Genomic DNA, 105647 nt, shown 5'->3' on the forward strand with positions numbered 1-105647 from the left:
TTACCCAAAAACGGGTCTTCCTCCACGTCCGCCATCAGCGATCCGAAAGAGACATTATTCCCAACACTCACAACTCACAAGACAATAAACTGAATACAATAACGAGAAAATCTTCGAAATGTTCGATAAAACAGCACAAACTCAAAACTTTTCACTTTGGTCGTTGGACTGGCAGGTACAGAAATCACATGGAAAAGTCTAGCAACTCGTTATTCGCGGCTCAATCCGTTTGCGACTTCGACAATCGACATTTTTTTCGATTCGACAGATGGCAGAATGTTGCCAAAGTTAATATTCATTTGAAAAAAATATATAATCCATAGACGGAATACGATCTATATAAGTTAGTCATAATCGACTAAACTAAAATATAGTTTAATGTGTCACGATACAAGAAAAAGGTTTTCGTAAATACTCAATAGAGTACATATCCCAATTATAAATTATCTTTTGACTTATTTCTGATCTCCAAGCTGGCTAATAGGAAAAGTGGCGGTAGAGCATTCGATAAGGCTTTATATAAATTGAATAGAAAAAAAAATTCTGCCATTCTTTGCTGGAATATCACCACACTGATATAAAAATCAAACAAATCAGGTTTACGTTTTACTTTATTCGCAGTACACATTTTTCTAAAATACATTTTTATAAATAATTATGACGTCCACAAACATTTCTCGATATGCACAATATAATTACAAAATATATCAATACTTAGGTTCTATGCCGAAAACGGCGTCCAGGATAATAGGGAGTGTGGTTATTCCCATGGAAGGACCACGCAGCAGATGTCGGATATGATGTATAAATTATGTCTTGTAGACCATTTCTTAGTTTACTATTTGGTGGCGGTGCCTGAAATATTACAAGATTCATTCGAAAAGTGTTGAAACACAAACAAGAATGACCTATTACTAAATCTATTGGTGGTGCGGAGACCTAAAATGTGTTGTGCTTTCTAACCCCACATTATTTTTTATGAAACAGTCAGTATTCATTTCGCATTGTGTTAACGAGTGGGTATAGTAATTACATACTTACCATCTGTTTCAGTAATCTCATTTATCACTAAGTAAATTTATAAAATATTAGGTACCTTAATAGGCTCGCCTTGGCTCGGGCTTTGCCCACGGGCACATCACCAATATGTTCCATGACTTGCTGTACTTTCTGGGGCACAGCATTAGGCGGTGAATTATTAACTACAACATCTCCGACTCTTTCCACAGGTGCTTGACGTTGTGGATTAACATTTCCCTGATTAGCTGCGATGTGACCTTCAGAATGAGATACACCTTGTGCAGGTCCCCTCACATTCTGCTGCGTGAAGGATTGAGAACCCTTGTACTGGTTGTAAATATGTTGAAGCTGACTGCGACTGGGGACTTTTCAAAGGTTTGTTCGCCATCAAAGAGGTCTTGCTAACGGTGGATTTTACATTACTGTACTTCATAGGCTCGTCTCTCTTTCTCGTAGGTAATGGCTGTGGAGACAGAGTTTGAGGAAGATTCGGTTCCTGTGTATGGAACATCTTCGCTGGCAACATTTCCACCGGTTGTCCTAAAGTGTTGTATTCGAAATATTTCGTCTTGATTAAAGAAGGTGATACAGTATTTTTCGAAGTGTCTACCGGGAAAATAGGATCTTTAATCATTGCTTGAGGTGGTGGATCTTGTCGAGTTTCAAATGTCTGGGCTCTAGGATCACTTATCATATTACTTTCTGGCGTATGAAGAGCTGTCATATTATTCCGTGTATCTGTCATTTGTTGTGTCGAGGGTGCTAGCTCTTGTGGCGGTAGTTGTGAATAGCGTTGAAGTTCATGAGGACTTAAATTGGAGTTTCCAGTTACGGCTGTATAAACTTGTTGCTGTAACTGTGGTTGGTTTTGTGTTAGTTGATAATTCGCTTGTTGATTTTGACCTTGGATAATTTCAGTAGGAGGTTGAACTTGATTTGGTATATTTTGCTGATTAACAGCCGAAGCATTCTGTGCTTGCGTCGACGGAAGCTGTGCAAAGCTAGCAGCAGCTGCCTTGACTCCGGTAATCGCGGGTTGCAGAGCCGAATTAGCTCCTGAATCGATAAGTTTATTGACATCAGTCCGTTCATTATTTTCTGCATGGTATCCATAGCAACTTTCTGGTGATTCGCCGGATTCATTTGAATCGCAATAGCCATCGGATCGAAACCTAAGTCTCCACCTAATCCTTGCATTACACCCGGAAACATTTCATTGAATTTTGCCACGCCTTGCGCGTGCATCCCATGTGGGTTACGTTGAGCGGCATTCATCTGCTGAGCAGCTGGATTCGAATTCACATTACTCATTTGTTGAGTATTAGCATTGCTTTGAGCCAAATTAGTGGTCATACCACTCATTTGTGAATCAGCGTATCTCGTGTCTGCACCGTACATATTCTGAATTGTTTGGTTCTGTGGTTGTAAGTGTGAGTATACTTGAGCTTGATCTTGTGGCTGCATATTAGAATATCCGTGAGCTGCATAAGATGCGTCTGCAGCTAGATTAAGCGGGGCATGGTTAAAACCACTTGCTTGATTTATGGGTGTAACGCCAACTTGACCGTACGGAGAATTTGGGGCATCAATTAACATAGGGCCGGTCAAAGGCCCCTTGAGCCTGTCCATCAACATTAGCTAGTTTTGATTTTCCATCGCCTGTCATCATGTTAACAATCTGAGGGCCCATTCCTGCAATATTTCCCATCATTTGGTTTCCCATCATTCCAGGAGTATTGGGCATGTTTTGTATTTGATTGCTACCCATATTAGTGCTTGTCATAGGATTAGCAATGTTGCTTTGGCCTGAATAATTTATTTGACCTGGCATATTACTTGCATTGTCTGATAGAGACCCATCTGACCTGCCATTGGATTGTTTGCTATGGTGTTGGCTGGTGTGAGATTCTTCAAATCGTTGTATACGTCTTTAACAACAGGTTGCATAAGATTTTGATTCAGATAATTGTACGTGTCGGCGTAAAGTTTGGGTGGATTGCATCTACCCATAGCCATGGGATTTGAGTTCATCGCTGTATAAGGCTCTCCACCGCACGGACTGTTGTACGAATTACCGTGGTTATGTCCACACCCGTGTCCATGGCAACAGCCGTGTCTATATCCACTATAATTCCCCATTTGATTTCCACCACAAGTACTGCCTTGACCTGAATTGTTAAATAACTTTCCCATACAACCACTGTAAAGAAAACATACCACATAGAAACAACAAACATAAAATCGACATTCCATAACTAGAAATATCAGCTAGTTGATATGGTACGCGGATAGTTATGGGTTTCTTACTACACGGATTTTATTTTATGACAAACGCTTTAGACTTTACAATATGCAGGGCTAACACACATATAATTATTTTGGTGTAGTAGATACTAAGAAAACTTTGCTTACCAATCAGCACTCTGTAACTGATTTACTACACTTCCCAGCTCACTCAAGATTCTCTGCTTGTCTAAAGACATTTTTACGAAATGTTCTTGAAAATGTTTTATGTACACATATAAATTTATAACAGTTACAAAAACTATAAAATTTAGAGCATCCCTCAGTACTCAAATTTTGAACAGAATGAAATAATATGTCAGAGTTCAGAAGTGTTTTGTTCTTGATAATTTATATTTTAATTCTTATTTTAAAATAATTGACGTTCATACCAGCCATAAATGTAATAGAAGTGTTGCTTTATTAAATCGACTAAAATTAGTAAGTAATAAATACGTTCATACTTTGAACTCTCTTTACTCTGCACATTTAGTTATTGATAATATAAAATTTTGTCTGTCTCCGAACTCTATTAAAATGCTTTCGTTAAACCCTGTCGCGCTGTATTTTATCTCCATTTTGAAAAGCACATATTTGACAGCTGATGATTTCGACAAAAGGTATATCAAATGTCAATGTCCGCGTAATGTTGCCAAGCTAATAAGAAAAACGAGATTTAAAGATAAGTTAAAATTCTCTAACATTCGTGGCTATTTTTTAAAAATATTGTCAGTTTGCATAAATGTAATAATGAAGCGTTTTGGATCACTTGAAATATAGTAATTTCGTGAAAATTGCAAAGACAATCTTAAAATAATTTTATACTGAAGACATGAAATATATATATTTCTTATAATGTCTATATAAAAAGTATGTTTTGGTAAACAAAAAATAAATAATGCTGTGTCAACGTAATGTCCAAAATAAGCAAATGAATATAATCAGGTCACTTTTTACCAAATATTCTATTTTATTCACATCCCAAAATAATTAGATTACATCCATATTTTTTATTTTATGTGAGAAAAGTTAATAGCTTGAAAACTGTACGTAATTGTTAAAGTAGATTGTATTTCCTGGTGATCATTTTATAAACAGTACAAAATTAAAATCTTGTTATTTCCAGGAATATAAAATTTTTTGGTAAAAAAAATTGTCACGGCAACACCATTGGTCACGTGACCAGGGGTAATTAAACGGAGTAAAGTTGGACTTTGTCAATTTATCAGCCGCTCACTTGGTGCATCTTTGTTATAAGATTAGTCGCCTATTTTATCTGTAGATATAACAGTTATCTTTTGTTCACAATAAAACCGCGCGTACCTCCAGCGAATTTCAATTTCATTGTGCCGCGAGAGTTCCGGATCGCCAAGCGTCTTCTACTTGAGGTATAGTAATAATTATTTTACCAAAATGCCTAGAAAAGTTTATGTTGTTGGCGTCGGAATGACGAACTTCATCAAGCCGTCGACTGGAGGCGACTATCCCGATTTCGGCAAGGAGGCTGTGCTGGCCGCACTGGCCGACGCGCGGATCAAATACGCACGACGTACAAGCAAAGCCATCTCGCGGCTATGTGTTCGGGGACTCTACCTGCGGCCAGCGCGTGCTGTACCAGGTGGGCATGACCGGCATCCCCATCTACAACGTGAACAACAACTGCTCCACCGGCTCCAACGCCCTGTTCCTCGGCAAACAACTTATCGAGGGCGGCATTTGTGACGTCGCGCTGGCTGTAGGTTTTGAGAAAATGGCGCCCGGAGCGCTCAGCGCCGGACACTTCGACGATAGAACTAACCCCCTAGACAGACACACTCTCAAAATGGGAGACATCACTGAATTAACCGGAGCCCGATCACTGCCCCCAATCACTCTTGGTAACGCGGCTATTGAACACATGAAGAAATACGGCACGACAGAGGTGCACCTTGCCAAGATCGCTGCTAAAAATCACCGTCACGGCTGCAAGAACCCTCGCGCTCAAAGCAAGAGGGAGTACACAGTTGAGGAGATCTTAAACTCCAGAAAGATTTACGGTCCTCTCACTAAGCTTGAGTGCTGCCCAACTAGTGACGGAGCTGGTGCCGCAGTACTCATGTCAGAGGAGGCTGTCAAACGCTATGGACTACAAGACAAAGCTGTAGAGATCATTGGTATGGAGATGGCGACAGACACACCAGCTGTTTTCCAAGAAAACAGTCTCATGAAGGTTGCGGGTTATGATATGACGGCTCTTGCTGCTAAACGGATTTACCAAAAGACTGGTGTCAACCCTATGCAAGTAGATGTGGTAGAGCTCCATGATTGCTTTGCTGCGAATGAGATGATTACTTATGAAGGCCTCCAACTCTGTGGTGAGGGACAGGCCGGCAAGTTCATTGATGCAGGAGACAATACGTACGGAGGCAGGGTTGTGGTTAATCCAGTGGTGGTCTGATTGCGAAGGGGCACCCTCTGGGAGCGACTCGGGCTGGCGCAGTGCGCCGAGCTCGTGTGGCAGCTGAGAGGCGAGGCTGGGAACAGACAGGTTGGTTCACACAGTTTTCCATTCGCTTGGGGACATGTGACGTCAGGATGATGGTAATGTATCTGGTCATGTTTGTGGAACCAAATTCAAAATTACTCCTTGATCAACAACATCCCATTGGTTATTTTGTCTCAAATGTGTGTCATGTTGGTGAAGGCATGTTTTAGAAAGTTTATTGCTTTCACTTTCTTCCACTTTTATGCTTAAAGTTATGTTATACAGGGTTAAAAGTGATTTAGAAAAATTTTAAAATTAAAAGTAGAGACAGAAAAGAAATCAGATAATATGTTTTTTTTTTTACAATTTAATAATTAAGTTCTATTTAATTTAGTCTTTTTCTCACCATTGTTTTGTAAAAATTAAAATTAAATTTTATAATCACAGCAGTTTGCACTATACAACTATCTATATTTAACCCTGTATTCAACAAAAGCTGGTTTTCCATGTTGTATTGGAAACTTTGAAAGTTAAATAAGCAAGAAGCATTCTTTAATGTCATTATAATATGGAGAATGAACTTTATGGAAATTTCAACTTTATAATAATATATTAGCATATTATTTATTCCCATTTAAAAAATTTCCTATCGTTTCGGATGTTTCCTTTACTATACTTTATAATAAGTTAAACAACACAAAACAAACTTATTTTTGCCATTAAATATAATAGACTGGACTATGAGCGCAGCTTTGCTCACATGTAAAGCCTTTTCCTCTACAAAAATCCCCAAAACAACATGCAATACTGGCACCCTCTATTTAAAAAATCTGAAAAGCAGTTTAATTTTCTCATGGGACCAAATTACCGGTATCAAAAGTAGATGTTTTAATCTGTACATGATCTACCTGTATCCAAATATGTTCAGTTGTATCTGCATTTACTTTAAACAAACATACAAATATCCAAACATTTTCACAAACATTCACATTTGTATGAGTAAAAAGTAAGATAGGCAATATATTGACTCATGACATTTTATTTTTATTTTCAACTTTAATCGCTTGTTGCTATAGTTTTATTGGTGTTAATATCATATTGAAGTGTAGGACTATAATCTCTTGTTAGGTAGTGACATTGGGTATTGGCTTGGTATCAGCCAAGTGTGTGCAATAATAGTACATACATAACATCACGCATTTTATCCCGGAGGGGTATGCAGAGGCGCAACTAGGGCACCCACTTTTCGCCAAGTATGTTCCGTCCCATGATGTGATAGGGGGCGAGCCTATCGCCATATCGGGCACAAATTCCAGACTCCGGGCTGATACTGAGCAGAAAAACCCAAATATCACTTAATAATAGTATACAAATACAATTTTTAATATTTTTTTGATGTCTCGCTATTCACCAATTGCATTCAAGAAACTATTATGTGTTGTAAATACATTTCTATGTTTCAAATTATTCATGTATTAATTATTATGCTATATATTCGTTATTTCATTGTCTCCAACAAGTTGTTTATCAGGTCAATGTCCTCATTGACATTGTATAAAACGATACAGGTTTCATCTAAAACGGTAAAATTTATTTAATTATTAGAGATCCAGTTTTATGTCAATTTGTTTTTCACCATATTGATGTAGTATTATTACTAATTTGCATTACAAATTATTGATTACTGAATAAATGATTTGCTGTGCTAACATATAAATTCTCAAAGTATCACCAAAATCCAAACTACATACTTGAACTTAATGAAATTAAATTTCTTTGAACTATCACATTCTTGTTCAGAATTTAGAACGCAAGTTTGTATTTTATATAGTCGAACATTATGTGGACGTCCAATTGGGCAAATTGTAGTTTAATGTTACATACGAATGGAACAAAATAAAGGAAAACCGTTCTATTTTATCTATATAATTTTATTTTCGATAGTAGAAGCACTAAGGGTTGACTGGCAACCATATGTGGATGTCAAAATACTCCATCGAATTAAAAATTGTCCAGTTGTCAAAATACTCCATCGAATTAAAAATTCCAGTACATATTTAATATAGATATATTATTACTCTCGGGATGAACGGCACTGTAATCCGATTACAGACGGCTTCCTTTTCATAATTTAAAAAAAATCTTATTATTTCAACGATTCGCAAACCGCATTTATGCATATTAGTAGTATCTATATGTTCTGTCGGGTTTCCTTTCGGAAAATTTCATCCTTCACTGGTGGTTAGGCAGTTTCATTCTGCCGAAGGAGTTTTTCAATGCGGTGAGACTAAACCCGCTTACTCTTAGAGACAAGTTGCTAGAAAGCAGTATGTAGGGATGATTGCACTAATCAACTAGGCATCCTTAAAGGAACTCGAAATCTGTCGTAAACAGTTGTAAATATGCGGATAAAGCAATAAATTACTTTTGCGGATTTGTGATATAAGTGCAGATTATTATCGTAAATCAAATTCCGCAATATCAATTCGTATGCAACCTTCATTTAACTTTCATTCTCATAGGTGGCAATTAAATTGCACTTATGTTCTATTTTTCCGTAATATGATTGTATGATACGAACCTACGGATAGATTGAATATTAGTATATATCTAAGTCAAGCTTATTCCTAAAATAAAGCTATTTTACTGATATTTACGGTCACGGGGGGGACCATGAAGGCTGCAAAGTCTTCGAAACGTCGGGATATATGGATAATAATATAAAAAACCGCGATAAAATCCGTAAAATAGCTTTAATTTAATGTCTAACATTCGCGTAAATATAAGAAATCATTAAGATTATTCCTAATATTGAAGAATAGGAAAAGGAAAAAATATCAATTGAGTGTAAATGTTTTTGTTGACGCTCATGGGCGTTGTCCTTTATAAAATTTAATAGAAACACATACAATTGTGTTTTGTAACAATCAGAAATGAGAGTAAACATGTTCATATCACTAAGTTATGACTTATGACGTTCAATTACGATAATGTTATATTGGACTCCAGTTATCTTAGAAGTAGGTACATTGCTCTGTAGTTCGAGAGGGCATAGTTCGAAACAAACATAATTTAACGTCAATTATTTAGGATTCTTTTTTTTCACAAATAAGTTGGCAACGGAAATACTTTGTAGCAGCCACGTTTGACAGGACATGTTTCTCTCTGATAGCCTCGGCGGAACATAGTCACGATGTCTTGAATTTGTAGTTCTATTAAGTCGAATATTAATAATATTTAACTTTCTACATTAGGCTGAACAGTGAACACTAAATTTGATTCGGCACATTTTTAGATTCTGTTAAAAGGGGTCTTAGACTAATACAATAAAATGAATAACTTGGCAAGTTAGGTTAATTCACTGCTGTTTTAGGCAAAAAACATAGTATATTTCTACCGACACTACGTAAAATGGTTATTTTTATGCCCATTAAGGCCTATGCAACCGAGATGAAATAGCAAGGACTTTTGCCAGAGGTTAGCGCACACTAGCAGCTTAGATACTGTAGCATTCCGGCGACCAACTGCTAGACAGATAGATACAGGCCACATATCCCATCCCGGGATACTTTAGTGCGCTCTCCAACGCCGTGGAAGGAAATCCCTTTCGATGCCACGGAATCAATTTAAAACATTAGAATTTATGCCGTATTCCTATCAGATAAGTTTGAATGTCTTTTGGTAAAAAATTGAATCCTCTTCCATTCCGTCTTGGTGCGCGTTATGCCTTTAATGATAAACGTTATAACCGCGTTATGCTGACTTTCTCTTTAAACTCGACATAAAGTACCAACGCGTGCTTCCATTTTCAAATGTATTTCAGTAATTTAAAAATATATAATCTGTGCTTAAATTTGTTATATTATTTAACGTTTACGAATTAACAATGGTTGTTTATGAATTAACAATCCGCGTCGGTGATTCCCATAGTATTATCTTTGGTTATTTTTAGAGTATTTTTATATATTATGAGCTATAGAGGTCATATCAACCCGCAATAAGGTGTAGTGACAAAAATCCTTTCAAAAGTAGGAAAGGTCAAAGCGTAGAAACGATGTAATTAATATAAAATGTTGTTGTGTTAATCTAAATATAATTATGTTTTGAGGCACGTTCAGTACTATCTTAAAATGTATTATCAAATTAATATTGATTAAGACTTCGTTTAAAATCGAAATATCTTGTTAATCCGATATTTTATCGCAATTATATAATTTTTGTAACAAAAATCAATCGTTATAGTTAGTTCTAATTCAACTTTTGAACAGTGATTTGTGCTGTAATTTTCTGGTAAGCTAATGAATGTAATTCTTTTATTTATATGAAAGTGTCCGATTTCGCCCTTTTGAGATTGAATTTTCGAAAATTGTTTGTCTTATCATACGTTACGTAAGAAGTCCGGGTGTAAAATTTATATTTCTAGATCAACCTGGTATGGAATTGTGTTAAGAATTTTATAAGGCCTATGTTCCAAATTTCATCTAAATACACTCAATAATCTATAATAGGTTTCACAATCATCTCAATGTCTTCACAAAGTAAATATGTTACCCTGCACTTAGTATAGTAGGTTTGGTACATATAAATTCCAAAGATAAAATCGACCAATGGGAAATAATCAGCATATCTGTACTTTGAATACAAGTATAATGTTTTGTCATAAAGTGGAATCGATAAAAATCTATATTATTATTACAAGTTGGCCAGGTTTGTGAGTTTATAGAAGCGGTATCTGAAAAATGAAAACACATAATTTATTATGAAAATATTTTCACAAAAAAATGATACACTGGAAAAAGTTTAAAATAGTAAATAGGTGGTACAGCTGGTGGTAGGATATATTTTATATCTGTCCGGATAGCGACCACCGTACACAAGGTGTTAAAACCCGCCATAGTGGCTCACGTAAATGTGTCGCGTTCCAGGAGCAGCCTGTATATCCTATTCCAATAGGCCGGCATACTTGTGTCGACTGTTGACGGTTAATAATCTCTCGTCAGACGACAATGTATTAGACCCTCCTTCATTAACCATCAGGTGCAGTGCCCGTATATCAAAAAGTATCGCTTATTTAATACTTTTAGTTAAATTCATAGTTTTGAATAAGTGATTAATTTTACACGCGAAATGTTGTAGTAGACGCGAACATAAGTTATTGAATGTTAACTATGTTACAAGTTAATTAATTCATATTTTTAAATTACGATTCATTGTGACTGATTTTATGTAGCCTTCCCATTGTTATATCTGTCGTTAATAATTATGAATAATTAATGGTATTGCATTATTTTATTTATTGATTTTGTATATTTTTTTTAGCTATGGAAAGGTCCTTGGTTTCACTCTCCTTTATTCTAAATATAAATTTCCTAATCGATAAAATATTCCAAAGGCAAACAAAAAAAGAGATCGTTTTATTAATTTTCTTATCTAAAACTTCATTAAAGTGCCTCTTTAAGTGGTGATTTTGTTCCAAAGTCCAAAAGGCATCGTTGTATTAAAAACCAGTTATAACCGTCATCTCTATTTACAATAACATTTTTAACAAACTTAATGCTTCTTCAGGATTTGTTGATCACGTAGGCCATGGAGTAAACTTTATGAAATGTCAGATTAATAAAAAGTAGCAAAGTAAGGCAGGAAAGATGAATACAAAAGTTGAACATCTCAACTTAACATTTGTGGTATAGTATAGTAACCTATTTATTTATTAGTATAGGCCAACCAATAGATTGTTACAATATTAGGTACATAATACAGAGTTCCAATAAAAATAATAATTAAAAGTAACATTTGTTTAAGGCGGTCACAACATCCACCATTTGCGAAACATTAGCAATTCTTCATGATGACAAAAACATATTGTTAGAACAGCCTCAGACTCCTTAACCACATCACAAGCTTTGAATTCAGATTACAGTTAGTGGTAGGCAACGGCTTGCTCTGCCTTTGCCATTGCAAAGTTCAAGGGCGGCGGATGTTGCTTTCCATCAGGCGGACCGCTTGCTCGTTCGCCTGTTAAGGCAATAAAAAGAAAAAAAACTGTTTTAAGGTGTAAACGAGTTAATGCATATTACTATTTTTAAAATGTACAGTTGGCCACAAAAGGTGTTGAACAATTATGGTGTCTTATGTATACGCGAATGTTAGGCATTGAAGTAAAAATAGATATCGGATTTTAGGGCGGTTATTGATTTAAATTTTCTCCCGATGACTGCAATTCTCGTGGTCACACAGTTCACCTCATGATCATGAAGGCTACAGTCTTCCAAACGATGGAAGAAGTTTTAAATATAAAAAATCGCGATAAAATTGGAAAACTAATTTTATTTTCATAGCTGAACAATTACAAAATTCCAAATCGTCTTTAAACTTTATATCTTTACGAACATTGGTTTACTCTTCACTAAAATAAACTGCCAAGTTTACTTTATTTAAGATAAAGAAACAATAAGTTTAATGAAGTTAATAAAGTTAAACGTTTTGAGGTTTTGTATTTGTTCAAATCAAATAAAACATACTTAAAAGTAAAATTAGATTCAGACGGTTGCATTACCTCGTATTGTTTGGATCGAATGAATGAACAATGGGTGCTCGAATTCTCAAACTAATTCCAACTGAACATAATGCATTTTTAATTATATCTTAGTGAAGTACATTAAACTTATCACACTCTTAATAAAATAATGACCTATTTCAAAATTGTTAATTTGTGGCAGTCGTCGGAAAACTATTTTTTGTTTACTACCAAGATAGGTAAAAAATGGAACCTATAGCATAAAAAAAAGGGAAAAAACTAAAAGGTCGCAAACGGAAATTGGTTGTTTGATGATTCCCACAATTTGGAAATTTTGGAATGGGTCATTATTTAAGTAAGAGTGCGTTATATTGTATAAGTGGCGAAGGGCCATATAACGCGATTCATGCCGGCTTCCCTTTTGTATCTTATGTAAAATGTAATAATCATTAGAACGATTTGGAGACTGCATCTATGCATATTACTAGGTACCTATATGTTGTGTCGGGTTACCTTTTGGCAAATTTCGCGTAGCTTATAGTCGGTAGGCCCATAAATTAAGATTGAATAAGATTTCTATAAATGTTATTAGTGGAGTAACATCAGTAAGTTCCTTACATCGCATTTCTCAGGGAGAACAAAAACACTACTAATAGAGTCAAGAATACTTTACTTTTTAAACGTAACCGAATACAGATGCCACTACAAACATTAAAACGTCTATTATAAGATTTATTTTCTAACAATTATATAGTGTGTTACAATGATTAAGTTTATGTAATCCGCCAGTCAAAGCATAAGACAGTGATTTTAAAAAGTAATTATTCGATTATCATTTATTCGGGGAACATAGTGTAAAACATGACTTTTTTATTTGATCCTTAAATAATTTATGAATAAATAATTCAGATATGGTGAATAAATCTCCTGGAGTAATAATATTAGCCAAGTGAAGTAAGGTAAAAACATAGTAAGGGGTTTTGGGTCCTTCGTATTCGTGAATCCATCTTAGTCTAAATACGATTTTTACAATAGTTTTCAATAAATGATCTCAATCTTCAATCTGATCCCGAAACTAAATCAATTAAAGTAACTCATTTGTAAAAACGTCACAAAAATCTTTGTTCTGATTGGTCCATTTTCGCGAAGGATCGAAAAAAGCGTTTGGAATCGTGTTTTGAAAAAAGCAGTTAGAGAACTAAAATTTAAATTGGAGTAGGCACCAACATTTTAGTGGAACTGCAATTTTTTCCACTAAATATAATTAAGTTGAAGCTTAAATGTAAAAGAATGAAATATGTGACGTATGTTTTATTGTGCCAAGTCATTATCACTCGTCGACCTTTGTCTGTATGCATGTTTAATGTATGTAGATGGTGGGATTTTTAATGTTGCCAGGGCCTTCGAACCAAGTACTCCATTTGAAATAAATACCGGTTTAGATGGCAAAATTTTCCACGAACAATACAGATTATGTGAAAAAATATTACTGTGAGATTCAGACGTGAATCTAAAAATAAATTACACATTTGAAGATTGTGAAGTTTTTTTTGTATGCATAACACCTTGAATTACGAAGTATTGTTTGGTATTTCACTGCACACGCCACCCTGAAACATTAGATGTTAATTCTTATTATGTCCAGTAGTTACACTGGCTGCAATGTCTTTCAAACCGTAACACAACAGTGACTACACACCGCTGCTTGGCGGCAGAAACAGACATTGCGGTGGACAATGTCTGTTTCTGCCGCCAGGTGGTACCTACCCAGGCTGACTCTCAACAAATAAGCTCATCTCGTCATTCAAAGCAATAAAAAAAACCGTATTCTACACTGAACATGATACGCTGGCGCCACACAGCAAAAATATTTGAACACTTGTTTGAACTCATGTGTGGCACGGTTATTTGCGTATTTGTGCAAAGTTTGTTTAAATGTTTGCGTTATTAGCCATTCGGTATCGGTTTTTCGACCACACATCAAAGCGTTCAAAGTTATCGAGTTGCTTGAAGGAGGATCGATTATATGGAAACCTAAAAGTTAAAGCCATAAAAAATTAAATTTGGTCAGTGTCTGTAACTGTGTTCAAATGCGTGGCAAAGTCTTTGTTCAAATATTTGTCTGTGTGTGGCGCCGGCATTAACAATATTGTGATGTTACAATAATGGCGGCCACCGTTTCGCGCTTTTATAGTACAAAAAAATACCTTATTTGAATGAATTATAAAAAAAATGCTTAAGGTGATACCTATCCTATTTATGCATATTTAGAATTTAAGCAGTCATAGTAGACTCGGTTATGACGTAGAGAATCGTATAAACATTCAAACTTGATTTTAGTTATGTAATTGACGTCACACGTCCCACTCCAAATATGTTGAGATAAGTATTGATATGTCTTTTATAACAGTATTATTGTTACTGATTAAATGGATTTCATGTCTTATCCGACAATTTATGACGTTTATTATCGCAACATATTTTATGGCAAATTTAATTTGTTGAGAAATAAATTGAGTATAAATATTCTACCAAATTTCTAGGCATGATATAATAGGAATATTAGGTAACTACGTTAAATGAGACATTAACAAACTATAATTTACATTGAAACCTCCTAAAACCAGTAAAATTATAAAAAAATATAACATTATTTCTTATTTATTCTACATCTCTTCCCGAAACTTCTCATTATGAGCTACTTAACACGTACATACCTTTTCTAAAATCTACATTAGGGATTTAAAATGTACGTTCAATGTACCAACTCATTACATAATCGTCTAAGTTCACGAACATCATACACAAGGAAATCAATTATAAATTATGCGCGAACCATGACACTTCGCCGTCAGTTAAACGTTAAACGCTCACCTCCGAACACGTTTTAAATCAATCATACGAACATTCCAGGTGCCGCGCGCGAGAATAGCTCTGCAACACAACCTGGGCCTGGGCGGAGCCGTAGTCATCACGATGTACAGGAAAGGATTCACCAATGTCAGCCCAAACAACGTGGCCGCCATCGCCAGCAGCCCCGAGGAGTTCAAAGTGTACAAATACATGAAGATCCTCGAGGAGGCGATGCAGACCGACGAGGACAATCTCATCGAGAAGGTGCGCGGCATCTACGGGTTCAAGGTCAGGAATGGACCCAACGGTGCTGAGGGTTACTGGGTCATTAATGCCAAGGAAGGCAAAGGGAAAGTCACCTACAATGGCAGCGAGAAACCCGACGTCACTTTCACAGTGAGCGATGAAGATGTCGCTGATCTGATCTCCGGCAAGCTGAACCCGCAGAAGGCGTTCTTCCAGGGCAAGATCAAGATCCAGGGTAACATGGGCCTGGCGATGAAGCTCACGGACCTGCAGAGACAAGCCGCTGGCAGGATTGACACCATCCGCTCCAAACTGTAGACTCCAAACCGGTTGCGAACTGGTTGTAATGTAATTTGGTTACGGAACGCGGTGTGGGCATCTTTATACTTAATCGCACATGAAATAGTTACATCGGCAACCTGTTGGTGTTTTTATAATGTAAAAATAAAACAAGGTCACACACGTTTGGGAGTGGACGTGCAAAAAGTGTTTTGTATGTAAGTGTAAATCGTTTTATATTGTATAATATATTTATGTAATCATTCCAAATGTTTATTCATATTTGTTAATAAAATATTTTTATATCAATTGTTATTTTTATTATTTTTCAGCATTGACATATATTCTATAGACACAAACGTCCATATAAGCTGTTCAAAATCTGAACTAAAATAGCAACCTAAACGTCACTGTTATAGCCTATTTATTCATTTGAACAACAAATAATTTTACTTATTTGACTTATATTTTTTATTCACATCCAGGTTTACACTTAGACTCGAGTTATTATATTATGAGCGCAACTCCGTACACAACCACAAGCTGTCAATATTGACCATACTAAACTCAGTTTGAATAAATGAAATGAAATTTGAATTCAGTTGAACACAGTGAATGTTCGGAACGCCAAATCTAGTACATAGTACGTATATATTGAAGTATTTCAATCAATAAGACTGTGCTATGTAGGGATGGAAAAAACTGAGAATAAACAAATAGATATTTATTTACATATCTACTTAAGTTAGATTGGTATTGTGAATAATTGAAAAATGAGCAAATATATGAATGTCATTATTTTTTCTTTAGAATTATTGTAGTCAGTCCCAAATGGACATAATATGTTGACATGGAAAATATTCCATATTACATCTTATAAATTTTTAGTTTAGTTAGTTTTAATTCTGTTTCTAAAGAAATTTATTTTACCCGAAATATAACATCATCGTACTCAAGTTTGAATTTTTTATTACATAAAAAGACGAGTACGTCTTTTATCGAAATACCCTAATAAAATGGCCTGACGTATCGAAACTATCTAAAGCCATGAATATCTAGATAATGTTTTTATGATTGTATGTCACTTGTGGGTGTGATAATCTTATGTTGAAAAAGAGCAATTGTAGCTTATCTTACTACACGTGAGGTACATAATATGACGGTTCAAACATTGTCTTACCAGTCATGCCATTAGATTAAAATTTTCAGGAGATAAAAAATATGTCAATAATTGACAAAGTAATCTTTTAATAGAAGCATACGTGTTACTTTGGATTGGCCTCACGTATCAGGGCTCCGGGAATGTTTTTGAGGCTCTTGTTTATTTATTTATTTGTACAGCCAACAAAACATACACCTTACATAGTTTTTTTAACAATTCAGTAAGTAATTGCTGCAGTGCTGTTTTAATTACAGGCTGTCACAGCATGAACATATAAATACGTAACAATAAACAATTAGCTGCACCATAAGTGCAGTATATTCTACGTATAAGACTGAATATAAAACTAAATTTAGGTTTCAACAAGTGAGTTCAATATTTTGTTCACCAGAACAAGAGCGTCCTTAAGACGTTGAACGCCGTGGGAGTCACCACATGGACCTCACTTATTCGGTAGATGGGGCCAGTTGCAAAACGCTTGAATGCTAAATTTTAAAGTAACCATACTTTTAGGACCCAACTGTCACTTGTCTCCATTGTATTGTATGGTTGTGTGAAGACATCAAAAATGACACGGTCCCTTGATAATATATTTGTTAGATATATTAAGATAACATCAAGCTGTCATCAGGACGTGTAGTGGAAGTGACAGTCGCGGGAACGGGAGCCACTCAACGTAGTGATGTCACTTTAGTAGGAGCTTGGACTGTAATAACTATGTAAGTTCATAAACACAATACAAGTATCATGCATGTATTGCAAGCTTTTAAAGTAAGTATTTTGGGTTTGCGTGCTTCGTAGTAAAAGGGGAGTTTAAGGAAAGGAAGGAATGTTAGATCCTCCAGAAATTAATAAAGCTCATCATATCTCGAAGCGTTTAAATCTGAGCTCAAAATCATGAAAACATTAGTTGAATTGCATATTTTGTTTGTTATCGCCATCTATGGTTGATATATTGCACTAATAGTGTATATACTTATTTACGAAATTATATACATATTTACCTATTAAAAATATATTCAATTAAATATGCAAAAAATAGAAACTTAATTACATAATTTAGCTAATAAAAATCATATAATTTATTTTTATAATTCTAAAACGTACGTAATTTATATTTCCGTGCCTTGACGTAAGTAGCTGCAGATGTGACACTGTTTCTTTTTAAAAAAGCTTTATGTATAATAAAATTTTAACTGGCCGATGTCTCTACTTTATATATGTTTAAGAAAAACTAATAGGTTTGAGGGGGGTCTTAAATTAAATAAAAAATTACGAATTAAGGCAAAACGAAACTTTTAGAATTTTTGTCTTATTGTCTGTGTGTGTACTCGCATCACGCAAAAACATGGCACTGAAAGCAATTTTTACCGATCTATTGATAGAGATCTAACCTCCATTATATCCTCGGGAAATTTAACGCGAAATCTGTATCCCGGAAAGTCTTACACGCGGGCGACGCCGCGAGCAAAAACTAGTATGAAATAAAACACTCATAGGAAATCATTTCATTTTATTGCTCCACAATGTATTTATAAGCATTTTTTTTATTTTCAAGTAAAAACACACTTCGAAACCACATGTTACGAACATGTGTGTGCATAACAGAACATCCTTTATATATTTATCTTTTTAATTATAGTCTTCTTATTTCTAATTTATCAGGTACATGCAACATACAACAATTTTTCTGTTTAGAATATAAAAAAATGTGTTTTTGAGTAATCCACAAAACAACAGGAATGTTTCATTGGATTAGTGTTTTTGTATTGGCCATAAAATAACTTCTGGTATAAACACACACAATTCATAAACAAGCCGTTTCACAAAAGACATAATGTCTTAGAAAGTCGCAAAATATGGAACTATACTCTACTTCTTATTAAACTTGATTAAAATGACATGTTTTAAAAACGTCGGTAATTTGATGAAACGCCCGCCTTCAATTTCAGTTATACTGAAGCACGAAATATAACAATTAACAAGTAACCCTATTGGGTCATAAAAATAATATAATTTTTGACTTATCATGTCATTTTAATCAAATGAAATGTAATAGAGCAAAAAGAAATCAATTGTAATTATTTATTGGCATTGTGTCGTGTTTTATAAAACATTAAATCCTGTACTATCTGATAGAAACATCTGTGAGCTTATGACGTCACACACAAGCACGTTGCCGACCGTACCAGCGGCAAGGGCGACAACAAGCGCGCATCAGTGGAGCACACAGATATTACTATAGATAGTATTTATAATCGGATAATAATATAGCCTATAAGGATAGTTAGGGATTCGTCTATTACGTTCTGTCTTCACAAAAACACAATCTCACTGCTTTAATAATATAGAATTAGTCTTTCCTTTAAAACGATCTTATAAATATAGTCTATGTTGATACTATATGTGAATTTATTGCCGTTTTCTCTGAACTCAGTACATAATAATGATTGGCACAAGACAATACCACGTTCATGTTTATAAAACATCGTATTCACTAAAATGCATCTTAATTTGAAAAATAACAAGATTCGGCCTGGAGTAGTAACAAGCCTTTGAATTTTAGCAGGAAGGATGTAAGAAACGAGAAAGGAGGCGCAATACGCGCAAGTGACGTCATAACGAGTTATGTTGCTTTCTAAAGAAAGAGATGAAGCGATTACCTTTGCAACATTTGAAATATGCCTTACTAGTTCATGTAACCAATTTGAATGTATTTTTCACAAGAGAGCTTATTTTTGGGATTACTTGCTGTTACATGTATAATATTTCTTAAAATCAAACATAAAAAATACCGACTGACTAACTGACTGACTGCCTCGGTGGCGTAGTTGTATTGCATGTCCGGTACAATAGCGCTTTGAGGTCCTGGGTTCGAATCCCGGGTCGGGCAAAGTGATATTTGGGTTTTTCTGCTCAGTATCAGCCCGGAGTCTGGAATTTGTGCCCGATATGGCGATAGGCTCGCCCCCTATCACATCATGGGACGGAACATACTTGGCGAAAAGTGGGTGCCCTAGTTGCGCCTCTGCATACCCCTTCGGGGATAAATGCGTGATGTGATGGTATGTATGTATGTATGTATAAAAAATACCCTATTGAAAGTAGGCACTTTTTGTTTATTGAAAGTAGGTTTTTTAGCAGTTAGGTGTTTATATTGTAAATTGTCCCGATACAGTAATATGTACTAATATTTAAAACGCTATGAGTCAAAGAATAGAATATTTAAAACTATTCAAGAAGTGCTAACTATTGTAGTGTATACGAAGTTTTACATCCTTTTCAAAATGTAAATCTACTCATCGTATGGTTCTTGCTCTAGCATACACGAACGGCAAACTTGCATTTACGTAAGATTGTGTTTTTGTATAACAGAATAAGAATCTTCAGATGGCGCTGATATAAAAACAAATATAGTTTTTTTTACAAACAGCAATCATTGCTTTAAAAATAAATTTAAAAAATTTGTAACAGCGCCATCTGTACTTCTTGCTAAAAATATTTCATAAAAGTTAAATGATGGTTAATTTGCGACTTCGACAATAATGTAATTACAAAGTGATGTATTAACAATCATACATGAGATCACAGAGTATGTTATACCCTGGCAAATCACCAATCGCGCAATAAACTTTGTCTCCAATTTTTGTTGTCCGTACATATTGCGTCGTGAAGAAAGTAAATTGAAAATTGTTAACTTATTTAGGCTTTCTAGATTCAATATTAATAATTGACCACGAATCATTTATGTTATTTTAAGCTACAGATGTGTTTTCCTGGTGTGACCACACCACACTTGATGTTAAGTATAATGCAGTCCATGTCTCGCTCATTTAGATATTACATCTAACTGTCTCATGATAATTTCGATAACATTGATTTATTGGTTGAAAGGGATCCCAATGGGACTTACAGTCAGTCAGAAAAGTAGCTGAACAAATTACTAACTTCAAATCGCCTTTAAACTATTGTGTCCACATTAACAATTTTTTTTAATAAAATAAGTTTTTCAATTTTCAAGTTGTTCAAAATTTTAATGGCTATCTATACATTATCTGTGTTACAACTAAAAGGATTAAAAAGTGATTGCATATGGACAAAATAATAAGAGACAGAGCTTCGTCGCGCGAATTCAAGTATTTAAAAAGTTTGACAACAGCCTGGCCTCCTCACACAGCTTAGTACCGTAGTATAAAACAAATATTTACATTCATGTAACTCTCACTGCCCCTCACTCGACGAAAACTCACTAAAATTATTACAAACCTGTTTTTTTATCCAAAAAAACAATACAACCTATCGAGTGTATTTAGTTTCGAAAACAAAAACCTCATTAAAAGTTATTTAGCACCATCCGCGTACATTATTTATAGTTCAACGAAGACAGTGAGAGACGTCTTTTTGAAACTTTTCCATCGACACATTACCTACGCTAAAAATTAAAGCGTTACTTTAGGTTATAATGGCTTAGCCATGTCAAATTTACAACATGCGAGCTAAAGTCGAGTGCATCTTTCAAAATAATGTCGAACTTGTAGAACTCAACGAACCGAAATAAACGCCAATAAATACTAATGAATATGTACAATTAAAACCTACGTTAGCCAAGCCAAAAATATCATAGCACCAAAATACGTTTTCAACAACGGTGCGGATAGAAAAGTTTCATATATCATTTTAGGTACCTTAAATTATAATGACATGCAGTCCATTTCTAATGTATGCTAATTATTATTTTAAAACAATAAGTTATTCTTATTACACTCGATTACGGTACCTATGTGCATATAATTATATTAATAAGTAAATGGTAATTTATTTTTCAAAATGTCTCTGACTAGAGATACAACTAAGCTAACTGAAGACTTACGTTTAACCAACTACCTACGTAACATAGCACTCTGAAAGGAAATGTAGTCGTTCAAGAATATCGCTTTCTTCAAATTGAGCTTTGCTAAAGTCACTTAGTGAAATCAAATTTCACAAATACATTTTTAATTTTACAATATCAACAGTCCCGGATCATGGTTACCGAATGAGCATTAGTGTGGCCTTTGCAGATGGCGTGTTCAAATGCGATAGTAACGAACAGTGTACTTTTACGAACAATTTAGCGCACTGAACCCGCAGAAAGCGTGTTTAAGAAAAACATACGTCGACGCGCATAAAATATGCCGTCTGCAAAACCCTTAAATTGTAATGCTCATCGACTTCACCAATCGGTATGTTTAACAGTTACTCGAAATAATTTGTTTCCTTTAAGGAATTTTCCACATTTTCAACCGAGAGGTAAGCTTCGAATTTGTTCTCCAATTGGATTCCGGGGAAAAAAAGTTGCCTCAGTAACACCAAAGTGTTTTGACACGTTCTACGACGAATAACAGATGGCGTCACGAGTCCCAGAAATACCTAAATGAGTAAGGCAACTACAGTGTTCAAAATCACACTATCGAAAATTAAAAACAAAAACACGAAATGTGTATTATGTCACACAAAATAAATATGTAATACGTATAATAAATTGCTCAGTCGCAAAGAAATATGCACTACAAAATGCACTGTTACTGGCACAGGCTTCAAAACGTTTTTTTTAAAAGACAAGTTAAACCTTCAAGAAGGCTACGGATTTACATTTAAGTATATACAATCTGCTTTAGTAATATAAACTTAATTTTTTGGCTACTCAAGTTCTTAATATATTTAACAATAGCAGCCTTTTACCGCGGCTTCACAAATTAGGGGTTTTCGTTAAGAAAGCTATCTGGTGTTACCAAACGTGTGCTGAATAATGCAAAATAATCGCATTTACCAAAACATTATCTTGTTACAATGATTAAACAATATTAGCAAACAATTTAAATTTTCAATTCGACACCACAACTTACACTTCTTTAAAATACAAGTAACTATTTGATAAGTCACCGGCAGTGATGGAATTCACTTTTCGTTATTAAAAATTATTGCTCCGAGTCGTAAAAACGATGTGCGAACATTTTAAAAGAAATACACAGTTTCTTACACGATTTTTCGTCTAATTTTAGCCAAATATTGTTTTTATTTACAATGAGGTAGACTGTGGGATGAATCCCTTAAATATAATTTCTTGGCCTGGATCCTATGTGCGATGGGAAATAGTATTTGTCTCACCAGATTACGCTATTTTGAATTATTAAATTTATGTTTTTTTGTTAGCTGTACGCAAAATATTATTAGTTCACGTATTTTAATAACAGATGGAGCTGTATTTGAAATTATCAAATAAACATTGCGTTGATTTATATCTGGTGAAACATACCAACTGACAAATGGAATCCTAATTATAAAATATTTAAAAAATATGAAAATGTGCCTCCATCTTGTGAAATTATCTTCGTTTGTGAATTTAAGTATAAAAAACTAAATCCACAAAATTTCATACAACCTTTTGATTTAAATACGAGAGGTATGAGAGTGAAAATTATTTTATTATTATTTGGTATGCCTGAGGTTTTATACAGAGTTATTTATATAAATATAAAATAAAACTAGATAACCGATATTACACTTTGGAAGCCCCTTAATATTTTTAAGATATTTTTAAATCGATATAACTGAACAATCGATTATTCATTAACTACTAATTAACACATCGAGTATCGGATAGCTTAGTGTAATATCGATCCTTTAAGATAAAAACTGTACTTATACTGTTGTATACGACTTCGATTACACTTTAGGCGGTAGTTTGCGAAACAGAACTGAATACAAATTATTGCTATCATGTACGTACGCTGAGAGACATCTTAAAAATAACCCTGTATAAATTATGCTTATGGTTTTACAAAGTACAACTATTTCAATATTTTACAATATGTGAGTATTATGATAAGGTAATGAAAAAGCACAGGTCTGAGGTTATATGAAAGGTAACAGACGTACCTCTAATGGCACACATTGAAGATACTACGAACACCGTATAATAGTACAAAAAAACCCTAAGTTAAAACTGTACTTGATATGATTATGTACATCCGTGATCCTGTCACGGCGTCGCGGTCGGCACAAACGAAAACAGTATGAACACAGGCCCGCGGGACTCGGCTCCCGACGACCACAGGCCCTTTGTACTGCACTGAGGCACTCACTGAGCGTCCGGGGCTCCGCGACCGGCCCGCGGCCGTCAACACGGCGGCGTCGGCGCGGCGGGGGGCGCAGGGGGCGCAGGCGCCGCCGCCGCCACGCGCGCCTCGCGCTCCGCCACGCGCGCCTCGCGCCGCGCCAGCTCCGCCTCGCGCTCGTCCAGCCGCCGCGCGCGCTCCGCCAGCCGCGCCTCCGCGTCCAGCAGCCGCGCCGCCAGCTCCGACGAGCTGTGCGGCGGCGGCGACGTCGACGACGTCACGTCGTCCACCGGCGGCGTCAGCGGCTTCAGCGCCACGTTCGGCTGGAAGTCGCGCTCGAACCGCGTGCAGTCCGCCACGCGCACCACGCGCTCCGGGTGCTGCAGCACCGGCTCCCGCTTGCCCCACGGCCTGAACGCGGACAGCGCGCGGTAGTGCAGCGCGTACGGGTCCACGAACAACGTGTACCCGTACTCCTCGCCTCGTGATTTCTTCGGCGGCGACTCCGGCGGCTCCGGAGGCTCCGGCTTGCACTCTACTGTCTCCACCATCTGGAATCAACAGAGAGATACGATCAGTTTCATACCCATTATAAAATATTATGCAAGTATTAAAAGGAAGCCGTTGCATTATGGTTTCCGTTAAATACAAACAATGAGTCATTTCTTAACGATGTGCCTTATCTTACACACTATAACGTTATAACGCGAGCGTCAATAAGTCTTGACGTCATAGCGGGTGTTGAACTGTTAAGCCATTGGTACTTGATTCTCCGGCCTGTGAAACTTTATCGAATTAGTTTAGGCCACAAATGCCGGCGCTGACGGCTTCAACTGTCAAAAGTTTAACCGTTTGTTGACGTCAATCGTTTATCTGTCAAGAAATAGGATTGTCATCGGAGAAATTGTAACTTTAATTCTACAGTCGTAAGCAATAAAACTGGAGTAGGTACTTAATAATGTCTTGCATCTAGCACAGGCTTAGAATCTGACGACATTCTGCGACCTCTAAAAACTATTCATTAAAATATAAGACAGGAGGAAAACACACATGATGCTAATACATAAAAACCATAGGGAATTAAAAGTAGATTTCAGTAAAAAAAATAATGTTTGCTTGGGCACAAGTCAAACAAATTCAAAATTTCTGAATCATCTAAATAGATCCCAGCAACCTAAAACCAATAACATAACAAACAAAAGCCAAGTCAGCCAATGCATCTAAATATTTGAGTCCAAATTAGCCCAGTAACAAGTTTAATTCATAAGAAACCGTGTTGCATATTAGAAGCACCAAAACATTAAGGTTACGTAAGGCGGCAGGGTGAGGAACGGAGGGAGGGACGGCAGACGGCGCGCGTCATCACCCGGGGAGTGACGGCCGCCTGGAGGGTCGCCGGGAGGGCGCTGGAGTGGGCCGGTATGTAGGTCGCGGCCGGGCCGCAGACGACCCCTAGACGCGGGCCTCGCTCTCCGAAACTACCCGCTGACACCGAGCTTAAGGAACGTGTTTTCAATACCATATTATGTTGATCTTCGAGTACACGCTAGTAGTGACGGATTAGTGTATGCAAATGTACTTTTCTGTACTGAAATTGCTTGTTTTCTGTATATTACGTGTTGTATTCAGAATTGCAAAAATATATGTTATTTAGACACTTTTTCAGCATTAAGACTATATCGATACTGCGAATTTTGCCGGCACAGCAGGTACTGTAAGATAATATTTTTATTACTTCAACCCCCTCAGTTCATCCAATTCTAGTAAATCATGTCAAAAACTCACACTTAGAAGAAAATAGAAATAGCTAATATGCCACGTGCCAATTATTATAATCTACAATGGTTCCGTAATGGCAGTTTATTAATGTTTGAATTAAATTACAGTTTATGTCCAGTATTACACATAATCGTTATTCGCAGAGATAGAGTGCTCTAAAATGGGCATAAGGAAGTGCTTGGCTAAAATGTTCGGCGCCAGTCTGGGTTCCCGCTGTGATACAGATATCCTTGCCAACCGACTCGATAGTGCTGTCCGGGATTCAATCCCGGGATTGATGGAAACTCTGTGAATAAATTAATATTGTTCAATAATCGAGGTTGCAAAAGAAATCAACAAAAAAGTACAGCATACCTCAACAACAATTTACTTAACAGTAAATAGTGATACACAGCGGTGTAATTGAATTCGTCTGAAAATAACTAAAAAATGTAGTCTAAAATATTCTATCAGTTTTTTTCAGCGTGCATGCGGGTTTGCGGAGAGAAAAAGAGTAGCAAAGGCGTTTTTTCGCTTTGTATAGGACGTGGGTGGGAGCGGCTTTGTCGAAGCGCTTAGAGACGCGGGCTTTACGTATGGAAAAATATTAAAGGGAAAGAATTAATAGAAGTTCTTTTGTCGCTCAGATAACGTGACGGTACTACGTGGGCTTTAAGTGGGTTCTGGAGCCTTTGAAGGCTTCTGTGTAGGACGACCCTAGTTACTCCACAAATTTTTTGTTTATTTTATCGTTTACGTCTATTCATATTTTATTCAATTTTTAAATAATCCGATATACCCATAACAAAACGATATTTTCCGATTGCATGGAGAGCGGGCCCGGGTGTCTTGTTTAGTCCGAATGACCTAGTTCAAGCGCTGTAACAAGTGACCTGGAGTTCTATAGTACATACAGGTGCACTCTGACGCGTTCCAACGCTGAGCACAACCGCGAAACGTTAAAAACGAGATCTAAATATCAGTCGCGTAGGGTTATTTTAACCCGATTTCTGCACGCTTTCTTTTATGTAGCATTTAAAATTAAACACGTTTAGAAAAATAACACTTCTGTTATGTAAAAAGCGAAGTTATTTAGAGAAGTTAGTAAAAAGAAAAATAAATATTTCCATCAATTCCCGGAGTTCATCGACGGGAACCGGAGTGGGTGTTGCCTATCACTATTGTACGAATAAGCAACTATTTTTCTACGTGCTCGTTAGTCGTTCGGCCTACGCGTGTACATTTTTCCACGAAAATTGGATAATGTTGAGTCTGGCAATGGAGGAGCCGACCCCGCCCGGCTGAGTAACCGTCACTTACATACTTTACTCGGCTTTAGTGATTATGTATACGTGAACAAGAATGGAAAATTGCTATTTCCCGTACGTACAGGATACCAATTTTCTATTCTAGAGTCTAGAGTCTAGACTCTAATCCATACTAGTAAAGTACCCTAAATTCGGTCTATAAACACTAGGTAATTAAATTGTCGCCACATATATCCACAGCCTTTTATCAAAATGCATTATCAATCATAAATTCATAAAAAAACAACGTCTTTAAAGGTGCTTAATTTTTAATTTAATATAACAATACATAGTCACTTTATATTTTAATTCAATATGAACATAGGCCCGAATATTTAGACCTAGAACAGGCTTTGAGATACAAATCAATTTCACTTTAATATGTGATATCAAAAGCGGCGATAGCCTAGTTGGCTGTAGAACGGACTGTCGAGACGAATGTCCGCAGGTTCAAATCCCAAGGGCACACACCTCTGACTTTTCTAAAAAAATCATGTGTGTATTCTTTGTGAATTTATCGTTCGCTTTAACGGTGAAGGAAAACATCGTGAGGAAACCTGCACATCTGAGAAGTTCTCTATAGGAATTTCGGTGTGTGAAGTCTACCAATCCGCACTAGGCCAGCGTGGTGGACTAAGGCCTAATCCCTCTCAGTAGTAGAGGAGGCCCGTGCTCAGCAGTGGGTATGCGATATCAGCTGAGACACTGGCAAATTAAAGTCAGCATCTTAAGGTCGTCATTATTTAATAAACAGATATCAATATTTCAAAATATATCTTAAGTTTAATAAACAGATACCAACATTTCAAAATATGATATCAAAGTCACAGCATATGACGGATTTTGACAGCCGAGTTTAGTTTATTTAACACTAACGACTCGGCTGAGAACACGCTCTTAAATGATACCCTAAGCTTGGTTTATTAAATAATTCAATACATGAAATATATTCTCGAGATCCTACTCTGTTAGGTTTTATAGGAAGAGAAACGAAGCAAAACTTATGTTTAAATAAATATGTGGTTGAATAGAAGATGTACTTCAAAAGTAACACAAACTAGTTATTCAAAAATGAGGCTGTCACATATTCTACGTTTCTTTTTCTAAGTTTACAAAGAGTTCTAACACTCATAGGCGATTGAAATTAAACTAATATTCGGATTCTATTGCGGTTTTTTGTATTTTAGTTTTCTCCCGACGTTTCGAAGACTGCAGCCTTCATGGTCACGGTTGGGACTGAGGTGTTGGTCATCCGTAAAGTCAAAGTTACAATATCTACCTACATTTTACAATTTACAAATTTTAGCTGTTTGTGGTCCGATCTACGCAGACTGAGCTCACAGTGTCTTGAACATAAGAAATCATTACTCATAGGCGAGTTTCATAATATATATGAATTCCCAAAGAGAATGATAAATTTATAATATATATGAGTGAATTCCTTCATTTCTTTTCTTTCAACTCAACGCCTAAAGAAAACATTTGATATCTCAGCAAAATACTTGTTTACAACCCCTGACCTGCCACTTCACATCCACCTTACTCGTGTCATTGTGAACAAAAATTTTTTTTTCATAACCCTCGAAATACGGATATGCAGACGTTTAAATCTGGTTATGCAAGGTATTAGCGTCGGAGCCCAGACGAGACATTACTGTCCATTACCATGGGCCGCGGCAGAATAATAAACACTCCTCTAGGGTTGTCACATTACAGCATTATTTTAATGTATGGTTAATCTTATGATTCGAGTCGTTAGTAATACTTATTATGCTATATTAGGGAACACTGCAGTTTCAGGCTTTTAGAACATGTGAAAAATAAAATGGTCATGTGGTCTGATATAGAGATGTCAAGATTACAAACTTACGAAATGAAACAGGTTAGTATTGGCCGCATAATCGCTCTGTCTCTTTCCGTATTGTGATAAATTTTGTAAAGGTATGTATACGATTACTAATATATTATTATATAAATTTATCTTTCGGCGTGTGTAATAAATAATTCAGTTTAAACTAGTTTGTATGTGCGATTAGATTTCGCGTAACAACATGATGTTATCACTGTAGGATAAGAAATTCACGTCATTCATAGATTATTTGTTTTGCTAAATATTATGTTATTTTTATTATTTTATTGTAGCGGTAAGGGCAGTGTATATGTTGATCAGGAGATTTAAGATTCACAAGATAAACAATAAGTGATCATTCACTTGCAGAAGCGTAGCTTGCCACAGAAGGTCCCTATATCACATTTTTGGAGGTTATTCATAGCAGTGCGAACTTTTGGGCACCCGATTAGTTATATATAGGTATGCGTCAAGGGGGGCCCCAAAGTTTGGGGGCCCCGAATCACTGATACGGCTGATACGGCGGTAGCTACACCCCTGTTCACTTGATCGTATACTTTATTCTCTCTATTTTATACAAAGCTATTATCACCACACGGACAACCATTAAGACCTAAAAAAAGCAATGAGGATTTGCAGGAACCATTCTGGATTGTTGCGGCAATTTTCCAAACTAATTTAAAAATACATTGTCGTGGCAGCCCTGCACGTGTCCCGTCAATGGGATGTTTGTTTGAAGAGCGCCGGAGCGTCGGCGCGGCGCGGGACGCCTGGCCGGTCGCGGCGTTATCAATTAAACCATTTTATATCGGGGGTAATTACTGGAGCGATCATGCTAAAACCGTTTACGCGTACAGAATAGACTGCGATGAGTTTACGCGAAAATATTTTTTAATCTTCCTTTAATGTCATTGAGAAAATCTTCATTGGATGGAACTATTGCTTCGAACCTGAATATTCTAATAGGAAACAATAGTGCCCTTAGCACTATGCAGTGAGGAAATATAATTAATCGTTCATTATTAATTTTTTTTACCGTCAAGACATTCAAAAACATCTAAGTATTTTTAGTTTAGTATCTATTATCATAATTCGTATGTTCCGGAATTTGACAAGAATAAATACCGAAATGATGGATGCAGGCCGCTTCCAACAGGTCGACGTGGAGATCCTTGGGGGAGCCCAATGTTCATCAGTGGACTTTCTGTGGCTGATGATAATGATGAAATACCGAAATATCGAAGGCAGTAAGGTTACTTACATTATAATCAGTGATGATTGATGGTCACTATCATGTTCGTGTATATCGGTTTTAATTTAGCCCCGCTGTCCTTTCAAGTTCATTAATCTGTTTAATTCATAGATTTATGATTTGTTTAATCTCTTTAGTATCTTATGTCCCTGTAAATGTTCAATGCTATATATGTGCTAATGTATAATGTTAATGCTAGGTGTGTTTAATGCGTGATTTTAGCGGATTCCGTTGTCACTATTTCAAACAATAGCATTTGAACGTAGCAATGGCAAAGGCTTCGTAATTCATATATCCGATTCTTGTCGGCTTCCCTTTCGTAATTTATGTAAAATCTAATCATTAGAACTATTTATTTACGCAATAGTATCTATAAATGCTGTTGGGCTCCCGGAATTCGGAAAATTTCATCCTTCGTCACTGCAGAATACACTTCTTCAACTTACCTTTCCTCTTTTTGCGTCGGTGGTAAAAGAACAAGGGGAAGGTGAATAGAGCAACTAAAGTATGGTAATCATGTGGCATTGGGTATAACTCAACAGCTTGATAACCTATCTCTATAAACATTCATATCTGTACAGTATGTAAGGTTAGTTAGGGACCTGTATTACTTAAGTATATTTACTGGCTGTCAAAAAATGATAACAAAAATAGACCTTAAAGGGCTGCCTGCACCCGCAGTTGACAGTGAATTGATAGGTTAAGGAAGGTATTTAGGGTTCGATTCCCGCCCTAAATATATACATGACCTTATTTTTACGGGAATTTTAGTATCTAGGTATTTTGCCTTTCCTAAGCTAGATTTGAAGTATGAAGGGAAATCGGATGATAGTTCAAGATCATATTTATACGACCGTTAGGGCAAACAAGAAGCTAATATAAAAGTTGCCACACGATGCGAGATTAAAAAAAAAAAACTTCTTTTATAAGGCACGAAAAATGACCCCACTGAAACTGATGGTAAGTGGAGAGGGGCCCAATAGAACGTCGACTGACGAGAGATGATTATCCTTCGACAGTCCACACAATTATGCCGATATAATCGTATATACACAGGCTGATCCATGAACGCGACACATTTACGTGAGCCACTATGGCGGGTTTTAACACCTTGTGTACGGTGGTCGCTCTACGGGCGGATGTAAAATATATCCTACCAGTAGCGAATTTGAACTGATGAACTGCTGCGTGTTTGAATATGTCTGTTTACTAAATATACATATATACTGTATAATAATTTACCAAACAATTTATTATCATTACAGTATTTTAAACCTATCTACACTCAATATAACGATAAGATTACAATTCGCAAACTAATTCCAAGAAATATATAATTATTTCAGCAAACATTTTATCTTTCCACTATCTACAGTTGATAATATTTAGTATAATGTCTGCCTCCACTGTCTATACGTAAACTAATGTGTTTTCACAGTACGGTTACTCATTCCTGACTCATCGGCATCAAGGGAATTTCGACTTAAATCTAAGTCTATCATAAAGTTGAGACTAGGGCTGCGGGATACAAAAACGTTAAGAAATAAAATGAGTTGGTAAATCATGCGCACCCCGCAGAATAGCTGACAGTTAAAGACATTGAAAAATACAGTATTTTCTAATTATATTATTAATAATTATGAAAAAACTCGCAAATTTTGTTACCGTAGCAACTAAGCGAAATTTGTCCGACTACGGCATATAAAAATATCTATTACGCAAGCAACCGCATCACCCCCTTAGGGGTGGTCGCCAGACGGCCACCCTCGGCCCAAGGTCAGACAGTCTACGTGCCCGTCCATTCTGTATTGTGCCCTACATTCATTCATTTAAAGTTCTATTTCCAAAGGCGTGTGTTGTCTAAGCTTTGTTATTGTGTTCTGCGCCTTATTGATTGGGTTTAGGGTTGGTTTTGTTGTGTGTGGACGTTGTATGAGTAGCGTAGTGGCTCCGTGGTAATCAATGACTTTCAGGCGGGTAGTATGAATTATGTATAGAGATGGATGTCGCTCACCCAGTGTCGGGTAACTGGCGGTAACCCGGCTTTGTCTCGGACAAACATTTCTACACGTACACTATCAATAAAACTAGGTTTCTCAACAAAACTAGGTTTCTAACCGCTGCAATATGACTAAATATCAAATGGTACGACGACGATGATCTCTTCTCTATATTGTTCCGAGGCGTAAAAAGACGTTGCTTTTGGACAAGAACGCTGCTATAGAACGAACTATACTTTATATGAAAGCGAGCCTAGAGTAGTCAACTTAGTAAGTAATAACACGTATTCCACATTATGGTAGGTCTCTCATAGTAAAAGTCGGTCTGGATAGGTACCAGCGTAATGTCTATTTTTGCCGCCAAGCAGCGGTGTGTAGTCATGGTTATGTTCCGGTTTGAAGGACATTGTTGCCAGTGTAACTATTGGACATAAAGGACTTAACATCTCATGTCTCAGGATGGCGATCGCAGTGGAATAGCACACAATATTTTGTAATTAAGATGTTGGATGATGTTGTTACTGTTTATGGGTGATCGTATCGCTTACCATCAGGCAAGCTCGTCTCACCATTCAAAGCAATAAAAAAAAATAGACTGCATATTTTAAGGCGGTCTTTCCAGCAAAACTGCTAACCATTTTATTAAAATCTATCTATTCCCTAAGATTCTGTACACCTATCATCATATCAGATACAAAACCCGACTAACTCCCTCCATTTTTACTAATGTCCAATCCTCATCGATCAAAGGACTTTCGATTTGACACAACCAGTATCCTTAAAAACTAGGCGTGAGACCAACTACTCTGCTTCAATCAAGCGTTGTTTGACCACTGACAACGGCCGTTAATCACTGTGAAGGTAATTAGGCAAAGCAGTCCAATCAGCACCAGATTGGGAAACCATGGCGAATGGTCGTGGGAGACTCGTTGGTAGACTTCGTTCCCATGGTAGGAAATTGTATCGAACTTTCTATTGGAAGATATAAGGGAGCGTCCATAAATTACGTGATATGTTTAAGGGGGGAGGGGATCGAGTCAAATCTCATGTAATCTTACGTTGGAGAAAGGGGGGGTCTCGGAAAATATCACGCAATTTTTTTTCAGATTGAAACAAAAAAAAAAAATTAAAAATATATATAGAAAATAAAAAAAAAACACCTCACGTAATTTATGGACGCCCCCTAAGGAGTTGCATTTAACAACCGCTGCCGTACATATCTGGTTTAATAGTTTCCTATGTTTCTTTTGTACATTATTTTATATGTAATAGAAAAAAACGAAAAATAAATTCTGTGAAATCGGGATCAGTAGAAAATTAAGTATTCGTATTTGAAATATTGTTGTGAGCATAAGTGGGGGCTCGGGGTTATACCGCCATATCTTTCTAATTCACGCAACATTATGGATGTTCATACTCCCATATACAGTAAACATACCATCGCAAATAAATCTTACTCATTAGAAGCGTGTGGTCACTGCCGTGGTACAAAAAAAATCATATACAGCACGATGTTTTTTTTAATTCTTTTTCGAAAAAAGATTAATCATTAAAATCATATACAGCGTGATGTCTTTTTATTTCATTTTTTCATAATAGTATACACTTTTTTTTTCAATTCGGTAGCGTATTCAATCCACCATAGCTATAATAAATTAGAAACCATTAGTAATACGTTATCGGCGTGTCAACGGGGTGACATTACGGGCGCATTACCGAACGCTGTGAAAGTCGTGACATTTGCTTATTATTAATAACTCTCTCGTACAAATTAGACGTCCATTTATTTTAAAACGAATCAAAATCTTGACGCTATAGTTTGTTTTTAAAAATGATTTCACAGCAAATGTAAATTCTTCGAAATAGTTTATTTTTTCGTATGTTAATACGCAACTGAGTAGTCACAGAAATGCAAAGTAAAATTCACGGGTAGGTTAAATAAGATCTAAACTGGAATAAAAGTTGGCAAATTTCTTCTAAAGCAGTAAACATTTGTAACCAATTTTGCACGCGAAATATTCTACATTATATAAAGCAATTTTCACCAGTGAACAATATCGATTTAAAAGTAAATAAAACATGAATTGGTTATCAGTGCGGCTGTTCATTTTATGCGAGTTTGTAAATGCCCCTTAAATTTTCTTGCGAAGCAACAGTATTACCATTTTAGATAGTAGAATGAATATTTGATTAACAATGCATATATTTGTAAAACCTGAAAATCAACATTGAATTCAGCAGACTTATACATATAAAATTAAAATTAGGTTAATGACGTGCGTATCGACATACCTGCAATTTTGAATATATTAGCAAACTGTCAGAAAAACTACTAATGAGTTGACGGCCAGTAGCCAGTCGCGAGGATTCCACTAAACGATTACAAGCTGCGCCCGCGCACCCTCCGCGCCTCCGCTCTCCACGCTCGTCGCTTCCACGAAAGCGCAAACGAGCGCAGGATCTTGAGGAAACTTGCCTCATCATTAGAGTTACCATCATTTTCCGAAATGAGAGACTTGGAAAGCTTGCAATGTTAGCAGATTTACTTTTAAAAAAAAAAAACATTTTAAGAGTTGCGTGTAGAGGTTTTTTAAGTTTAAAAAAATATCTCATAGGATAAATTTAAATAACTATATCCAATGTTACGCGGTATAAAATTATCATAAATTTTCATTATAATAACCAGAGTTCGCGGACTAAGTTTCATAGTTTACTCGCGATTTTTATCATTCCGGAGTCACGGGATTAATCCGAGATATTCCGGATTTATGGTAGCAACACACGCTTTCTGAGAAGTTTGGTCTAGCAGACAGTTGACGCGACGTAACTTTAGTGTTGTTTTTTAATGGATAAAATGGAGGACAAATTGTTTTTTTATGCATTTACTGATTGGCATATGGTTATCTAGATTCTATTGGCACTGTTGTGGTGGGACATATACGATCCACACTAGCTAAGTATCGAGTACCTAGGGATAATAATAATAAATCCTATAGAGAACTTCTCAGATGTGCAGGTTTTCTAACGATGTTTTCCTTCACCGTTAAAGCGAACAATAAATTCTCAAATTATACACACATTATTTTAGAAAAGTCAGAGGTGTGTGCCCTTGGGATTTGAACATGCAGACATTCGACTTGGCAGTCCGTCCCACACCCAACTAGGCTATCGCCACTTACCTAGGGATGCCTATTTTTTCCCCCCACTTCATACGTACCTAAATTTATTGCAAAACTATGTTGTTCACCGCCCAACTAATAAATATTATTATGAAGATTTACAGCAATATAATGCCATATCAGTAGTAGTGCAGCGTGTTTAATTAGATTCAAACAGAGTTTTACTTTATTGATTGTGTCTTGTTATTAACAATATTACGTATAAGAAAAAAACACATTTACCATTTAACATATACTTACTTAACTTATTATTTAAATCATCGAAACAATTTTTTATTTTATGCGGTTTTTCAGTTATTTTACTTCGTTTACGTCATGAATAAAACGATCAAATCCTAAAACTAGTTTTATTTCAATGCCTAACATTCGCGTAAACATAAATCATTATTATTAAATTTTTACGATATTAGGTTTTTACGTCATTTGTTAATATAAATAAGATGTTGAAAGGTCAAAGACCTCTGTTAGACAGATTTGAAAAAACAAATTGTATAAACTATATCTTTATTACACTATTAACTTTTTCTAAAAATCGATTTATCTTACTTCCGTAACTAAGTGGAAATGATTGACGTCATATCGCTTTTAATGCCAAATATTGTATTTGGTGTCCGCAAAAAGTAGTTAATTTGATTGTTGTCATGTACACAATTGTATCTTATACGGTACATTTGAATAGCGTATGGACTTTTTAGACTCCTTATCGCTACCGAGTTTTTGCTAAAAACAATCGTTCAATGACCTCGTACACGTGTCTTGCACTCCAGACTATATTGTAGTCACAATTTTCTATTTCAAGCGTTCGCATTCGCAGAGACAAATGCATGGCCGACGTGACATTTGAAAAGAGAAAAAATACATAATTATTTTATCACATAATTAATAATAATTTTAATCTGTGTGTTTTATCTTTAATTCAAATCCGTGTTTATATAACACAAGATGTAAAATCATTATAATCCTTTAATTTATTACATTTATTAGTTAGAAATGATAATTAAATGATAAGTATATATTTTAATTTGTATTTTGCGAACGCGAATAAGTTTGCACATGCGTAAGCGAATGAACTCTCTATCGCTGTATAAAGTTACAAATGTAATTATTTGGCGTCATAATTTTGCATGTAGACACCGCGGAATGTTAATTGACTTGTTTTGATCATATAAAACTGGCTGTAATGTTGCTTTATATTTACTATTTAGTAGTTTCTTGACTTATGAGATAGGGAAGAAATTACGCTCCAGAGCGACGTAATAGGCAACATAAACATTAAGTTGTATGCAGTAGCGAAAAGTGAAATTTTCCGAAAAGGAACCAGACCGACAATCATATCTAAGCGACAAATATACCGAAATTTAATTATATAAATATTTAAAATCGCCATATTTTTCTACATCATTTGATCTTGGTTTTGTAGGTCTAGGACAATTTTAATATCATTAGACTATAATAAATTAAAAAGTTTAATTGTTATGAATTTTCATATCAAAATCAAATTTTAAAGCACTCTACTCAAAAATGTACTGATTGTCGCTTAGATATGATTGCTATTCAAGCGACGAGACGCTACTATAAATTCTGTATAAATGGAATCCGAGAGGAATCAGGTGGACCCCTTCGCCACTGGCAGTATGATTTTTTTTTTTTTAATTATATCAAACTGCGCAATATTTATCATTATCTGGATAATTGCACGCAGTAAAATGCCGACAAGGCCGAAAAATACTTCCGTTACGATAATGCGTCTTAGCATTTCTAATAATCAATTCTGGCATTATATAAGAATCAAATTCTGATATTGTTTATACATTATTGTGTTTAGATTATAGTTTTTATACCTTGGAATGATACAGATAAAAGGGCCTTAGCGTGGGATAGCTGCAGTTGTACGAAGCCAGGAATAGAGAAGTAGACTGGTATTCTATCTTCTTCTTTGCAACAAAACGTAGTAGTAGTTTATTTTGCTTTCTACACACTTTATTTACATTACCACTGTCTGTCTGTATATTGCGCTGTTTTCCAGGTCTAGTACATCCTTACATATAAGACAAAGTCTCCTACCGCGTCTGTTTGAATACGTTAAATTCAATAACTAACGAACCGATTTTAATGTGTGGTACGAACTATGTTTGTTTATTTCAATGTTTGGTATGGAGATAGTTAGAGACCCTGGGAAGGATATGAGCGACTTGGCCCAGGAAAATATATATCAGGACTTTTATCCCGAAAAACTGTGCCACGCGGACAAAGCCGCTACCAAAACTAGTTAGCCAAGTAATATATTCGTGCGTATTTCCGTGTGGTTACACTACTCGTCTTGTATTAGTGATGTAGATGGCCATAAATTCTAACTGATTTCGGGGTTTCCCGTCTACAATTCGTGTGTTTGCAAATATTAATAATGATAAGCATGATCGATAGAACTTGTGTGATATTAAAATGTGTTCAAAGATAAACTTGATGCATGTGATACTAGATCTAGGAAAACGTTATTTCAAGGAATATCCGGCTAATGATGTCTTTAAATTAGGTCAATTGAAATTTGCTTGATAAGGATTATTATTATTAGTTTTCAACAGATCATTTTCAAATAACCCAGGTAAAATACGATTACAATAACTGTTCTTATAAGATCATAAAAAACCCTTTTAAATTCGTACGACAACTGACGTATTTCAAAATCATATTTGTGGCAAAACATAAGTTAAAATAAAGAAAAATGTCTCATCCTTGCAATATTGTCTCCGGGAATGCGATATTTGCGTTTAAAAACAAAGGGAGCAATAAAAATCGCACGAGCGGAGTATTTTGGTGGTCGCGGGAGGCGACGCGGCTCTCGTTTCAAACGTCGCAAAACATCCGCTGTACGATAACCACACGTCTGCGTGTGTGAGGACATGTCCCAAGGAATCTTAGAGGCATACACTTCCGCTGAAAGGAAATTCGTACTACTTTAAGGATCGTAAATCAACCTAATTAACAATGGCACACGGTATATCTTTATCTTTCGTATAAACATTGAAGCTAATTTAACTAAAATGATTTTAGTAATAAACTTAATTCAAGAGTGACAAATGGATAACAAATTGGTCAGAATTAATAAGCCAAAAACAAAATTGCATATTAAACATATTGTCATCATACTACCAAATTAACTAGAAAGATACACAAACTAGTCGACAGCGAAATTGGTAAATAACTTATAGGTTTATGGAGTTCTTGATATTGAACTTTATTTGAAAATAATTAAGTAGTTAGACATATTTAGAGTTAACTTCATGTCCTAATTTTATTATTCTCTCTGGTTGGACGTTGTCAAAAAAAGTCTAAAATTGTATTCTGTAATTATTTTGCTAATATAATGTTTACTGTAAAAAGAGCGTTTAACGTTAAACTTTATTTGAAAATCATTGAGTAGTTAGACATATTTAGAGTTAACTTCATGTCCTTTTTATTATTCTCTCTGGTTGGACATTGTCAAAGAATGTATAATTTTTTTCTGTAATTATTTTGCTAATATAATGTTTACTGTAAAAAGAGCGTTTAACATTAAACTTTATTTGAAAATAATTGAGTAGTTAGACATATTTTAACATATTTTTAGACATATTTAACTCCATGTCCTAATTTTATACAACAATATGGTTATTGTCGGAGTGGTCGAGTTGTCGTTTGAGAATACCGCGTGGCTGTTGGACGGCTACCAACTGGTATTTAGGTTTTATTCGCACCGGAAGTTGGACATGTCATATTTTTTAATTGATTTTGCTCGAACTGATGGTATTCTAAATATCCCCGCTTGTGTTGGCAGAGTACGGGCTTAATGGTTGGTTGTTTATAGTTTTTTTCTTATTGCAATATATTTATGAAATCTTTAGCATCTTTTTAGGAATTTTATTTGGGAAATTAATTTTTCATTGCATGAATTTGATTTTAACACAAGTAACTTACGTGACAAGCTTTGACACAATTTATATTCCTATCTATACAAAAAATCTGCACTACCGTATTTATATATTCCACTTGTAAACAAACTATTATTTATAAAGTCCCCAATTCTGTCATACAATTTCATTTCACAAATATGCGTTTTGTGTTTATTCTTCGTTGAAAATGTGCTAGGCACATTTTTGTCAAATGATTCTTCAGAAGGCCAGCGGAAGCTGTCCACATGATGGATAATCATCGGCATCATGTCGGAATGTCGGCTTTTCAAATCGTTCTTAGAATATTCTGTTAATCTTCCAATGCAATCACAGATGTCAAACTTCAGAAAAACAAAATAGTTTAAATCTCTTAGATCTAATTATATGAGTATTTTATAAGAGATTGTAAATTCATATGACTCATCTGGTTAGTTATCAGAGCCGCACAAATAAAAATATCGGACGCGCCTTCCACGTGTAGATCTTAAACGCAATGTAGTAAAAGATACGCGTATCGTAGGAAAAACTATTTGTCCAAATCGAAAACAAAGTTCTCAAGACTTGTTTATCGCGTCACTAAAAGCAGACGAACTTTTCTAATGACCCGATTAGATATTCGCGATAAACACATTATTGTTTAGACATTTATGTCATACAATAATCTGCGACACCCATTATTAAAGCAAACCGAGCAAGCAACCTTACGACTATTACGCAGTCTATGGTAGTACGTAAATCCAAAACAAAACCCTTACAAAACAAGCATAGACAATGTAACGTTTATCTCGATTACCATGTATTCTCCATACAAAACAAGAATGCTAGTTCATTGACGCATACAAACCGATTGTATACATTTTTTCATATTTAAATTACATTAGAATTTCAAAACTGATGGGCTGATAGATTCTAGCGTATTTTGGTTGAAAAAAAAAACTCTTGTGACGAACGGAAATGACATATTTTGATAGTATTCGTATTGAATACGCGTGCCCCCGATAGCCTTCTAGATAAAATAGGTCGAGCTATTTCTAGTATTTCGGTGCGTAAGGATATTACGCTCTGTATTGTATCACAATTTAGCATAACACATTTAATACTATATAGTTTTTTATTTACAATCTTACAATAAATAAATATCGCTTACGAAATTCAAATTTTCAAACAACTAACCGAATAACATAGAACACGCGAATGCGAGTATTCGAAATTTGAATTTACAAACAAGATCCGTCATAACGCGAATACGAAAACGACACGGAAAAATACGCGCATGCGAAACAAATTCGCGCCTTTTACGAACCGTACGCGTAGGCATGTAGATCTAGACAAAGGCTAGGCAACCTTGGCTGTCTAGCCTGCTGACAGACCGCAAACTATGCAGCGTGCACTTATCGAACGCTGTTTTGTTAAACATTCAATGTAAACATTTGCTTTGGCGTCATTGTTTTTATTACCTTGTTTATATTTTAGTAATTTACCGATGCGATAATTACGTTAATTATGCTCGCGAGTGAAATGCAGTGTGGTTCCAAGCTGGTTATCTCTGCTTTGACTAACGATATCTACTAAATGGATTTTGTGTTGAGAATTATCCTCTACGAGATTTTTGCTTCCAATTTATGGACTAACGTGATGTTGGTGTTTTAGAATAGTTTTTAAAAGCTGGACGCTCACGTAATGATAAATGTCATCCAGCTTAACAATGACATTACCGCTACAATGTATCACAAAAACATAGCATTGGATCCTGAGAGATCAGGTGTGATTAAAAAAACCCAGTAGTTTCACCTACATACAATTAACATAACGGAACTTGAAAACATATTCCAACATGTTATACGTAATCAATGCCACTATGAGCCACACATACTAAACTTTATTAAATATCTAACAGAGACGTAATGGTCATTAGAATAAAAACTAATTCATATACAATAACAGAAAGTGCTATCAGTGACCATTAGTGGCCCTTGCACGTGCCAGACCCGGCGCGACACGTGCGGATTGACACCTGTCATTGTGACATGACTCAGCGTGTTGACATTACATCATTGTCAAAGCGATGTCTTCGAGAGACTGATATCGGTTATGTTTCTTGGACAGCTGGAGTATTAAAGGTTAGATGAAAGATATGGCATCAGACTGGTTATGCAATATTTTTATTAGTTCCTATTAGCAATAAACAAGGCCAAATATCCTATAGTTGTAGCAAACGAATCTATTAAAATAGATAGCGACAATGTCTTTATAATTATTAATTATTTTTAGTTTAATGTTTAGCATAAACCTATAATGGCACGTGCTTTCCTGCGACTCGTTTAGGCCCATTTGACACCTGTCAAACTGACAGTGAGTCAGCAATAAGCATACGCGTGCACTGACGGGTTAACGTTATTAAGCAAGGTTATGTTGGCACAATTAGTGGTTTCACATCACGGATAATTTTACTTAATTTAAATTTCGGATATATTTTATTTTTGTCGGATATCTTTTTGCGACTGTCATTTTTGTTTCACCGTCAATGGCACTTTTAGACGAAGGTGGAACTTTGTGTACTAAATTTCGTTAATTTGCATATAACAGGTAAATTATAAGTATTTAATATATCAATTAATTAAAGAAACAAATAAATAAACCGACGAGTAATCCCTAAATAACCCCAAACGGGAGTCAAGTGTGTATGTGTGTGTCCAAGGACTTAAGAAGAATTTAAAAGTAGATACATAGATATCCGAACTTGGCCTGTCGTGAACTTATCAGATAGCTCATTGAAATAGCGATAAATAATAGTATAGCGGTCTTACACGTGCGGTTTTTTCTATTTATACTATTATGTGAATTGAGTCACTCCACATTAAATTAATAAATTTTAATATTTATCATTCCATTATGAATATCTCATTGAGAAGTTCCATGAAGTTCATTAATCATTCATTTTGTTGACATGTGCGGCGGTAATGGAAAGCGTTGATATCTTAACCGCTCTTTTAGACGCAAGTTTTGTTTAATGAGTCAGTTCTCTTTCACTTCAGAACGAAACCCTACCTATCTCAAGATAGGACATAACCATGGATTTGACCCAAGGCGATTTGATGGCCCATAGTACCCTCGTGGGGTTTATAGGGCATAACATTGGCCGTTATGTTCTGAAAGCCTCAAGAGCTAAGCTAACAGTCCCTTAATCCCTATATTCGGTAATACATAAAGATTACCGCACTAAAAACGCATGATAATCCTTACGTTACGCGCAATTGCATAATAATTTGGAATATTACACAACCCCTTATTAACAAATTGCACCATTATTTTCTATCGATAATCAATCATAATCAACACCATCGGATATGGCTTCATGTCGAAACTAAGGTGTGGGCAGAGCCCGTGCAGAAGGATGACAATACAGAATGATCCTACACGATAACCTTCGGCATGAAGTCGGGAGGTCGCGGGTATATTTTCAATGGGGCATTTATGCATTAGAAAAGCATTTGTAGAAAATTGACTTATGCGAAACTTTATGAGGATTTTTGTACGTTTATAGCAGAAACAGCTGCCGCGATCAACACCATAATACATTTCATAATAATGTGCATTTGCCTTTTTGTAATAACAAAGAAATTGCCGCTATACATTGTCATGTATAAGTCAAAGTATTTAATTCATTAGCGGATATCCGCCATTGCGTGTCGGATATGCCCATCACTATTTACACGTGTGCTGAGCAGACCTCGGCCAGACGAGGAAACGACACAATCGATTCTACACTTATTATGTAAGCAACTTAACGTAACCAGTTGGCTTCTACTTATGTTACTGAAACGGCGGTATGTTTTACTGTATACATATGACTAACCACCATTTGCAATAATAATAAATAATAATAATATCAGCCCTGTACTTGCCCACTGCTGAGCACGGGCCTTCTTCACCACTGAGAGGGATTAAGCCTTTCATCAGCTTGTCAGCGTGGTGGACTAAGGTCCACCACGCTGATGACTCGACTGAACTTCTCAGATGTGAGGTTTCCTCACGATGTTTTTACTTCACCGTTAAGGTGGTAGCTCAAGGTCCATTTTCATACATTTTGTTTCGGCTTTAATCTGGGTAACTAAACAAGTATTGGCAAGTAAAGAATTTAAATTCACGTCTAGTTAGTGATTAGTTCTCGCAGTTGAAAGAAAAACGTAAAATAATTAATAATCATGGATATTTCGGCCTTTAAAATTTAATATGACGAAATTTTAAAGGCAGAAATATCCATGATTATTAATTATTTTTACATTTTTCTTCAACTGCGAGAACTAATCACTAACTAGACGTGAATTTAAATTCTTTACTTGCCAATACTTGTTTAGTTACCCAGATTAAAGCCGAAACAAAATGTATGAAAATGGACCTTGAGCTACCACCTTAAAGCGAACGATAAATTCACAAAGAATACACACATGATTTTAGAAAAGTCAAAGGTGTGTGCCTTGGGATTTGAACCTGCGGACATCTTGGCAGTCCGTTCCACACCCTACTAGGCTATCGCCGCTATTTGCAATAAACGATCTCCATTACTCTATCTATCTCAAAAATAGACCAATCATCACAAAAATATCTTTAGCAAAATATGAAATTCATATGCAATTTAGTAATGAAAGGACAAATAATGAACCATGACAATACAATTATAGAAAGAACATTTAAAAAGAAAACTACAAATAAACCTACTTGCTAAATAACTAATAAGACATATTATAATAACAACGTTTTTTTGACATGCTTACAAATGGTTTATTTTGATTGGTTCATTCTATGAATCATATTAAAGATTGAGATCGGTTATTGAAAACGATTTGGAATAATTAAATAAAAATCCGAAAGCTTCTGAAGATGTTTGATTGTTACAATGTTTTTCGATACAATTTGATTTAGACTTACTATATTTCAATCGTATAGATCAGTATTTCCTAGCAAACAACACAGTGGGACTTTGTCCCATAGATAGCGAATTAACAACAGTAAATCATGTATTGAATTAATTCCGCGAGGCATCCAAGTCTTAGAACACGGCATGGAATTGTCGCATGTATCGTTTATTGGAATATTTTGGCAGCACTTTCGTTTATAAGTGAATCACGCGGCACGCGCCACGCCGCGCTGGAATTCCTGGCACTAACGCAAATAATAAAAAATCCCTTTGAAAGTGTACCGGAGTTATGGCCCGAGGCCTGATGTATTTGTTTTTAAACTGGATTAATTTGTGAATACTTTTTTGACATTGGCATTGTCGAAATAGTTTTATGTGACCTCAAACTGTTTCATCGTGAGGACGTTATGTGATTAGAAATCAGTAGACTCTATTGTTTCGATATAATATAGTTTACAGGATACAGTATTAAGCCATTTAGGAATATGATATCGTTTTCCCAGTAAAGACCCAATATGAAATTCATACGAATATAATTTAAAAACGTCATCTTTGACAGACCAAAAACAAACTAAATAACAAACAACACACATCACGCGTTTATCTCCGTTGGGGAAGGCAAAGGTGCAATTAGGGCATTCACTTTTCATTATATGTTGGTCCCACGACATGATAGTGGGCGAGCCTATTGCTATATCGAGCACAAACTTCAGACTCCGGACTAATGCTGAGAAGATAAACCTAATATCAAGTGATTAATGACTTTAAAAGACTAATAGTCATTCATATATTAGCAAAACGCCAGGCAAAGGGAAATGCTCGCAAGAGGTCGACGAAGGTTGAAAGAATGACGTCATAGTCAATTGTAACATTTCAAATCAATATCAAACGAAGTGGAAGCATAGAAGGGTGACGATAGATCCACGCGGAAAGAAAGTTGGATGTAATCAGTAAACAATTCCCAGTATGTGACCAGATCACGGCGGAGGCACGCCAGGATCGCGGCTAACGAACTGCGCTGCGCGTCCACGAGCCAAATTTCGCAAATGCCTAGCTAATGACAACATTTTTATAAAATGCGAAAACACTATTTCAATTATGTCATAATTATCATGAAACATATCGCGTTGGAATTTTATACACACGCTATATTATATACTACTTCAACATATATCTAGAGTATTAGATTGATTTGAATCATAAGAAGAGACCACGGAATTATTATGAACTAGTTACAATCTCCATGTGTATCTGTTTTGTAAATTTTAAACTGATACAGTTGATACAGCAGTATATTTTGTCTATAAATTTAAAATTGGAACACAAAATGTCTCTGGCTGGAAACTATTTACTGCACATTAATCCTTCAACTTCAAATTATCATAGCCATTACGTAAAGCATCCCTTGATATCACATCCACTGGAACAACATACAAAAACTTATCTACGTAAACCTGGACTTACTCAGCAGAGCCGCAATGACAATATAACAGGATCTATTTCACGAGGTTCGAATAAATGTTAGTCAGTTAGTGCATATAGTACTCTTAATTACATTTTATTTATGAGCATGACTTTTGTATGAAGAGGCCCTATATAATATTCGCTGATAAGAGTTTACTAGGACATTGTGTGAGGCCTTTTAAACCCTATTTTAAGTTCTTAGTCTAACGGACTTTTATGGAAGAGTGTATGATGTGACGCGAAGTTATTAATTCATCTATTGCGTGGCGCGGGAGTTTCTCGGAAGGCGTTGGCTCGGGCGATATCTTGGCAAGGGAAGTCCGCTACCAGAGCAAATGTACACAAATTCCGTATAAGGATCTTGGGGTTCGATTTTACACTAGAAACCATATTCAAAAAGAGGATGCACCGACTAGGAATCTTGCTTTGAATTAATCTACAAGTAAACTGGTTTGATATGGGTTCAAATTTCGTTTAGGCATTAACTGCATGAGATTCCATTTCAGTAGAAGACATCTTTTATTTATTTATTTCGTAAAATCAGGGTATATTTCAGTGGTAGGATATTTATATTCGCCCAATTGGCGCCCACCGTGCACAAGGTTAACACCCGCCATAGTGACCCACGTGTGTCCGGGATCAACCTGCGTATATCCAATTTCAAACAGGCCGGCATAATTGTGTCGACTGGCGACGGATAACTCGCGTCAGTCACTTCACTTACCGTCAGGTGCAGTGGGGTCCTTTTAAGGTGACCGAATAAAAAAATTATCGGTAAAAATATAGTTATGTATAGATGTCGACCCCACTACCCATAATCCCAAAGATATCTAATCTTATCCGTTTGTCGCGACTGCACAAAGTACACATTATCAAAAAGCCATTTACCACGTGAAGGATAAAAGGTCATTATACTAGAAGTAAGTATTTAAAATAAAAAAAAATACAATGCCTTCGAAAGAATATAAGATGCCTGCGTGGTCAGTAATAACTGATACAAAAACTTATTTTATTAAAATAGACATATCTGACATATGTATAGCATCGCTGTTGTATTCTACATTATAGAACGACTAAAGATTAATTTCATGTAAATATAAAAATTACCGCAAGTTATTGTCGGTTACCTGATCGATATTAATTTGTTACTTCATGCCCATGTCACTTTATCGAAATAGGTAACCAAGAACTTACAGTTGGTGTTAAAACATTGACTTATCATAAATCCTTTCAAGTTTCCTTTGGTCCTAATTTTTACATCAGATAAAATACAAAATAAGCGAATTAAAAATGACAATTGTATGTACAAAGTTGTCAATTTGTCTAGCTTTTATATTCAATTAGGTTATAACTTATTGGGTGAATAAATTTTCTATGAGAAATTTGCCATTAGTTAGTAAGATGACTAAAGGGAAAACTTCATTCATTCCCTTAATGCTCGATAATTTCCTCGTAACATTATGTTTAATCCAATAAAAACAATTCATTAAACGCGTATAAAATAATTACATCAATAACTTTTAATTGTAAAATGATTATATTTCCCCCTGCATTTCCTCTTTTATTGACATGAGGCACATTAATTAACCACGTTTCAATTACATCATTCTGGAAGTTTCAAATGAAAATCACAGTGATAAAGGCATGTTCTAACAGTAACAATGATATCACATGATTCATAGAGGAAGAGCGAAGTAAGCTCGCATCATAATGAGTCAACTCCTGTGATTAATGGGGGTGACAGAGAAAAAACATGACATATGGTACGTGGATGACTTTCATAAACCATATCAGTAAATTGTTCGTAAACTGCGCTCTGGCCTCGAACATTAGGAGGGGCTTTCGTCCATCACGTGGGGCTATCCAGTTAAAAGACTTCACATGCCTTGGAATTGTGGAGAACTATCTAATATCACCTGTAACGTGATATAACTAACAATATATAATTCGAAAAGTCAGTAGTGTCTTCACATCAACCGACCTTTTTGGCTACTTAAGTCAGTCATTGGGCTATCTCGCTTATTTTATTAAGTGAAGTACACAATGTACAGATCGAAATCCCGCCTTATTGGTTAAATTCGAGTTGAATGACAGCCTGCACTCGTTGCGATTCTCGCTCTATCGCTCCTGGCTTAAAGTTGCAACTGACAGTCATAGTTTAAAAACCTCATTCAACCTGCCAAAACTGTGAGCTGCGTAAATATTTTTATGATAACGTATTAGTCACGTTCCGGTGTATGAAGTGAGATAATCAATGCGACTCCAATCGCAATGCCAAAACAAACAGTTAAAACTCTCAGCTCGCGGTAGTCCTAAATTTCGAATTTACGACTTTGTTATGACCAACAACAATCTCGATTTTTTTGGCTGTTTTTATTGGTGTATTGGTTTTCATTCACTGCTATGCGTTAATGATTTGGATTAGGTAGCGTCATCTGTTATTGTATATTGTGAAACATCATTTTAAAAATAGAAAACGGCCAGTAGTAACTTCTGCAGTGGAATTATTGAGCAAAAGCTGTTAACCTTATTTAAATACATTTGTCTTGGTTTGCAAGGTTTGGATAGGACATTTCAAAATGATGTCTCAAAATAACCAAAATAATCAATTTTAACAGAACTTTTAGGAGTATTAACGATTTGATATAAATATTGACAGTACGTTTATTAGACTATCAAGTCATAGATCTTTAACTGAATAAATTAGATTGGTACTCAAACAGAAATGCTTTTGAATGACACGAGAAAAAACGTTATTAAATAAACAATGCCAGGGTTAACATAAGAGTAGGGCGATTACTTTTATTATTTCGGTATTGTCAAGGGTCGAATTGTCACCCATACATAACATTTACTTGCATATCTAATCTTATCAGGTTGTATATGAGTTAAGTTACAAGCATTGTCGGAATATCAAAAATTTGAAAGACTTAAGGTTTTTGAACTCTGTTATATTTTTGGCACTCCTTGATATACTTATTGTTCGCATGAGCAATGTTCAAAAATGATATCGCCACTAACCATTTAATAATAAAGTACTTTATTATAAAATCTTTGTTGTTAGGCTGAATCCTTACTCATTAATTCAAGATAAGTAAAAAGTGTTCTCATCCCCTCAGGCACTACACTTCGCAAATGTCACACTGCGGTTGGTACAACTGCTAGCTGTCAAAACGAAATGACAATTCGCGCCAAATTTTTCAGTTGTCAATTAGGCCGCAACCGTTGTGTAAAGTGCATCATTTACCATTAACATAATCAACGTAGCTTTTGATCTAAATGCGGCATTCGGAACTAAGAACAAATAGCCACCATCGCGAATGTTACAAATGGTTTTGGCCGCGTTCACCTGTTACACATCAATTACTTTTATTTGCAAGTTGGTACGACTGCTCGCGGGGTGAACTGCGCCTCTCGGTTGCAGTAATAAGGGTTTTGACAGGTGCATAAGCACGTTTGCCATTGTAAGAATTCCTAATAATAGTGCGGGGAACGTTTGGAGTAGTGCCAGCCGCACGGGTAGCGACCCCGCCGGCGGCAATGGGTACCTGCTGTCAGAATGTCAACAGGAATAAAATTGAAGTCGCGGGACGGTCGGTTCGCGCTTGTTCCGAATAAGCGTTTACAGTGGCCGTTTAGGATTTGCGTGGAATAGTGTAAATTACTGGTGACATTTCCGCGAAGTCGGGTGTCGGCAGAACTGGAAACTGCTGTCATATAAATAAAACATAATTTAAATGTAGAAAGTTCTATAAACACTATAATGCATTTATTAATTAATACTAATCGTCACATGACGCATGCATTAACATAAATAGCAATAAGTATTCTACAAATCAAACATAATAATCGTCACAAAAAACCATATACAGGAGGCCAGAACAAGGATATCTTAAAAGAAATTTGAATAAATATATTATTCCTAATCCTTAGATTGTGCTATGAACCAACAATAATGAAATACGCTCCATTTAAATTGATATCGCGAGAGCACCGGCATATTAATAGCCTTTCAAAATATGACACGGCAGCGCTCGATGGACACATTGGATGCTGAGCAGAGCCACAGATAGGGCTGCCGTGCGTTCATTTAACATTTGCATCTTATTGTTTAATAAAATGAAATTATTTATTGAAATCCATAAAACAATAAACATTATTTATACATAAAATTGAGATTTTTTCCTAAGCAATAAGATTTTAATTTGCGTGAAAACATTACTGCCAATCTAACGGCAAAATAACTGGCTACTTGCAAAGTGAAAGTAATAAAGCACAACTTTGGGCAGGAATCTGATACTGCGGTCAGCAGTTGTTATATTTATAACCCTTAAATAAGTTCACTTTAGGCTTGTTTTTAAATGGTGTAAGATTATGCAATAATAATGTTATAATTAATTTGATAAAGTGTATGAAAAATTAACGAGCAATCAAATTTAAGTTACTTTATATAGAAGCGATTTAAAAAAAAAACAATAAATTGAAAAAAGATACAATATAAGATCTACTAAAACTTTTAATTTTAAAACTTCGTGTACAGAATAGGCGGTATGGAATTAAGACACCTTTGCTTATTCTGATGAAATTAAAAAAAAAAGCGCGCCAAAACCCTTAACCGAGTACAATAAATCGGGCGACAAGTCGGGCCGTGTGTGGCCGGCATCGGCGTCGCTAAATCCGTATACACATGATTTGCTCTCATTGCGATCTATTCGCGCAGTAATGCCGTGTTTAATTCCATTTGACACTTTGCACCACCTAACGCGAACAGCACGAGTGTTTCGACTTCAACTACGGTTTATATTTACCTAGACTTTGTTTTGTTTATTGTTTGACACGACTCCTTCGGGGCTTCTGCGTTTAACGAAATAGATAAGTAGTTCTGTTTACAAAGTGGATGATTTGAGTTATATATTTATATTATGTTTCTTTAATTCCTTGTGCTCAGCTACAGAAAAAAAGAATTAATGGAAAATATGAATTATGGGTAAAGAATTTTGTAAACGTGTCACAGCTTAGCAAAAGTCAAAGTTGAAGAGTTATTAATTTTGATTTATTACGATATTTGCATATACACATGTTTAACATGCAAATATGCAGCCTATGCATAAAAATTACATTAATTTTTAATATGGTTTTCAATTAAATACTTCGCTTTTCGAATAAGCACCGATGCTGAGGATTTCCATTGAGTTGAATTCGTAGTTACACTCCCTATGTTATAAGGGTTAGTAATTATTTTTGTTTGACATTTGATTAAACTATATTGGTAAATATTATGGTGATAAAGATATATGTAAGTTCTAACGTACATTTGAATTCCAAAGGTACGTGAACTCTATTAGCTCATATTAGGCTAGGGTGATGGGACCAAATAGGTGTGTATCCAGCAGTGGATAATTTTAAATTAATATTACTATTACATTTTGCAATGATTGACAACGGTCAATTTCCATATTATGTGTAGTGTTTTCTTATTAGTTTGTTTTATTAAATTATCACGAGACGTTTTGGATGCTGGTATTTGCCTTTTAAATGACTTATTCTGAATTAGAAATCTAAAATTTACATACCGCAAATAGGAAAGTCTATGAATTATCTAGGCTGGGCGGCTTTACGAAAAAACCCAGACCAAAAGTCGTCAACAATAAATACAAATCTATATGAACTAGATTCAATTTTATAAACCGTATAAATTAACATATTTTGCGTGACATTTTAAACTAATCCTAAATTTAATTCTAAATTTAAAGTATTTTTATTTCAAATTGATAACATAATTCTAACTAATAACGGTTTATGTCCATAACCTCGCTATATAAATAAATTAGATATAGAATTTTATTTTAGTGCACAACAGATATTCGCGTTATATTTCAAACAAAACTTTCTCATTTTAATGCAGAAATAAAAGCATTTTGAAATGTGTATTTGAGTTGCAAAAGCTCGCCTAGGCTCTTGTTGGTCTTATACGGCCTTTACAACTTTACCGGGGCTTAAGGCGCAGTCTAAACTGGGTTATGCAACTAGCACAAGGACATATAACTTGCTAGCCCCGGGTTCACTGGGGATAGGACGCTCAGCTGCACTAAAGTATTAGAGACTTGACGTAATTTCTAGAAGATTAAGTTGTACACGTAACTCATTTTTCGTTTGAGCAAGGGAAAGTCACCTTTCTGCACCTGGTGGTGAATGGAGACGTCCAGAAAGGGTGACGACTGAGATATAATTATCCCTCGCCAGTCGACACAATTATGCCTGTTTGAACTCGATTTGAACTAAATGACAAGGTGATGAAAATATGCAACCAGCATATAATTTCCCATGGATATATCTTGAAAAAATTTTGCTATCTCGAGTCAGCCCATTATCCTCAACACAACGTCTACAGAGAAGCTGAACATAGGTGTCAACTGCTTTCTGCTTTTGCTTTCAAAGTTTTGTTCAGGGGGAAGAGAAACGGAAATTTCATGTAGATTTTTCTAATAAATTCTACCCAAATACATGCAGAAGTATGTCCTTGCGTTCAATCCGAGGAGAGGCTGAGCTGCCGCATCACGGACAAGCGTCCGTCAAACGTTTATAAGCATTAATTTATCCATATACCGATCAGCTTACAACAATCTTAATATGCTTCTTTTATAGATGGGCAATGTTTTTTGACTGGTAACTAGTGAGTAATATCAGCCCTATATTATATACTGTTTCACTGCTGGGCACGACGACTACTGAGATTAGGCCTAAGACCACCACACTGGCCTATAAACTGATAACAAAATAGGTAATTGTTGTTGCCAATTGTATGTAAATTTCGTCCCTGATATGGCGCCTTGGCGACTGATACGATAAACTACGCACAATACTATTCCATTAACACAGATTGCAATTATCGTGTAGAGATTATCTTTTGCGTGTTGTCAAATTATAACAGTACAGGGCCTGTTCGGTTATGGTAAAACCCGAACACGCGACGCATTTTGGTGCCAACGTTGCACATATCGATTATTGATGCTCACATACTAATTTAAAACAGTGCACTACGTACAACCGTCGCGATCCGGTGCACCACCTTTAACATAACATTTTATAACAACATTTTATAACATTATTTCTAACATTTGTATTGAACATTTATAAACATTTAAACTTTATCGCGTGAGTTAATTATTTAACCATAATCCGAAACCCTACAGGGCCCTTATTCTGTATGATAGTGTAAACGCGTAACGCGGCCGTGTCATGTTATCTTCGAGAAATGTGCGTGGAATGGTATGCTGTAAGCCAAATTTCTATAGTCCTAAACATGATGCGTTGTGTTAAGTGCTTGTTACGCACTGTCAAAATAACGTGCGGGATAGAGAATAAGGCCCCTGGAATAAAATAGAAATAGCTGTGGGGGGCAGTAAACCGCTGTTGTAATGTTTAAATCTATTTGACTTTATTTTACCAACCAGTTTTATCGCCATTAGAGTAATTTCTCCAATACTAGAATAAATAAAAAATTGCTGATTACAATACATCGTCGTTGTAATTCCGTTTCTTTTTTATTTTACTAACCAGGTAAGTAGAGTTAATTTCTCTGTTGTACTGTAATATATACTTTCGTTCTTTCTTTCTTATGGATTCTAAGTGCGAACCTATCGCTATATCGACCCTAAGGAAACTCGGGGAACTCTGTATCTTGAACTTGCTCGATCTGAACATAGAATCAACACAACAGCCTTAGACTAAACATGCTGCTAGATTTCCTTTTTGACAATAGCCCATACCAGTGAAGGATGCGCTTACTTTCTCAATGCAGAAATGTTCTGGCTTTTTACGAGCGGCTACCTGACGTCATCTCTGGGTTGGTCTGATCAATTACAAGTAGAAAACATAATAACGTTGTTACACGGTGGCTTTTGGACCTTTTTCCATTATTCGGACATGACGCAGAGGTTATCGAACGTGCACTGCAAGTATAAGAAGCCGATAGCACAAGCCTCTATTCACCTCACGTAATACCTTAAAATATATTTGCATTACCCAAATGTCAGCAGTGTTTAAAATTCGTACTAGACTCTGGTTATAAATAGAAGCCTAAAACGCGACAGCTATCATACTAAAATAGATATGTATACGCCAATATTTGTATGTATAACCTGTTACTGACTTTGAAGTAACATATAAAAAAATAATATATTTTTATTCGTTACTAGCTGATCCGAACGACGTTGTCCCGTCTTAACTATAAATTTGCAGCGCGCATTCTGTCAATCGCTGAAATTATCTTTTCTTAAATTTTCTAACATTCCGCTCAACTTCCTTAATTTTTTTATTTCATAAAACCTTCTCCTGATAATAACGAACACAACAAAAAACAATAGTGAAATCGGTCCAGCCGTTCACGCGTGATGGCGTGACCAAGGGAAATAGGGATTCATTTTTATATAGATACCCAGATACCTAATAGAAAGCTCTGACTGTCCGTCAATTTGCACTGGGCCAATTATGGTAGGTACAAATAAAAAGAAATGTTTTTTTTTATGTTTATCTATAATTAAACAATTTTTTTTTATTTGTACCATAACCAGTCCAGCTCAAAATGGTGGATAGTCAAAGCTTTCTGTTAGCCAGCTGGGTGTTCCACGTGATGTAATTAGCCTGGATAGATTGCCCCATACATCTTCTTACAATAATGTCATACAAAACAACATATAAACGTGTTCTATCAACTTTAATATGTCTCATGACTGTTACAAAGGTAAACTTTGTAAGTTTGCGTGTAGAAGGTAAATAGGGGACCGTCCTGTGATTGATTTTGTACATTATTCTATATGTAATGGTTAGTAATACTAAAAAGAAACCCTGCTGCGAAAACTGCATTAAAATTGGATAAAAAATTAGCTAGTAATTCATATTTTAAATATTACTAAGTACCGAAGTGGGCGCGATGTGGGGATATCGCTTCATCCCTTTCTTTTGCACGAGTCAAGGATATAATAAGGAGCATAATATTCATATGATAACTAATATAAGATCGTCTCATAAATTATATCTCTATAAACTGTTGACTAACTCTAAACCTATGGAACTCTAAAGACAAAAAGGCAAAGGAATACTAGTGATTCGCCCGGAAATTTGCATTTTCGTATTTCCGATTTGCATTTTCGGATGACCGGTGTTATTGCAAGCACTATCCAATAATAACGGTTAGTATCCGGTTTTCGGATATCCGTTGCATCTCCTTCTGAATTCGTAATATTTATAAGCTGGCTTAGGTCTTAGGAAGTAAGCCTGTTAAGTTAGCGTGAGGAGAATATTTTATTTTAACTTTTAAATATGGAAGATATTCTTATGGCTCGTAAAATAATTTAAAAATTAAATTAGTATTAAAAAAACGGTTTGTATTCCCAACGAGGCAAATCAAATTTAAAACGTCCGGTACACCTACATCAAAATAATATTGTTACATTTTCACTGTTGTCACATAAATTCATGGAATGAGCAATTCTTTTTTTAAAAATTGAATTTAACGGTAATTTTTTTTTTAAAATGATTCTTTAGCCGTTGGGGATATTTTATGGATCGTACTGTCGAACGTCTCTTTTAGCTTATTTTAAAAGACATACAAAATGCGATATGTGCAAAAATTATGAGTTTTACTACCTTATTTGTGACCAAATTTACATAATTCTGAGTGTGAACCAAAAACATGTGGCATTTTTTCTCATAACCTATAAGTATAACATGAGAGGTCTTCCCCATTATTTTTCTCAGACCTCCACCAAGATTTCGAACAAAGAAACATCATAATCACATAAAAAGAAACCCTATTAAATTAGCGCAATTAAGAAATATTGGATATTTTTTTTTCAATCAGGCCGATTTCAATTCCACTGTATGTTCTGTCGCTTTAGTGGGGCACGATATCGCGTCCCGGGGTCGGCGCGGGCGCAGGCTGTTGAACTCTTTTATGTAACGAGTTCACTCCTAGTGCGAATACAGCGCGTATACAGAGTTTATACGTACTTACATCACACTAGGTTTTGAAAAATCCATTTCCAGTACAAAATTCCCTAAATCACTAGCTAGCTAGCTATCCATAGCGCTATCGGTTTAAAAAATCAGAAAAAATCTCCGGGACCAAACTACTGGATTAAAAAGTTGCCTGTGTAGGTAATTCATGACGTCCATTTGTTTGCCAAATTTCATCCAAATTGGTTCAGCAATTTTTGTGTTTTCTTCTAAAAAAAACATTAATTATCACGAACTTTTCTCAATTATACTCTTAGTAAGAGTTAAGATATTGGTACAGTCCTAATTGTCATTTAGGATTGCTTGATACGTTGTAGAAACATAAAAATATCTTTACGTATTTTTTCTTCTAATATTTCAATTCAGAATAAATATCGCTGTTATAGTATGTAGTTATATCTAGACCAAACAGTCTAGGTATATAGGAAAAATTAAATTGATAGAACAAAATGATAAAGCTACGCTGTTCAATATGATTCAGGATGTGCAAAGTAATTGCGATGTGTCATTACTAGCGCAGAATCGGTGCAGATACATGGTGTGCCTTATTTTGAATGCAAATATGGTTGAATTTACCATAATTACCATTACACATTGCGTCATACAGTCCACATGGATATTACGTCACATTTTCGATTGAATTGCGGGATTAATCCGGAGATATTGAACGTTAAACATTGATTTTAATTTGCGACATAATGGCAATTTAATTACATATTTTCCATAATGCAATATTATTTTTGGAGATCCGATAAAGTCTTAGCAACCACGGCAGTCCCTTTGAGGAGTTGGTAGGCCCTACCGTTATCATCAAGGGTGCCAGCGGACGGTACGCTGGCGACCCACGGCTATCCGGTCTCAGGGCCTGGGAGGAAGAAGGGAGGGGGTAAGGCGAAGGAAGAAAAGAGGAAGGAGAAGGAGCCGTCTCAGGATAGTTGGAAGGGAGAGGGAGAGGAACTGTTCGCGAACCTTTATAGTCCTTAATGTGTATTTAGCAACCCTGAAGTATACACACTGGACTGTGTGCCTAGGGTCGTAGTCCATAATGCCATTAGGTATACTAATTTATATAATATTTACACAAATTGCCGCTCAGATATATACATGTGCATATATTTATGAACATTTCTGTACTAAGTTGGTACTTCAGGGCACCCTCAGTCCATACACATTACACAGGCTGTTCGAATCGCCTGTTTGACTCAAGTGCGACCCGGTGCAAATAGGGTGGTCCGAGTTACAGCTAAGTGCATCCGGTACAAGTGTGTGACATTAGTACATTTATGTGCTAAATATGTTCGTATGACGAGATAATTGGCTGTCGGAAACACTGGTATTATATAGAATTAAACTTTAGAAACAACATGGAAACAGTTCAAGTTTATTAATAACTAGCGACCCGCCCCGGCTTCGCACGGGTGCAATGCTGACTATTTAATGGATGTTATTATTATACATATAAACCTTCCTCTTGAATCACTCTATCTATTAAAAAAATAACGCATCAAAATCCGTTGCGTAGTTTTAAAGATTTAAGCATACATAGATAAGGACAGAGAAAGCGACTTTGTTTTATACTATGTAGTGATTTCTTTACTTGTATTAAAGAAAACGAAATTGACAATTAATCCAACTCCCTATCTTTCTATTTGAATGCGGGATAATGATAAACTAGTGTTCCCTGAGACTTGCCGAGCTTCACTGCTCGGTGTCATATAATGCGTGCCACTGCTAATCCTGGCTTACAGGAGTTGTAGTGGTGGGTGTGAGGGCGGAAAAGTCTCATAAAAAAGTAAACGAAAATGTACAAAAGCGAAACTCGATATAATTCTTATACTAATAAGTATCTTAACAACTTATACTTTTTTTAAGTCGCGTTTCAATAAATATATCTGATCAACCTGTACTTAGATAAGAAAAAACAAAATACATATCTATATTTGTGCTTGTTACATGTATGTGCTGTACAGTTGAATAAGTAATGAACTATAAACATCACATATCTATGTAGTAAGCTGTTGTTTTACTCTCAGTCGCGGATGTTCAACCATAAATGTAAGATTATTTACTTTGTAGTAATAACAAGTGTCATAACATAAAAAAATAATAATTTCGGTTTATTTGATCTCAGTAGCAATTTTTTTCTGGCATCAAAAATGTTATTACGTTTACTTTCCGTCAGTGCTTTGATAAGACCATTACATTTAATATTTGAAAAATTATTATCTTTAAATATTGCTCCCTTATTCTCAGCCAATATTGAGATATAACAATATTAGGCAATCACAACGGCCCTATGTTTACGCACTGCAAAGGCTGCCATGCCGTCAGCACTGAGAAACAGACTTGTATTCACAGCTTTTCTCCGTCCTTAGATAAAAAACGTCTGACTACGAGCGATTGTCTTTAAATATTAAACTCATACATTACGAAATACTTGAATATTTCTATAAATAATAACTGATCTATATAAAATACACTATCAATAGTTACATAAAAACATCGCAACAAAACATCACACATTGACAATGCAGCAAGGGCATAAATATGCAATTTTAGCGATAACACGGTTCAATTGGTGGCGCCCGGTTATCATACGAGCTGTATGTAGGTTGCCGCTATCGCTCGTTACAAATATTTACGCATTGGCTACTGTTTATGTTTATGAGGTCTATTGGTTGTCAGCTGTCAGTTATCGTTCCACAAGATTACTTTCTTTGTTGTTCAACTGACATTGTTTTATTGGTAATAAAACAACTAATTATAATTTACATGACTACCAACTTATAGTGATAGAGGGTAAATACAGAGTGGAAAAGTATTTTACTAAAAAATTAAGGTACCAAGAAGTGGCCAAGGATTTGTATAAGCCAATTCCTGCCGGTTTTCCTTTCGTAATTCGTGTAAAATCGAATTATCACGAGAACGATTTGTATACCACATTAACTCAAATTAAAACCTAATTATATGTTGCGTAGAGTTTCGTTTTGTATAGTTTCATCATACGCCACTGATACCAATACAATTTACTTGATGGTACGAGCTGTTCCTAGAATGTCTACAAAAGTACCATACATGGAGTATGAATAAGACTAAATTTACCTACATTTACGTAATACTTCAACAATATACAATTTATCAATATCGGAGTTCGAAATTCAAAAAACCTTTTAAGCCATAAAGGAGGTCGAGGAAATAAATAAAAACTTTGCCGCCAAAACCATATTGGCAGAGGGACATGTCGCCATTGCGGCTGCGGTTTGTACTTGGTAAGCTAATCGACTCTTTAGCATACAAATATCCGATGAAAATGTCAACCATCTTCGTGTCCTAGGAAATATTAGTCTTATTCGTTTTTATACATTTCTCCGGTCCTGTTTTTGATGATAATTTACGCTATTGTTAAAAATAGTAAGAAATTTCAAAAAGTTGGACTTTTTAGGTCATTTTAAATATCTGAAAATGTACCTGCCAAAAAGCAATATATGAAGTGTGGTTTACGGGTGATATCTTAAATAGGTGACATCAACATTTTCGCGATTAGAGTTCTTTTACCTTTACAAAATTGTCTATAAATATTTCACGGATTAAAACAATAATGTGGGCCGTATATCAGCCGACAGCGAACTTAAACTAAGATGAGCTCTATTTTTTTTTAAATAGTCAGTTTATATGTCTTATAAAAAGATTATAAAGTCTATCTACCAACCCTAAACTGCTCCTAATACCCGAAGATAACGGTGTGCGTCACATTACTCCAAATATATTGTTTTTGTTTTGGAAAACGATACGGTTCCGTACGATATGTGATAATTGAAACGTGCTCAATACCTCGGGTCAAAGTACTCGTCTCTTTAATATGTCAGCATTTATAATGCGTTTTGTTCCGCCATGTTACATAATGTGATGCATGGTTTTATTTCTCGGAAATAGGATTGCCATACGTCAAATGTCAGACATGGGATTTTGAAACTTTAAATGGCAGAATGTTTGTTTTATGGCGCAAGTTTGTGATAAGTTGTAGTCCGTTGTTTTTTTACTTATTTCCTATCTGTCATCTTTCATTCATAGATATTAGTTTTATATTAATATTATTAGGAATTTCCATTTTTAATCACAATATACTAGGTCGAAATCTGATAAAAGAAAAACAAATGATACCCCTACAAGTACAAATTGTACACTTTAAATTACATCTAGAAAGCGCATCGCTGATTGATATTCATAAGTAACCGTCGGCGGTGTTTATTTTATAACAATGCTTGATGATACATTGTTTGAAAATAAACAAAATTTATACAGGAGCCAGCATGCGGCGCATCCTGCCGCCTCGCGCGCGGCCCTGCCCGGGGCCCGCGCGATCAGTATTCGTGGCGGGCACCCGGACACGACCCGGCCGCCTCTGCCGACGCTCACACATCAATAGCAACGCTATCTAGCTGCCGCCGCCCGTATCGAATATAAATTACACAAAATTATAGCAGACGCATAAAATCCGCGGGACGTGCCGCCATCGCACGTCGCCATTTTGAAATCCGAACGCTTGCCGCTCACCGCTCGTTGCGTGCGTTCTGAAACCCGGTGCGGCGACCCCGTGACCGCGCGCACATATTAATGCGTTGACCGCCCACGGTCACGTATTACCCGGCCGGCGTTTGTTTACGCGGGCGCGGTGGGCGCGTCGCGTGGCGGGCGGCCTCCTCGCCGCGGCCACGTAACACCATGTTGCCAGACTCGCGGCGCGGCGCGGCGGATCGACTACGCCGTGGCAGACGCGTTTATTGTTTTCGATTTACACTTTTTTGGGTGTTTACGAGTTGAGACGAGGTCGGCGCGCGTCCGTTTCGGATTTAATTTCTTTTTACGACTTCATGCGTGAAGTGTATGCGTCATTTATACTCGGGTGTTTCTAAATTGATATGCTACTATAAAATTCGTCGAAAACCTTTTCGGGTGATATAATGGCTCTACGTTAACATTACTACGAAATACGCATTTGTTATTGCGTTTTCTCCGTCATAACATTGAGAACTGCGGGGGACGATCGAAGGAATACGCATTAGTATTGATTAATCGACTCTACCGAATCCATGACCTAAAATATGACATCGCGAAAAATTCTCATGTTTTGGCGAAACACAGCGAAAGAATTATCTTCACGTTAAGATATGGCAAGCAAAAATTCGAGATAAGATTGTGTTTTACTACAAGTGCCTCGTAGGTGCGTCAATACAGCTTGGGGATCAACTCTATAAAAAATATTAACAATTGCTTCTATGCACGTAAATAAAGATTGTTTGTTGGCATAGAAAAATAAAGCATCAATATAAATTTCCGACAGCCGCCAATTATGACGTGGAAATGACAGGCCCATGGATAATACGAAACGCAAACCAATAAAGGCCACCGACCGATTTATGTTGGGTTTAATAGCTGGCCGTCGTTTGTAATGGGCATGACAACTCCACGTGTCAGACGTTACAGTTTCTCATTCGGTGTACGAGACTTAGTTCCAAATGTCTACTTATGACGGAAAATGTAAGCAATAACAATCTATCATGTCGGTCCATAGAAAAAAAAATAAGCTAGTCACTTTTGTAAATAGAAACATACGAATTTCGAACTCTGTCGGTCCATAGAAAAAAATAAGTCACTTAGTAAAGAGAAAAAAAATATGAATTTCGAACACTCGTTAATTGAGAGTTCGAAATTTGAAATTCTAAGTTTTGTTTCGGATATTTATTTTGTTTTACAGATAAAATAACGTCTAGTAGTTATTCAGTTGATGTTTTTAAATACTTAAATTCCATCACAATCTATACTTTTTACGGACAAGGATATTCCTACTCATTCTCAAGACACTATAAATTCTATTTTACAATCAAAAATACATACCAGGAAGTACACAGAATGCCGAAAATAGGCCTCATTGACCCTCGTCAAGCGTTAAAGAAATGTACGAGCGTCGCGAACCTTCAGCCCACAAGGCGGGCCACAAGGTCAACTTTACAACTAGGTCTGCGGCCATCATTGATTTCACTGTACGTGACGCAAGTGGCGACGCGACGTCGGTCGTCGACTATGCATTATACAACTTTTTGCCATAGACAAGTATTGGGTTAGGAACACGGGGAGTTCGACCTCCCTGGTGACTGGGGGTCGTGGGCATAGTAATCAAAATATATAGTTTTTTTTCTAGCATTCTTCTTAATGATTAATTAAAAGTTTTGATATACAAGCGTTGTGCAATACCTACCAAGATTAAAAATAATTGTTTTCTTTAATTAGATTAGATTGAATTAAAAACTCAATGTCAACAAACATCTACGCATTTTAATATCTTTTATAATTGTGTTTAAAGCATTAATTGTTATCTAATCTCATCTCAAAGACATATTTAAATAATAACTTGTCTAGGTAACTTTCCCAAAGAAAACCATCATAATTATTAAATTATGATATCGGCGATATTAGTGACATTCCACGCAAAATGAGTTCCAGAGACATAAAAAAAATGACTAGACTACCCTGAAATTATATGTAAAGCACAGCAAAGGACTGTTAAAATTGTATTTGTCTATAACAGACGTTGTAGTCAGTGTAATTGCTAGATATGAGATTTAACATCTCAAAAAACGATTGCAGCCGAGTGACTACACTCTGTAATTCAAAATTCTAGGCGGTGTTGCAACTCTTTATTGGCATTCGTGGCATTTGTCACCAGGAAAACAACTTTTAGTCTTAGCTATTGATTTCATCAAACTACCCAGTTCTGTAGAATGTCTTATAGGTCCCAAAGCGTGTCCCTGCGTCCGCTCCAGGCGTGGGCGGCTGTCTGATTAGATATAACGCGCTCGATTAACTTCGCCGGGTAATGATATGTTACAATAAAATAATACAGAATGTAATCCACTTACGAAACGTTCCCGCACTCATAAAAAATAATATGAGGATTGTTTCGCTATTCAAATTCATCTTTGAGAGTAAGGATATAATTTGATGACGCTCCGCCATTTTGTTTTGATGTTAAACATTCTTATGGATACGAGAATTAGTCGCATCATTGCATGATAGGGGCGATAGTTATATCGGCCGCAGTTCAAATCAGTTGTTATGGAACGAAAACAAATGTTCTGCCCGGGAATCAAACTCAGTTACATTTTCAAACAGAATGCTGCTACAAGACCTATGACGCGATTAATTAGTAGGTTCACAACAAACGTCAATTTACGTGCGTGTAAATGTATGGCCTTTTTATTACTGTAGTTAAAAATAGTAAATTATTTTTAGTCACTGACCTTCTATTATTATGCGAATTTTATTCCGAAAATGAGAGGTTTTGAGCAATTACAAAATGCAGCAATAAAATTCAATGTCATACAAAATATATTCAATTGCCAGGTGACTAATAAAATGGAGGTAACGTGAGGCACAATTCGTGAATTTTAAAGAGTTTTGCATAACTTATGTTTATTAATACCGCTCATACATCCTATGGCAAAGATGTCGGATCTTTAACTGTACTTGCCATTATTTATAACAAAAAAAATGGCCTGTAATCTGCCATCCAGAACCCATTTCATCTATCCCATTGTCCGTTTATAGCAACTTTTATTATGACCCAACTATGTGTTTATTCGGCATATTATTCGCGTGCCCGAATTATTCTGTCACGTGCCGCCACTGGCACGCGTGCCGTTGATTCGCCATCCCTGTCCTACGGTAATGTACATATGTACAGTCAACCACAAAAATAGCTGTACAAATTCAAAACTTCAAATCGCTTTTACACGTTAAATATAATTAATATTTTTTCTTTGTTTAAAGAAAAATAAAACCTTATTATTTTATTATTGTGCAGAAACAAAACGTTGAAACACTTGTAGACAATTTGAAGATATGAATTTGTTCAACTATTTACGTGGGTGACTGTACACATGCAATAATCAAAATTACAGGAAACGCTATGTAGACGGCAAACAAACCGACATATCAAATGACTAGTAATATAAACTAAGCACCTCGTTTATTAGCCATTTTCGTCTGGATAATAGCCAGTAAAAAATATACTGAATAGAATGAACGTATCGTAAAAGTTATGGAAACTTGTTTCCGAAAACCGTTTGGGAGATATTTGTATATGAATTGTACGTCTTTGGATTTGAAGTCTATTTAATTAACCAAAAGCAACTTGGCAACAACCTGGTGATTTTAAGAGATGTTACTTTGTTTAATCTACACTAATATAAAGAAGAAAGGTTTGAGTTTGTAGGTTGCAGACAAACTCAAACGCAGAAGCGAGCAGAGACTGATGTGTTAAATTATTGAAACGATTTTGAAAATGTACCAATAGGAAGCTACTTTACTTTCAAGTGTTACAGGATATATTGACGAAAATTATTCAGGAAAATTTTAACGCGGGCAAAAGCTAATGGACTATATATTTAGATCCTATACTTTCGAGTATTATCTTCTTTGTAAAGTAAACAAAGGAATACGATTGTTTTGTCAGTGTATGAGAGAAAGCAGAGTTAATATGAGGCGACGCATGGGCCAAGTGGACTGACTAAGAGAGAGAACAGCTGGTCTAAGTTCTTCCGTGTGTCATGTGAGCATTTTATGCATTTTGCGTGACGAAAAGTGCGGCTTATTACAAGGTATGATTATATTGATATCAACTTCGAACTCGCCGCCTAAAGATTATACATTAAACAATGTAGAATATAAAAAAAAACGTTAAAAAATAAAATAATTCTTTACCGCAGTTTTTATTGTTGATTGTATTGCAATTAAAATTCCGCAATTTAGAGGTCGCATATTGCAAATATTCAACGACCGTGTCTAAACATTTATGTGCAGGCAATCGACTTAAAGCATTCTTGACTTTATTATCTTACCTTAAAAATCAAATCAGCGTAATTACCTGAAAAAAAAAACAACAAAATTAGCATCGAACAAAGAAAATGTTGCCAGTAACAAAAAAAATCAAAATTCTGTATAATTTATTTGAAATAACTCAACGTTGGTTGTCAGAGCCCTTGTTTCGCATTCATAACGTCCCACGCTAATTTTTTTTCGATTTTAAAAACAATTGACAATTTGGCGTCGCGCTGACTCGCGGGAACTACACGACATTAGAGGTGTATTCGGGGATATTCATTATCGTGGGCAGAATTTGCCAACTAACGTCAATTATGATCATTCATAAAGAAAAATGAACCGCCAAGAAGTGGGAGGTTGATTCGATGTACCAAAAAATCTTGGTAGATTTTTAAGAATGAAAACACACGTGCATTTCCCGATGGACTTGCTTAAATACTTTAGTACCAACTTACTTTATACCAAATAGAAATAAAATAAATTTAAAAATACACGTAATAAATGTATATTATTCTTAATTTAAATGCATGAACACAAAATGGCGAAAACCGGTATTTTATGTATCATAAAGCTATCACGTAATTTAATGCTACATCCAACATTACGTCTAATTGATTTTAAAGCATATATTTCCTCATACTTTAAGACTATTTTGTAAAGTGAGTTTCATAAAAAAATGTAGGACGTAAGACCCCGCGCGGCTGCCAACGCGCTCGGTCCAGTTCTGTCAAGCGCATTTCTGAAGTAATGGCCGCTTATTTTTGGCGGGAAAGCAAAAATATCATTCGCTTCGTTATGAAGAAATATCGCCCGGGGTTAATCTCGGCTTTCGTGAGTTTTCACATGGCGATCAAGCGGTATTTATTGGGATTCGCTTGAGGATTGTTGCGGAGAACATGTTACGATTAACTTTAATTTTGAATTTAGCTCCGCCATTTTTCCTTGTGCGATATGTTTTTATAGGTGAAATAAGTGTTTAATCAGCTGGTGATCGTTGTCACGACCAGAGTCGCGTAAACAATTTCAATATTGACCTAGGTCGGCTTATTTTGAATAATTTTAATACTCATCTCGTTCAATATTTAAAACATATGCTTTATTTTTTTTAATTTCTTTGTAATCTCGCCACAGTATAAACTAGTTGACAAAGAAATGTTTTCTTCGACGCGCACAGATTGCGTAGTAAAGTTGGCGAGGGGACAGAACAAAGCGCGGGAAGGTGGGTAGTGGGGATCTCTGAAAGCCCCTCAACTTCCGAGTGATTCTACAAGTCTATAGTAAACAGGAACAAAGCCTAGGTTTTGAGCCGTTTATAATTATTTTTACTTTTATCTGAAAAAGGCGTTATATTATTTTTTAAATTAACTCTAAATTATTATAATTAATTAAAATACTATTTGCGATAAATCAGGTACAGGTCCAAACAGTATTTGTTTGGCAGTGTGATAAGTGTATAACCTAATATTCAAGGATATAAATTATGTTTTATTTCGGCATAATGATACTCTAATTAGATGATATTGTTTTGACAGAAATTTCTGTACTAGTCTTATTTTATCTTTTCGAAAAATATTTCAAACTCAAGGTGTATTGTATTTCATAGTCCCTATGGTTTATTTTAGCATCTAGTTTATACATAACCGTAAAAATCGAATTATCATTCGTATTTGTATTAAAGTGTCGTTCAAATTGATTATTTCGATAATATCAACATTCCATCCCTGCATCGAGTTACCAACCTAAGTGATGCAGTCACACATAGAGAAAACATGGAACATAAGTAAAATTGAGCGATTGCACTTGACACCACTCATAACTGATACACCATATTGAATTGTTCTTGGAGATCCTAGCGGGTCAAGAGTATTGTGCTATCTTTCAATATACTTTTGTCATCTACTTATATGTAACATTTGAGGGGCTTCTATACTGGTTCACTATCTTATTCCTCTCAGATGGACCAGCATAAATTGTTAAAAAAAATATTCTTATGGTGTTGCCTATTTAATACTTCTCATTCAACTATATCTTTGTCGCTAAAGCACAAGGGAAGGGAGGCCTTAGTGCGTGAATACAAAAAACTCAACGCATTTCTTTATAATTCTGTATAAGAGGAAGCGGAGGGTGCGTTGTTGCGTTCATTACTGCGATAGCAATTAACGCCGGTGCATAAGTGCTCGCATAATGCGTGGATGTAGGGTTACCAGACCGGAAAATGTAGAAAAAAAAACACGTCATGATTTTCTAGAACATCGACGCAATTTTATTATATCTGCCCGAGGAAAATATGGTTTTAATACGTCTTGGTATGTGATAGTGCATACCTTTATTTCTAGTTCGAAAGTATGAAATACCAGTGTGAAGTGACAACCCTGGCGTGTGGTGGCGAGTGTCGTCAGTTTTGCACGCACCAGCCACCTCCCCGCCCCCGGCACCGCATATAGTTTATAATTAACGACTATGTACTGCAAGGGTTATTGACCATCTCGATAGTTACGTGAGATGAATATTAAACGTGTTGTCTCGCGCGATGTCTATATCGTATTTCTTATATATGTGTCATTGGAGCACTGCTGGCGTAATTTAAAAATGGTAAACAAAAAGAGCATGATTGCATTTTAATTCTGTATTCAGTAATTTTAGTTTGTTAACATAAACAATGTGTTGACTGGAGTTTTTATGTTTTGTTGTTTTAGTTGAAAATTTGATTTGGCTAACGAGGTTCAAGGTTTAGGATATACCGACCAGGTACTGTTAGAATATGCAGTACAATTTAATGATTCTGTTTCTGAGAAGAAAGAACTGTGACGGACATAGCTATTATTTACTTTCATTAACTTTCATGGATCCCGTCTTGTTTTGTATGAAGACTGTCTCTTAATATACCTGCTTTGATTTCAATACAATAGAGTAAAACACTGCTGGTTTCTCATATTTTTCCAGTGACATGATATTTATCAAGGAGGTTCTTCGTTGCATCATAATGTCCCCCCTACAGCGCGGGCCCAGCTGCGTAGAACCACCTTTTTAGCACCTGCTTTCCCCCACTTAGGTTTCACCAAATGGAAGATCAAAAGAATGTAATTAAGCTCGCTTTATACGGTGAGTAAAGTATAAATAAATAAACATAGAAAGAATACATTTGAATTAACTGTTAAGAATACTAAGGTAGCCACGGGGAAATGTTACGTATTAATTATTCAGTCGATGCCAATCTTTATTGCCGGTCTTAAGGTAGCTATTTCTACGCTCTATCCCTTGTCAACCTTCAGTCTACTGCAAAAACGCTAATGACTGCCATCAGGCCTAAAACAACTGAAAGACGATATAAGCTCATAAGTGTCGACCGTCCATAAACAGTAGCAACACCATTTGAACTTCGAACTAAACAATACCACTGGACCTGCAGCACGATTGTCGACTTAAAATATTGGATATCAAGTCTCATTATCCCTAGTACCCTGGCTATGAAAACATTTGGGATTATCATAAGTGTGTTTTGATTTTGTCTTAAAAAAAATGACTCGAATGCAAACGCAATGTACTGTAGATAAAAGAAGTTTTCCTAATGAGGGAAACATATTTTTTTGCAATATGAGCTAGGGGGATGATAAACACAGGTGCACGTAAACTTTAATTACCCGTTGCACATAGAGAAGTAAATAAGGGATGTTTAGAGCCTCTGAGGGTGGAAGGGTCGGAGCGTGAGGGATGAAACGGGGACACCTAGGGGACCAAACCCTTCAACATCACCAGGTATTCATGAGGAAATAGAGCATTTCAACCATATGTCTATGACGTATGTTGGTATGGATATGCATTATGTACGCACTGGGGAATGTTAGTGCTTCACACTCACTCGTTCCGTCAATAGCAGGTTTTGTGAAAAGCTTGATATTATAAAGCTGGCACGTTCACAGCACTCACACCAATATAATTTTACACAGTATATATATAAAAAATAAATATATATACATAGGTGTAAAAAATCATCACGCTATATATTTTGACTTTGTTGACGTGTGTGCATTGCGTTGTCATGACAACGGACGTGTGTTTATTCACAGACACACACATGTGAATGTGTTGCACACACCAGCTGACAATTGACCTATACAAAGACATGCCATACTGCACAAACATCCTCATGCTGGCATATAGCACTCTTGGGGTGGATGTAGTCGTCTTTACTCTTTATGAACTTACTTGCTCGTTTCATACAAATGTTTATACTTAAAAAACAATTACGCACTACTCCTTGCCTATTACTAGTACAATAACTAGATCTTCCAATTTCACTAGAACGTCTGTTACTGACCTGAATACCACTATTGTACTTAACAAACTTTTTTCCGGATTGAACGTCTGAACTACATCACATTTGACAAAAAATTTAATACGCAATTAATTTTCTCAGGGATAAAATATATCACGGACAGCATAATTATTCCTAAAAGATAAATCCTGCCCTTTATGGAATACCATACCGTTCATATTCCATCTGACCGGGCCGTTTAAGCGGACAAATTCGTGGCCAAAGCATGTATGAACAAAGAACAATCATAATTACTTAATCACAAAATAATGAACAAATTATAGCTGTACGGTATATTATGTTATAAAAACTGATTGCTTCATAATTCATAAATTACGTTGATAAAAACTACACTATACTTGCTGCTTGTCTTGTCTGTGTTTATGTTGTAAAAGATTTTGTATGCTGGCGTCTTCTAGTGTAAATAAAACACTTATACTTCACAATGTTACTAGTTTTTAATTAAAGGCACACAAATTACATCAACCACTCATGGCGTCAGGAAGAGGAAGATACACATCATTGACAAATCAACTACCCAGCCAGTGTTGCCACTGTGCAACAACAAAAAACACTCTATTTATCATTGCATCTAACAGTTTATGTTCGGAAAACAGTAAGTTTCATGAAAGCATTGTAAAGATATGGAGCTTGCAAACGAAATAAGTTAACTTATACTTGGTTTTTTGATCGTCAGAAAAATTCTATCGGACGAGTGACTTTGCAATTTTGTCAAATTTCTACCGAGATACTGTTGGATTGGAAAAACCACCTGATAAATAATTTATGACAGTTTAAAAAATCTCATTTCTCACAGTAGGGCAAATATCTCATTGATCATGTTCCATATTTGAATTTTACATACCAATTACGTTAAGGATTCAGAGTACTGGGTAATACTGCTCATAGGTACTGGGCTCTATTTCAATAACGATTTTTAAGAATTTGAATTCAGACTAGTTATAGCCAAATAATGTAACAACATCTGAGTATATCAATCTTAATTAATTTAATTTAAGATCCGCCATCGAAAAGTATAGCAAAAAGTATTTTTACTGAATTACCCAGTTTAATCCAATGCAAATTCCACCATCGTAACAAAACTAAGCAAAAAAAACGTAAAATGGATTTTTAAAAATAAAGCGAATGCCATATCGAAGTTGGAATATAAAAACAATTTCATTATCAAATTCCCTAAAGCGGGATAGATTTTTTCGACTTTCACTATTATTTGAGCAGAATTCGAGCTGGTAATGTTGCCGCGGCCATATTTCTTAGAGAAGTAATTTAGCGAAACAAATCTAAATGGAAATCTAATATAGGCATTCGTATTGTTCTGTTTCCTTAAACTTTTTGTTCTTTGTTTATCCAAATTACGTTTTTTTTTTTTTTATTAAATCCTATCTGTTGTAACATCACCGTGTCAATCCAAAGATTATTATTTTTTTGAGTCAACAAAATTATGGTTATTAGATTTGAATTTTTTTTACTTAATTTTTAGTGTTCATAATATCCTTCTTAATAATAGAAACAGTAAAGATAATGACACCGTGCTAAAAAAGACATCTGAAGGTTCTTAAAGGTCTAAAACTCCAACGTTATATTGACCCATCTCAATATGTGTGGTCGGCACACGAAGCTACCATAAAAGTTTTGTTTTAATGATCTTACGAGCTGTGGTAACGAGGCTATTTTATTTCTTCGTCACTTTAAATTTACCGTACTGATCGAAATGGTTTACATATCGTAAGATATATGACGTACGATAATTGCATTAAAAAAAAAAGTATGGCAAAAAAATAATGTTATAAAAAAAATACGTAAAATGTTTCTGGATCTCGCGTTTTTCCACATCGTGTCACGAATCCTTTCATGTAAAGGTAAGCCATTTAAATTTCACCGACATTTTTTTTTAGTACTTGAATATCGGATAACTACTTTTCAAAGTTTAACTCACTAACTTAGCTAAAGAAAACCAAGTCTTCAGGACACATTTCCCGCTGCTGGACCGAACCTTTGCCCTAAAGCTGTTAAAAACAAGCTAACGCTTTATTTTTAGTCTCACATCGGAGATGGTGCACTCATCTCTTAAAAACTGTACTAATTAAAGTTAATTCAGAATAATTAGAGAGGCAATAACGTGCGTTGCAGCGCCTCGCACCAATTCAGAGTTCAGTGCACGCCGCTCGTAAAAACTGGACGAAAATATATTAATTAAAACCAACTTTTGCCCGACATCGCCAAATTATGACATTTATGTTTCTTTTGTGCTCAAATGTGGACGTGGCTTTGTACACTTTATGAACGCCATAAATAAAAAGGTATAATTTTTTTTTTTGTTTTATTTTGGATTACCAACAATTGTTACATTAAAACATTTACAAAAGGATTATACAAATGTAAATCAAGCTAAATGCACAACCACACTAAGGTAATCACAGCATGCAATAAGGTGTGTCAATTTAGTATTAATTACCTTTCACAATCTATCATTCAGTGAGAACTTATATTAAAACAAAACGGATCTTACTTAATAATATTCTGGCTAGGACTGCAATTATTAATAATAAGCTTAGGTATAAAGAACAACTTAACGGCGATACATTTTCATTAATGATTTCTTCGAGATTTTTTATGTATTAACACTATGACGAGAGCGGTAAAATGCTTAGCAACAAAAAAAAATTGTTAGATCATAACTTTGATATCAATTATATACTTATTCCTTTTTATTTTAAAAGTATTTACATTTCTAATATCTAAAAATATAAAAAACATAAATCAACCACCGACAGCGAAGCTTATTTATTAACATTAATTCTAATTAAATCATTATTTTCACATAGATGTAAAATGTGGAAAACTATAGTTTTCATAATGATTTCTTATGTTTACGCGAATGTTAGACATTGAAATTAAACTTCTTCAACTATCGTTTTGTGCCGCTGAAAAGCCCATCAAGATAAAAACTACTTGCAAATAGCCCTGTTTTGACAGCTTTAGATTGAGCACTGTTAAACAGTTTTTAATACATTAATATCTAAAACGATATGTAAAGATATTAAAGTGAATAGCCTCATTTTAATAAGATTCCATAAATTATATTTTGATGTGAGCAGACATTAAAACTAACAACCCAGAAAATTTAATTCAATTACAATTATAGCTTATTAGGGTTATGTTCGTTTTTATACGCCCGTAGCACTCGATATATTTCAAGCAAAGTTTATATCTGACAAATGGAAGTTATACCTCACCTCATGGTAATAGGGCAGTTTCCTATTTTTTAGTTTGTACATTATTTTAATGTAGCAAAAAATAATACGAAGATGCATCTTCTGTGAAATCAGTATTAAAATTAATTTAAAAACAAAGCAGGTATTCATATTTGAAATATTATTTAAAAGTGGGGACGTGGTGGGGTTATCGCGCTCTCCTCTACATATGCAGAACAACCCAATATCACTTCACCCAATCTGGGATTCGGAGCCAGCACTTCAGAGTGGTGGTCGTCTCACACATGCAATACAACTACGCTACCCAAGCTCCCTTATCCAATATCCTTCCACGAGACGTGTGCAAATCTAATATTCGAACGTGCGCCCGCGCGTAGTAGTGTTCGTCTGCAGCGACAAAGCCTAGTGCAATGAACTTAGCATTGTTTCCACTTTGGAGCTATATTTAGCCGTTGTCAACCGGCGGTTGGAAGCCTTCGTTTCGTGACTTATGAAGATAGGGAACCTATGTGTTATTTTTATAGAATGCAGACTAGTTAACCGACTATATAGCAATAATATTATATTAGTTGGTGCTATGATTCTTGAAAAATAAAAGTAACACGCAATCCAGAGCGGACCTTACCTATTTACCTAATGACAGGCGATTTTTTGGCTTTTTTTAGATATCAATTATAATAACAATATTTTTTAATACTGACTAATTTCTCGTAAAATTATGGATACCTATTAATATCTTATTATAGGTGATAATTGTGGTTATTACACCCTATATTTGATTGTAACTTCCCAGGATCGAATCGAGCACTTTCAAAAACAATTCCCATCGGTGAACTTTATGGAGAAGCAAAGGTGATATGGGAAGCTGTTTGCAATAGCACGGAGAAATCGAGGCGTGACTTACACAAGGTCAGATTACGTTCATTGTGACTGCTATAAGCTCGGGCCTACGCTATATAGTTCGTTCTGTTTAGCACAGTTTATAGCCGATTTAACTTTAAACCATAAAAATATACGTTACAAGGTTTATTTCTGAACAACATGTTGAATGCGATGATTTGTTTAGTGGACTTTTCTATTTTTATTCTGTACCTAAAAGACCCCAAAAATATCAAATAAATGTTATACAAATGAATTTAGAACTTAGTTTATCTAAGGTTACCAGAGTCGCATACAAAATTAGACATATGTGTCATGTATTATTATGTAAGGAATTGAAAGCAGGATTTAAACCGCGTGTTCTATCTCAGCCGATGCCCACGCATAGCTTTATCGTACCTGCGTTGTAATTGCGAATAATAAAAAAGTTAACCTTTCCCGACCCATGAACACCTACAATAACTAAAGAATCGTTTATCAACTTAAGAACAATTTTAGACCTTCGACAGCATATATATAATCGTCTGAACGACATATTCAAGATGATCTAAGTACATTAATAATAGTCTGTAGTACATATAGCCATGTCGTAAAGTTTTGGTCCGGGAGTTAGTGCCGTGGTGTGGGGAGGGCAATGCCTTTTAAAGCATCTAGGTTTAGGTAGAAATAGAGGTTTTATACTACTGAATCACGAGACGAGACGAGCGAGTCGTTTGCTTGATAGTATGCTTATAAATTATAATACATTTTATTTGTTGTATCAAATAAGACTGAAAGTAACAATGTGCACTAGTTTAGGATAAAATTTAACCTGTATACAGAACTCAAGCTATCAGCTCTATTGTAATATTTATCCACTTGGCGATTTATACTTCTAAAATCAATGACATTTATTTTAGTGGGATATTTTAAAATACACAAAGAAATCACACATATAATTCTGAATATGCTAAAATGCTGAGGAACTTTCAGACCCACAACACACATTTATCTTACTGCAGGGATCAAACACGCTGTTCCTAGCTTCTCTTTACTTATATCGTCAGATGTTAATACAGTCTAAATACCTAAATAAACAGATATTAAAACATGGAAAAATACAGTACAATACATCGAAACTGACGATGACTCAATACGTCATTAAAATTCTAACTATGTCGTTATGTTGACCCCACATTGCAGTTTGGTGTTGTAAGTTTTTAACTACCAGAAAATACTGTGGTATTTTGGTTGCAATACGCGTCGGTTATAATTTTCAACGCATGACCTACTAGATCAAAAGAATCCACGTTCAATTTTTAATTATTTTTTTTGAAGTAATTGTTCCACCTCAGTCGAAGCTAATCATATCGTAGTCAAAACAGCTAGGCTGTATAACATAAATATTTATCTAAGCAGAATGCCTATTTGCATAATCTAGGCAGATTAAAATTTAATTTCTGAGATCCGGTTAGCAACCAACAACCCTTTCTAACCTCGAAACTACGTTTATAAATATTTATCATTGCAAAACGCAGTAATCTCTAATCACAGGTTATTTGAATGCGGCGTGACGGGCGTCTAGGCGACTGCGTCTGTCCCCTACGCACGACTGTCTATTTGCACGCACAATTACGGAATATTAGGCGTAATAAAAAATTACGTAACTACGTTTCAAAGCAAAGTGGACACGTACAGGCCAGACATGAATAGTTTTTGTCGGCGGCCGTATGTGTAGTGTCTGCTAGTCTTTACTTGGTCCAGGCATGTTTTTTTATAGACTATCCAAAGAAGGTTAGTTATTTTGCAATAATTGTATATCAGAAATTACCAAAATTTCAAAACCATGTTCTGTATTTTGGATGGAGGTTGTAAATTTATTCGAATTTATTCAATTCTTGAAAAAACTACAGTCGAATTGAGAACCTCCTCCTTTTTTGAAGTCAGTTAATAATAAGTGCTCAAATAATGCAAGGGATTTTCATTTAAGTGTAAATAATTCATTTGGTACAGAAGCCATATCATCCATTCACAGTGTGTCAAATTCTATACCTTTTATCATTCTGGATTACCTACAATTATTTTCCTGTTTGTGTTTAAAAATTAAATTCGGATAATTCATTCCACAGTTGTTTCTTTACAACTTTATAAACATATTTTAAGCATTACTACGGCTATTAGTTATAGTATCATAATAATATCTAACAATGATGATATTCAAAATTATGCTTTCAAATAACATAAGTTCAAACGATAAAGAAATCTAAACTTTCAATATTAAAACTAAAAGTAATATAAAATTTCCTAAATTTAAAGTAAACAACCTCATAACGCGTTTTTTCCACTTATCTATATTTTAGGTGAGGGAGATGTTCGCAGGCTCCCTCCGAAGGTCGACGGCCCGGTAACAGCTGACGGGAGGGGCGGTCCTCCCGGCTCGCTCCAGAGCATTGACCCGTTGTACACGCTAAGGCTTTTAGCGAAATGCTACATTTGTCACACAAAATGTGTCCTTATTAATAGGTACATGTGTTTTAAATAATTTTGAGGCGGTAATGATATACTTTATGGAGAGTGGCGTTAGGGTTTCAAGTATTTCTTTATGTGCCTGTGAGGAAATACGCTAAATTTTATTATAAATAATCTTATTAAGGTATATAGTTAGTTAATTTAGTTAGCCAATACACAACATTATTTAGATTTGAAATTTTATATTAGTTCAGTTTCTTTAGTGGCTGTGCGTGTTATTTTGAGGCGATATTGTTAGATGACTACGAATTTTAGCAATTCCTTCTGTTTTGTTATAAGTAATGTAGGGAATTATGAGTGTAAAGAAGTAAGTCGGTACCACAATCCTTTCGATTGTGAATATTTGCGAGGTGTATCACCGGCCGACCGCACCACAGGCGCACCACAATCCACTTCTATGTATAACGACCTAGATTCTAAATATCGCTAAACTGCGATTCAAGGTCATTACCCCCCTGCCACAACAAACTCCCCAACCGCATTATTACATTACAAAGCGAATTTGAAAACATTTAAATAAATAAGACAAGAAATCTTTCTTGCACAAACAACTCGCTTCAATACCGGTTGTGTGTCGTCCCGCTCTCGCTCTGTATGTGCGAGCGAGACGGCACGACAAGGTCACTGGTCAGCCGCTCTCCGTCAGACAGCGGGCCGCGGCGGGGGGAGCGGGGCGCGTGCGCGGGCGCAGACGGCGCAACGACGTGGCGGTAGACGTGACGTCACACGCAACAGGTCACGAACAAACTTGCATGGAACCTCTCATGCGTAGGAAAACTGGATGCATGCGCTCATAAAAAATATAACATGTATCGAATGTAAAGTACGCGGAAGAGCGTTCGGCTGTCGAGTGTCGAGTACATCGCACCGCGTCTGGCGAGAGCGGCGAGTGCGGCGCGGCCAGTCGCTGAGTGAGCATCGCCTGCAGCCGTCGTGGCTACACTTGTTACCCAATATCTACCATATAGTGGCAAAATTTGTCCAATGTCCACTTCCCAGCACTTCAATATTCTAGCGCTTTAGTGAACGGGGCAGCTATTGTTAGACTAAATTGAGTCAAGTTCCTAAGAAATTGGTCTGTTACGATGTTTTTACATAAGATAAATACCTAGCGCTTTTTGCACGTGTTTTTTTGACTTTTGCTAAAGTTGGTAAGTGCTGGAAATTTAAAACAAAAAGCGTCCTACAGTTTCAAACGATGACATTTATTTCGCCACAGAAGTAAATCGTTTGTCTTTTTGTTTCGCGAATGAGGTTAATCTAGATAAATTATAAAATCGCGCGTGATGCGTGAACTGAATCACTGTGCCCGTACACGAAGATTTTTCGATTTGCTGCGCACCAGAAGCATTGCTAAACTACCTATACGATTTTTTTTTTCTAACGATTCAACATATAATTTTTATCTCCACATAATATGGCTTGTTTCTCATTGGGGACGTACGCTATTTAGCACGAACCCACCTCGTATCTACAGGTTACTTATACAAAATGGTTCTTTGCGTGCGTAGACGGACGAACCAATTCCTGGGCTGATTGGAAGAGGGGTAAAGATCAAGGTACAATTAAACTGGGAAATTTAGCAAACGTTTTATGTTAACAGATGAGTTCTATATTAAGTTGTTGGCAATGGTAAATGGCTGACTAAATACGAGGTACTTTTCTAGAGTCTAAAATTAATAGGAACAGAGAGTCATTTTAGAATTATTAATATAGACACCTCGACATAAGATTTCAATATGACGGTTGATGCCGTTTTTTATTCGAGCACGACAAAGTGACCCCAGTGCACCTGATGGTAAACGGAGTGTCCAGATAGTGTTGACTGACGAGAGATGTTTTACACTTCTAAAATTCCAGTGTGTATAGGTTTAATCGTCTTTGCCAGGCAGCAATGCAAAATACCCGCGTAATATTAAAGTCACTACGTCTTAGGGGATATGCCCAATACACATATTATTGGTCATTTATCGCTGCCCACTTATGCCACTCCAATATAAACGTGCGACCGGCCGTATGTTTGTCACGCGGCCAAATTTTATAATTAGACGGTTGTCAAACCCCGCCATCAGGTTGCGCAATGCCGCATGGGTTTTTTCGTTTATTGAAATTCATAATTTGCCTACCATTTGAATTTGGTCTGCTAATCCACACTAAGATCTCATTGTTAACTGTGGAGAAAGCCCGCTTCCAGCAGTCTAGTTTTAATACAAGGGTGGTGTTAAGTAGACTTTCTGTTCACGCTTTTTGAAGATATATAACTGACTTTTACTGGCTTAGAGCGGTCGCTCGACATGTCCGCCGTCCTGTCACCCTCTGATAGCCAACTTCGCCCCAAAAGATTGACAGTACACACCTCTGATTTGCACAAGGTCACCACGAACAATACGTGATATTAGCTGTATTATTTCTATCAACAAAATCGTTAAGTGATTATTGAGTGCTGCATGGCGTCGGCAAAGTATGTTAGGAAACTCGTATGGAAGCATATTGTGCGTGTATGTGTATCTCTGAATTAGGATGTACCAGAAAATCTACTAACTAGATAAATTGTAAACCTCATAGTAGTCCTTCAAACGAGCAAGCATAGCGAGCTAAACAAGGCCTTCAGTTATTGTCAACACTCAGTCGGAGTACGTCAAAAACCTAATTAGCAACTGCTTTAGAGTTCAGCGGGCATTTTTATACGTCCTGGGCGAGTCACTGACAGGATGACTGCCCGTAAACAATAACAACTCGTAGCAAGTCAAGTTACTGAATCTTCATGAGCTAGAGTTCAAGTATGATTCGAAAAGATCCTTTATGAGAATTTGGGAGAACTATAAGCTTAGAAGTAGGACGTTTTAATAGGCTTATCAAAAGCGAAGTAATCAATGAACATTTTTCTACAACCAGATTACATCGTGCAATAAGCCTCATTTATTAATTACTTACTTCTGATCGAAGTAAAATAAGACATATAATCAGAACAATATAGCTTCTTGATACTAAAAAAAACACGACGGAAATACGAATCAAAGTCAGTTCAATAGTTCGGAAGAGCTTTTATGTGTCATGTATCAAACCTGCGGAACCCCCACGCTCTTTTCGCGCGCATTTTCAGTTAGTAACAGAACGTGTGGCGCGGTGTTCACACACCTCTAACCCCTGGCTGACCCAAATAGGGCCATACCCAGCCTCAGTAATGAGAATACGTTCCGCCTCGCCGTACTGACGCACTGCGGACGATATATTCGCCTTATCTGAGGGAGTATGTTCATCTCACTAACACTATATGTGTAAATTTTTGATGACTCGATTTTTTAATGTTTGGATGTAGTAAACACAGCCACTGAGCATTTTGAAGTAATTTGGCAAACATATACAGTCTTACTTATAAACTTGTTTTAGCGTTAAGAGGTGATCAAGAATCGTTAAATAGCTGTCAAAAACATCGGTTCCCAGTTTAAATATTATTAAGAGGAAAGATGGCGGGTTTTGACTTACAGCTGATCGAGTAAATTTGTGTTTTAACTAAGCATAGCTTTGCGAATTTATTATAAGACTGATTATGTCCTGGATTATAGGACATATAGGCTAGTTTTTATCCCGACAACGTTCAAAGTGGGACTACTCTTCCTAGAGAGCTCTCTCACGGACCGCTACGCGAGCTTAGTCGCTACAGAAATTAAAGAGGCAACTGAATTCGGATGGTATTGTCAACAACATTGACTAATACATCAGGAGACGTTGCTAAGTAAGTAAAGAAGGCTGGGTGGTGAAGGCCTTCGATACAGTCTACTTATTATTGAATGAAGACACAACAATCAGAGGCAATTATGAATATTTAATTGTGATTACAGAGGTCTCTTATGTATCAGAGATGGGGGTGCACTTTTAACCTCAGCTCAATTTGCGAATCACTCATAATCAAGTAATGACATTAAAGTTGTTCAAAAGTCTGATTTGCAGAATAAACGTTAAATTGTGATATTACTAACACGCCTTATTCTTCGATGACTATGGACATGACGTTTTCACTTACTAATTATAAATTTACTACACGTGAATGAATAAAAAAAATGTTAAATGAGTGCACGGGGATATATTTCAATCATTACTTATGTCTCGTTATTTTATTCTCATGTGAGTGACTTTTTTGTCTTTCAGGTTAGAAAATTACTTACTAAAAAACTTATCATGATGTTTTCCGTTACAAATATAATTAACGTAAATAAAATTATTTTATCATATCTTTAGGGACTATTTTAAGAGTCTTCACTTTATACATATACATATCTACAAACATAGCTATACTCATGTCATACCATACATATGCATAAACTCTTGTACATAGAATCATCAACGAAGTAGTTAGGCGGGCACATGTTACCCACCCCTCCCCCCTCCCCGACATCCCCAAGGGTTCGTGAATAATATAATTTCGCCCCAACTTTGCGCTGACGTGAAAAATGTCACCATACACACATGCACACTGTCACCATGTTAGCGATAAATGTAGGATATTTTGTTTACTTTATAGGGTTTGTAAGGTTTCAATAGGGTTCCCCGGTAGGCAAGGCTTGGCTGTGCTTCTGGCATTACAAAGTCTATGGGCGGCGGATCCTGCTTATCATCAGGCGGACCGCTTGCTCGTTTTCCTACTAAAGCTACAGAAAAAAAAGTAAATACCAAACAGTGCGAAGCAGATGGCAGAAAAAAGAAGCTCATTATAATATAGTGTTTTGGTAATTAGTCTTATTTATGATTAAACTAAGAGATTTTATAAGCGAAATTAGACGATAAAAGTATGTACTATTTCTGTTGTCTTCGAATAAAATGCTCCCTAAAAAAACATTATATATTTTAAAGATTCTTAAAATCCCTTGGCATCTTCTATATTTTTACAAGATTGAACCGGGACAAAACCTAATTACCACGAACGTGTGGTTACTCTAACAACCTATAAAGCTTTCACCTACGACGGAAATTGTATCACATGATGATACTACAAAAATGACAATAATTTACTGATCATTCAACCAGCATGGCATGACGAAGTTTATTACGCTCCGAAAATGCAAACTGAAGACATCTTGGAACTTCATTTTTTTCTTCTAAGAGTGGTGCTTATGTAAACTAAAATAATAACGTTATTAATGCATGACTGATCATTTAACACACAAAAACCTATATGGAATTGACAACCTTTTTTTGAAGTAGGTTAAAATGTTCAGTAAAACTAACCAAAATAAACCTAAAAAACAGGAAACATTGTTTACAATATCTACCCACAAAGGTCGTTGAGCCCTAAACCCTTTGGGGCACGGGTAGGCGAAAAATCTCCCAAAGGATGAATTTTTAAGTGCGCACGTGTATTGACCGCGTTTCACGCCTACTGGAGTACATAGAATTATTGAACATATTTTCATTGTTCGTGTAATAATAAACCTTATATAGGTGAAGATTAAGAATATCTTTCTTTTTCTTTTATTGCTTGGAATGAATACGAGCTTGCCGGTCGCCTGATGGTAAGCGATACGACCGCCCATAAACAGTAGAAACACCATCCAACACCTTGAATTATACAGTATTGTTTGGTATTCCACTGCGCTCGTCATCCTGAGAAATGAGCTGTTAAGTCTTATTATGTCCAGTAATTACACTGGCTACAATGTCCTTCAAACCGGGATACAACAGTGACTACACACATTTGCTTGGCGGCAGAAATAGACATTGCGATGGTACCTACCCAGGCGGACTCTCACATATGGGTGACCTACCACCAGTTAAATATTGTATGAGTGGCGTTATTTTGTAAATTCGTATAAAAGATAAAAAATGTAGTGTTGTCCTGGGTTTGATATTCGAGCCGTGTGAAGTATAAGAAGTTAGTCAACCACGCGTAAATTAAATATTTGCTTTTAAATAGATATGTTAAGTCTCCAGTCATATCATAGAGAAGATTTAATTTATAAGTAAATTATGTCTAATCTTGTTATATCTGCACGCATTATAAACTCACGCGCAATTTGGATCCATTTTAATTATTTAGTTTTGTATAAATATAATCATCTCAAGTTTATCTTTATAAAAATCTTTATTCGTCGTTAAACATTTACGTAGTTATTATAATATTTAATACCCGGTTTTAAAAATGATTTAGTTATTTTTTTTTGTCCAGTTAAATCTCAAAAAATAAAAACTTTATAATAGTATAAAACTGACTTTAAAAACCACGATCCTTTTTGGAATACACCTTTACACCTTTGAATTACAAGGTTCTGCACCAATAAAATTAAAATTGAATCATTCCGAAAATATACGAAATCTGATGCAATAATTGGAATACAAGATAAAAATGATCTCTGAACATAAAAAAGAAAGAAAGAAAGAAAACACATTTATTTGTCACAGCTTAATATAAATACGACGTACACTCCTAAAGACAATTTAAAATAAAAAGCAAAAAAAATAAAGATGAGATAAAAAAAAGAAAACTTCATTGAAGTCGTAAAAAAAATACAATAGCCATTAATTACAATAATCCTTGGTGGGTTAAGAAGACTCCTAGTATTAAGTGCACTCGCATTTCTCCGAAGTGATATCTTGTGATAAGAAACGACCCTGTTGCAATATCAGGCACAACCACTAATCCTAGATAACTTATTTTTTATCAAAAACTCGAAGTAATTGTCGCCCAACTTGGGACTGGAAAACAGAACCGTATAAATGAAATCACATTTGTGCACTATAATATCTCCTGCATACTTGGCTGACCTTTATTAGAAATTCGGTTAGGAAGGAATCAAAACAGCGAGCATTCAAAACACTTCCGATTCAAAGCTGCCATGAACATGAGTACGGTTGAACATCTCAGCTCCAACTTACATAAAATTTGCATAAACTATCTGTTAACATAATTATTGTATAATACAGCGATTAAGTCTCTTATTATTATTAATGGGCCGGCACTACAACGGATCCGTTGGCTATATCAAAAATGCCGCCAAAAACCATTAGTTACAAAGTTACAAACTCATATTTCTATTTTTAATAATTATTGGTATCCTTTCATGTTAACACTGTATAAAGTATTTAAAGTAAGCAAAGAATTGCAAATCTCGACCTGGACAACGAACCCTACCTCAATGTCCAACAGTGGCGGAGGGTGGAAGTTTTCTGAAACATATCCCGACACATCATTTATACCTTTGCATAAATAAATCGTTCTAATGATTAGATTTTACATAAATTACGAAAGGGAAGGAAGGAATCGGGTTATATACCCTTCAGCAATGCTGTCCAACCGTCAAAAAATTACTCCAGTAATAAAAAGGTCAATTTAAAATTCCGGCCCTAGGTTAGGCGCAAATAACTAAATGCAGCGACGACGTATCAGTATCTAGATTCTAAACGTCCAATCAACTTAATGTTTCCAAACAGCGAGCGCTGTAAGTGCACCGCCGACTGATAAGTCACGTTTTCATGGTCAACGTCTCGCGTAGTCTACATTTAAGGTGCGATTTCGTACATAACAACAAATAAAATTACAAATTACAGGCTGATATGTCGCTAAAACGGATGGAGTTGCTTTGATAACGCAATGTGAACAATTCTATATATTTTATACCAACTTTCAAAAAAGGAGGTTTTAAATAAGCATGTTTTTTTGAGTTGAGAATGGACTGAGCCCTCTTAGTACCTATGAACAATAAAGATATTAAAAAAAGAATCCGCACGGTCTATAGAATTTAGTTAAAACGGTATTTCAAATATAGAACTCCTAGTTTTTTTAACAAGTTTAATGCTAATTTCACAGAAGATTTTTTTTTTTATTATGTGGTACATATAAAACAAAGTACAAAATCAAATAAAGGAATCTACCCTATTGCACTTACCGCAATCTTCTTGTTCGGAAACGCACCTTTACTGACATTCATACTGAAGAGTAACCTTCAGTATTATCAGCGGATTTTTATCAGTAGCCGCCAATTGTTGCCAAAACAGGCACGTGCATTTTACGCGTGCGTATAATAGACTTGAATTGTTCACAAATGACTGTCATTAGACATAACCCAGACGATAAATAAGAAAATTTGTGTCAGCCTTATAATTAAGAATTGTACTTGTTTATATTTGTATTCTTGTTAGACAAAAATAATTTTAACAAAAAAATAAACCGTCTTCAAAAACCACTCAAAACCAATAAATAATTTCACATAACAGGCATAACTGGATACCAATTTGGGAGTCGGTATCTAATTAAAATTGCTAATTGATAACCTCCTCCTTTTTTTAAGTCGGTTAAAAAATATAGCGATTCCCCATACTAACTTATCCTACGCCAAAAGCAAAAATTTTTTAGATCTACCCAAAACAAGGACAAATGTTTACTGAAGGTGCACAAACTTGAAATAAAGTCCAAGTATAGAAATGGAAACTCTTTCAAAACGTTTAAAGTAAAGCTTTTTCATTAAGTAAATACCAATATGGTGAATGTGTTTGAAATACATTTTTATGCAAATTGTTTTTAAACGTTACTTCTTACATATTTATTTATAAAAAATAATTCATTTCTGCCAAAAAGTACAGCCAATTATCGCTACACATACATCGTTTAGTTTCCAAGTATTCATTCCGAAATAAAGAAACATGTTTCAACCTCTTTAGCAAAATAATTTTGTTACAACTAAATATAATTTCGTGCTCAGCGATTATAATAAATAAGAGATTTTTATAATTTGACTTTTACAGCTGTGGTAAACGTCGTTTTGGTCAGTAAGCGCATACCACGTCGACTCCCGCGCGGGACACCCGCCGACTTGATGCATGTTTCATGCTGATAATTGGGGTATAATTGTGTACCGGCTGTCATCGGAGTAATTTTTAACGCTCCGCATTGTACGTCATTACCGAGAACACGACTTAAAATATTTCCAACCCTGCACGTGTTCAACATAGTTGCGGATTAATGCTTGCATTTTTATATAGATGTTATCTCAACTATTCATGTTTAAACCGGTGAAAGATCGTCAACCCTGCAAATTCTTTTTAATTCCGGGCTGGAGAGTGACGCGATTGACATGTGTTTTTTAAAAACCAGTCAAACAAGTCGTTGTGTGGAATTGAATTCACACGATAGTGCAAACCGTTTGCCGCTTGTTTGTGCCAAACTCATCCCGGGAACAAGTTGTTGACGTAAATAACTTGTGTCAATATTATATTTATTTTTTGTCATTCCGTACACCACACCGTTACGTTTTAACATTACATTACTAGTTATTATTTTACAAATGTACACAAATACATTTTAAAAGTGCGATGAACCGGGAAACTAGTTGATTTGCCAGTTGCCACCAATATAGTATCGAACACATTCGAAATTTAAATAAGGCAGTTTATTTTTATGGTTCTGTATTTAAGTATAATAGTGTTCGTACTTCGTGCTTAATGTGTCAGGCGGGTTGCTAGCACCGGTACGTTTTAATTTGCCGTTTGATAACATATTACAGTTTATGTTTATGTCTTCTACAATTATCAATTTTAACAAGACTCGAAATGAAACCCAGTGTAGTTAAGAAAGTACATTGAAACGGATAACATGTGGATTGTAATACTTTTACCAAAAATATGCCAACAATTACGATCGCTGCACACCTGTCTCCAAAGATAAGTTCATATAAAGATTACAGGATTATTTTATATTTTTAATGCATGTATAATAAAAATACAATTTACAGTCGTCCAAAAAATATGTGAACATTATTAGCACTTTAGTTCTTTAATATAACTCATTGCTACGCAAATAAGCGTCATTATAAAAATAATGATACATTGTGTCGAAAATGTCTCACTTATTGTAATTTAATCTTTAAAATATATTTTTATTTCACCGCAGCAATTACGTATATTTTACAAGCACGGCCTCGACAGTAAAAACTGCACGCGTTGGCGTGTACCGGAGAGCAAGCGTGGCCAACTATTGTGATGTATGAACTTACCACAATAATTACGATGATAATGTGCAAAAAAAAAAAACATTTTCCGCCATGTTTTTTAACTACACTCTGGTCTGCATGTCGCCCTCGCACGTCTATCGCTGTTGCCATGCATCCAACGCGGCGGAATTACGTAGGAGCGCGGCCAGCGCGAACGCGTCACGACTCCTTGGCAATCAAACTGAGTCGTGTTATAGAATACGTTTACGCGGGCAAATTGGAAAGGTTATTACCACCGTTCGACACGGCAACCTGCGACGGGTTCTTACATTCGTCGGTTGCTTTGCAATCGTACGTTTGGCATTCATACAATTTGCGTGCTCTCGAACGTAGGGTTAGCATACTAAATAAGATACTATATTTAATTTCAGCTTGGTTCGTGTATGACCTCGGCGTGTGGGAAACGTCTTCGGGGAAGCTATAACACGTAGCAATGTATTGTGGATGAGAAATCTAGACGTGACGTTGAAAAAATATGAATCATGATATGGGGGCATGTTTTTGAGAATCATACAAAAACATTGTCTAGTTTCCTTCGTAACGTTCATATTAATTTTGTTAATACCAACGGTTTTGAAGATACCGACATTTTATTTGCATAACATCTGTCAAGGCACACGGCCGTACCGTTGAAGTAAACATGTCTTGTAGACAACTTAAAACCGAATGCCTAAAATAAAATTTTTGACGGTGGTGGGATATATTTTATATCCGCCCGAATAGCGACCACCGTACACAAGGTGTTAAAACCCGCCATAGTGGCCCACGTGCCACCACGGGATCAGCCAGTGTATATCCGGTTCCAACAGGCCGGCACAATTGTGTCGAATGATGAGGGGTAATCATCTCTCGTCAATCGACATTCTATTGGACCCCACTCCACTTACTACCAGGTACAGTGGAGTCACTTAACCGTGCATGGAAAAAAAATCATTTTTTTTTTAATTTGTTCTACATGTAAATTGATCTTTCACATTTTCTTTAAGTTTTTTAAACTTAATATTCAGACGATTCGTTTGATAATAATCGCTGCGGCTGCCCATACGCAGTTGCCACATCCCCGAACTTTGAATACCAAATCTCTGCATGACTTTGGTCCGCCCTCGAACGTTGACGTCCTGGGATATCAGGTAAAATTATTACAAGAACTCAAAAATGAAATCTCTTTATAGTTAATACTAGGTGTTGTTCGCGACTTCGCTCGTGAAAGTCAAAACGTCCTTAAAACACTGTTAATAGCGCCATCTGAGAGAACTGCACCATCTATTTAAGAAACCTATAAATTCTGTTATTTCCCGTGGGAACAAATTACCATAAAAATAGCCTGTGATATGGTCTACCTGTGTACCAAATTTCATGCAAATCTGTTCAGCAGTTTCTGCGTAACATTTGTATTAATAATATGACTGAGATTCGTTTAGAAACATAGTTTTAAATTAATTTCTTCTTCCCTTACTAATGGTGATAGAGACTTTCGCGCCCTCACACCCACCACTACAACTCCTGTAAGCCAGGATCAGCAGTGGCACGCATTTTATGACACCGAGCAGTGAAGCTCGGCGAGTCTCGGGGAAAACTAATATGTCATTATCCCGCAACGAAATTAATCAAAGAGAAAGATAGGGAGGAGTTGGGAATATTAATTGTCCACTTCCTTCCACAGCAAAGCGGGAGTCAAAATAATGAACTATGGAGGCGTTTTAACCTCAAGGATGGACGTTCACAACTACATAAGATTGATGGTGATTATTCGGATCAGGCCAAACAGCCACCACCCTACCCATGGTATTTAGTTTATCAGTCGCTTTCCAGGATCCTACAATCGGTATCGAACAGGCACAATTGTGTGACCAAGGGATAATCATCTCTCGTCAATACATATCATAACGCTTCTCCATACTCTAGTAGAAACCATTGTTGTGTCCGTATCAAACACTTCTGTCTGCCACACTGCATGCCAATTTTACAGGCTAAGTACGAGAGGTGAGGCTCTGTAAGTGGGCGAGCCAGTGACTAACAATTGCACACAGTGAGGTCACATAGACCATCTCGCACAATGCAATGCGAATTGTCGAGCGAAAAATGTATAACAAACATTTTGAAATACAAGTTCCTTTCTATAAGTTTGAACTGTATGTATTGCGCGTAAACTTATATTAAAATAAAACTCTAAGCTACTGATACTCAAAGCGGTTCAGGTGGACCCAAAGGGGTCCACGGGAGACTTGACGGGGTCCACAATCCTTAACCGGGGGTTCATAAAAAAATATTTGTTTTCATAATAAAGTACTAAAATGTTGACTTGACTAGGCCTATCAATGTAGACAGATAATATTGATAGGGTTCATCCCCAAAATAACCCCCTGCGATGGCTGGACGGTAGTTGTAATACACTTTCTATTCAAACCCTAACAAATATAGTACACCGGAACCAGCAAAATTGTGGAAGGGATTTATGAGGAAAAAAAACTGGGTACGTCTGCTCTAGGCCATTATGTCTGGAGTAGTGTAACCTTATAATGGTAAAACATATACCACACCAAGATATAAAATATCGTGCACTTTTATGTGCATGGCATCCCCGTACAGGATGCTTTATCTCATATTGCAATGAAATTATACAGTCCACGTCATTTAAATTCAACTGAACCATAAGTTTACTTGCACGCTGCTGTTTTGCGGCAGAAATTGACTAAACTAAGATACTTTAATAACATCAGCCCTGTATTATATACTGTCCGACAGCTCGGAACGGGCCTCTTCTATTACTGAGAAGGATTAGGCCTTAGTCCACCACGCTGTAGTGCGAATTTGCAGACTCTACATACCCTCAAATTGCTTATAGCGCTTCTCAGGTATATCCTCACCATGCTTTCCTTCACCGTTAAAGCAAGCGATAATACACAATGAATACACACATAATTCAGAAAAGTTAAAGGTGTGTGCACTTGTGTTTTGAACCTGCGAACATTAGTGTTGATAGACCTTTCTGTATCGTCCGTTCAGTCGTCGCTTAGGTAGCATAGTTTCCTTAGGAAATACTCAACAACCCACAAAACAGAGACGGCAACATCCAGACAGACGTAGAATCTACAGATCTAATGTTGGCCTTGCGGAGCCTGGACAAATCATCCTAAACTCTTAATAAATCGTCCAATTGCCTCGGACGCTGTCGTGTTGAATCATCATAAACGAACACTGCAATTCTGTAATTTTTTTAACAACTTCCACTTACACTACATGTACATTCATTCACTCAATTTTCATTCATTCATTCAATTTGTATTTTAAAGCGGTTTAACAGTTTATGAAGGTTACTGCCTTTTGGGGTCGCTTGCTTTAAGTAATAAGCTCTTACTTTGTTTTGAATTTTGTTCCTCCTCGTAAAAGACTATATTCTGTTCACTCATTGCGTGTTTTTTTTATATATAAAGTTTATTTTAGGTGAAATTAGGGGACAGTATACATTCTATACTAAAGTCGTGTATACTGTATACAATGTATTCGAATTTTTTTCAGAAGTAAATGCAATTTTCTAGTCGTCCTGTAATATACCTAGTCTTGCCATAAATATTGTAATAAAGAAAAAAGAAAATTGTTAACTGCAAATAACATTTATTACTTTTACAGTGTGTCAGTTTAATACATAAATATAAAACAATTAAAAATATAAAAAGCTTATTCGAAGTGGTCTCCATTGGCTGCAATACAGTCCTTTAAACGATGAGGCCAGTTATCAATAGAAGCACGCACTCTTTCCATGGGAAAATTCTTCACTGCCAATCGTATAGATTGTTTTAGGGACTCCAAATTATCATGGCGTTTAGAGCAAGCTGTACTCTCTAAAACTGACCACAAATCATAATCCAGCGGATTAAGATCGGGACTAGACGACGGCCAGTCTTCAGCTCTGATGAAGTCCGAAACGTTCGATTCCAACCAAGACTGCGTGGACCGAGCTTTATGACCCGGCGCCGAGTCTTGCTGGAAGGACCATACTTGGTTATTGAACATGGTGATGTTAAGGGGCTTAACTACCTTCTCAAGAATGGTATCTTGATACACTTGTGCCGATGTTTTGATACCTTTTTCACAAAAATATGGCTCAGTCACTCCTTCATAGCTAACACCCCACCAAACCATCACTGAAGTCGGATAATGTCCACGTTGCACTCTGTCGACTAATTGGGAAGCTTCCTTAGAGCTTTGAGCATAAATACGGTCATTTTGTTTGTTAAAATGTTGCTCAATTGTAAAAATTTTCTCATCCGTAAACAAAATTTTTCTGTGACCTCCCTTTGCGTACCGCTTCAGTAGTTGTTTCGATTTTACCACCCTATTCTTCTTTAAATTATCAGTTAAGAAATGGCCAGTGCGTCTCTTATAGGCTGCAAGTCCTAAGTCATCTTTTAAAATACGCGACATGGTTCTAGGTGCTATCTTCATTTCCCGAGATAAAATCTTTTGCTTTCGGACAGGATTTCTTCGAATTCTTTCCCTTACTGCTTTGACCACCTTTTTCGTACGAACACTACGTGGACGGCCAGATCTTTTTCTGTCACAAACAGAGGAGGTCTCATTGTACCTATTAATAGCCCGGTACACAAACATTTTACTAATACCAAGTGTATGGAGAGTTTTAAAAATTGCATTTGGCTCCATACCTACTTTGTGTAATGCTATCACAGCGATTCGGTTCTCTTTATCACCCCACACCATTTTAATATCGCAAAATATTTTACAATGTATTGGCGCCAAAATGAGAAAACACAATGAACAATCGTATAAAAATGACAGATTCGAAATTCAAATGTAATATTTTTTTATAATTAAGTGTAACAGTATTTATGGCCAGACTAAGTATATATCCAATGCTATAAGGCTGCCTCCCCCTAGCAGTAAAAGAAATTCTGAACTTAAGAAGAGTGAAAAATTAAATTGATATTGCGATAGAACCGATTATCAGTAAAATATTCTCGATAAATACTTACCGTAGGTATATGTGTTATCTGTAATTTGAAAGAGTAAACTTAATTATGTGATAGTGTTGTTACTAGGCATTACAACAATTTTATTCAATGTCTCATCAAATCTGGTAGAATACAGTGCTTGTTGCACGTAAAATCCAAAGTCCAGAATGGTATTATGATTTTGATCATCATCAGACGAAGGAGATACTCCTTTCATTAATCGGATTAATAAAAAATAAAGAAAATTATATGGGAAATCTCAAAGTTACGTAGTGTAACAAGGAGCACTAAAATCAGGTGGATTTTAAACAAGCAGGAAATAAATAAAAGATGGGAAGAAATCTGGTAACGATAAAGTCAAAATAATATAATAAATATAAAAGTTTGTAAAAGTCCTTTTAATCTTCATATACTAGACTAGCTTTTGCTCGCGGCTACGCCCGCTTGAAGAAGTTTTCCGGGATAAAAGTCCCGCTATATATTTCCCCGGGATAGAAAGTAGCCTTTAACCATCATAGGGTTTTAAACTTTCTCCATACTAAACTCCATAAAAAACCGTTCAGTAGATTTTGAGAAAATCGCATACAGACACAGAAAAGGGGACTTTGTTTTATAATACCTATAAATGGTAGCCTAGAGGTGTGTCTCCGACGCACATAGCTATTTAAGTCATTATAACAGAGTCCTTGTTACAACGCAATATAACGTGGTGATTGGACGGCGCGGTGGGCTTGTCGGCACGAATGTATAAGATACAAACAGTGCTATGTTTTATCCAGCCTTAGGCATTGCTTGCGTCGAGGATTTATTGCATTGCTCTGTCAGCGTTATCAACTGCTGAGATTGTCGAGACGCCAGGAAACATGTATAGTGTTTACGTTGAGAAGTTTCTGAGTTTGGATATGAATGGTGAGATAATTAGAATACTGGTGGTAGATCTCTCATATGTGAGTCTGCTTGGGTAAGTACCACCACAATGTCGATTTTTTTCGCCAAGCAGCAGTTTGTAGTCACTGTTGTGTTCCGATTTCAAGGACATTGTAGCCAGTGTAACTACTGGACATAATGAGCCTTAACATCTTACGTCTCAGAATGGCGAGCGCAGTGGAATAGTAAACAATGCTTTGTAATTCAAGGTGTTGGATAGTGTTTCTACTGTTCGCTTACCATTAGGGAAACGGCAAGCTCGTCTCGTCATTCAAAGCAATAAAAAAGAGGTCTTTTTTTCGTTAATAAGGTATCATCTCCGAGTATAAAAGGCTACCTTTTATCTTAAGAACAGACATACGTGGGCGGAGCTGCAAGAATTTGCTATTTATGTAACTACATATATTTTACACACACCATTATGAAACAAAACAATAAGGTTTGAAGTACCAGTATGAATAACGTTAATAATAAAAAATAAAGCACAGTTTGGAAATCGCATGTGCAAAATTAAAAAAAAAGCATTAACTTTCACGATTCCGTGCGTTTTCACAATTAATATCCCATCACAAAATACTTCGCACAAATCAATTTGCGGAATTAAATATGCATTTTCACTCTAAATACACCGCCATGGGTGCGAGCAGCGTTTACAGAAATCACCATAAGTTGTTCTCGGAAGCAGCAATTACCGGCTGAGTGCCACTCCGAGTCCTTTGGTAATAACACTCACCAACAGGTGAGAGTATTGAGAAACCATGGCCAAAATTGCAGGTTAATTTGTTACAGCTAATCACTTAAAATGTGTATTTTCTTTGTTCAATCAATCAATGAATCAATCAGCCTGTCGCCATCCACTGCTGAACGTAGGCCTTCCAGATGAGCGTCAACCATTTCTGTCGGTCTTTCGTTGTTCACCAATGTGTATTTTCTTTGTTCAATCAATCAATTAATCAGCCTGTCGCCGTCCACTGCTGACTGTAGGTATCCTGAGATGAGCGTCGACCATCCCTGTCGGTCTTTCGTTGTTCATACTGGTCATACGTCAATTATTTCACACGAATATCAAGAAGTTTTCATTTGTTTTTTTACCGAGATGAGCATAAGTTCGCCTGGTGGTAAGCGATTCTATCGCCTATGACCAGTACCAACAAAATATTGAAGTTTGAATTGCAAAGTATCGCGTGGTACTTCACTGCGATCGTCGCCCTGATATGGGGTCTCATAACCCCCAGTTAATAGAATAGAGAGAGATGGAGAAGTCTCGCAAAAGTCGCAATAAATTTTTCAGACAATCCATAACCACGACCACTCTGCCAGGAGTGTACGACTGAGAAGAAGAAGCATCCCCAGTTATTATCCTGGCTATGATGTCTTTCAAACCGGAGCACAATGTTACACACTGCTGCTTGGCGCTAGAAATAGACTTTACGATCCAGACAGCCCTTCGCATACGAGAAGACTTTTTTTCACCAAATAAGTATTTATGATATACAAGAATTACTTTTTGATTAATCATTGATTGAGGCAGGTGGCAACCAATTTGCAATAAATCGGAAAAGAAGAACTACTGATACCATCTGTAGTGACCTTGCTAATCACTTGTGATAAGATACTTGTTCTAAATCACGTGCATAAATATAATGGTATATGTAATATTTATGTAGTTGTGTACTCTCAGCTCGACTGGTTGGCTACCACTGGCACAGAAGACCGACTTGAAGCAGTTATTGCGTTTTACTGTCAAGTGGCTATAATAACCTCAAAATCCACACTTCTTATATGGTCACGAACAAATTAGATTACTTTACTATTACGAGTTCCTGGGTGTTGTGATCACTGATCATCCTCATCAGAAAGCTAATGGCGGTTAATCAAATCCCCTACAATTCGATTTGACTGATTGCGCCCTTCTTCAATCAAACAATTGGAATCGAAGGTATATAGCGAACAGATACGCTCTGCGACGTTTGATTCGTGCATGCATCGCATATTAATTATATGCGCAGGCGCTCGGATTGTTAATCAACTCTCTTCGGGATACCTTCAAGGCTTGAGATGATTTTCTAACACGAATGTACTAGAACAATCGGCGCCATGTTGGATTGTATAGTGCAAATGGACGCGAAAACGATATATAAATATTTTGGGTACATCTAAACGTAATAAGAATCTTCATATATTGTAAACCGGTTAATTATGTAATCAGATTATTCATATACTCGTATTAGTAGTAGATAGTGACAAATTTGTAATTACTCAATGTAAATACCTAATGTTTCTATCATCCATTGTAAAACTACACATCTTTCCGCGAGGAGAGCGCACAAAAGCTAGCTTCAATAAAAAAAAATGGTTTTCTTATTAAATAAATTGTACGATAAAATAAAATATACTTTAAAAACTGCAAATTCATTTTTTTTTTACGACATATCGTCCAAATCGCGAAAAACCCAAATTACATTGATATGTTGATAGATATACGATGACTGGTTTACGTTCGACTGATAACTATATCTATATCTATAATCCTATACTGGTTATATCTAGTACACACGTATACCATGCCTCTATCTCCGAAGGGGTAAGCAGGGATGTAACCAGGGAACCCATTTTTCGTCAAATGTATTCCGACCCATGATGTGACGAGCTTGTCACCATATCGGGTACGAAATCCAAGAAAAAACCCAATATCATTTTGCTCGACCCGGGATTCGAACCTAAGACCTCAAAACGGTATCGTACCGCGCAGTACAACGACACCAAAGCATATTTAATAAAACCGCAAAGCATAAGCGTTGTACAAAGTGACTACCGAGGTGTGAAACCTTTCCACATTACTAGTAGAACCGTAAAATGAATAACACTTTGAAAACTGTTAAATGTTCTTATTAGCGACATAACAGTGGTCCGCGTGGCGTTTCTCGGAAATGCTTGTTTTTAAACATCTAAACGAGACGGCGGAAAATTTCGCGTCTCCTAATTTAAAGCTGGCTGAAGATTAAATAAAGTAAAATCAATTTATACTATATAAAGCTGAAATGTTTGTTTGAATCTTAGGAACTATTAAACTGATTTTGTTTTTTTTTTTCACTAATAATAAGCTACATTTTCTGAGTGCTGAGCTACCTTTATCCCAGGAAAATATAAAGTCTTTTTCCCGTAAAATCTTTTTCATCTGGGCGAGAAGGCGAGCAAAAGCTAAGCATCGAGATTTGGCAGACAAAAATTTTTTTTTGTTAGTTCCCATTTCCAAAACTCCCAATTTATACGTATTAGTTCCAAAAATGGCGACTGGCGTGCCTCATCATATAACAAAAAATAAGCCACCGCGATTCACTATAATTGTGTCTCTGCCCACCCCATGAGCAATAAAGCTGTGAGGTAAACAATCTGAGATTGAAGATACTTTGTAGAGAATAAGTTTTAATAAATAGCTTATTTTATATCGCCCACTGCCACCAAGTAGGACGTGGTTATGTCCCAAGAAGGCGGCCATTTAGATAACTTGTAGTTTAAAATAACGAAAATAAACCGAGAAGCAAGAAAATTAAATTTCTTGAAGAGATTATATTTATTGCAGATTTTATCCACTGTCTCGCTAGATGGTTTCTAGGTAACGCAAGCTCTAAAGTCTACGCTTGTAAACGCTGCACATTTTGTATAATTTTAAAGTTTCTTGCTATTTTTGGTTTGTAGAAGTTGTTCAACTCGCTCTTAGACATTTAAAAACTTGAATGAGCTATTTTTGTAGACAATAATTATATTTAAAGGTAACGACAGCAAAAATAAAGAACACACATCCTCGCTTGGCAAAGGACCTCTGGACTTTATGGTAAAGCATAGTCAAAATATTCAACGGATTTGTTTTTTCGCGACGAACACCAGAAATATACCTCTAGCAATTAAAAAAAAAGAAAAAAAATTAATTAAAAAATTAACGCTACGAAGCTAAAACCTAATGCTACATTATATAACATCTATATTCAAACATTAGATAAAATACGACGCAACTCTCCACGTTTATGCATCACAAGTGTTTTGTCGAAGTCAAAACAATGACTAATGTGCTTCCACATAGTTGGACCTACAGTAGGATGCGTACACGACTATTACAGTATGGAGATTTTATATAAATGAGAGATAAGTTGCTAGGCTGATGATAAACGTTATTTCCAACAGTACTGTACCACGAATACTTACATATTTTACCGGTGGTAGGTCTCTCATAAGTGAGAGTCCGCCTGGGTAAGTACCACCGTAATGTTTATTTCTGCCATCAAGCAGCAGTGTGTAATCACTGTTGTGTTTCGGTTTGAAGGACATTGTAATCAGTGTAACCACTGGACATAATAAAACGTAACATCTCATGTCTCAGCATGGCGCAGTGGAATACCAAACAATACTTTGTAATTCAAGGTGTTGGATGGTGTTTCGACTGTTTATGGGCGGTCGTATCGCTTACCATCAGGCGAACGGCAAGCTCATCTCGTCATTCAAAGCAATAAAAAAAACGAATTATAGTTTTGCCTTTGTCTTAAATGGCTTGCATTAGAATCGTTGCACAGTCTATGATTCAGTGTTGTCAGTATAGATGACTCAACCATCCTAGAACACATTTACCGTAAACTTTGAAGAACTCCAAACATGTTTTATGTAACCATTTCATAGTTAGATATCCTCAAAACATACATACTCAGGTATCTTTTTATGAAAGGTTGGTGAACCTGGTAAGGCCGGTGTTTTCATCATAATTCTAAATGGAATCGAAATAGCTTTAAAATATAATCCACGTTTGCATGATGTCACTAATTAAGCCATAACGGCTGTAATTAGCTGCCTAAATGCATACAAAGCCTCAACAAACATTGTTTACATTCAAACTGATTAATATTAAGGGCCGCGATGCAAATGGTTACCCTTTTGCTTCTTGTACAGTCAGCCACAAAAGTGTGCATAAATTTAAAACTTAAAATCGCCTATAAACGTGAAGTTTAAATTATTAATTTTGCCTTCGTTTTAAGTACAGTAAATCTCATTATTTTATTTTTGGTAAAAATATTTGGTAGGAACACAAGTGTAGACGATTTGAAGGTTTGAAGTTGTTTAACTACTTATGTGGATGACTGTACTTGAAGGACGGAAAGACACGTGAAGAACCTATGTACGTTTAATATATTCCCATCACGTTGGGTTCGATGACCTGCTGGTATTTTAGGCTTTGATCAGAGTGCACGTGGGACACGGAAGACACTGCATTTTCTGGACAATTTAATATCTCACGCGACAGTACCATAGTGTTTTGTACATCGAAGTTTTTATCGCACAGAGATTTCGTAAACCGGTTATTTTCATTCAAGGCGAAAATTAACGCCTATTTCACTAAACAGAATTATAAAAAGATGGCTTTTGAAATTTGAATTCAGACCTCTTCGAGAAATAAATTCCAAAACCACTAATGATGTTTTAAATCGATTAAATTGACATCCCTGAGTGGGACAGTTAGTGGTGTACCTAGTTCATAGGTTTAAACTTAAGCGAGTCGCTCGCATTTAGTACTATAATAATTCCTGCAACACGTTTATAAAAAGTTTGAAACAAGGCCCCAAGCTCACGTAGCATGTAATTCCTGATATGAAGCTAACATTAGCGTTACGGTAGCGAATTACGTTCAGATTGGCTAACTGTAGTCCGGTGTCCATTACAATGAACGGAAAATAATGAAAATACTAGGAAAACGCAGCTGCGGTGCGTTTATGCTCTATTGATGTGGTTGTATGGAGTGGGAATTATGGAAAACGACACTTATACCCGTTACAAATAAGGTATACTATCTGTTGTGAATAGGGTTTAACTATTTATTAAAAATCCACAGACCTTAATACCAGAGTGACACAGTCTGATACTTATCTTAAGTCCAATAACGTATTTACATTACTAAAAACAGTTAACGTTTCGTCTAATAACATACGAATTGGTAGAATTCGAGTGAATAAAAAAAAACCAAACCACAATATACGCTGAGATACTGGAGCCCGGGGTCTATCAAAATTACGCAAATGTTTTGGTGCGGGAATCCAAGTAGAGCCTTTTACGAAAGCTGCCAAATTGTCCTCTTTCACATACTTATCATGCATTTACTCCCAAAAGGGCCTGCAGAGGCACAACCAGGGCACCCTTCGCCATGAGTGTTCCGTCCCATGACGTCATAGGAGGCGAGCCTGTTGCCACGCCGAGCACACATGCCAAACTTTGTCGAAATTACTCTCTTTCGATAATAATCTATAAGTATATTTGTTTATTATATTTATACACCCGTATACGAACGTGTTATCACGTCCAAGGGCTAAATGAATGATTCATGGCATAATACAACTTACGTATGCAGGGAATACCAAGACTTTCAAATCAACTAATTGATAAATAACTATGCAATTTTAGTCTTGTAATAATGATGGTCCTTGCATCATAATGCCAGAGGTCTCTAACCTTTACATTAATCGGAATATAATAAACTAGTTTTTGCCTGCGGCTTCCGCGTGGAAATTTTTCCGGGAACAATATTTATCCCGGGATAAAGAGTTGTCTGTAGCACTCAGGAATAATGTGGCTTCCTGTTAGTGAAAGAATTTTCAAAATCAGTTCAGTAGTAGCCCGAGAGATTACCCCGTACAGACTTACAAATAAACAAACTCACAAACATTTCCTTTAATATATTAGTATAGAAATAGAATATTATGATATCACAAAGGAGATACAAACAAGTCGACAAAAACATTCGATTTTCTTAATGATCCCATTTACCAGAACAGTTATAGGGTTCAAATTCATTCACTATAGTTTCTGTCCGTTTTAATACATTAAAAATGATCATCGGAATTTAAAATTTCGAGAAAAGTTTTGAAAACGTAATCCGGCACAAGCGCAACCCACTTATCCACACCTGCTTTTTAATAATACGAGAGAACCAATTGCATACACACACCATCTCTCATCCGCCAAAGAATTGAGGAGATTGCGCCGCATGCGCACAGTAGGAAGCATAAAGCGATATTGTGCACGGAACATTTTACTGATATGATTGTATACAAATACATTGCATGCAAATATGTAACCTTTTTGTTACACAATCGAATAAACTATATATCAATGTTTGTTTCGATGTCAATATTTTTATCATGAAAAAATATCCATCTGTACCCAATGGAAATGAATTCTAAAAATAGAATCGATATTTACAAAGTAAAACAAGCTTATCTGAATAAGCTAGTATTTTGGTACATAAAAGTAATGTACGGAATGACACTAAATATTTTGTTTAAATTTATAGCAACCAGTAGCGAAAGGTCCATATAACTCGATTCTTACCGGCTTCCTTTTGTATAATTTATGTAAAATCTAATTATCATTACAACGATTTGCAGGCATTAACGCATTCATTACCTATATTAGGTTGCTTCACTTTCGGAAAATTTCAGTCTTCGCCACTGATAGCAAAACCGAATCATCAGAATGGAGACGTTTTTTCGCTCACTTGAATCTGCTTCAAACAGTAGATCTACCTAGAACTTCGAAGTTCAGAGATACATGTCTCTGCAAGATACAGGAAATTGGTTTCATGGAAACAGGACCCTGATGCTGTAGCTGTAGATGCTTTCACACTAAATTGGAACTTAGACTACTTTTATGCTTTTCCACCTTTTTCTCTTATTCTAAGATGTCTAAGAAAAATCATCGACGATGAAGCCGACGGTATATTGGTCTACCCTTACTGGCCATCACAACCTTGGTTTCCTCTCTTGCAGAACCTGATAGTCTCAGATGTGCTTTATTTGAACCCTAACAAATATCTCTTACAATCACATTTCAGAGATCACCATCCCTTACACAAGAACCTTACCCTGGGTGTCGCGAGGCTCTCCGGCGGGCGTTCATTCGGCACGGCGCTTGCACAGAATCGTCAACACTGATGCTAGCATCGTTCTCGGACAGCACAATTAAACAGTATAATTCGTGTTTAAAGGTTTGGTGGCTAATAAGATAGAAGTAATGGATCCATCAATACCATCTGTTCTCACCTTTTTAACAAAACAGTTTAATAATGGTTGCGCTTATGGAAGTCTAAACACATATCGGTCAGCATTATCAGCCGTGTTACATAATAACATAGGCTCAGACAGTCGTGTAAAACGTCTCCTGAAAGGCGCATATAAATTAAGACCCACTAAGCCTAAATACCATAATACGTGGGATCCTCAACTAGTCCTAAACTTAGTATCAACTTGGTTTCCCAATAGCGAGATATCACTGGAAAAAATTACTAAAAAACTAGTTATCTTGCTAGCAATATGTACTGCACACAGAATGCAAACATTTTCGCTCATTAAACTCGAAAACGTATCGTATTCACGAGACGGTGCGAAGATTAAAATTACAGATATAATTAAAACTTCCGCACCAGGTAGGCAGCAACCTATTCTATTTTTACCTTACTTTAGAGAGAATATAAGTATTTGTCCTGCGACCGCACTCTCAGATTATATTTCTTTCACAAGTAATATTCGACCTGAGAACACTAATAATCTTTTGCTAACCTACAGACGGCCACACAAAGCTGCCACCACTCAGTCCCTCAGTAGATGGGTGAAACAAGTACTGTACGAGAGCGGCGTTAACATTGACGTGTTCGGTGCTCACAGCACCCGACACGCGTCCACGTCAGCTGCTAATCTCGCTGGTTTAAATATCGATACCATTCGGAAAACCGCCGGATGGTCTAGCTCATCTAACTCCTTTGCCCGATTCTATAATAGAATTGTTACGGACGAAGGCGAATTTGCTAGAACCGTTTGCCTTTCAGCAAATCTGTAATTAATTATAATTATCAAATACATAAAAGACTGATCCATAATATACATTTGTAATTAATACTTAAGTAGAATTGTATAATTAATTATATAAATACTTTGTTAACCTAACTATAAGTCTAAACTCAATCAAAATAAAGCGTAGTACAATAGTTTTCGTTCTTCTTTCTCCAAAACTTTCATCTCTTAACATCTACATGGTATTCAGATCATATCTGAAGAATGAAGCGAGGAAATATAATATATGATCAAACGAACTTCCCCGATGTGAAGTTCGATCATTATTATATGAGGCGCTTCATTCGAAGATATGATCACCCTCCCTCCCTATATGCATCCCAAGGCAAGAAAGTTTTGTAAGCTCGTCATCTGCCTAAACTCTGAAAAATGAGCTCGAGGCTTCAGAATACTGGACGAGGTAGGGAAGGGTAAACCGGAAACATTATTATTTAGTTTTTTATGTTACCTACTCTAAAAATTGTGCGGTGTTACCTGGTAAATAGGGGGTACTACATGGTATTCAGATCATATCTTCGAATGAAGCGCCTCATATAATAATGATCGAACTTCACATCGGGGAAGTTCGTTTGATCATATAATATACATCACACCGCGACATCGGGTTAAAAGTCGCATATTATTATTATTTTTTATTTATTTATTTACTTCAGATAACAAAGGACTCATAACAAAATTTACACCTACAATATAATATTTAATACACAGATATTTTTTTTTATTTTAATGCCACAGAAATAGGAGTAAACGAATTGAAGTCAAAGGCCATATCTACCAATTTTATATAGTATCTAAACCAGATAAAAACCGAGCAAACCGACTCATGCGCATCAAACGTCATGTAACACGATAACGTATCTCCGAGAAAGACGTGTATTGCCAATATGACGTTTGTAAAACTTCAAAATATGATTACTGATTGTTTTTTACTAATGGTAATTAAGGTAATACTAAATAAGTTTAAGCTGCAGGGAGTTTTTAGATGAAAATTTCATTACTAATTGCATATTTTGCAGATGCTAAATTATATTTAGTATGTATGGATATTAATAGCTTCGTATTATTCAGTATGGGACCAATAATTATAGAAATTCGTCCAAACGAATAAAAACTAGCCTTATTCATAAACGTTTTTTATCTAAGGACGGAGTAATGCTGTGATAACAAGTCTGTTTCTCATTACCCAAAAGCACTGGGAAACAGACATAGGGCCGTTGTGATTGGCTAATATTAGATACAACAATATCAGCCAATCATAATGGCCCTGTGTCTACGCATTGCGAAGGCTGCCCTGCCGACAGCACTGAAAAACAGACTTGTAATCACAGCTTTGCTCCGTCGTTAGATAAAAAACGTCTATGAATAAGGGAGTAACTCTTTACCAGTGGCGAAGGTACATATCTTGATTCCTTTCGGGTTCCCTGTATATAGAATTTCTGTAGAATCTAATTTATAATGATATGCAGAATGATTGCATATTAGTACCTATATGTTGTAACGGGTATCCTTTGGGAAAATTTCACCATTAGTCACTTCTCTTTACCCTTATACAATAGTATAGATAGTTGGCTTAATATTATCAGAGTACCATAAATCTATCAAGAGATTAAGAATTAGATAACACAAAAGGAAAAAGGCCGGAAATTGGAGAAAATGCGTAATAACAAAAAATTACCAATGACCTGCGTTGTGTAATATCATTTGCCATATGAATCTATTACAAAAAGACCAAGGAACTTACGACAATAACAAAAAAGTACGACTTATTTATTTAATTAAATGAGAAACTAATAGCAACCAGAGGCGATATCATAGAAACGGTTTTCCTTCCTGATATAAACCACACTGGGATTAATAGTTGTGTATGTTAACTATGTAGTTCTAAAGATACAGAGCATTGCTATGATATGTACATGTGTCAAGGACTAAAACAGCCATTTTACTATTATTATTTAAAGGCGAGCGCGTCAAAGTGACTGCACCTGATGGTAAGCCGAGTGGGGTCCAAGTTGTCCAGTTGCTACAATTATGCCGTCCTCTGAATTATATTTAGATATGAAACAGTTCCAAAACAATATATAATTTACGTCCATAACATTACGTGAGTAAAGCTGACAAGTTCATGGCTAAAAACTATTTTCTTTTATCAATATTGTGTTATTAGCGAAACGTGTAGAACAAAATGGATTTAAGAGTTGACTACGTTCCATAATTTGTATTAGTATTATCTAGACATATAATATGTACTTCCATTCTTCCAAGTTATTTCTATTTACTTAAAAAAACGCATTTTTTTTTTTATTTTAATTCTTTATCGAGTAAGCTACGTATTAAAGTCATCTCTATAGAAATCTCTATAAAGCTAGCAGTAATTTTGTACTTAATAATCTAAAATCCAGTGGCTTCTAAAGCATTACAATGAACTATATCTCCGTCTAATCCAGTTTCCACCGAGTTTGAGAGGTCGGGGTTTCATAGAGGTTATCATTTCGGTCGATTTGACAAAGCGTTCTATAATAGGTTCAGTTAATTATTTTAGTATATCTAAACGTATGTCTTAGAGAAAATGGTTAAATGTATATATTGATATTATATACCAAAAACGTAGACTATACTAATACCTGTTCCCATTTTGGGTTATTATTGCCAAAAACATCATAGATTGTACGTAACTTTTATAAAAGTAATTTAATGCGGGACAGTAAGCAGTAAAGAATTTTTAATAGATATCTTGGTTGTACGATAACCATATTCGTAAGTGTTGTACTGAACGTTTGGCAGCGATATATTTGCTATTATTAGTTGCATTGTAATAGAGTTGCGCCGATGGACAATGGCCACAGAAGGCCAATGTCATGTTTGCAGTACTCTACAGCCACACTACCCCGCGCCACAGCGCGCGCATTAGCTCTGCGACGTCTTATTACGTCTTATTGGTGCTTTATGTTCCGGGTGACGAGTTAATACGTCTTAAGAGGATATGAGTATGTTTATGTAAAAAATGTAATTGTCGTTTGGTCTTGAAATAAAAATCATTTAAGACGCTACGGTAGGTAGAGCTCATAAATGATTACTTTGTACAAACATTCATTTTGCTATGTACAATATTAAATTAGTCTAGATAACAATGGGTATAACCTCTCGAGTGACTGTTCATTCAAATGTAAATTTCTTTTAGATCTTCATACACGAGACATAACAATACGTGATATGTAATTCCAATAAGAATCGTATAAGATAAGAATTCAGTAGCGCACAGCCCGTATGCTGATTTTTCCAGTAAACACCGGCGTTATCGTCGATACAAAAGTGAAGGATCAATTAATAATGTATCAGGTGCACCGCGTTGTACGTCTTGTTAATATTAAACACGTATTGTAGAAAGCGCTACGGACGCTGCCGGTGCCGCTCTCGCAGGCTCGCGGGCCCAGCGGCGGACGCGACATCGACGCGCGGCTACAGCACAAGCACAAGGAACACGTACCTGTTTCCTTTTCAAGGGCAGGTGGTGCTTGAGAGTGGGCGCGGGTGGTGGCGCGGCGAGGACGGGCGCGGCGGGGGCGGCGGGCGGCGCCGCCTCCTCCCGCGCCGCCAGCTCGTCCAGCAGCGCGCCGCACTTGTCCTTGTCGAGCTCCTCGTCGGCTACCAGCAGGAACCGGCGCCAGCGCGACGAGTCGAACCCCCAGTGACACGTGCGGTGCTCCGCGTGATGCGAGTGGCACACGAACCGGCGTGGCGCGTACAGCGCGCGACACTCGCTGCACTGCACCAGCGCCGCCTCCGTCGAGCACACGCCGCGCGCACCCCCGAAGCACTCGTGGTACACGCGGAAGCCCGGCAACTTGTGGGGCCGCGCCGCCGCCGGCGAGTGCAGCAGCGCGGCGCACAGCCGCTCCGCGTCCGTCTGCGTGATCAGCCCGCAGGAGGGCGCCGAGCGCGGCAGAACGCCCGTCGATTTCAACTCGTGCAGCTGCTCCGGCGTGCAGCGCGAACAGTATATCTGCAGCTCGTCACACACGCGATTGATCTGCTCCAGCGTAAAGTCGGTGAGCACCGAAGTGAGGATCTGCGGCAGGCACAACCGTCGCTCGCCACCGACGCTGAAGCAGGAGATGGGCTCTCCCTCGAGCCTGGTCTCGCCGCGCTCGCCGAGCTCGGGGTCGGCGGCGAGCAGGATGGGCGGCGCGGCGGGCGCGGCGGGCGGCGGCGGCTGCGGCTGCGGCGCTCGCGGCGGCTCGGGGCCGCGCGGCGCGCGCCCGCCCGGGCCCTGCAGGCTGCGCGGGGCGCTCGCCTGGTACGTCTTCAATACGGAAGTGATGTGCGGCGTCACCACGTCCATGGTCGGTCCGCGCCACCGGCACTGGAGTTCGGCAGGCGCATGTCCCGAGCGAGCCTACGCGCCGGCGAGCGCGACGCGCTCCGCTCGCGATCGAAACATGTCTACCGAGCGTGCCGTCGCGACGGCCCGCCGCCCGGCCGAGCGCGAGCGGCCCGCGCGCGGCTTCTCCGCCCCGTCGCCGCGCGCCGCCCGTGCGAAAAATAATACGCGATCGTCCTCCGTTTGTCACCCGACCGTCGCACTTTTTGGTTAAAAACCGTTGGCTCGAGCCAGAAATCTAACGAGCCCACTGTTAGACTTTAATTTTACTCAACAAAACACACCAAACATCGATTCAATCCCGTACGTAATCAGTGAGTGAGCGCGCGCGACCGGGGCGTGGATTCCCGCGACCGGCCGCAGTCAAAGCAGCAGACGGATGGCTCGGCTACTGGAGAGTCTAGCCGGCGCCCCGCGGCCCGCGCGCCTCACCCCTCGCCGCGGCGAGTCACGTGACCGACCTTCCCGTCAAAATATCCAGAATGGCGGCGCGAGCCGCGGACCGCCTGACTCAAAGATTAGTTTATTACGAAAGATCAGAAAAAATATTTCCCTTTCTTTAAGAATTTTACATTACATTTACGTTATTTTGAGAACATTGTTAAGCCCATTTTAAACTAGTAGTAATTTTTCTAACCTTTTGGTTATATCATAAATTAAAAAATAGCATAGATACATACAGTCCACAATAAATATAATATTGAATATAATAATATCTATTACTATTTACGATTAGTACCAACCTTGAAGTGTTATAGCATTCAGTTACGGTTAAGAAATAATTATATTTGTACGCAGTCCAGGATGCATCTAAATTATTGGTTTTAAATTTCAACAATAATATGATTAGTACTTATACTTTAACGTTAAATTTTTTTGTAATAATTAATGACAAGAAGAGTCAGCCGCTCATTTGACGGTATCACGACTCTCCGTAATAGAAAGAAACATCACACAAAACTGAATTACAAAACAGTGTATGGCATTGCACTGCGCTCATCACCCTATAGTATTAAATGTTAAGTAATATAATGACAATGGGCACCGTTTCCTTTAAACAGGAACACAACAGTGTATGCACAAAGCTTTTTGGCC

The 105647-nt window shown here is 36.4% G+C and overlaps 4 protein-coding genes and 1 long non-coding RNA gene across 5 annotated transcripts in view; 2 read left to right on the top strand and 3 right to left on the bottom strand.

Annotated features, from left to right (window-relative positions):
* The window catches only part of LOC115441778 (non-specific lipid-transfer protein), a 36100-nt gene extending 20129 nt beyond the window's left edge, over positions 1-15971 (top strand). Inside the window, exon 2 of the mRNA XM_030166680.2 lies at positions 15198-15971. Coding sequence (XP_030022540.2) covers positions 15198-15701 — 504 coding nt within the window. The 3' untranslated portion in view covers positions 15702-15971. The remainder of the gene's footprint in view (positions 1-15197) is intronic.
* Positions 594-1388, bottom strand: LOC119188953. Its single transcript, XR_005112175.1, has 2 exons — positions 1097-1388; positions 594-855 (listed from the first exon to the last, which is right to left on the bottom strand). It is a non-coding gene; the product is annotated as an uncharacterized LOC119188953 (long non-coding RNA).
* Positions 2625-3658, bottom strand: LOC119188952. The gene is made up of 2 exons (XM_037437264.1): positions 3433-3658; positions 2625-3220 (listed from the first exon to the last, which is right to left on the bottom strand). The coding sequence occupies exons 1-2, from the start codon at positions 3501-3503 to the stop codon at positions 2836-2838; spliced, it is 456 nt and encodes a 151-aa protein (XP_037293161.1). The 5' UTR covers positions 3504-3658; the 3' UTR covers positions 2625-2835.
* LOC119188951 (non-specific lipid-transfer protein-like) lies at positions 4481-5755 on the top strand. Its single transcript, XM_037437263.1, has one exon. The coding sequence runs from the start codon at positions 4928-4930 to the stop codon at positions 5738-5740; it is 813 nt and encodes a 270-aa protein (XP_037293160.1). The 5' UTR covers positions 4481-4927; the 3' UTR covers positions 5741-5755.
* Positions 15972-23983: 8012 nt separating the features above from the next.
* On the bottom strand, positions 23984-104932 carry LOC115441790 (ski oncogene). The gene is made up of 2 exons (XM_037437185.1): positions 103659-104932; positions 23984-24472 (listed from the first exon to the last, which is right to left on the bottom strand). The coding sequence occupies exons 1-2, from the start codon at positions 104511-104513 to the stop codon at positions 23984-23986; spliced, it is 1344 nt and encodes a 447-aa protein (XP_037293082.1). The 5' UTR covers positions 104514-104932.
* Between the last annotated feature and the right edge of the window lie 715 nt (positions 104933-105647).

The sequence above is a fragment of the Manduca sexta genome, chromosome 10 (genome assembly GCF_014839805.1).
Source record: "Manduca sexta isolate Smith_Timp_Sample1 chromosome 10, JHU_Msex_v1.0, whole genome shotgun sequence".
NCBI lineage: Eukaryota > Metazoa > Arthropoda > Insecta > Lepidoptera > Sphingidae > Manduca > Manduca sexta.

Excerpts from the sequence above, each read along its gene's own strand:
- LOC119188952 (XM_037437264.1), bottom strand. The coding sequence starts at position 3,503 with ATGTCTTTAGACAAGCAGAGAATCTTGAGTGAGCTGGGAAGTGTAGTA. Across the intron at positions 3,221-3,432 it reads CAGTTACAGAGTGCTGATTG|TGGTTGTATGGGAAAGTTAT; the intron begins GTAAGCAAAGTT and ends TTTTCTTTACAG.
- LOC119188951 (XM_037437263.1), top strand. The coding sequence starts at position 4,928 with ATGACCGGCATCCCCATCTACAACGTGAACAACAACTGCTCCACCGGC.
- LOC115441790 (XM_037437185.1), bottom strand. The coding sequence starts at position 104,513 with ATGGACGTGGTGACGCCGCACATCACTTCCGTATTGAAGACGTACCAG. Across the intron at positions 24,473-103,658 it reads TGCCCTTGAAAAGGAAACAG|ATGGTGGAGACAGTAGAGTG; the intron begins GTACGTGTTCCT and ends TGTTGATTCCAG.